A 143,188-nucleotide genomic window follows, 5' to 3' on the forward strand; every position below is an offset into this window, starting at 1 on the left:
GGGAGAGTGATGAGGGGCGAGGAGGGAGAGAGAGGGGTGGTGAGGAGAGAGAGGTGGTGTGGAGGGAGGGGCAGTGAGGAGGGGAGAGAGAGGAGGGAGGGGGTGACGAAGATGGAGGGAGGAGGCGACAAGGAGCGAGGGAGGAGGTGAAGAGGGAGGGGGAGAAGAGGAGGGAGGGGGCGACAGGAGGGAGGGAGGGGGCAACGAGGTGGGGGGGAGTAGAACTGAACCATTCTCCTTTTAAGCTTTCCCCTTCCTATCGATCCCACGGCCACCAGCACGGGACGATTTCTACCCCTGGGGTGAAAGATTCTGACTGTGCAGCCTGTCCCTGCTTCTCGTCATGTTATAAATCTCGATCAGGTCTCCCCTCCACCCTCGATCCTCCAGAGGAAATAAGGACCACCTTGGTGAGTGTAGCAGTTACAGCACCCAGCAACCGGGACTAGGGTTCGAATCCCGCGCTGTCTGTAAGGAGTTTGTACGTCCTCCCGTGGGGGGGGGGGTTGTCTTCCGGTTTCCTCCCACTGTTCGAAACGTACCGGGGGCTGTATCAACCAGGTGTAATTTGGTGGCACGAACCGGTGGGCCAGAAGGGCCTGTCACCGGCGCTGCACGTTCAAGCCAAGACTGTCCGACAGCTGAGATTGGAGCACGGTGCTCAGTTTCGGTCACCGCGCCACAGGGAATGTGTCATCGAGGGGAGGGGCCGCGGGGAAGATGGGCAAGGATGTTTCCCTGGGCGCAGGGGTTGAGGGGTGGCCACATGGAGGTGTACAAAACCAGGCGACGAACTGATCGGGTGAACGTGGAGTCTTTTGCCCAGAGCAGGGGAATCGGTATCCAGCGGATGGGGGTTTAGGGGGACACGTGGGACCAGTGTGGGTGGAACATCGGGACGGGTCCATGGATAGGCAGGGTCATTGGGCCAAATACAGACTCTCCCTTTGTCCACCAAAACCCCAGGAATCTTCTCTTGTCCCCTTTCCAAAACGTCCACGTCCTTCCTGGAATGGGGTGACTGGAACTCCACAAAATTCCAAGCAATGGAAAATTTGTTAAATTCCACCTGGAATATTGTGTTCAGTTCTGGTCACCTCACAACAGGGAGGGATGTGGATGCAGTAGAGAGGGGGCAGAGAAGACTCACAAGGACACTGCCTGGGTTGGAGGGTGCGCCTCATGAGGAGAGGTTGAGAGAACGTGGTCTTTTCTCCTTGGAGTGACGGAGGATGAGGGGTGGCCTGAGAGAGGTGGACAAGATGACTAGAGGCATTGATCGTGTGGACGGCCAGAGGCTTTTCCTCCCTGGGGTTGAAATGGCTGATACAAGTGGGGGGGGGGCATAGTATTAAAGTACAGGGGGATGTTCTTCACACAGAGAGGGTGGGTCATGGAATGTGCTGCCGGTAATGGTGGTGGAGGGAGGGACAATAGGGTTTTTAGGAAACCAATGGACAGATACAGGAGCTGCAGAAAATGGAGGGTTATTCAGCAGGGAAATTCGACACAGTTGTTGGAGCAGGTTATTGCATCGGCACAGCACTGTAGGCTGAAAGGCCTGGACTGACCCCATCTCCCAAAAGTAATTTCACCAGACATCAGGAGCAGGCCATTTCCCCTTCGATTCTGCTGCCCCATTTAGGGAGACCATGTCTGATCTGGGCTGTGGGCTTAGCACCACTTTACCAGGGGGCCTTAACTCCCCAACTGGGCAGAAATCCCTCCCCTCTCTCTACCTCCCTCCCTTTCTCTCTCTCCTTCTCTACCTCCTCTCTCTCCTTCTCTACCTCCTCTCCCTCTCGACCAACATCTTTCTCCCTCTCTCTTCCCTCTCGACCTCCCTCTCTCTTAACCTCCCTCTCTCTCTCCCTCTCTCTACCCTCTCTCTCTCTCTACCTCCTTCTCTATCCCTCTCTCTCTTCCTCCCTCTACCTCCCTCTCTCTTCCCCCTCTCTTTACCTCCCTTTCTCTCTCTACCTACCTTTCCCTCTCTCTCTCTCTCATATATATATATATATATATATATATATATACATCTTTCTCTCTCCCTCCCCCTCTCCTCTGAATCCCTTTCTCGCTGCCTACCCTCTCTCTCCATACCTCTCTTTCCCTTGATAGATAGATATTTCTCTCCCTCCCCCTTTCTATCCCCTCTCTCTCTGTATACCTCTTCTGTCACACTTTCTCGACGTGTGTGTGTTTTATATATCAACCTCCCCCTCTCTATATATATCTCTCTCCCCCTCGCCCACCATTCTCTGAGCCCCTCTGATCTGAACTGCCGTACCAGGCCTCTGTTTCCCGACCAGGCCACTCGCATAGTGGGCTCCCTCATGGTGCATGTGGCTGTGGCTGGGAACCCGGGGAGAGGGGTGATGGGGGCTTGGCTTGGCAATGAATCCCTGTTGGAGCGGGGCTGCAGAGGGGGCCTGAAACAAACCCAGGGAATCAGCATACAATTCCACGGGCCAGGGGACTGAACGACCTCTTTCTACTGCAAAGCCACATGCGTGACATTTTCCAAGAACCATCGGAAGTTCATGTCAACCACATCCTTCACCCTAATCATCATATCTCTCCTTACACCAGGAAATATTACGTGTCTTCACAGGTGCTGAAAAATTCTGCTTTCTCCAACATGACGTGAATTTGGGCCCCGATTTATGTTCAGGAAAGGATTCCTGGTCCAGAGATTGGAGACAGTTACATTTCTCCCTTCTCTCATTCCCCCTCTCTCTCTTCTCCCATTTCTCTCCCTCTCGTTCATCATCTGTTTATCATTCACTCACTTATTACTCACGGTCTTGCTCCTTCTCTTTCTCTCATCCTCCCTTTTCCACTCACCCTCTCCCTATCTGTTCCTCTCCCTCTCTCCCCCTCCTCCAGCATTGGGCTCCCCCTCCATCTCCATTTCTCCATCTCCCTCCCTCTCCCCCTCCTCACCATTTCCTCTCTCTCCCCCACCACCTTTCACTGTGTGTGGAACAGAAAGGTGTAAAAGGGTAACCTCAGTCACAAGGGCTAGTAGGGACAGGCTGGGCAGAAAAGATTGTCGAGAGGATTTGTCATGTCCACTTTCCAGCGCCGTGTCTACAAAAGACTTTCCTTTCTCCAACAGGTGGCTGCGCTGCTCATAATTCTTCTGTTCCTGAGTTCAGGTAATTTCTATCCTTCCCTGTTCATGTCATGCCTGCCAGTCTCCAAACCCATCCACATCTCCGTAACTCCCTCTAGTCCCCTACACCCCTCTCCGTCTCTATAACCCCTTCCGGTCCCCTACATCGCTCCCCGTCTCCGTAACACCCTCTGGTCCCCTACACCCCTCTCCGTCTCCGTAATCCCCTCCGGTCCCCTACACCCCTCTCCGTCTCCGTAACCCCATCCGGTCCCCTACACCCCTCTCCGTCTCTATAACCCCCTCTGGTCCCCTACATTCCTCCCCGTCTCCATAAGCCCCTCCTGTCCCTACACTCCTCTCTGTCTCTGTAAACCCCTCCAGGCCCCTACATCCCTCTCTGTCTCTATAACCCCCTCTGGTCCCCAACATCCCTCCCCATCTCTGTAAGCCTCTCCTGTCCCCTATATCCCTCCCCGTCTCCGTAAACCCCTCCGGTCCATTACACCCCTACCCGTCTTTGTAACATCCTCCGGTCCCTTACATCCTTCCCCGTCTCCGTAACCCCCTCCGGTCCCCTACACCCCTCTCCGTCTCCGTAACCACTTCCGGTCCCCTATACCCCTCCACATCTCCATAACCCAATCCAGTCCCCTACACCTCTCCACATCTCCATAACCACCTCTGGTCACCTACACCCCTCTCTGTCTCTATAACCCCCTCCGGTCCCCTACACCCCTCCCTGTCTCTGTAACCCCCTCCAGTCCTCGACACGCCTCCCTGTCTCTGTTACCCCCTCCAGTCCACTACACCTCTACCCGTCTCTGTAACACCCTCCGGTCCCCTACATCCTTCCCCGTCCCCATAATACACTCCGGTCCCCTACACCCCTCTCTGTCTCCGTAACCCCTCCGGTCCCCTATACCCCTCCATATCTCCGAAAGCCCCTCCTGTCCCTACACTCCTCTCTGTCTCTGTAAACCCCTCCGGTCCCCTACATCCCTCTCTGTCTCTAGAACCCCCTCTGGTCCCCTACACCCCTTCCTGTCTCTGTAACCCCCTCCGGTCCTATACACCCCCCCCCTGCCACTGTAACCCCCTCCGGTCCTCTACACTGCTCCCTGTCTCTGTAACCCCATCTGGTCTCTGTACCCCTCCCTGTCTCTGCAACCCCCTCAGGTCCTCTACACCCCTCCCTGTCTCTGTTACCCCCTCCAGTCCACTACACCCCTAACCGTCTCTGTAACACCCTCCGGTCCCCTACACCCCTCTCCATCTCTATAACCCCCTCCGGTCCCCTACATCCTTCCCCGTCTCCGTAATCCCCTCCGGTCCCCTACATCCTTCCCCGTCTCCGTAACCCCCTCCGGTCCCCTACACCTCTCTCTGTCTCCGTAACCCCCTCTGGTCCCCTATACCCCTCCACATCTCCGTAATCCCCTCCAGTCCCCTACACCCCTCCACATCTCCATAACCCCCTCTGGTCCCCTATACCCCTCTCCGTCTCTATAACCCCCTCCGGTCCCTTACATCCCTCCCCGTCTCCATAAGCCCCTCGTGTCCCCTACACCCCTCTCTGTCTCTATAACCCCCTCTGGTCCCCTACATCCCTCCATGTCTCTGTAACCCCCTCCGGTCCTCTAAACCTTCCCTGCCCCTGTAACCCCCTCCAGTCCTCTACACTGCTCCCTGTCTCTGTAACCTCCTCCAGTCCCCTACACCGCTCCCTGTCTCTGTAACCCCATCTGGTCTCTGTACCCCTCCCTGTCTCTGTAACCTCCTCTGGTCCCCTACACCCCTCCCTGTCTCTGTAACGTGTCCCCCCTCTCTCAGACATATCTCGGTATGTAGTGTCAGGAATCACAGACCCTCCCACCTCCTCCAAGATGGATTTTACAGAATCTTTCTCTCCATCGAGAAATGACGAGGAATATTCTGCCAACTGGGAAACTGGTGAGGACTGTTCTCAAAATCTTAGAGAGGGGGAGGGGGAAGGAAAGAGAGAATGGAGGAGAGCAAATGGGAAAGAGAGGCAGAGGAAGAGAGAGGGAGGAAGAGAGGGGGAGGGGAAAGAGAGTAGAATAGATGCAAAGAGTGGGGGTGCAATGAGAGGAAAGAGTGGGAGTGGGGAGTGAGCAGGGGGTATTGAGTGAGATGGAGATAGAGCGGTTGGTATGAATGAAGGTGTGAGAGAGTGGGTTGGGGTCAAGGAGGGGATGGAGAAGGAAGTGGTTTGTGGAGGGAGGAAGGAGCTGTGTTGAAGGGGGCAGGGTGCTATCATGGATAGAAAATTGGTTAAGAAATAGGAAACAAAGGGGTGGGATAAACGGGTCATTTTCAGGATGGCAGGATGTGACGAGTAGGGTCCTGCGGGGGTCAGTTTTGGGTCCTCAGTTGTTTATCATTTATGTAAATAATTTGGATGAAGAGATCATTAACAAATTTGCAGATGACACTAAACTGGGTGGTGTAAAGATGTGAGGTGGATGTCAGGAAAATGCAGAGAGACTTGGACAGGTTGGGGGAGGGGGCGAAGGAATGGAAGATGAAGTTCAATGTGAGCAAATGTGAGGTTATCCATTTTGGAGGCAGTAATAAAGAGAGCAGAATATTATTTAAATGGAGTCAAGCTAGGGATCTGGTAGAGGAGTCACGTGATGGAGTAGTGGCCGGTAGGGGAACTCCAGCCCTCTCCAGAAAAGTTAAAAAAAGATAGAGAAAAAGCAAAGGCACAAACTTAAAAACCAAAACAAAGTGAAAGTAAAAGTGTGAAGAAAATGGCAGCGAAGAAAGAAAAACCAAAAACAACGGGAAGAAAAGAAGAAGGAAAGACGTCGGAAGAAGAAGGTGAAGGCCTTACCTGTCCGAAGAGGCCCGCCGCGGAGAGAGAAGCCCGCTCCCACAGGTCAGTGGAGGTCCCGGGCTTGGGACTACAAAAATGGCTCGCAGAGCCGAGTAAAAGTGCGCAACCGCGATGATGCGCATGAAATAAAACACACTGACGGGAGGGGGGAACAGCTGCGGAGTCAATCTCCACAGCTGAGAAAGACACCTGCAGCACAGCAGCAGGTGCAGAACACGGACAATAACAACAACAAGAAAGAAGAGGGCAAAAAGAAAACAAGGAAACAACAGATGGTCAACCCAGAGGAAGAAGAAGAAGAAGAACAGAAAGAAGTGGAAGAAGAAGAGAAAGGCAAGACAATGGATGTAGCTTTTTTTGAAGAATATATGGAATCAGTGAAAGAATGGCAATTACAAGAATTTAATGAGATAAAAAGAAGAATTAAGAATGCAGAAGAAAGAATGAATAAAATGGAAGTGGCCATATCAGAATTGGCAAAAAGAGTGGAAAATATGGAAAAAAGAGAAACATTTGTAGATATGGAAGTAAAAGACTTAAAAGAGAAATTAGAAGAATCTAATAAAAAAGCTAAAGAAGCACAGGAGCTCAGAAGATAGATATGATAGAAAACTATAATAGAAGAAATAATATAAAGATAGTGGGCCTTAAGGAAGATGAAGAAGGCAAGAATATGAGATAATTTATAAAAGATTGGATCCCCAGGGTCCTGGGAAGGCCAGAATTACAGGAAGAAATGGAAATAGAGAGGGCACATAGAACTTTAGCCCCAAAACCACAACCGCAGCAAAAACCAAGATCCATTTTAGTAAAATTCTTAAGATATACAACAAGAGAAAATATATTGGAGAAAGCAATGAAGAAAGTAAGAGAGGACAAAAAGCCACTGGAATATAAAGGTCAAAAAATTTTTTTCTATCCAGACATAAGTTTTGAACTCCTGAAGAAGAGGAAGGAGTTCAATATAGCGAAAATGATCTTATGGAAAAAAGGATATAAATTTATGTTAAGGTACCCAGCGGTACTTAAAATAATTATTCCAGGGCAACAAAACAGACTATTCTTGGATCCAGAGGAAGCACGAAAATTTGCAGAACAACTACAAAACAAGCAGAGAGATGAAGACATGTAATAAGAGTAAAAATGACCACGATCTATATGTATGTGTGTAAAGGGGTATATGTGTGTATATATATATATATAGTGTGCATACATGAATGTATCCGTATTTAGAGGAAAATATATAGAGTATAGACAAGAATTAATAAGGGAGGGAAATGGAATAGAGGGAATAAGGAGGGAATTAAAAGAGTGACCTTTGTTACATATGAAAATTGAAATCTTTTCTGCGGGGGGCTGGGTGGGGAGGAGTTACGGTCACTGCAAAATCAGCTGACGTTTGCGAGTGAATTCGCAAATCCAAATGGAGAGGGGAGATGTGGTTGTCCGACAAGGGATAAAGGACAACTCAGAAGGGGGAGGGGAGATTGGGGTTAAAGAAGTTTTAAATAGGAGAATAGGGAAAATGTTTGATGTTTTAGAAATGTTGTCTTATAAAGTGTTCAAAACAAGAAAGCAGAAATGGATAAGAAGGAAAGATGATGATGGAGAAACGGAAAGGGAAGATAAACAAAGTATAAAATGGCTACGATGAACTATATGACTTTAAATATTAACGGAATACATAACCAAATTAAAAGGAAGAAAGTGCTAAATTTACTGAAAAAAGAAAAAATTGATATAGCATTTGTGCAAGAAACACATTTAACTGAATTGGAGCACAAGAAATTAAAGAGAGATTGGATAGGACATGTAACAGCAGCGTCATATTATTCAAAAGCAAGAGGAGTAGCTATATTAATTAGTAAAAATGTGCCAATTAAAATAGAAGAGGAAATAATAGATCCAACAGGGAGATATGTAATGATAAAATGTCAGATATATTCGGAGTTTTGGAATCTACTCAATGTATATTCACCTAACGAAGAAGATCAAAAGTTTATGCAAGATATTTTTTTGAAGATAGCAGATACGCAAGGGAACATATTAATAGGAGGGGATTTCAACCAGAATTTGGATTCAAATATGGACAAAACTGGGAAAAAAAAATTAACAGAAAGAACAAAGTAACCAAATTTATAATTAAATCGATGGAAGAAATGCAACTTTTGGATATATGGAGGAAACAACACCCAAAGGAAAAGGAATATTCATATTACTCAGCTAGACATAAAACATACTCAAGAATAGACCTATTTTTGTTATCAGCTCGTATGCAAGATAGAGTAAGAAAAACAGAATATAAAGCTAGAATATTATCGGACCATTCACCCTTAATATTGACAATAGAGTTAGAGAACATCCCTCCAAGAATGTATAGATGGAGATTAAACCCCATGTTACTCAAAAGGCAGGATTTTAGAGAATTCATTGAAAGACAAATTAAAATGTATTTTGAAATAAACACGGAATCAGTGAAAGATAAGTTTATACTATGGGATGCAATGAAAGCGTTCATTAGAGGGCAAATAATAAGTTATGTAACCAAGATGAAGAAGGACTATAATCAGGAAACAGAGCAGTTGGAAAGGGAAATAGTAAATATAGAAAAAGAATTAGTAATGAAGGAAGATACAACTAAAAGAAGAGAATTGGCAGATAAAAAAATAAAATATGAAACACTACAAACATATAAGGTGGAGAAGAACATAATGAAGACAAAACAGAAATATTATGAACTAGGAGAAAAAACGCACAAAATTCTAGCATGGCAGCTTAAGACAGAACAAACTAAGAGAATGGTATTGGCATCAAGGAAAAAAGACAAACAAATCACATATAATCCAAAGGAGATCAAGGAAAACTTTAGAGAATTCTATGAACAATTATACCAAACTGAAAACGAAGGGAAAGAAGGGAAAATAGATGAATTTCTAACTAAAATTGAACTACCAAAACTACAAATAGAGGAACAAAATAAATTAACAGAACCATTTGGAATCGTAGAAATACAAGAGATAATAAAAAAAATTACCAAATAATAAAACACCAGGAGAGGATGGATTCCCAATAGAATTCTATAAAACATTTAAAGATTTATTAATTCCTCCCCTCCTGGAAGTAATCAACCAGACTGATGAAACACAAAGCTTACCAGATTCATGTAAAACAGCAATAATTACAGTAATACTAAAGCAAGGGAAAGATCCACTCGCACCAGCATCATATAGACCAATATCTTTACTTAACACAGATTATAAGATAATAGCTAAACTATTAGCAAACAGATTAGCAGAGTATGTACCGAAAATGGTAAATCTAGACCAAACTGGATTTATTAAAAAAAGACGCACAACAGACAATATTTGTAAATTTATTAACTTAATTCATGCAGTAGAAGGGAGTAAAGCGCCAAAAGTAGCAGTTGCTTTAGACGCAGAGAAGGCCTTTGACAGAGTAGAATGGAATTATTTATTCAAAGTATTGCAAAAATTCAGTTTACCAGAGAAGTATATTAATTGGATTAAAGCATTATATAAGGGACCATTGGCGAAAGTGACAGTAAATGGATATGTATCAAAGCAATTTAACTTAAGCAGGTCAACACGGCAGGGATGTCCACTATCACCTTTATTGTTCGCGTTAGCTATAGAACCACTAGCAGAATTGATAAGAACAGAAAATAATATTAAAGGGATAAAAATAAAAGACAAGGAATATAAAATCAGTTTATTTGTGGATGATGTTATAGTATACTTAACAGAACCAGAACTATCAATAAAATAATTATATAAGAAATTGAAGGAATATGGAGAAGTGTTGGGTTACAAGATTAACGTAAATAAAAGTGAAGCAATGCCTATGAATAATGCGGATTTCTCAAAATTTAAGAAGGAATCACCATTCAGATGGCAAATGCAAGCAATAAGATACCTAGGTATACAAATAAATAAAAATCTTGGCCAACTATATAAACTCAATTATTATCCACTAATGAAAAAATTACAGGACGATTTAGAGCATTGGAAAGATTTACCATTAACACTAATAGGAAGGATAAACTGTATTAAAATGAACATTTTTCCAAGGATATTATACCTATTTCAGGCATTGCCAATACACCTGACAGAGAAATTCTTCAAGGTTAAAGAAAATAATAAGGAAATTTTTATGGAAAGGGGGGAAACCGAGGATAGCACTAGATAAATTAACAGAATGGTATAAACAAGGAGGCTTACAACTGCCAAACTTTAAAAATTATTATAGAGCCGCACAATTAAGATACCTATCAGATTTTTATCAAACAAGGGAAAAGCCAGATTGGACTAGATTAGAATTAGATTAAATAGGGGAAAAGATACCTGAACACATATTATATAAATGGGATGAAAAATTGGTACAACATAGAAGTTCTCCAGTATTACATCATCTCCTCAATATTTGGAAGAAGATTCATGTAGAAAGAAATAAAACAAATTATCAATTACTAAAACTAATATTGACGCAAAATAAGTTACTCCCTTTTACAATAGATAACCTTTCCTTTAGAGAATGGGAGAAAAAAGGGATCAAAAGAATAGAAAATTGTTTTTCAGGAAATAGATTATTATCCTTTGAACAAATGAAAGATAAATACAATATAACTCAAGATACAGTGCTGGCATATTCCCAATTGAGATCCTACTTGAAGGACAAATTAGGAAGCAGTCTGAGGTTACCAGAGGGAAGTAACTTTGAATATGTGATTACAGACACAATGATAATCAAAAGATTTATAACAAATATGTATATTAAACTGCAAGAAAAGGAGAATGAGGAAACAAATGGTAAAACTTAACAAAAATGGGAACAAGATTTAAATATAAAGATAAAGAAGGAAACATGGGAGAAGTTATGTCCTGGAACGATGAGAAATACAATAAATATGAGGTTACGTATGATACAATATAACTGGATACAGAGGCTATACATTACACCTCAAAAGTTAAATAAATGGGACCCAACAGTATCTGATAGATGTTTTTGATGTAAAAAAGAAATGGGAACAACAATTCATGCAATCTGGACATGTGAGAAAGTAGAAATATTTTGGGAAGATCTAAACCAAATATTAAATAAAATTACAGAAAACAATATACCAAAGAATCCAGAGATCTTCCTCCTAAGTAACATAAAAAACAAAGAATTTGGAATTGATTTGAAGGATGCACAAAAAAGATTTGTTAAGATAGCTCTAGCCGTAGCAAAAAAATGTATTATGTCAACCTGGAAATCGGAAGATAATTTGAAAATACAACAATGGTATATAGAAATGAATAAATGTATTCCATTAGAAAAAATAACATATAGTTTAAGAAATAATATTGAAATATTTGAACAAACATGGGAGCCTTACATGAAACACAATAGCGAAAACCTACCGGGGACATTCAGTACCTAAATTAACGAAAGGAGAAGGAAAGAAAAGAATTGACTCAGTGGAATTTCTTGTTTATTTTTATTGAATGACAACATTGTTTGACTGGTTTAATGTATCCTAGATTTTGTACTTTAAATGGACGGGAGGGGGGAGGGAGGGAGGGTGGGATGGGAGGAGGGAGGGGGGGGAGAAAATGGCACTGTATATATTTGAAAAGGAAAAAGTATGTATCATGGTTAATGTGGTTTATGGTGTGAAAAATAAAAAAATTAAAAAAAAAAGCTAGGGATCTGGGTAGTGCAAAGGGATCTGGATAGTGCATCGGGTGGACTTGTACACCAGTCATGAAAAGTTAGCATGCAGGTTCAGCAAGTGGTGAAGAGGGCAAATGGCATGTTGGCTTTCATAAAGAGGGGATTTGAGTATAGGAGCAGAGATGTCCTCCCGCAGTTGTGCAGGGCCCTGGTGAGACCTCACCTGGAATATTGCATCCAGTTCTGGTCCCCAAATTTGAGGAAGGACATACTTGCTATGGAGGGAGTGCAGCATGGATTTACAAGGTTGGTTCCCGGGATGGCAGGATCGTAATACGCTGAAAGGTTGGAAAGACTGGGCTTATTTGCGATGGAGTTTAGAAGGATGAGGGGAGATACGAATGAGGTGATATAAGATTATCAAGGGGTTAGACAGGGTGAATTTGGATACCATGTCCCCAATGTTGGGAGAGGGCATAGTTTAAGAATACAGGGAAGGCTCTTTAGGATGGAGATGAGGAGAATTTTCTTTACCCACAGAAGTGTGGATCTGTGGAATGCTTTGCCACAGAGGGCGGTAGGGGGAAGATTTACTAGATATGTTCAAAAGGGATTTAGATAAGGCCCTTGTGAGTAGGGGAGTTAAGGGTTATGGGGATAAGGCTGGGTTTGGGTACTGACAGAGAATGATCGGCCATGATCCAATAAATGGTGGTGCTGGCTCGATGGGCCAATTGGCCGACTCCAGCACCCATTTGTCTATTGACAGAGATGGGACCACGGTTCTCATGTGTTTACGTTTGTGTATTTGTATGCGTTTGTGTGTGTGAGTGGCTGCACGCGTGTGTGCGCATGCATGAGTGAGTATGAGTGTGTGTTTGTGAGCGTATGTGAGTGAGTGTATGTGTGAGTGTGAGTGAATGTGTGAATAAGTGAGTGAGTGTGTGATTGAGAGAGAGTGTGTGAGTGAGAGAGTGAGTGTCTGTGAGTGAGTGTGTGAGAGTCTGTGAGTGAATGAGTGTGAGTGAGTGTGTGTGTGAGTCTGAGTGAGTGAGTGTGTGTGAGTGAGATTGTGAGTGTGAGAATAAGTGTGTGAGAGAGTGTGTGTGTGTACATGTGTGTGCTTGTGTGAATGTCTACACTCTGTCACTGGGTGACAGTACTGACCCCTCTCTTGTTTCTTCTCTCTTAGACCAGGAAGGTTCTGGATTACTGAGAGATGGTAAGTGCTGGTGAAGATGTGTCAGCTGAGTGGATTGGGCTGGCCCCTTGGCCCTTCTCTTCTATCCCACTTTGCCGTACTCTGATCTACCTCAGACCCCATTTCCTCCCCCTCCATTTTACAGACAGTTATTCCCCTTTTAATCCCTTCCCCAGTAACTCAGTCCCTCACCTCATCCCCCCCATCCCCGTCAGATGTCCCACCTGGGAGTTCCTGTGCGAGTGGGTGTGTGTGTGTAGGCTGTTGTGAGTGTGTGGGTAAGGCTGGGCATCTGCATGTGGGGGAAGGATTTGTGGGTGGCCATATCAGATCACACTCAACACTATCCTGATTCTGTTCTTTCTCAGGTCTGGAAGATTCCGAATTGACCGTGAACAGTATGTACTGGGACCTGTGTCTTTTAACTTAAAATCTCGACTCTCTCCCACTGCGGTACTAAATTAGACTTGATGCTGACCTCAGGAGTGTGTGATGGGACGGTGTGGAGGGAGCTTCACTCTGTGTCTGTCCCCGGGAGTGTGTGATGGGACGGTGTGGAGGGAGCTTCACTCTGTGTCTGTCCCCGGGAGTGTGTGATGGGACGGTGTGGAGGGAGCTTCACTCTGTGTCTGTCCCCGGGAGTGTGTGATGGGACGGTGTGGAGGGAGCTTCACTCTGTGTCTGTCCCCGGGAGTGTGTGATGGGACGGTGTGGAGGGAGCTTCACTCTGTGTCTGTCCCCGGGAGTGTGTGATGGGACGGTGTGGAGGGAGCTTCACTCTGTGTCTGTCCCCGGGAGTGTGTGATGGGACGGTGTGGAGGGAGCTTCACTCTGTGTCTGTCCCCGGGAGTGTGTGATGGGATGGTGTGGAGGGAGCTTCACTCTGTGTCTGTCCCCGGGAGTGTGTGATGGGCCGGTGAGGAGGGAGCTTCACTCTATATCTGTCCCCGGGTGTGTGTGATGGGACGGTGCGGAGGGAGCTTCACTCTGTGTCTGACCCCGGTAGTGTTTGATGGGAAGGTGCGGAGGGAGCTTCACTCTGTGTCTGACCCCGGTAGTGTTTGATGGGAAGGTGTGGAGGGAGCTTCACTCTATGTCCAACCCTAGGAGTGTGTGATGGGACGGTGTGGAAGAGCTCACTCTGTGTCTGACACTGGATGTAACTGATCATGTGACCATATTGGGGCAGGCTGTGGGCAATAATGGGGAGAGGGTGAAGTAGTGAGGTGGTGGGGTGTTTATCAGTTCCCTGTCTCTGAGATTGACCTTCAACCCTTGGGATGTGATTCTCTTCTGATGCGCGATAGGTCTTGTGTTCAAATCTCAAACCAGCCCCCACATACAAGTTTAGGGGAGACACCGAGAGCTGTTGGGGGCCTGGAATGTATTTCCAGGGATGGTAATGGAGGCTGGAGCATTGGGGACATTTAAGAGACTCTTAGACAGGCCTCCATCAGCCAGCTCCCCACCATGACTACCAGCTCCCCCACATCTCCATCGGGCACACAAAACTCAAAACGGTCAACCAGTTTACCTATCTCAGCTGCACCATTTCATCGGATGCAAGGATCGACAACGAGATAGACAACAGACTCGCCAAGGCAAATAGCGCCTTTGGAAGACTACACAAAAGCGTCTGGAAAAACCGCACAAAGATAAGCGTATACAGAGCCGTTGTCATACCCACACTCCTCTTCGGCTCCGAATCATGGGTCCTCTACCGGCATCACCTATGGCTCCTAGAACGCTTCCACCAGCGTTGTCTCTGCTCCATCCTCAACATTGATTGGAGCGACTTCATCCCTAACATCGAAGTACTCGAGATGGCAGAGGCCGACAGCATCGAATCCACGCTGTTGAAGATCAAACTGCGCTGGGTAGGTCACGTCTCCAGAATGGAGGACCATCGCCTCCCCAAGATCGTGTTATATGGCGAGCTCTCCACTGGCCATCGTGTCAGAAGTGCACCAAAGAAGAGGTACAAGGACTGCCTAAAGAAATCTCTTGGTGCTTGCCACATTGACCACCGCCAGTGGGCTGATATCGCCTCAAACCGTGCATCTTGGCGCCTCACAGTTCGGCGGGCAGCAACCTCCTTTGAAGAAGACCGCAGAGCCCACCTCACTGACAAAAGACAAAGGAGGAAAAACCCAACACCCAACCCCAACCCACCAATTTTCCCCTGCAACCGCTGCAACTGTGTCTGCCTGTCCCGCGTCGGACTTGTCAGCCACAAACGAGCCTGCAGCTGACGTGGACATTTACCCCTCCATAAATCTTCGTCCGCGAAGCCAAGCAAAGAGAGGAAGAGAGACAGGCCCATGGATGGAAGGGAAATTGACGGTTGTGGGTGTGAGGGAGGGAAGGGGAAGATTGTAGAGTAGGTTTACATGGTTCAGCACCATGTCATGGGCTGAAGGGCCGGGATGGTGCTGTAGTGCACTGTGTTTGATGGCGCACTTCGGAAGGTCAAAGTGGGGAGAACGCATAAACAGTCAGATTTCTAACAGGGCGGAGGAACAGAGAGACGTTGGGAGCCGAGGTGAATAGACGCTGCACGTTCAGTGCGCAGGGTGACAGGGTGGTTACGAAGGCAAATGGGACGCTGGGCTTGAGGTCAGGGTGACGTGGCAGCTCTGGGGAGTCTGCACTAAGAGTTTTGTTTTCAGTTACGGATGCCTCATTACAGGAAGGATGTGGAAACCCAGACGGTCTAAATTTGACCGATGGTAGCAGGAAAGTATCTATATCCGAGATGTACACTTCATTACAGAGTAGATGGAAACAGGTAAAAGATTTGTCCATATCTATTTCTCGGGACGATTGGATGAATCTATGTGAGGACAGTCTGACTTGATTGGTTCATTATCATTTTATCCATCAATGAGATTTAACTATGGAGAAATTAAGGAAATATACATTTATTTCTCTGATCTATGTTTTTGATGCCATAAGGAAGTGGGTTCTTTTTTATATTCTATTTGGTTAAACCTTTTTTGGAAGAGTTTAGAAGTTTTGTTTAAATCTAAAATTTCATTCGATCCTATGCTATTTTTATTGGGTTTTATGGAGTTTGGAGCTTGTAGAGCGCGTCAAAAGAACCAAAGACTTGATCCAAACCAAGGCTTTTATTAACTAGAAGACTGGAGCATATCACATGTAGATCGACCAGTCCAGAATGACCTGGCCTGGCTCGGAGCAATCCTTTAAGACCTGCCAGTAGGTGTGGCTACACTCTCAGGCAATCACAGTCATCCTACACGACCATCTGTACATATACACATGGTGATAGAATCTGTGCCATCACATTCACCCCTTCTTTGAGAACTGACCTCGGGGTGGATGGAGGGTTGTAAAAAAAAAAGAAAAAAAAAGAAAAAAAAAAAAGAAAAAAAAAGGCCCGGTGGAGGTTAGGGTCTGTACTGGTCAGGGTACCTGACCATCTGGCGTGACTGCCATGGTGCCGGGATTGGGGTCACCCGAGTCGTGTCACCGGCAGGCCCATAGGGTGCGGCCACTGCTTCGCTCAATTCCCCAATGGCGTTGACAACAGTCTGGCCTGAGCTGGTGGGGTGGTGCTGGTCCCTCTGTTCAAGCACATAATCTGGGGGAGAAGGAATAGGGGGAGGTTGGGTTGGAAGCACTGCTGCACCTAATCCAGCTTGGGCTAGGTCCCTTACCGAGACTGTGTCCTCCCGCCCGTCTAGGTACTCAACGTAGACATAATGTGGGTTCGCATGGAGCAGAGTCACTCGGTCAACCAAGGGATCGTTCTTTGAGTACCTGACGTGGCATCGTAGGAGGACCAGCCCAGGAACCGTGAGCCACGGTTGTTCCCGATTCAGATTTCCTCGGGAAAGAGAACATCCTTTCATGGGGTGTGACATTGGTCGCGGTGCATAGGAGGGAGCGGATGGAGTGTAGGGTACTAGTGAGCACGTCAGCGAGAGGTGGGAGACCTTTTGACCGGAGGGCAAGCATAACCACTTTCTCTCTTTCGACCTGCAATACCATGCTCCAGAAGGTACTGCAGCAGCTCCGTGCTCATAAATGAAGACCCCCTGGTCACTGTGGATGTAACTGGGGTATCTGAAGATGGCAAAGATGTTCTGCAGGGCCTCTATGACTGAGGAAGCAGTCATGTCCGAGCAGGGCACAGCGAATGGGAAGTGGGAGTACTCGTCGATGGCTGTAAGGATATAGGTATTACGGTTGGTCGACGGTAGGGACCCCTTGAAGTCCACTCTGAGACGTTCAAAGGGGCGGGTGGCTTTGATGACGTGGGTGTTCTCTGGACAGAAGAAGTAGGGCTTGCACTCAGTGTACACCGGGTAGGCTCAGGTCAAGGAGTGAATCTCCTCGACTGTGTAGGGCAGGTTGCGAGCTTTGACAAAGTACGCAAACCTAGTGACCCCTGGATGACAGAGCTCCTCGTGGAGTCTCTGCAGTTTGTCCAGTGTATGTCCCCCTGGAGAGTGCATCTGGTGGGTCGTTGAGTTTACCAGGCCAATACAGTATGTCATAATTAAAGGTGGAGAGCTCGATTCTCCACCTGGCGATTTTGTCATTCTTGATCTTACCTCGCTGGGTATTGCTAAACATGAAGGAGACCATGCGTTGGTCAGTCAGCAGTGTAAAGTGCCTGCCAGTGTATCTAACAACGTACTGCTTCGACTATGGCCTGGGCCTCCTTCTCGACGAGGAATGTCAGCTCTCAGGACCCTGGAGGGTTCTGGAGAAGAAGGCTACCGGCCGGCCAGCCTGGTTCAAAGTGGCTGCCAGTGCAAAGTCGGACGCATCGCTCTCGACTTGGAACAGGATGAACTCGTTGATGGCTTGCAGCATTGCAGGAGTGATGATCGATTTGATGTGGTCGAAGGCCGCTTTAGCTTCACACAAAGCAGTGTGATTGACGACAGCCATTTTGGAGCGACAGACTACAACAAAGGCACTTTAAGGCACTTCTGGCACCTGGCTTTTCTCACTGGGCACTGGGACCTGCTGTGCTTGTTCCTCCCGCAGAAATAACACTTTAGGGTTGCATCGGGCAGTGTAGCGGCAGCCAACAGGCCGTCGGTGTGCCGGGGGGTAGTAGGGTAGAGGGAGAGCATCCTACTCACATCAGAGCGTGGGGTCCAGCCCTGAGAGTACTCGTCCATATGCAAGACTGCAGCCTCCATTGTCTCTGCAATCTGGATCACGTCCTCTAGGTTTTCTCCCCCGTGCTCGAGCAGGCGCTGCCTCACCTCATTCGATCGAACCCCGGCCACATAGGCATCCCGAATGAAATAGTCTGTGGTCTCCGCAGCAGTTCTGTCTGTGCAGGGACAGTCCCTTAGTCCCTGAATATAAGCTCTACTGGGCTGTTGCCTCCTTGTTGCAAGTTTGTACCGAGCATAGACCCTGTTCACTGGAAGCTTGTCGAGCCCTTTCAGCACCTTCATGGCAGCGGCATAAGTGGTCGTGTCCTGGATGCTCTGGTAGATTCTTGGGGACACCATAGTCATCAATATTAGTAGTCGATGGCTGTCCTCTATCAAGGCAAGGTCAGAGAGCTGTAAGTATGTTTCGAAGCATCTCACCCAGTGCTTAAAGTCATTCGAGGCTGTAGCTGACTGTGGGTCGATGTCGAGGCGTTCTAGCCATAGCATACGCTCCGTCCCTTCAAAACCTTTTAGTTAATAAAAGCCTTGGTTTGGATCAACAAGTCTTTGGTTCTTTCGACGCGCTCTACAATTTTATTAACTAAAAGACTGAAACATATCACATGTAGGTCGACCAGTCCAGAATTACCTGGTCTGGCTAGGAACAATCCTTTAAGACCTGGCAGTAGGTGTGGCTACACTCTCAGCCAATCACAGTCATCCTACACTACAATCTGTACATATACACATTGGTGATAGAATCTATACTATTGAAAATTAGATAAATTTCAAATCGCTTTTAGCTGTGGCCAGAAAATGTCTGGCAATTACTTGGAAAAACGAGACTGATTTGAGTATTCAGCGAAGGAGATGAGATCTTGAACTCAACTGGAAAGGATAACATTTCATTCACGTAATAATTATTCCTTTTCTGTTCAAACTTGGAACCTGTATATGGGATAAATGCGGTTCAACCATGAGTATATTTTCCCCCACATATCGCTGGTCTCTTGAGTTATTGATAGTGCATCAGTAACGGAGAGGGGGATGTGGAGAGAAGGAGAGGGAGGGAGGGCCAGTCATGGAGAAGGGGATGGGGAGAGGGAGAGAGGTAGTCATGGAGAGAGGAGGAGAGGGAGGGAGGGGCAGTCACGGAGAGGGGGATGGGGAGAGGGAGAGAGTGAGGGGCAATCGCAGAGAGTGGGTGAGGAGGGGCAGTCTCGGGAAGGGAGAGTGGAGAGAGGGAGGGTTTGTGACTGAGAGGGGCAGTTTTTGGGGTAATTTAGAAGGGGGTTGGGAGGGATGGGTGGGTTGGGGGAGGAGGGTTGAACACGTACTTTTATTGTATGATATATTATGATTAAAAAATAAACAAAGCAGGAAGGACGTGGAATCTACAGGAAGGGGGCAGAGGGGTTTCAGAGCTGAGATTATCTTGTGGTCATGTAATAAAGCAGGTGTAATATTACAAAAAAGCCGTCGTAATATTACAAAAGCCGCGTTTAGTTCTGCTGGAAGCCAGACAAAGGTTCAGCCATCAGCAGAAATTGCTCTGATTTTCTACGATTTCTCTGTAAGATTTGAGGATTTTATGAGACAAACGAAGGGGAGAAATGCCCCCTACCCCCAACGGGACCGGGAGTCTAAAACTGGAGGGTTTTTATGGGGGATGAGAAATTTAAACAGGGCAATACCTCCTCATGATGGGTCTGTGAGGAGGTGGGAGAGGAGAGGAACGGGACGGAATGGCCCCTGTGATTTGAGTTCGGATTTGTGTAAACTGGGGCAAAGCTCGCTGTGAGGAGGCGGGGAAGTGGGTGGGGGGGAATTCTTGGGGTGGGGAGAGGGGTCGGAGGGTGGGGGGAGAGGGGACAGAGTGAAGGGGTTCATGAGATGTGGGCATCAGCTCCGGTACTGAACCAGCATGCAATTGGATTACAGATCTTCAGTGGAGACAGATAATGGTGATTGGAGCGACTGCGGCTGTTGTGATTATAATTCTGCTCATGGCAGGTATGACCTCTGTTCAAGGCCGTTGACCACTCTGAGGTCACCATGAACAGTTCCTGGTCTCCATATCCCACACCGGGAGCACCGTGCACAGTTCCCCGGTCTCCATATCCCACACCGGGAGCACCGTGCACAGTATCCAGTCTCCGTATCCCACACCGGGAGCACCCAGTAAACGTGTCAGTTGGCGCTTTCCTGTGTTTAATTCAGAAGTGGCTGATGGAGTGAGAGAGCATGAATGAGAAAGAGAAAATAAGAGAGAGGGAGAGTGGGAAAGAGAGAGACAGGTGTAGAATGAGCTGTGGGAGAGAGGGGAGAGGAAGGAGAGAGAGAGAGAGAGAATGGGGAGAGAAAGAGAGGTATGGAGCAAGATAGAGACAGAGGGAGAGAGAGAAAAGGGGTTAGTGAATGAAGAGGTGGGGGGAGAGGGCCTGGTGTCCGAGGAAGGGGGTGGCGAGAAGGGGGAGAGAGAGGGAGGGAAACGGAGAAAGAGGGAGAGAGAGAGAGGTGATGAGGAGGCGGGAGGGAGTGAAGGAGAGGGGGAATGGGAGGGAGTGGAGAGGGGAGGGAGTGAAGGAGGCAGGGAGGGAGTGGAGAGGGGGAGGGGAGGAAGTGAAGGAGATGGGGAGGGAGTGAAGGAGGGGGTAGTGGGAGGGAGTGGAGAGGGGGAGGGGAAGGAATAAAGGAGAGGGGGAGGGGAGGAAGTGAAGGAGATGGGGAGGGAGTGGAGAGGGGGTTGGGAGGGAGTGATGGCGAGGGGGGAGTGGGAGGGAGTGAAAGAGAGGGGAGAAGAAAGGAGTGATGGGGGAGTGAGTGGGAGTGGAGGGGAGAGAGGGACGAGGAAAGAGAGAGAGGGGTGAGGGGAGGGGGAGAGAGAGATGAGGGAAGAGGGAGTGAGGGATGAGGGGAGGGGGGAGAGTGAGATGAGGAGGGAGGGAGAGGAGAGTTGGACAGGGACCTGCCGTGTTAGGGACACTAACAGTTCTCCTTGTTCCCGCAGCCATCGGTCTAAGGAAGAGGTTTTCACCATCTCAGTCCCCGGGGTAAAGTGACTTCTGCTCATTGTGAACATGTCTGTATGGGGGCTGAGAAGAGAGGGAGTGGTGAGGGAGGGGAGGTGAGCAGGGAGGGAGGAGATGAGGAGGGAGGGAGGGGAGATGAGCAGGGAGGGAGGAGATGAGGAGGGAGGGAGGGGAGGTGAGAAGGGAGGGGGCAAGGAGCTCAGCACTGGGGACGCACGTGGATCATCAGTGGTAACTCAACCTTCCTCCGCCATTAGGTTGTACCAATTGACAGCAACAGCCCCTCCATAATTTTCAACAATTGCCATGGGTCAGCAGGCACAGGGAGACTGAATGGCCTTTAGCTGCCTCCTGTCTGGAGTGTGTGATCCTGGTGCCGGTGGCAAAGTCTCGCGGGTTTCAGCGACGCCCTGGAGTAGAATTATTGACAACTGTGGGGCGAGTGTGAGTACGTGTAAGTGTGTATGTATGAATGTGTGAGTGTGTAACAGTGTGTGACAGTGAGAGTGTAAATGTGTGATAGTGTGTGAGTATGTGCGTGTGTGTGAGTGACAGTGTGTGTGAGAGTGTGAGTGTGTGTGACTGTGTGAGTGCGTGTGTGACTGTGTGACAGTGTGTGAGTGTGTGAAAGTGTATGATATTGGGTGACAGTGTGTGAGTGTATGTGGGTGAGTGTGAGAGAGTGTGAGAGTGTGACAGTGTGTGTGAGTGTGTGACTGTGTGTGTGTGTGTGACAGAGTGAGTGTGTGTGTGACAGTATGTGAGTATGTGCATGTGTGTGAGTGACAGTGTGTGAGTGTGTGAGGGTGAGTGTGAGAGTGTGTGAGAGTGTGACAGTGTGCGACAGTGTGTATGAGTGTGTGCGCATGCGTGTGTGAGTGTATGTGAATGTGTGAGGGAGAGAGTGAGGCCGTCCTCAGGAGAGGATCCTTGTGGGTGACAGTTTTTGGACTGGGGGGTTAATCTCTTCCTGGGGTCACTTCACGATTAAAACAAATTCATTATGTTCAACAGGTGCCTTTTGTCTTTCCTGTCAACCCCCTCCCTCCCCCCTCTCTCCCCCCTCATCTCACCCCACTTCCTCCCCCACCTCACCCCCTCACTCCCTCTCACCTCACCCCCCCTCTTTCACCTCACCCCCTCCCACCTCACCCCTCCCTTTTCCTCCCTCCTGACTCCTTCCCTCCCTCCACACCATTTCCTCCACATCCCCTCCCCTTCCCTCCCACCTCACCGCACCCTCCTTCCTCTCTGCTCCCTCCCTCCTCACCACCCCCTCCCTCCCACCTCATTCCCCTCCCTCCTCACCAGCTCCCACATCACAGATAAAACACAAATAGTTGGTAACTTCAAGGCTTTTACTGAGTAGGAACTGTTCAGGGTCTGAGCCTGGGATTGAACTGATGACCACTCTGCTGCCCCACTGGCTACCCCCAGACTCCAGGGCCTACAGAGCGGAGATGCCCGCCTCGACCAGCGAGACATCCAATGACCGTTCAAATCAGTCGATTAGTTTCTGGGGGTCCCTTGAAAGCTTGTATGTCCTGTGGTGAGGGAGAGGGAGAGAGTGAGGAGAGAGGGGGGAGAGGGGGAAGGGGAGAGGGGGAGAGAGGGAAGAGGGGAAGAGAGAGAGAGGAAGAAGGGGAGAGAGAGGAGAAAGGGGGGAGAGAGTGGGGTAGATAGGGAGAGAGGGGAGATGGGGAAGGGGAAGAGAGGAGAGAGAGGGATGGGAGAGAGAGGGGAGAGGGGGAGAGAGTGGGGTAGATGAGGAGAGAGAGGGAGAGGGAGACAGGGGGAAGGGGAGAGAGGGAGGGAGAGAGGAGGAGAGAGTGGGGAGGTGGGGAGAGAGGGGAGAGGAGTGGGGAGATGGGGACAGAGAGGAGGGAGAGAGAGAGTGGAGAGGGGGAGAGAGAGGGGAGAGAGTGGGGGAGATGGGGAGAAAGAGTGGAGAGGCAGGAAGGGGGTTACTGTCAACGTTGATGCAGGCAGGGATGGGACGATTCCTTTCCAACCGTAGCCTGAGACAACTTACCGTGCCCTCCTGAACCTGACCCAAGGGCATCTCAGCACCGAATCGTGTCCAGCTAGAAAAGAGGGATTTATTCAACGGGGGCATTGTACAGATACCTGGCAGCTTGAGGGGAGGGGGACCGGACGAGATGAGGGGCAGTGGTACGGTGGGGGGGGCGGGATAATGGGTCAGTGAAGGAATAAAAGAGGCAGCAATAGAGAGATGAAGAGAGGGAAAGAGTGAGGGAAGGTGGAAGAGGAAAGGAGAGAGATATTGGGGAGGGGTGTAGGGGAGCGGAGGGAGATACAGAGATAGGGAGGGGTGTAGTAGACCGGAAGGGGTTACAGAGACAGGGAGGGGTGTCAGGGACCAGAGGGGGGAGGGTTACAGAGACAGGGAAGGGTGTCGGGGACCAAAGAGGGTTACAGAGACAGGGAGGGGTGTAGGGGACCAGAGGGGTGTCACAGAGACAGGGAGCGGTGTCAGGGACCGGTGGGGACTGGATGTCCCTGTTGACACACTCACCAAACAGAACAATAACTCCCATGATGAAGAAGATGGCACCCATCACCATTCCATGTCTTCTGAGCGACGTGTAGTCTGTTTAGGAACAAGAGGAGACCCCACATGTGGGATGTGATCATAATTATATGGCCAATGAGACACCGTTGAAGAATCCGGTTCAATCAACACTGAGGAAGGACAGTGACCTTCATTACAGAATCTAAATCAATGGGGAATTTTGCTCAAGGAGTACAGATGGAGTTCATCTGGGAAAAGGAAGTTAAATGAAGTCAGGAATCACACAGAGTTCAGTGGAGCCCTGGAGAGAGTGGTAGAACTGAGGGACCCCAGAGTAAAGGGACATTGTTCACTAAGAGTGGGGACACAGGTGGGGGGGGGGGGAAAGGGTGTTGAGGAACAGAAAGACTCTGGGGTACAGGGACATCATTCCCTGAGAGTGGGGACACAGGTAGAAGGGATGGGGAAGTGTGTTAGAGAACAGAGAGACCCCGGGGTACAGGAACATGGATCCCTGAGAGTGGGGACACTGGTAGACGGGGCAGGGAAGGGTGATATGGAACAGAGAGAACACGGGGTACAGGGACATCATTCCCAGAGAGGGGGACACAGGTAGACGGGGAGGGGAAGTGTGTTAGAGAACAGAGAGACCCTGGGGTACAGTGACATCGATCCCTGAGAGTGGGGACACTGGTAGACGGGATGGGGGAAGGGTGTTGGAGAACAGAGAGACCCTGGGGTACAGGGACCTCTTTCCCTGACGATGGGGACAGAGGTAGACAGGGCGGTGAAGGGTATTGCAGAACAGAGAGACCCCGGGGTACAGGGTCATCATTCCCTGAGAGTAGGGACACAGGGAGTTGGGGCAGGGAAGGGTGTTGGAGAACAGAGAGACCTCGGGGTACAGGGACATCGTTTCCATGAGAGTGGGGACACAGGTAGACGGGGCGGGGAAGGGCGTTGGTGAACAGAAACAATCCGGGGTACAGGGACATCATTCACCGAGAGTGGTGACACAGGTAGACAGGGCGGGGAAGAGTGATATAGAACAGAGAGAGACCAGGGTACATGGGCATGGTTCCCTGAGATTGAGGACACAGGTAGATGGGGCGGAGAATGATGTGGTAGAACAGTGAGACCCCGGGGTACAGGGACCTCTTTCCCTGAGGGTGGGGACAAGGGTAGACGGGGCAGGGAATGGTATTGTAGAACAGAGAGACCCAGGGGTACATGGATATCATTCCCTGAGAGTGGGGGGACTGGTAGATGGGACGAGGAAGGATGTTGAAGAACAGAGAGAACACAGGGTACAGGGACATCGATCCCTGAAAGTGGGGACACAGGTAGATGGGGCGGGGAAGTCTGTTGAAGAACAGAGAGACCCCGGGGCACAGGGACCTCTTTCCTTGAGGGTGGGGACACAGGTAGACGGGGCATGGAAGGGTATTGTAGAACAGAGAGACCCAGGGGTACATGGATATCATTCCCTGAGAGTGGGGGACTGGTAGATGGGGTGGGGAAGGATGTTGAAGAACAGAGAGAACACAGGGTACAGGGACATCAATCCCTGAGAGTGGGGACACAGGTAGGTGGGGCGGAGAAGGGTGTTGGAGAACTGGGAGACCCCGGGCTACAGGGACATCTATAGAATGCTCACTGCTCCCTCATCATCTCCCCTTCTTCCTTATTGCCCATCCCTCAACTCTTGCCCTCCCTCATTTCAATCGTCCCTCCACAGATCATTTACCGTAAGTGAACTTCTGTTGCTCTAGATGAGGAACTTCTGAAAAAATAAATGAAAATTATTCCACAATTGGAAGGTTTAAGGGAAGGGGGCGATTTAAAGGGGACAATCACAGCACATAACAGGGGTGGGGGGAGGTTATGGGACTGTGGGAGAAGTATGCGGGAGAGTGGCAGTATTTGGATTGGAATTGGATGGGGAAGTTTTAGAGGGAATGGGAAGGTTGAGAGGGAGGGGGTTGAGAGGGAGGGGGATTGAGAGGGACTGGGAGGATTTAGAGGGAGGGGAAGATTTAGAGGGAGAAGGAGGGGAAAGGTTGAGAGGAAGGGGGAATGTTGAGAGGGAGGGGAAGGGTTGAGAGAGAGGGGGATGGTTGAGGGGTGGTATAGAGGGAGGGGGAAGGTTGAGAGGGAGAGAAAAGGTTTAGAAGGTGGGAAGATTTAGAGGGATGGGGAAGGTTGAGAGGGAGGGGAAAGGTTGAGAGGGATGGGGAAAGGTTGAGAGGGATGGGGAAGGTTGAGAGGGATGGGGAAGGTTGAGAGGGATGGGGAAGATTTAGAGGGAGGGGGAAGGTAGAGAGGGAGGGGGTTATAGAGGGAGGGGGAAGATTGAGAGGGAGGGGGAAAGGTTTAGAGGGAGGGGGAGGGTTTAGAGGGAGGGGGAATAAACGCAGGGAAAAGTCTCCAGCTCAGGAAGACAATTGGATCAGCATGGAAGGGTCGGGCTGAATAGCTTCTCTGTCAGTGGTGTCCCACTCCAACTCACACACATGGTTTGGGGAGTGGGGGACGAGGATCGGGACCAGGGAAAGTCAGTTCCACCCCTCACCTGGCATTGCTGATGTTTTCCAGTCTTGGATCGTCGAGGAGGTTCCAGAGCTGCTCGAAGGGTTGGTCTCTCTGTCTATTTCTGGAATATTTTATTTCATCAACATATACATAATAATAAATGACCATATAATACAATGTTAACAAATCTATACTGAAAATATACAATTGGTCTCCTTGTCTGTGTGTGTGTGAGTGTGTGTATTCAGAGGGGGGAAATAGAGGGTAGAGGAAGGGAGAGGGAGGGAGAGGTGGAGGGGGGAGTGAGTGGGGGAAGAGAGATGGGAAGAGAGAAAGGGAAAGAGGGGCAGGGAGAGGGAGGACAGATAGATAGAGAGGGTGAGGGGGAGAGAGACGGGTGAGTTTGAGGGGGGGGAGATGGGTGAGAGTGTCAGTTGGAGAGGGGAGAGAGTGAGAGGGTGAGAAAAGGGGAGAGAGGGAGAGGGAGAGGATTGGGAAGGAAAGGGGGAGGGAGAGTGGGGCAAAAGAAATAGTGAGAGAGGGGGTTAGAGAGAGGGGGAGTGGAAGGATGGCTAGAGGCAGGATAGGGAGTGGATGGGGAGAGGGGTGAGAGAGGTTGGGGAGAAGGGGGGAAGGAGAGAGAAGTCAGAGGGGGGGAAAACCAAATTCTCAGCTCCTCCTGCCCCACAAAACACCTGTGAGCACAGGTACCCTTTCTCACTGTAATCCCAGGAGATGTACTGGCATTCACCACAGGCCCTCTGTCCCCCACCTCGACAAAACTTCCTCCCTGTCATCTCTCCCACCTCTCCACCATGAGAACTGAACAGTTCCCCAGTGGAGAGAGGGGAAAGAACAAAGTTGCTTCATGTGTAGATAAGTGACAACATGTCCTCGTTGGAAGGGTGGTGCAGCAGCTCCTTCTCTTCCTCAGGACGGTAGGAGGGGCCCATCTCAACATCGTTAGACAGGAGCACAATCTAGACTCAAGTCTGGCTGCATCAGTGTGGTCCGCTCAACCCCTCCCCGTCTCAGTAACCCCCTCCGGTCCCCTCCATCTTTCCCTGTCTCTGTAAACCCATCCAGTCCCCTACACCCCTCCCTGACTCTGTAACCCCCTCCAGTAACCCACATCCCTCCCTATCTCTGTAACTCCCTCCTGTCCCCTACACTCCTCCCTGTCTCTGTAACCCCTTCCAGTCCCCTACACCCCTCTCTATCTCTGTAAACCCCTCCGATCCCCTACACCCCTCCCTGTCTCTGAAACCCCCTCCGGTCCCCTACACACCTCCCTGTCTCCTTAATGCCCTCTGGTCCACAACATCCCTCCAAGTCTCCGTAATTCTCTCCGGTCCCCTACACCCCTCCCTGTCTCTGTAACCCCCTTTGGTTCCCTACACCCCTCCCTGTCACTATAACACCCTCCAGTCCCCTACACCCCTCCCTCTGTAACCCCCTTCCAGTCCCCTACACCCCTCCCTGTCACTATAACCCCCTCTGGTCTCCTCCATCCCTCCCTGTCTCTGCAACACCCTCTGGTCTCCTACACCCCTCTGTCTCTCCGTAACCCCCTCTGGACCCCGACATCCCTCCCTGTCTCTGTAACCCCATCCGGTCCCCTACACCCCTCCCAGTCTCTGTAACCTCCTTTGGTCTCCTACACCCATCCCTGTTTCTATAACTCCCTCCCATCCCGTACACACCCCTGTCTCTGTAATGCATTCCCATCCTGTACACCCCCCTGTCTCTGTAAACCCCTCCGGTCTCCTACACCCATGTCGCATCAAAAGGGAATGAGGAACAAACCCCAGAGATAGACCTACCTGTGGGTGTTGGAGACATGTGGGTGGAGTTAGTGATGGAACCGTCCTCAGCCCATCCTGAGGGAAAAAATATGTGTGAAAAGCTGTCTCCATCTCCCCAAATCATCCACACCTTCAGTAATCATCTGTGTGTGTGTGTGTGTGTGTGTGTGTGTGTGTGTGTGTGTGTGTGTGTGAGAGAGAGAGAGAGAGTGTGTGTGAGTTAAGGGTATGTGTGTGAGAGAGAGTGTGTGAGTGTGTGTGAATGTAGGTGTGTGTGTGAGAGAGAGTGAGAGTGTGTGTGTGTGTGTGTGAGTGTATGTGTGTGTGAGAGAGTGAGAGAGTGTGTGTGAGTGTGGTTTGTGTGTGAGAGTCTGTGTGTATGTGATTGTGTGCATGTGTGAGATTGTGTGTGTGTACGTATGTGATTGTGTGTATATATGTAATTGTGTGCATGTATGTATGTGATTGTATGTATGTATGTGATTGGGTTTACATAGGCGATTGTGTTTTTATGTATGTGATTGTGTTTGCATGTATGTATGTGATTGTGTGTGTATGTATGTGATTTTGTGTGTGTATGTGATTGTGTGTGTATATGATATTGTGTGCGTGTGTGTATGTGATTATGTTTATGTAGTGATTGTGTATGTGATTGTGTGTGTATGTATGTGATTGTGTGTATCTATGTGATTGTGTGTGCATGTATGTATGTGAAGGTGTGTGCATGTGAGAGAGAGAGAGAACACACGTAACATGATCATGTAGAGAACTGGGTCAGTATGGGCATGCAAGGCTGAAGGGCCTGTTTCCCTGTTGTCAAATCCCCAACCACCAGAGATGGACCTACCTGTGGGTGCTCGAGACACGTGGGTGGAGTTAGAGAGGGAACCGTTCTCAGCCCATCCTGAGGGAGAAAATCTGTGTGAAAAGTTGTCTCCATCTCCCCAAATCATCCACACCTTCAGTAATCATCTCCATCTCCTTGTGTGTGTGTGTGTGTGTGTGTGTGTGTGTGTGTGTGTGTGTGAGTGTAAGTGTGGGTGTGAGTGACTCCGAGTTTGGGTGTGTGAGTGAGTGAGTGAGTGAGTGAGTGAGTGAGTGAGTGAGTGAGTGTGTGTGTGTGTGTGTGTGTGTGTGTGTGTGTGTGTGTGTGTGGATGTGAGTGTGAGCATGTGTGTGTGATTGTGTTTGCGTGTATGTATATGATTGTGTGTGGATGTATGTGGTTCTGTGCGTGTATGTGATTGTGTGCGGATGTATGTGATTCTGTGCGTGTATGTGATTGTGTGTGGATGTATGTGATTGTGTGCATGAATGCATGTGATTGTGTGCGTGTATGTATGTGATTGTGTGTATCTATGTGATTGTGTGTATCTATGTGATTGTGTGTGCATGTATGCATGTGATGGCTTGTGCATGTGAGAGAGAGAGAGAACACACGTAACATGATCATGTAGAGAACTGGGTCAGTATGGGCATGCAAGGCTGAAGGGCCTGTTTCCCTGTTGTCAAATCCCCAACCACCAGAGATGGACCTACCTGTGGGTGCTTGAGACATGTGGGTGGAGTTAGAGAGGGAACCGTCCTCAGCCCAACCTGAGGGAGAAAATCTGTGTGAAAAGTTGTCTCCATCTCCCCAAATCATCCACACCTTCAGTAATCATCTCCGTTTCCATGTGTGTGGGTGTGAGAGAGGGAGTGGGTGTGTGTGAGTGTGTAGGGGTGAGTAGGTGAGTGTATGTGGGTGTGTAAAAGTGAGTGCGTGTGTGTGTAGTGATGAGTGGGTAAGTGGGTGAGTGTGTGGATGTGTGTATGTGTGAGTGTGGGTGTAAGTGAGTGTGAGTGGAGGTGTGTGTGCAGTGATGAGAGTGTGTGTAGGGGTGAGTGGGTGAGTGTGAGTGTGTGTGTGTGATTGGGGTGAGTGGGTGAGTGTGTGTGTGAGTGTGTGGGGGTATTGAGTGTGCGTGAGTGTGAGTAAGGGTGTGTGTGTAGGAGTGAACGGGTGAGTGAGTAGGGGTGAGTGGGTGTGTGTGAATGTGAATATGTAGGGGTGTGTGGATGAGTGTGAGTGTGTGTGTGGGAGTGGGTGGGTGTGTGTTTGTAGGTGTGAGTGTGTGTGTGTGGGTAGAGTGAGTGGGTGAGTGTGAGTGTGTAGGGGTGAGTGGGTGAGTGCGTGTATTTAGGAGTGAGTGAGTGTGTAGGGGTGAGTGTGAGTGTTGGTGATATGTAGGGGTGAGTGGGTGAGTGTTAGTGTGAGAGTGGGTGTGAGTATGAGTGTGTGTGTAGGTGTGGGTGTGTAGGGGCGAATGGGTGTGTGTAAGGGTGAGTGGGTGAGTGTGTGTGCATGTCGGGGTGAGTGGGTGAGTGCGGGTGTGTGTGTGTGTGTGTGTAGGGGTGAGTGAGAGTGTGAGTGTGTGTGTGTGTTTAGGGGTGAGTGTGGGTGTGTGTGTGTTTAGGGGTGAGTGTGAGTGTGAGAGTCTGTGTGTCTCTTGAACAGATTCCCCACCCAACTGAACATCCCCAGTGAATCACAGCAGCAGGAGTGTCTGAACCCTTGGATGGGGGGTTGGGGGAGGTGGGGGTGTTTCCCCGTTCGGGGAGGCCTCCATCCCCCATTGCTGTCAGTCCCGCGAATACGAGGCCAGGTTCATCCCCAATACCTACTCTGTGTGGTGGCAGCTTGGACACAGATCACGACCAGCAGCATCAAAGGGTGACCTCGGCTTCTCTCCAACATCTGGATATGAAGAGGGGGACATTTACACGAAGGTCAGTCAAAGTCCAACCCAGCATTAGTCCTGACTACACTCACCTTCACTGGGGGTGATGGGTCCCACACATTGACCCTCACTGGGGGGATCAGGTCCCATACACACACAGACCCTCACTGCGGGGATGGGTCCCACACACACACAGACCCTCACTGCGGGGATGGGTCCCACACACACACATACCCTCTGGGAGGATGGGTCCCACCCACACTGACCCTCACTGGGGGATGGTCCCACACACACAGACCCTCACTGGGGGGATGGTCCCACACACACACACAGACCCTCTGGGAGGACGGGTCCCACCCACACTGACCCTCACTGGGGGATGGTCCCACACACACAGATCCTCACTGGGGGGAATGGATCCCACCCACACGGACCCTCACTGGGGGGACAGGTCCTACTGACCCTCATTTTCCTTGTTCCACCCCTTCCCTCTCTATACCCAACCCCTTCTCTTTTATTCAGCTCTCTCTCTCTCTCTCTCTCTCTCTCTCTCTCCCTTCTATGTCTCCTCTCACTCTCCCCCATTTATCGTCCCCTTCTGCCCAACCTCAGTTCCCCTCCCTCTCTGCTTCCCACCAATTTCCTTTCTTTCCAATCTGCATGCTCTCGTGTCAGTGTCCAGCACCCTCACCATCTCTTCCCTGATCCCTCTCTCCCTCTACATTCTCTCTCTGATCTCTATCCCCACTCTCGTTCTCCCCATTCTCTCCATGCTCTCCCTTGCTGCTCTCTACCCCACTCTCTCCCCGCTTTTCTCTTCCACTCTACCCTGCGCTCTCTTCCTCTCTCTCTCTCTCTCTCTCTCTCTCTCTCTCTCTCTCTCTCTGTCCCTTGTAATGATAGTGATCATGTTTGCATGGCCACTTGCAAGGCCTCGATTATAGTTCCTGTTTGATTAGACTTGGGTGCCAGCAAGGGACTGATGCAAAGCAGGACACACAGTCTGTTGGATCTGTAATGGTGCTGTTTACATCAATTTTAAAATAAAGAACCTTTTCCTTCATCTATGTGTTGTCTAAGATCTCACATACACGAATATAAGGTGAAACATGGTTTCAGATGTGGGATGAAGGAAATTAAAAGGAAATACTTTAAAAGGTAAAATCTAAAGTCAGCAACTGATCAGTGAAGAGAAGCCAACACAGTGAAAAATGGAAGGATTACATCCACCAGCGAAACTTCAGCTGACAGATAATGTGGCTGAAAATTGGAACAGATTTAAACAGCATTTTGTATTGTATTTAGTGGTAGTCAGTGCTAATGGGAAAAGTGATAAAGTGAAAACATCAGTTTTCTTACATGTCGTGGGTGTTGAAGCCCTGGAGGCATATAACAACTTCACATTTGCTGCTGCAGAAGACAAATGAAACTGGAAAAAATAATGGAACAGTTTGTGGCATACCGCATACCTAAATGTAATGTGACATTTGAAAGGCACAGATTTTTCACGTGTACAGAAAATGGAAGAAAATATTGATCAGTATGTGACTGAATTGAGAAACAGAAGCAAAATGTGTGAATGTGGTGGACTGACCGACTTACTGATAAAAGACAGACTTGTGTGTGGTATTCCAGATAATAGTCTAAGGGAATGACTGCTAAGAGAGCAAAATCTAGACCTGGAAAAAAGCCATAGCACTCTGTAGGGCTACAGAAACTGTAAAAGCGCAGGCAATAGAGCTGTTCAATGAAACTAGCTGCAACGACATGGATGCAGTGGGCAAGAACAAACATAAACCGTTTAACAAAAAGTGCACCAAAGTGGAAAGAGAGGCGTGGCCAGCGAACAAAAATGAAAGGGACAATCAAAAGCCGTGTGGTCGATGCAGTACACAACACCTACCAAAAAGTGTCCAGCATATGGTAAAATATGCTATATGTACAACAAAAGCAACCATTATGCCTGTTGCTGTAGGAACCATGTACAACAAAGCAAGGTACATGCAGCAGATGAAAGGGAGATAGAGAAATTCTATGTAAACGTTTTGACTGAAACAGGAAAGAAAACAGAGACTGGATGTTGAGATTAAAAGTGAATGACATATATATTTCAATTAAATTGGATACTGGAGCACAAATTAATGTAATATCAGAGACTAATTTTAAGAAGATTAGATCCAGACCAAAGATGTATGGAACAAAAGTGAAGGTGACAGGATATTCAGGTACAGATATACCAGTGCAAGGAGAATGCATGGTCAAAGTGAAACACAAGGACAAAGAGCACATGCTAGCATTCATCGTGGTACCAAAGGATGTATAGGTCATACTAGCTTTAACAGCCTGTAGAAACTGAACCTGGTAAAAAGAGTCCTTGTTGTGGAAAGTGAAGAAGAGACAGTCCATGATGAACTCATGAAAGAATACAATGACCTATTTCAGGGTCTAGGCTGCCTTCCAGGGGAACACATGATCAGAGTGGATAAACGTGTGCCACTGATAATACATCCATGCTGAAAAGTTCCATTTGCACTTCAAAAGCAACTAAAGGCTGAGTTGGGTGGGATGGAAAGCCTGAACATGATTCAAAAGATAGACGAGCCAATGGAGTGGGTGAGTTCATTCGTTGTGGACAAAAAGAATGGAAAGCTTAGAATTTGCCTGGATCCAATTGATCTAAACAGAGCCATAAAGAGAGAACTCTTTAAGCTTCCGACACATGAAGAAATCATGTCACAGCTTGCAAAGTTTTTCAGCAAGTTAGATGCATCATCAGGATTTTGGGAGTTGAAATTGGATGAAGCAAGTTCAAGACTGTGCATGTTCAATAGTCCATTTAGCAGATACAGATTCCTCAGGTGACCATTCGGAATTGTCTCAGCTCCTGAAGTGTATCATATAACTATCCATAGGGTCTATGAGCACCTGGACGGAGTTGATACCTCAATGGATGACATCATAGTCTGGGGAACTACGAGAATGGAGCATGATGAGAGACAAGGAAAGTGCTGGAAGCAACAAGGAAAGCAAACCTGAGGCTGAATAGAGAGAAATGCCAGCTTGGGGTGACAGAACTAACATTTGTAGGAGATATTATTGGCAGTGAGAGCATCAGACCAGATCCCAGAAAGGTGTCCGCCATTGGGAACATGCCAAGGCCACAATGCAAAAAGGATGTAGAGAGGTTAAATGAAATGGTCAACTATATGGGTAAATTCATATCTAACCTCTCAGAAAAGATGGCTCCATTGAGAAGACTAACAGAAAAGAACATTGAATGGGAGTGGAAACATGAGCATGAAAAGTCATGGAGTGAACTAAAGAAACTGCTCACAGACGAACCAGTTCTGAGGTTTTACGACCCAGCGAGACCCATCAAGATATCATGAGATGCATCACATAGTGGGCTCGGTGCAGTTCTTCTGCAAAAATATGATGACTGGCAACCCACTGCATATGGCCTCACGCTCAATAACAGACACAGAGACGCGATACGTTCAAATTGAAAAGGATCTGCTCAGTATCACATGCGCCTATGAAAGATTTCATCAGTTTGTGTCAGGACAAGCAATCAGTGTCAAGACTGACCAGAAGCCCTTGATTGCATTGTTCCAAAAGCCATTAAATGAATGTCCACTGAATGTAGGCTGCAACACTATACACTGAATGTAGTATACACTCCGGGTAAGCTAATGTACACAGCAGACACATTGTCTAGAGCTGTTGGCACGAGAAAGCCCACAAACACCCAAAGGGATGAAGACGTGAATGTCTTCATGGACATGATGACAAGTTCGTTGCCCATATCAGATCCAAAAATGGAGCTCATAAAGTCAGAGATAAACAAAGATGAAACACTGAGACAGCTGAGAAAAACCATCTTGGATGGATGGCCCAAAGTGAAGCAGGACTGCTCACCTGACGTTTCAGAGAACTGGAACTGCAGGGCGGAACCATCAGTGGTTGAAGACATCACCTACCAAGGAAGTAAAATCCTTAACCCAAGGAGTCTGAGAAAAGAGATGCTGAAAAGGATCCATGGAGGATATCTCGGAATTGAAACGTGTAAGAAAAGAGCACGACAGGTATTAAATAAAATAACAAAAAATAACATACCAAAAAATCCAGAGATCTTTCTTCTAAGTAATATAAGAAGTAAAGAACTTGTCCTTGATTTGGATAGAGCACAAAAAATATTTATTATGATAGCCTTAGCTGTAGCAAAAAAATGTATTATGTCAACCTGGAAATTAGAAGATAGCCTGAGAATACAGCAATGGTACATAGAAATGAATAAATGTATTCCATTGGAAAAAATAACATATAATTTAAGAAATAACATCACAGTATTTGAACAAATTTGGGAACTGTACATGGAACACAACAGAGAGGTCCTATCACAGACCTCCACCGCCTAAAATGACAGAATGAGAAGAAGACGAAATGAACTGACCCAGTGGGTAACAGTAGATGACACAATTTTCTTGTTTATTTTCATTGTGTGATGACATTGTTTAATGGGTTTATTGTATTGTATATGTTGAACATTGAGTGGGTGGGGAGGGGGGTGGGAAGGAGGGAGGGAAGGGAGGGGGGAAAAGGGGAGAAAATGAAACTGTGTATATTCAAGAGGGAAATGTTTGTGTGTATTTTGGTCAGTATGGGTCATAGTGTGAAAAATTTTAAAAAAATTAAAAAAAGAGCACGAGAGGTGATGTATTGGCCAAGAATCAACAAATGAAGTGTCGAACTGTACAATATGCCAGAAATATCAAGCAAGCAATCCTGCAGAACCACTAAAGCCGCACCCAACACCAAACAGACCTTACCAGAAGGTAGGCACTGACCTATTTGAATGTCAAGGGAAGGACCACCTTATAGTCACAGAATATTACTCCCTGTAACTCCCTGTAGACTGAACACTACCACTGTAGATGCTGTAATAGCAGGTATGAAAGCCATATTCTCCAGACATGGCATGGCAAGTGAGATCTTCACAGGCAATGGACCCAGTTTTGCAATTTAAAGTTCTGACCGTTTGCCAAAGAGTGGGACTTTGTACACACCACATCAGTCCTCATTTTCCACAGTCCAATGGTCAAGTGGAAAAATCAGTACAGACAGTGAAAAGACTGATGTATAAGGCAAAAGACAGTGGAACAGACTTCTACTAGAGCATGCTAGTATATGCACAACACCGCTCGAGTGTGGTATGTCACCAGCACAACTCCTTATGGGACATAGGCCAAGATCAAAGCTACCCATTCAGGAGAACCTCCTAAAAACAAAAGAGGGGAAGAAAGTGAGGAAATTCAAAGGACAACAGAAAGAAAAGTAATACTTTGACAGAGGAACAGACACCTACCGGAACTCCACACTGGTGACCAAGTAAGGCTAAAAGACTAAACTAACTTATGGGCTCAGAAGGCAACTGTCCATAGTGAAGTCCAACCAAGATCATACACTATTCAGACAGATGAAGGTGCTTTTCTGCGAAGAAATCGTCGAGACCTTCAAATGGGACCAGGCACAGTAGATGGAAAGACGGATACTGTTGAACAAGCTGAATGCACATCTGAGAAGACATCGTCTATGGCAACAACTCAGATTCAAGGACAATCATTCAGGAGATCATCAAGACACGTGAATCCTCCAAAGAGACTCATGGAGGAAATTCTGTTCTAGAATGAAGTGGTGCTATCTTATTCATTCTTCAAATTTTAATGATGAAAATGGGAACACACAAATCACGTTTTAAAATTTTTGATAATGACGACAATGTAAATTCCTGGTGCAAAAGTTAAAACTATTGAGTTTTACAAAGAAAACATTAGTTAAAGGTAAGCTACTTTTGTTTTAAGAAAGGGAGATGTAATGATAGTGAGCATGTTTGCATGGCCACTAACAAGGCCTTGATTATAGTTCCTGTTTGATTAGATGGCTGCCAGCAGGGGGCTGACACAGAGCAAGACACACAGTCTTTTGGAGCTGTAATGGAGACTTGCAGCCTCGTGGCCTCATGGTGCTGTTTACAGCAACTTTCAAGTAACAAACCGTTTCCTTCATCCATGTGTTGTCTAAGATCTCACACACACAAATAAAAGATGAAACCTTCCTCTCTATCTCTTTGTCCCCGCCTCACTCTCTTTGTGTCCCTCTCTCTCCCTCTCTCTCTCTCTGCCCCCCTCTCTCTATCTCTATCTGTCTCTGTCCCTCTCTCTATCTCTTACTCCCTCCCCATCACTATCTCCCTTTCTCTATCTCCCTCTCTTTCTCTCCCTTCTCCCTTTCCTTCCCTTCTTCCCTATCCTTCCAAATCGGTTCCATATTTGTGGATTCCCATTGGCCTGTGACTCTGGAACATTCCGCAGCACTCTGCTTCGACAAGGGCGATGGATCGCATCGACCAGTGACCCCAGTGTGTCCGTCTGTAACGCAGAGGGAGAGGGAGAGGGGGAGAGATGAAAGAGAGGGGGTGAGAGAGGAGGGGAGACAGAGGGGGAAGAGAAAGGGGGGAGAGAAGGGGAGAGGGGGAAGAAGAGCGGGAGGGGGAGAGTGTGGAGAGAGGGGAGAGAGGCGAGAGAGGGGGAGAGAGGGGAGAGAAGAGGGAGAGAGGGGAGTGTAGAGCTCGTCGAAAGAACCAAAGACTTGTTGATCCAAACCAAGGCTTTTATTAGCAAAAGACCGGAGCTCTTCACAGGTGGCCGACCAGTCCGGAATGATCCGACCTGGCTAGGGACACAACCCTTTAAGGCCCAAACAATAGGTGTGGCTTAGCTCTCAGCCAATCGCTGTAAGCACAGTCTAGATACAGTAACTATATACACTATGTACATTGGTGATAGATCTGTACTATCACATTCACCCCTTCTTGGAGAATTGACCCGGGGAAAAAAAAAAAACAAAAACGAGGGAGAGAATGAAAAGGGGTAGGTCAAGGACTGTAGCGCTCAGGGGGTCTGACCATCCGGCGTGACCGCCGTGGTGCCGGGATTGGGGTCGCTGGAGTGGTGTCACCAGCGGGCTCATCGGGTGCGACTGCTCCGTCGCTCAATTCCCCAGTCGTTTTGTCGGCAGGGTGGCCCGAGTCATTGGGGTGCTGTTGGTCCTTCTGTTGCGGCACGGGGCCTGGAGCATAAGGAGTTGGGGGGTTTGCTGGGTCTACCGCGTCCTGAGCTAGGTCCCGCACCGAAACAGTGTCCTCCCGCCCGTCTGGGAACTCCACGTATGCGTAATGTGGGTTCGCGTGGAGTAGAGTCACTCGGTCGACCAAGGGGTCATTCTTTGAGTGCCGGACGTGGCGTCGCAAAAGGACGGGGCCAGGGACGGTGAGCCATGCCGGTACAGTGGTTCCCGATTCGGATTTCCTCGGGAAAAGGAACATCCTTTCATGGGGGGTGGCATTTGTTGCAGTACATAGGAGGGAGCGGATGGAGTGTAAGGCACTAGTGAGAACCTCCTGCCAGTGAGAGGTGGGGAGACCTTTAGACCGGAGAGCCAGTGTAACCGCTCTCCATATGGTGGCATTCTCCCTCTCGACCTGGCCATTACCGCGTGGGTTATAGCTCGTGGTCCTGCTTGAAGCAATGCCACACTCCAGAAGGTACTGTTGCAGCTCTGAACTCATGAATGAGGACCCCCTATCACTGTGGATGGAATTGGGGTACCCGAAGATGGTGAAAATACTGTGAAGGGCCTGTATCACTGAGGTGGCAGTGGTGTCTGGGCAGGCCACAGCGAATGGGAAGCGGGAGTATTCGTCGATGGCCGTAAGGATGTAGGTATTACGGTTGGTCGACGGTAGGGGTCCCTTAAAGTCTACGCTAAGACGCTCGAAGGGGCGGGTGGCTTTGATGACGTGGGAGTTATCCGGACGGAAGAAGTGGGGCTTGCATTCGGCGCACACCGAACAGGCTCGGGTCATGGAGCGGATCTCCTCAATTGTGTAGGGTAAGTTGCGCGCCTTGACAAAGTAAGCAAACCTAGTGACCCCTGGATGACAGAGCGCCTCATGGAGTTTCCGTAGTCTGTCCATCTGTATGCTGGCGCACGTCCCCCTGGAGAGCGCGTCAGGCGGGTCGTTGAGCTTACCAGGCCGGTACAGGATGTCATAGTTAAAGGTGGAGAGTTCGATTCTCCATCTGGCGATTTTGTCGTTTTTTATCTTACCACGCTGGGTGTTGCTGAACATGAAGGAGACCGCGCGTTGATCAGTCAACAGTGTAAAGCGCCTCCCAGCGAGGTAATGTCTCCAACGACGTACCGCTTCAACTATGGCCTGGGCCTCCTTCTCGATCGAGGAGTGTCTACTCTCCGGACCCTGGAGGGTTCTGGAGAAGAAGGCTACAGGCCGACCGGCCTGGTTCAAGGTGGCTGCCAGGGCGAAGTCGGATGCATCGCTCTCGACTTGAAACGGGACAGACTCATCGATCGCGTGCAGCGTCGCAGCAGCGATGTCAGATTTGATTCGATCGAAAGCCGCTGTGGCTTCGGTCGAGAGGGGAAAAGAGGTGGTCTTGATAAGAGGACGTGCCTTGTCGGCGTAGTTTGGAACCCATTGTGCGTAATAAGAGAAAAGGCCCAGGCAGCGTTTGAGAGCTTTCTGGGTATGTGGGGGGGGTAAGTCCATTAAGGGACGCATGCGGTCAGGATCTGGCATGACTATCCCGTTTTCCACCACACAACCTAGAATAGCGAGTCGTGTGGTCCGGAAAACACACTTGTCCAAATTGTAAGTCAGGTTTAGCTGACGGGCAGTTTGAAGAAATTTGTCTAGGTTGGCGTCATGGTCCTGCATGTCGTGGCCGCAGATGGTGATATTGTCCAGATACGGGAAGGTAGCGGTTAGCCCGTTCTGGTCCACCATCCTGTCCATTTCCCGCTGGAAGACCGCGACACCATTTGTGACCCCGAATGGTACCCTGAGAAATTGATATAGCCGCCCATTCGCTTCAAAGGCCGTGAATGGTCGGTCCTCGCAGCGAATTGGGAGCTGGTGGTAGGCCGAACGTAGGTCAATAGTGGAGAAAATGCGGTACTGGGCGATCTGGTTCACCACATCCGTGATGCGTGGCAGGGGGTACGCATCCAGGAGTGTGAAGCGGTTAATGGTCTGGCTGTAGTCGACCACCATCCGTAGTTTTTCCCCATTCTTGACAACCACCACCTGGGCTCTCCAGGGGCTTGAACTGGGTTCGATGATGCCCTCATCCAGCAATCTACGCACCTCACTCCTAATGAATTGCCTGTTTTCGTAACTATATTGCCGACTTTTGGTGGCCACAGGCTTCCAGCCAGGGGTGAGGTTTGCGAAGAGTGCTGGCGGGGCAATCCGGAGTGTGGAAAGGCCGCAGGATTGGCCCCGGGGCACGGGGGCGGGTTGCTCGGGTGCTTCGGGAGTGGGGCGATGGCGATGGCAGACCGAGAGGGGGGCGTGGGGTCCCCCAAAGTGTAGGGACACCGTTTGGAACTGACACTGGAAGTCTAATCCCAGCAACACTGGGGCGCACAATTGGGGAAGGACGAATAATTTAAAGTGGGTGACCGTCACGCCCTGTACTTCCAGCGTGGCGATGCAATACCCCTTTATCCCAGTCGAGTGCGACCTCGTCGCTAATGAGATCCTCTGGGTAGTGGGGATAATGTCAAGTCCCCAATGGAGGGCCAGATCTGGCTGGATAAAACTGTCAGTTGACCCAGAGTCAAATAAGCAATTGGTGTAGTGTCCATGCACTTTAATCAGTTCCATTGCTCTGGTGAGGGGATGAGAGCATTGCTGGTTTAATGTTATTGAAGCAGTTGACAGGCGAGTTTTGCGCGATGACGTCACGCAACGGGATGACGTCACGCAACGGGATGACGTAGTCAACGCTCGAGGAGCAGGTTGGAGAACCTCCCGGAAGTGCTGTTGTGGCGGGTGAATGGTAAGTAGTGGGGTTTGTAGTTGCTCGTGATCGGTGGTCGGGCCCTGGCGGTCGTCAGCGATGGCCGCGGGGGTGGCTGCGGCGGCGGTAGCGTCGGCCCCGGGGGTGTCTGTGGCGGCAGCAGCAGCGGCGGTAGCGTCGGCCCCGGGGGTGTCCGTGGCGGCGGCAGCAGCGGCGGTAGCGTCGGCCCCGGGGGTGTCTGTGGCGGCAGCAGCAGCGGCGGTAGCGTCGGCCCCGGGGGTGTCCGTGGCGGCGGCAGCAGCGGCTGTAGCGTCGGCCCCGGAGGTGTCCGTGGCGGCGGCAGCAGCGGCGGTAGCGTCGGCCCCGGGGGTGTCTGTGGCGGCGGCGGCAGCAGCGGTGGTAGCGTCGGCCCCGGGGGCGGCAGCAGCGGCGGGCGAGAGGCAGGCCATCACCATGGTTGCGACGGTGGGTTGCCCCTTCCGGGTTCGGCGTCTCCGTGACGTCAGGCGTTGCCGTGCAGGGGAGCCCTCGCTCTCATTGGACGAGAGCTCTGGGGAAGAAGAGTTTGAATGGGATAGTGGCGGTTGAGCTTCACACGAGGCACTGTGTTTGCTGGCGGCCATTTTAGACCTACAGACTGCAGCAAAGTGGCCGTTTTTAAGGCACTTCTGGCACCTGGCTTTTCTTGCTGGGCACTGGGACCTGCTGTGCTTGTCCCTCCCGCAGAAATAACATTTCGGGTTCGCACGGGGCAGGGTAGCAGCAGCCGACAGGCCGTCAGGGGTAGGGTAGAAGGGCACTTTACTCACATCAGAACGAGGGGTCCAGTCCCTAGAGAGCTCGGTGGACTTTAAGGCTGCATCCTCCATTGTGATTGCAATCCGGGCCACGTCCTCTAGTTTTTCTACCCCTTGTTCGAGCAAACGCAGCCTCACTTCGTTCGATCGGAGCCCAGCCACATAGGCATCCCGGACGAGGTCGCTAGTGATCTCGGCAGCAGTTTTGTCCACACAGTTACAGTCCTTGCCCAATGCCTTTAATACTTGTAAATATGCCCTGCTGGACTCGCCGGGCTGTTGTTTCCTCGACGCAAGCATGAGCCGGGCATGAACTCTGTTCACCGGTTGATCATACAGTCCTTTCAGTACCTTTATGGCTGCGGTGTAAGTGGTCTCATCCTGGATGTTCTCGTAGACTCTCAAGGACACCATAGACAGCAATGCTGTTAGACGCTGGTTATCCTCCTCTACCTGAATGAATCTCAGGAAGTTTTCAAAGTTCAGCAGCCAGAACTTAAAGGCTTTGAAGGCTGTAGCTGACTGTGGGTCGATATCAAGTTTTTCTGGCCGAGTTAAACGCTCCATCCCTTTCAAAAAAATTCCTTTTGCTAATAAAATTGTAGAGTTCGTCGAAAGAACCAAAGACTTGTTGATCCAAACCAAGGCTTTTATTAGCAAAAGACCGGAGCTCTTCACAGGTGGCCGACCAGTCCGGAATGATCCGACCTGGCTAGGGACACAACCCTTTAAGGCCCAAACAATAGGTGTGGCTTAGCTCTCAGCCAATCGCTGTAAGCACAGTCTAGATACAGTAACTATATACACTATGTACATTGGTGATAGATCTGTACTATCACAGGGAGAGAGGGGAGAGAGATGGGGAGGAGGGGGAGAGAGGGGAAGAGAGGGGGAGAGAGAGAGAGAGAGAGAGAGAGAGTGAGGGGAGAGATAAAGAAAGGGGGGGATGATCTCTCCGGCACGATCTGAGGCACATCTCCCAGTGCTGGGCAAGAGACAGAATGCGGGAATCCCGACGACTCACCTCTAGCTCCGGGATGCCCAATCAGCGAGGAGGGGCGAGTCAGTTCTCGCTGCTTCCCAGCGGGATTTAGGTAAATGCCGGTCAGAGGCAGGATGTGTGAGGGTTAATGGGCACTCCCGTTCACTCCCTTTCTCACTCTCCAAAACCACTTCTCCTTCCTGACATCTTCCGGTTGCTCGAGTTGACTCACAGACGCAGGCGCAGAACATTCTGGCTCAGTTCAGGCCCTTCAGCCCATGTTCTTGTGCTGACCCATTTAAACACTCCACAATCTCACCCCTCCCTCCCCCACAGCCAAAACCCTCCATTTCCCTTCCATCCATGAGCCTGTCCGAGTCTTTTAAATACTCCTTATGTTCCAGCCTCCACCCCCACCCCAAGTAACACATTCCAGACTCATACCAGTCTCTATGTCTCCCCTAAACTTCCCTCCCCATCACCTTGTACAGATATCCTCTGGTGTTTGCTGATCACGCCCTGGGTACAGGCGCTGACCCTGTCCATGACTCTCAGAATCTTGTCAATCTCTATCAATTCTCCTCACATCCGTCTTCGTTCCAGAGAGAAAAGTCCCAGCTCTGCGAACCTTGCCTCACGAGACACATTCCCCAATCCAGGCAACATCCTGGTGAATATCCTCTGCCCCCTCTCCACAGCCTCCACATCCTTCCTGGCTGTTTACACTCTGCCTGAACCCTGGAGTGTGTGATGGGACGGTGCAGAGGGAGTTTCACTCTGTGTCTGACGCCAGGAGTGTGTAATGGGACGGTGCGGAGGGAACTTCACTCTGTGTCTGACACCGGGCGTGTATGATGGGATGGTGCGGAGGGAGCTTCACTCTGGGTCTGACCCCGGGAGTGTGTGATGGGATGTGCAGAGGGGGCTTCAATCTGTGTCTGATCCCGGGAGTGTGTGAAGGGACAGTGCGGAGGGAGCTTCATGTTGTGTACGACCACAGGATTGTGTGATGGGACGGTACGAAAGGAGCTTCACTTCGGGTCTGACCCCAGAAGTGTGTGATGGGACGGTGAGGAGGGAGATTCACTCTGTGTCAGACCGCGGGAGTGTGTGATGGGACGGTGCAGAGGGAGCTTCACTCTGGGTCTGACCCTGGGAGTGTGTGATGGCAAGTGATTTATCTGGAGATAATCCGAAGCCAGTGATTAAACCATCTCTTGGAGCTGATTTAATTTATTAAATCGAATGGCAGTCTTTTTCAGTGAAGCGGGGGTGGGTGAGGGGGTGGGTGGGGAGATGGAGGATCATTCAGGAACTGTCCACTCTGTCTGAGACACTTCCCTCCCTCCCTCGTTGCTGAACCTTTTCTGTGTCCGTGGCTGTCTGCTCTGAGATGAGATTCTCCACGCTGTAGGAACAGAGACAGAACAAGGAGGTGAATTAAACCCACAGCCAACACACGGACCCTCACTGGGGGACGGGTCCCACATACTAACCCTCACTAGGGGACGGGTCCCACACACCAACCCTCACTGGGGGACTGGTCCCACACACAGTGACCCTCATTGGGTGATTGGTCCCACACACACGGACCTTCACTGGGGGACGGGTCCCACACACGGACCATCACTGAGGGATGGGACCCACACACCGACCACTGGGGGATGGGTCCCACACACTGACCCTCACTGGGGGGGGGGTCGGGTCCCACACACACTGACCCTAACTGGGGGACGGGTCCCACACACCGACCCTCACTGGGGGATGGGTCCCACACATGGACTCTTACTGGGTGATGGGTCTCATACACACACGGACCCTCTCTGGGAAACGGGTCCCACACACAAGGATCCTCACTGGTGGATGGGTCCCACACAAATGGACTCTCACTGGGGGATGGGTTTCACACACCGATCCTCATTGGGGAACAGGTCCCACACACCGATCCTCATGGGGGATGAGTCACACACACCGACCCTCACTGGGAGAATGGGTACAAAACACACTGACACTCATTGGGGGATGGGTCCCACACATGGACCCTCACTGGGGGATGGGTCCCATACACTAACCCTCACTGGGTGGGTCAGGACTCATAGACACTGACCCTCACTGGGGGACGGGTCACACACACACACGGATCCCCATTGGGGGATGGGTCCCACACACATGGACCCTCTCTGGGGGACAGGTCCCACACACCGACCCTCACTGGGGGGATGGGTAGCACACACATGGACCCTCACTGGGGGGAAGGGTCCCACACACTGATCCTCACTAGGGGAAGGTCCAACACATGAACCCTCACTGGGGAGACAAGTCCCACACACAGAGACCTTCACTGGGGATGTGTCCCACACACAGACCCTCACTGGGATAATGGTCCCACACACCAACCCTCACCGGGGGACGGGTCCCACACATGAACCCTCTCTGGGGAGACGTCCCACACACAGAGACCTTCACTGGGGGACGTGTCCCACACACAGACCCTCACTGGGATACTGGTCCCACACACCAACCCTCACTAGGGGACGGGTCCCACACACCAACCCTCACTGGGGGACTGGTCCCACACACCAACCCTCATTGGGGGATGGGTCCCATATACACAGACCCTCACTGGAGGACGTCCCACACATGGACCCTCACTGGGGGATGGGTCCCACACACACGAACCCTCACTGGTGGATGTGATCCACACACACGGACCCTCACTGGCCGACGGGTCCCACACACTGACCCTCACTGGTGGACATGTCCTACACACAGACCTTCACCGGGAGACTGGTCCCACACACCAACCCTCGCTGGGGGACGAGTCCCACACACCAACCCTCACTGGGGGCGGGTCCCTCACACACACACACGGATCCCCATTGGGGGATGGGTCCCACACACATGGACCCTCTCTGGGGGACAGGTCCCACACACCGACCCTCACTGGGGGGATGGGTAGCACACACATGGACCCTCACTGGGGGGAAGGGTCCCACACACTGACCCTCACTGGTGGACATGTCCTACACACAGACCCTCACTGGGACAGGTCCTCACACACCGACCCTCACTGGGGGATGGGTCCCACACACAAGCCCTCACTGGGGGCGGGTCCCTCACACACACACACGGACCCTCATTGGGGGACGGGTCCCACACACATGGACCGTCACTGAGGAACATGTCCCAAATACCGATCCTCACTGGGAGGACAGTCCCACACACACCGACCCTCACTGGGGGACGGGTCCCACACACGGACCCTCACTTGTGGACAGGTCCTACACACACTGACCCTCACTAGGGGACGGATCCCACATACTGACCCTCACTGGGGGACTGGTCCCACACAAACCAACCCTCACTGGGGGGATTTGTCTCACACACTGACCCACACTGGGTTGGGGAAGGGTCCACACACATTGACCCTCACTGGGGGATGGTTCCCACACACACTGACCCTCACTCCAGGGGTGGGTCCCACACAAACTGACCATCACTGGGGGATGGGTACTCCCACTGAACCTCACTGAGGGACGGGTCCCTCAGACACAAGGATGGTCATACATCAAGGCGGTCAGGGTCTCGGAGAAATCTCCATTACCTGTGGATGGGATTTCCCTCAGATCCGTCCACACTAATCACTTTCTCATTGAACCTTTTTGAGAAAACAAACCTTTCAACTGACCTTCCAAGATAAATTTCTGCTCCCTCCGTGACTCTCTCGTCCACTTCTCCCTCCCCACCCATCGCCACCTTTACACCTTCCCCCACAGCCACAGGAGATGCTCCACTTTCCCCCCAACCCCTATACAGTTTGGCCCAGTGAAGAAACATTTTGCCGGTGAATCTGCTGGGGGTTTGTCCACTGCAGACTCTGCTCCCACTGGGGTCTCCTCTATGTCGGGGATACAGGACATGGACTGGGAGGTCACTTCGCTGACCCCCTCAGCTCTGTCTGCCGCATAAGCATGGATCTCCCAGTGGCCACCCATTTCAATTCTCCAACTCATTACCTGGCCGACACGTCCGTCCACGGTCCCTTGCACCGCCAGATGGAAACCACCCACAATCTGGAGGAACAACACCTCATCTTCTGACTTGGCCCCTCCAATGTGATGACAGTAACATAGATATCCAGTTCTCATTAACATCCCACCCCCTGGGTCTCTCTCTTTTATCAAGCCCATATCTTCCCCCTCTTCTTCTCACCAACAACTTCCTCCCTCCTCACTGGGTCAATCCACACCGGGATCACTGTGCACAGTTCCCCATCTTCGTATCCCACACCGGGAGCATCGTGCACAGTTCCCAGACTCCACATCCCATAACAGGATCACTGTGCACAGATCCCCATCTCCGTATCCCACACCGAGAGCAATGAGCTCAGTTCATGGTCTCCGTATTCGACACTGGGAGTATTGTGCACAGTTCCTGGTCTCTGTATCCCACAATGGCAGCACCATGCACAGATCCCCTTCTCCGTATCCCACACCGAGATCAACGTGCACAGTTCCTGGTCTCCGTATCCAACACTGGGATCACCGTGCACAATTCCCGGTCTCCATATCCCAAACTGGGAGCACCGTGCACAGTTCCCAGACTCCCTATCGCACACCGTGAGCACCGTACTCAGTTCCCAGTCTCCGTATCCCACACTGGGAGCACCGTGCACAGTTCCCAGACTCCCTATCGCACACCGTGAGCACTGTGCTCAGTTCCCGGTCTCCGTATCCCACACTGGGAGCACCGTGCACAGTTTCCAGTCTCCGTATCCTAAAGCGGGAGCACCGTGCCAGTTCCCAGACTCCACATCCCATAACAGGATCGCCGTACACAGTTACCAATCTCCATATCACACGCCGGGAGCTCTGTGCACTGTTCCAAGTTTCCATATACCACACAGCGAGCACCATGCACATTTCCAGGTCTTCCTACCCCACACCGGTCATACCGTGCACAGTTCCTGGTCTCTGTATCCCACACCGAGAGCAGCATGCTTAGTTCACGGTCTCTGCATTCGACACCGTGAGCACCGTGCTCAGTTCTCGGTCTCCGTATTCCACACCGGGACCACTGTGGACAGTTCCCGGTCTCTGTATCGCACACCGTGAGCAATGAGCTCAGTTCATGGTCTCCATATTCAACACCGGGAGTATTGTGCACAGTTCCCAGTCTCTGTATCCCACAATGGAAGCACCATGCACAGATCCCCGTCTCCGTATCGCACACTGGGTACACCGTGCACAGTTTCCGGTCTCCGTATCTAACACTGGGTTCACTGTGCACAGTTCCCGTTCTCTGTATCCCACTCTGGGATTACCGTGCTATGTTCCAGGTATTCTTAACCCAAACTGGGAGCACCGTGCTAACTTCCCAGTCTCCATATCCCACACCAGGATCACCATGCACTGTTCCTAGTCTCCGTATCCCACACCGTGAGCACCGTGCACAGTTCCTAGTCTCCATATCGCAAACCAGGATCACCGTGCACAGTTCCTGTTCTCCGTATCTCACTCCGGGATTAACATGCTAAGATCCAGGTCTCCATATCGCACATGATGAACAATGTGCTCAGTTCCCGGTCTCCGTATTCCACACCGGGAGTATCGTGCACATTTCCCGGTCTCTGTATCACACCTCGAGATCAACGTGCACAGTTCCTGGTCTCCATATCATAAACTGTGAGCACCGTGCACAGTTTCAAGACTTACTATCGCACACCAGGAGCACCGTGCTCAGTTCCCAGTGTCCGTATCCCACATTGGGATCACCGTGCTCAGTTCCCAGTCTCTGTATCCCACATTGGGATCACCGTGCTCATTTCCCAGTCTCCGTATCCCACATTGGGATCACCATGCTCAGTTCCCAGTCTCCGTATCCCACATTGGGATCACTGTGCACAAATCCCATCTACGTATCCCACATTGGGATCACCGTGCTCAGTTCCCAGTCTCCGTATCCCACATTGGGATCACTGTGCACAAATCCCATCTACGTATCCCACACCAGATGCACCATGCATGCATAGGAGTCACGTGATGGAGTAGTGGCCGGTCAGGGAATTCCAGCCCTCTCCCGAAAAGATTAAAAAAACACATAAAGCACAAAGGTACAAGATTAAAATTTATAATAAAGTAAAAATAAAGTTGAGAAGAAAATGGCAGCAAAGAGAGAAAAGTCGAAAACAACGGGAAGAAAAGAGGAAGAAAGAATGTCGGAAGAAGAAGGTGAAGGCCTTACCTATCCGAAGAGGCCCGCCGCGGAGAGAGAAGCCCGCTCCCACAGGTCAGTGGAGGTCCCGGGCTCGGGACTACAAAAATGGCTCGCAGAGCCGAGTAAAAGTGCGCAACCACACATGCGCATGAAAAAAAACACACTGACGGGAGGGGGGAACAGCTGCGGAGTCGATCTCCACAGCTGAGAGAGAAATCTGCAGCACAGCAGCAGGTGCAGAACACAGACAATAACGACAACAAGAAAGAAGAGGGTAAAAAGAAAACAAGGAAACAACAGATGGTCAACCCAGAGGAAGAACAGAAAGAAGTGGAAGAAGAAGAGAAAGGCAAGACAATGGATGTAGCTTTTTTTAAAGAATATATGGAATCAGTGAAAGAATGGCAATTACAAGAATTTAATGAGATAAAAAGAAGAATTAAGAGTGCAGAAGAAAAAATGAATAAAATAGAAATGGCCATGTCAGAGTTAGGAAAAAGAGTGGATAATGTGGAAGAACGAGAAATAATTGTAGAAATGGAAGTAGAGGACTTAAAAGAGAAATTAGAAGAATCTAATAAAAAAGTTAAAGAGGCACATGAGCTGTTAGCTCAGAAGATAGATATAATGGAAAACTATAATAGAAGAAATAATATAAAGATAGTGGGCCTTAAGGAAGATGAAGAAGGCAAGAATATGAGATAATTTATAAAAGATTGGATCCCCAGGGTCCTAGGAAGACCAGAATTACAGGAAGAAATGGAAATAGAGAGAGCACATAGAACTTTAGCCCCGAAACCACAACTGCAGCAAAAACCAAGATCCATTTTAGTAAAATTCTTAAGATATACAACAAGAGAAAATATATTGGAGAAAGCAATGAAGAAAGTAAGAGAGGACAAAAAGCCACTGGAATATAAAGGTCAAAAAATTTTTTTCTATCCAGACATAAGTTTTGAACTCCTGAAGAAGAGGAAGGAGTTCAATACAGCAAAAACGATTTTATGGAAAAAAGGATATAAATTTATGTTAAAGTACCCAGCGGTACTTAAAATAGTTATTCCAGGGCAACAAAACAGACTATTCTCGGATCCAGAGGAAGCACGAAAATTTGCAGAACAACTACAAAACAAGCAGAGAGATGAAGACATGTAATGAGAGTAAAAATGACCACGAACTATATGTATGTGTGTAAATGGGTATATGTGTGTATATATATATATGTATATAGTGTGTATACATGAATGTATCCATATTTAGAGGAAAATATATAGAGTATAGACAAGAATTAATAAGGGAGGGAAATGGAATAGAGGGAATAAGGAGGGAATTAAAAGAGTGACCTTTGTTACATATGAAAATTGAAATCTTTTCTGGGGGTGCTGGGTGGGGAGGAGTTACGGTCACTACAAAATCAGTTGACGTTTGCGAGTGAATTCGCAAATCCAAATGGAGAGGGGAGATCTGGTTCTCAGACAAGGGATAAAGGGCAACTCAGGAGGGGGAGGGGAGAATGGGGTTGAAGAAGTTTTAAATAGGAGAATAGGGAAAATGTTTGATGTTTTAGAAATGTTGTCTTATAAAGTGTTCAAAACAAGAAAGCAGAAATGGATAAGAAGGAAAGGTGATGATGGAGAAACGGAAAGGGAAGATTCAAAGAAAGTATGAAATGGCTACGCTGAACTATATGACTTTAAATATTAACGGAATACATAACCAAATTAAAAGGAAGAAACTGCTAAATTTACTGAAAAAAGAAAAAATTGATATAGCATTTGTGCAAGAAACACATTTAACTGAATTGGAGCACAAGAAATTAAAGAGAGATTGGGTAGGACACGTAACAGCAGCGTCGTATAATTCAAAAGCAAGAGGAGTAGCTATATTAATTAGTAAAAATGTGCCATTTAAAATAGAAGAGGAAATAATAGATCCAGCAGGGGGATATGTAATGATAAAATGTCAGATATATTCGGAGTTTTGGAATCTACTCAATGTATATTCACCTAACGAAGAAGATCAAAAGTTTATGCAAGATATTTTTTTAAGATAGCAGATACGCAAGGGAACATATTAATAGGAGGGGATTTCAACCTGAATTTGGATTCAAATATGGACAAAACTGGGAAACATTAACAGAAAGAACAAAGTAACCAAATTTATAATTAAATCGATGCAAGAAATGCAACTTTTGGATATATGGAGGAAACAACACCCAAATGAAAAGGAATATTCATATTACTCGGGTAGACATAAAACATACTCAAGAATAGACCTATTTTTGTTATCAGCTCGTATGCAAGATAGAGTAAGAAAAACAGAATATAAAGCTAGAATATTATCGGACCATTCACCCTTAATATTGACAATAAAGTTAGAGGACATCCCTCCAAGAATGTATAGATGGAGATTAAACTCCATGCTACTCAAAAGGCAGGATTTTAGAGAATGCATTGAAAGACAAATTAAAATGTATTTTGCAATAAATACGGAATCAGTGAAAAATAAGTTTATACTATGGGATGCAATGAAAGCGTTCATCAGAGGGCAAATAATAAGTTATGTAACCAAGATGAAGAAGGACTACAATCAGGAAACAGAGCAGTTGGAAAGGGAAATAGCAAATATAGAAAAAGAATTAGCAATGAAGGAAGATACAACTAAAAGAAGAGAATTGGCAGATAAAAAAATAAAATATGAAACACTACAAACATACAAGGTGGAGAAGAATATAATGAAGACAAAACAGAAATATTATGAACTAGGGGAAAAAACGCACAAAATTCTAGCATGGCAGCTTAAGACAGAACAAGCTAAGAAAATGGTATTGGCATCAAGGAAAAAAGACAAACAAATCACATATAATCCAAAGGAGATCAAGGAAAACTTTAGAGAATTCTATGAACAATTATACCAAACTGAAAACGAAGGGAAAGAAGGCAAAATAGATTAATTTTTGACTAAAATTGAACTACCAAAATTACAAATAGAGGAACAAAATAAATTCACAGAACCATTTGGAATAGTAGAAATACAAGAGATAATTAAAAAATTACCAAACAATAAAACACCAGGAGAGGATGGATTCCCAATAGAATTCTATAAAACATTTAAAGATTTATTAATTCCTCCCCTCCTGGAAGTAATCAACCAGACTGATGAAACACAAAGCTTACCAGATTCATGTAAAACAGCAATAATTACAGTAATACTAAAGCAAGGAAAAGATCCACTCGCACCAGCGTCATATAGACCAATATCATTACTTAACACAGATTATAAGATAATAGCTAAACTATTAGCAAACAGATTAGCAGAGTATGTACCGAAAATGGTAAATCTAGACCAAACTGGATTTATTAAAAAAAGACGCACAACAGACAATATTTGTAAATTTATTAACTTAATTCATGCAGTAGAAGGGAGTAAAGCACCAACAGTACCAGTTGCTTTAGATGCAGAGAAGGCCTTTGACAGAGTAGAATGGAATTATTTATTCAAAGTATTGCAAAAATTCAGTTTACCAGAGAAGTATATTAATTGGATTAAAGCATTATATAAGGGACCATTGGCAAAAGTGACAGTAAATGGATATATATCAAAGCAATTTAACTTAAGCAGGTCAACACGGCAGTGATGCCCACTATCACCCTTATTGTTTGCGTTAGCTATAGAACCACTAGCAGAATTGATAAGAACAGAAAATAATATAAAAGGGATAAAAATAAAAGACAAGGAATATAAAATCAGTTTATTTGTGGATGATGTTATAGTATACTTAACAGAACCAGAACTATCAATAAAATAATTATATAAGAAATTGAAGGAATATGGAGAAGTGTCGGGTTACAAGATTAACATGAATAAAAGTGAAGCAATGCCAATGAATAATGCGGATTTCTCAAAATTTAAGAAGTAATCACCATTCAGATGGCAAATGCAAGCAATAAGATACCTAGGTATACAAATAAATAAAAATCTCAGCCATCTATATCAACTCAATTATTATCCACTAATGAAAAAATTACAGGACGATTTAGAGCATTGGAAAGATTTACCATTAACACTAATAAGAAGGATAAACTGTATTAAAATGAACATTTTCCCAAGGATATTATACCTATTTCAGGCATTGCCAATACACTTGACAGAGAAATTCTTCAAGAAGTTAAAGAAAATAATAAGGAAATTTTTATGGAAAGGGGGGAAACTGAGGATAGCACTAGATAAATTAACAGAATGGTATAAACAAGGAGGCTTACAACTGCCAAACTTCAAAAATTATTATAGAGCCGCAAAATTAAGATACCTATCAGATTTTTATCAAACAAGGGAAAAGCCAGATTGGACTTGATTAGAATTAGATAAAATAGGGGAAAAGATACCTGAACACATATATAAATGGGATGAAAAATTGGTACAACATAGAAGTTCTCCAGTATTACATCATCTACTCAATCTTTGGAAAAAGATTCATGTAGAAAGGAATAAAACAAATTATCAATTACCAAAACTAATATTGACGCAAAATAAGTTACTCCCTTTTACAATAGATAACCTTTCCTTTAGAGAATGGGAGAAAAAAGGGATCAAAAGAATAGAAAATTGTTTTTCAGGAAATAGATTATTATCCTTTGAACAAATACAATATAACTCAAGATACAGTGCTGGCATATTACCAATTGAGATCCTACTTGAAGGACAAATTAGGAAGCAGTCTGAGGTTACCAGAGGGAAGTAACTTTGAATATGTGATTACATATACAATGACAATCAAAAGATTTATAACAAATATGTATATTAAACTGCAAGAAAAGGAGAATGAGGAAACAAATGGTAAAACTAAACAAAAATGGGAACAAGATTTAAATATAAAAATAAAAAAGGAAACATGGGAGAAGTTACATTCTGGAACGATGAGAAATACAATAAATACGAGGTTACGTATGATACAATATAACTGGATACACAGGCTATACATCACAGCTCAAAAGTTAAATAAATGGGACCCAACAGTATCTGACAGATGTTTTCGATGTAAAAAAGAAATGGGAACAACAATTCATGCAATCTGGACATGTGAGAAAGTAGAAAAATTTTGGGAAGATCTAAACCAAATATTAAATAAAATTACAGAAAACAATATACCAAAAAACCCAGAGATCTTCCTCCTAAGTAACATAAAAAACAAAGAATTTGGACTTGATTTGGATGGTGCACAAAAAAAGATTTGTTAAAATAGCTCTAACCGTAGCAAAAAAATGTATTGTGTCAACCTGGAAATTGGAAGATAATTTGAAAATACAACAATGGTATATAGAAATGAATAAATGTATTCCATTAGAAAAAATAAAATATAGTTTAAGAAATAATATTGAAATATTTGAACAAATATGGGAGCCTTACATGAAACACAATAGCGAAAACCTACCGGGGACATTCACTACCTAAATTAATGGAAGGAGAAGGAAATGAAAAGAATTGACTCAGTGGAATTTCTTGTGTATTTTTATTGAATGACAACATTGTTTGACTGGTTTAATGTATACTAGATTTTGTACTTTAAATGGACGGGAGGGGGGAGGTAGGGAGGGTGGGATGGGAGGAGGGGGGGAAGAAAATGGCACTGTATATGTTTGAAAAGGAAAAAGTGTGTATCATGGTTAATGTTGTTTATGGTGTGAAAAATAAAAAATTTTAAAAATAAAAAAAAAGTTAAATAAATGGGATCCAACAGTATCTGACAGATGTTTTCGTTGTAAAAAAAGAAATAGGAACAACAATTCATGCAATTTGGACTTTTGAAAAGGTGAAAGAATTTTGGGAAGATCTAAACCAGATATTAAATAAAATTACAGAAAGCAATATACCAAAAAACCCAGAGATCTTCCTCCGAAGTAACATAAAAAATAAAGAATTTGGACTTGATTTGGAGGGTGTACAAAAAAGATTTGTTAAGATAGCCCTAGCTGTAGCAAAAAAATGTATTATGTAAAACTGGAAATTAGAAGATAATTTGAAAATACAATACAGCAATGGTATATAGAAATGAATAAATATATTCCATTAGAAAAAATAACATATAGTTTAAGAAATAATATAACATTATTTGAACAAATATGGGACCCGTACATGGAATATAATAGAGAAAACCTACCGGGACATCAATCACCTAAAATGACAAAAGGAAAAGAGAATGGAAAGAATTGACTCAGTGGAAGTTTTTGTTCATTAATGTTGAGTGACAACATTGTTTGATGGGTTTGATGTATCTTGGACTCAGAGTTTTGAATGGATGGAGAGGGAGGTGGGGGGGATGGAAGGAGGGAGGGGGGGAGAAAACGACACTGTATATATTTGAAAGGAGAAATGTGTATATCTTGAATAATGTGATCTATAGTGTGAAAAATAAAAAAATTTTTAAAAAAAATCTGTGTCTGATCACGGGAGTGTGTGATGGGACAATACGAAGGGAGCTTCCCTCTGGTTCTGACTCCGGGAGTGTGTAATGGGACGATGCGGAGGGAGCTTCACTTTGTGTCTACCCCAGGAGTGTGTGAAGGAACTGTGCGGAGGGATCTTCACTCTGTGTCTGACCCTGGGAGTGTGTGATGTGACAGTGTGGAGGGAGCTTCATTCTGGATCTGACTCCGAGTGTGTGTGATGGGACGGTGTGGAGGGAGCCTCACTCTTTGGCTGAACCCTTGATGCAGAGGGAACTTCACTCTGTGTCTGATCCTGGGAGTGTGTGATGGGACGATGTGCGGGGAGCTTCCCTCTGGTTCTGACTCCGGTAGTGTGTGATGGGACTGGGCGGAGGGAGCTTCCCTCTGGTTCTGACTCCGGTAGTGTGTGATGGGACTGGGCGGAGGGAGCTTCCCTCTGGGTCTGACCCCAGGAGTGGGTGATGGGATGGTGCAGAGGGAGCTTCACTCTGTGTCTAACCCAGGAGTGTGTAATGGAACGGTGAGGATGGAGCTTCTCTCTGGGTCTGACCCCGGGAGTGTGTGATGGGATAGTGCAAGGGAGCTTCACTCTGGTCTGATCCTGGGAGTGTGTGACGGGACGGTGTTGAGGGGGCTTCACTCTGTGTCTGACACCGGGAGTGTGAGATGGGAGGGTGCAAGGGAGCTTCACTCTGTGCCTGACTACGGGAGTGTGTAATGGGACGGTGTGGAGGGAGTTCATTCTGGGTCTGACCTCAAGAGTGGGTGATGGGACAGTGCGGGGGGAGCTTCATTCTGTGTTGGACCCTGGGAGAGTGAGATGGGATGGTGCAAGGGTGCTTTACTCTGTGACTGATCCAGGGAGTGTGTGAGGGGACGGTGCGGAGGGAGTTTCACTCTGGGTCTGACTCCGGGAGTGTGTGATGGGACGGTGAGGAGGGAGTTCATTCTGGGTCTGACCCCAGGAGTGGGTGATTGGACGTGGCGGAGAAAGCCTCACTCAAAATCTGACCCCGGGACTGTGAGATGGGATGGTGCAAGTGAGCTTCACTCTGTGTCGGTTCCCAGGAGTGAATGATGGGATGATGCAGAGGGAACTTTACTCTGTTTCCGACCATAGGGGTGTGTGATGGGATGGTGCGGAGTGGGCTTATCTCATGTTCTGATCCCGGGAGTGTGTGGTGGGATGGTGTAGAGGGAGCTTCACTCTGTGTCTGACCCCGGGAGTGTGTGATGGGACAATGCGGAGGGAGCTTCCTTCTGGTTCTGACTCCAGGAGTGTGTGATGGGACGGTGTGGAGGGAGCTTCACTCTGTGTCTACCCCAGGAGTGTGTGATGTGATGGTGCGGAGGGAGCTTCACTCTGTGTCTGATCCCGGGAGTGTGTGATGTGAGAATGCGGAGGGAGCTTCCCTCTGGTTCTGACTCTGGTAGTGTGTGATGGGACTGGGCGGAGGGAGCTTCCCTCTGGGTCTGACCCCAGGAGTGTGTGATGGGACAGTGCAATGGAGCTTCACTCTGGTCTGATCCTGGGAGTGTGTGACGGGACGGTGTTGAGGGGGCTTCACTCTGTGCCTGACTACGGGAGTGTGTAATGGGACGGTGTGGAGGGAGTTCATTCTGGGTCTGACCCCAAGAGTGGGTGATGGGACGGTGCGGGGGGAGTTTCATTCTGTGTTGGACCCCGGGAGAGTGAGATGGGATGGTGCAAGGGAGCTTTACTCTGTGACTGATCCAGGGAGTGTGTGAGGGGACGATGCGGAGGGATCTTCACTCTGGGTCTGACTCCGGGAGTGTGTGATGGGATGGTGTGGAGGGAGTACATTCTGGGTCTGACCCCAGGAGTGGGTGATGGGACGTGGCGGAGGGAGCCTCACTCTATATCTGACCCCGGGACTGTGAGATGGGATGGTGGATGGAGCTTCACCCTGTGTCTGATACCGGGAGTGTGTGAAGTGACGGTGCGGAGGGAGCTACACTCTGTGTCTGATCCCGGGAGTGTGTGATGGGACAATGCGCAGGGAGCTTCCCTCAGGTTCTGACTCCGGGAGTTTGTGATGGGACGATGCAGAGGGAGCTTCACTCTGGTTCTGACTCTGGGAGTTTGTGATGGGACGATGCAGAGGGAGCTTCACTCTGTGTCTACCACAGGAGTGTGTGAAGGGATGGTGCGGAGGGATCTTAACTCTGTGTCTGATCCCGGGAGTGAGTGACGGGACGGTGCAGAGGGAGCTTCACTCTGTGCCTGACCACGGTAGTGTGTAATGGGACGGTGCAAAGGGACCTTCACTCTGGGTCTGACCACAGGAGTGTGTGATAGTGCAGTAGGGAGGGAGCATCACTCTGTGTCTGATCCCAGGAGTGAATGATAGGATGGTGCAGAGCGAACTTCACTCTGTTCCGACCATAGGGGTGTGTGATGGGATGGTGCAGAGTGGGCTTATCTCATGTTCTGACTCCAGGAGTGTGTGATGGGATGGTGTGGAGGGAGCTTCATTCTGTGTCTGACCCCGGGAGTATGCGATGGGACAGTGCAGAGGGAGCTTCCCTGTGGTTCTGACCCCGGGAGTATGCGATGGGACAGTGCAGAGGGAGCTTCCCTGTGGTTCTGACTCCGGGAGTGTGTGATGGGATGGTGCGGAGGGATCCCAACTCTGTGTCTGACCCCGGGAGTGTGTGATGGGACAGCGCGGAGGGAGCTTCCCTCTGGTTCTGACTCCGAGAGTGTGTGATGGGATGGTGCAGAGGGAGCTACCCTCTGGGTTTGAACCCAGGAGTGGGTGATGGGACGGTGCGGAGGGAGCTTTATACTATACCTGACCCCGGGAATGTGTGATGGGACGGTGCAGATGGAGCTTCACTCTGGGTCTGACTCTGGGAGTGTGTGATGGGACGGTATGGAGGGAATTCATTCTGGGTCTGACCCCAGGAGAGGGTGATGGGACGGTGTGGAGGGAGCTTCCCTCTGTGTCTACCCCAGGAGTGTGTGATTGTACAGTGCGGACGGATCTTCCCTCTGGTTCTGACTCCGGTAGTGTGTGATGGGACTGGGCAGAGGGAGCTTCCCTCTGGGTCTGACCCCAGGAGTGAGTGATGGTGCGGAGCGAGCTTCACTCTGTGTCTACCCCAGGAGTGTGTGATTGTACAGTGCGGACGGATCTTCCCTCTGGTTCTAACTCCGGTAGTGTGTGATGGGACTGGGCGGAGGGAGCTTCCCTCTGGGTCTGACCCCAGGAGTGGGTGATGGGACGGTGCAGAGGGAGCTTCACTCTGTGTCTGACTCCGGGAGTGTGTGATGGGACAGTGCGGAGGGAGATTCCCTCTGGTTCTGACTCCGGAAGTGTGTGATGGGATGGTGCGGAGGGAGCTACCCTCTGGGTTTGACCCCAGGAGTGGGTGATGGGACAGTGCGGAGGGTGCTTCACTCTGGGTTTTACCCCGAGTGTGGGTGATGGGATGGTGCGGAGGGAGCTTTATACTATACCTGACCCCGGGAATGTGTGATGGGACGGTGCAGAGGGAGCTTCACTCTGTGTCTAACCCGGGAGTGTGTAATGGAACGGTGAGGATGGAGTTTCTCTCTGGGTCTGACCCCGGGAGTGTGTGATGGGATGGTGCAAGGAAGCTTTACTCAGTGACTGATCCAGGGAGTGTGTGAGGGGACGGTGTAGAGGGAGCTTCACTCTGGGTCTGACTCCGGGAGTGTGTGATGGGACGGTATGGAGGGAGTTCATTCTGGGTCTGACCCCAGGAGAGGGTGATGGGACTGTGTGGAGGGAGCTTCCCTCTGGTTCTGACCCCGGGAGTGTGTGATGGGACATGGTGGAGGGAGCCTCACTCTGGGTCTTACCCCAGGAGTGTATGACGGACCAGTGCGGAGGGAGCCTCACTCTATATCTGACACCGGGACTGTGAGATGGGATGGTGCAAGGGAGCTTCACTCTGCTTCTACCCCAGGAGTGTGTGAAGGGACGGTGCAGAGGGAGCTTCAATCTGTGTCTGATCCCGGGAGTGTGTGATGTGACAGTGTGGAGGGAGCTTTATTCTGGATCTGACTCCGAGTGTGTGTGATGGGATGGTGTGGACGGAGCCTCACTCTTTGGCTGAACCCTTGATGCAGAGGGAACTTCACTCTGTGTCTGATCCTGGGAGTGTGTGATGGGATGATGTGCGGGGAGCTTCACTCTGTGTCTGTCCCAGTAAGTATGTGGTGGAACGGTGCAGAGCAAGCCCCACTCTGCTTCTGACCCCGGGAGTGAGTGATGGTGCGGAGGGAGCTTCACTCTGTAACTAACCCAGGAGTGTGTGATTGTACAGTGCGGACGGATCTTCCCTCTGGTTCTGACTCCGGGAGTGTGTGATGGGACTGGGCGGAGGGAGCTTCCCTCTGGGTCTGACCCCAGGAGTGGGTGATGGGACGGTGCAGAGGGAGCTTCACTCTGTGTCTAACCCGGGTGTGTGTAATGGAACGGTGAGGATGGAGCTTCTCTCTGGGTCTGACCCCGGGAGTGTGTGATGGGACAGTGCAAGGGAGCTTCACTCTGGTCTGACCCTGGGAGTGTGTGACGGGACGGTGTTGAGCGGGCTTCACTCTGTGTCTGACCACGGGAGTGTGAGATGGGAGGGTGCAAGGGAGCTTCACTCTGGCCTGACTACGGGAGTGTGTAATGGGATGGTGTGGAGGGAGTTCATTCTGGGACTGACCCCAAGAGTGGTTGATGGGATGGTGCGGGGGGAGCTTCATTCTGTGTCGGACCCCGGGAGAGTGAGATGGGATGGTGCAAGGGAGCTTTACTCTGTGACTGATCCACGGAGTGTGTGAGGGGACGGTGCGGAGGGAGCTTCACTCTGTGTCTGATTCCAGGAGTGTGTGATGGGACGGTGTGGAGGGACTTCATTCTGGGTCTGACCCCAGGAGTGCGTGATGGGACGGTGTGGAGGGAGCTTCATTCTCGGTCTGACTCTGAGTGTGTTTGATGGGACGGTGTGGAGGGAGCTTCCCTCTGGGTCTGACCCCGGGAGTGTGTGATGGGTCGAGGCAGAGGGAGCCTCACTCTATATCTGACCCCGGAACTGTGAGATGGGATGGTGCAAGGGAGCTTCACCCTGTGTCTGATCCCGGGAGTGTGTGATGGGACGGTGAGTATGGACCTTCACTCTGGGTCTGACCACAGGTGTGTGTTATAGCGCAGTGTGAAGGGAGAATCACTCTGTGTCTGATCCCAGGAGTGAATGATGGGATGGGGCAGAGGGAACTTCACTCCATTTCCGACCATAATGGTGTGTGATGGGATGGTGCGGAGTTTTCTTATCTCATGTTCTGATCCTGGGAGTGTGTGATGGGACAGTGCGGAGGGAGCTTCTTTCTGGATCTGACTCCGAGTGTGTGTGATGGGACGGTGTGGAGTGAGCCTCACTCTTTGGCTGAACCCTTGATGCAGAGGGAACTTCACTCTGTGTCTGATATGGGAGGGTGTGATGGGACGATGTGCGGTGGTCTTCACTCTGTGCCTGTCCCATTGAGTATGTGGTGGGACGGTGCAGAGGGAGCCTCACTCTGTTTCTGACCCCGGGAGTGAGTGATGGTGCGGAGGGAGCTTCACTCTGTGTCTACGCCAGGAGTGTGTGATTGTACAGTGCGGAGGGAGCTTCCCTCTGTGTCTAACCCCAGGAGTGGGTGATGGGACGGTGCAGAGGGTGCTTCACTCTGTGTCTAACCCGGGAATGTGTAATTGAACGGTGAGGATGGAGCTTCTCTCTGGGTCTGACCCTGGGAGTGTGTGATAGGACAGTGCAAGGGAGCTTCACTGTGTGTCTGACCCCGGGAGTGTGAGATGGGAGGGTGCAAGGGAGCTTCACTCTGTGCCTGACTACGGGAGTGTGTAATGGGACAGTGTGGAGGGAGTTCATTCTGGGTCTGACCCCAGGAGTGGGTGATGGGATGGTGCGGGGGGAGCATCATTCTGTGTTGGATCCCGGGAGAGTGAGATGGGATGGTGCAAGGGAGCTTTACTCTGTGACTGATCCAGGGAGTGTGTGATGGCACGGTGTGGAGGGAGTTCATTCTGGGTCTGACCCCAGGAGTGGGTGATGGGACGGTGTGGAGGGAGCTTCATTCTCGATCTTACTCTGTGTGTGTGTTGGGATGGTGTGGAGTGGGCTTATCACATGTTCTGATCCCGGGAGTGTGTGATGGGATGGTGTGGAGGGAGTTTCACTCTGTGTCTACCCCAGTAGTGTGTGATGGGACGGTGTGGAGGGAGCTTCACTCTGTGTCTGATCCCAGGAGTGTGTGATAGGACAATGCGGAGGGAGCTTCCCTCAGGTTCTGACTCCGGGACTGTGTGATGGGACGATGCAGAGGGAGCTTCCCTCTGTGTCTACCCCAGGAGTGTGTGAAGGTTCGGTGCGGAGGGATCTTCACACTGTATCTGAACCCGGGAGTGTGTTACGGGACGGTGCAGAGGGAGCTTCACTCTGTGCTTGACCACGGTAGTGTGTAATGGGACGGTGCAAAGGGACCTTCACTCTGGGTCTGACCACAGGAGTGTGTGATTGCGCAGTGTGGAGGGAGCATCACTCTGTGTCTGATCCCAGGAGTGAATGAAGGGATAGTGCAGAGGGAAGTTCACTCTGTTTCCGACCATAGGGGTGTGCGATGGGATGGTGCCGAGTGGGCTTATCTCATGTTCTGACTCCGGGAGTGCGTGATGGGATGGTGTGGAGGTAGCTTCATTCTGTGTCTGACCCGGGGTGTATGCGATGGGACAGTGGAGAGGGAGATTCCCTCTGGTTCTGACTCCGGGAGTGTGTGATGGGACGGTGCGGAGGGATCCCCACTCGGTGTCTGACCCCAGGAGTGTGTGATGGGACAGTGCGGAGGGAGCTTCCCTCTGGTTCTGACTCCGGGAGTGTGTGATGGGATGGTGCGGAGGGAGCTACCCTCTGGGTATGACCCCAGGAGTGGGTGATGGGACGGTGCGGAGGGTGCTTCACTCTGGGTTTGACCCCGAGTGTGGGTGATGGGATGGTGCGGAGGGAGCTTTATTCTATACCTGACCCCGGGAATGTGTGATGGGACGGTGCAGAGGGAGCTTCACTCTGTGTCTAACCCCGGGAGTGTGAGTTGGGACGGTGCAAGGGAGCTTCACTCTGTGCCTGACTACGGGAGTGTGTAATGGGACGGTGTGGAGGGAGTTCATTCTGGGTCTGACCCCAGGAGTGGGTGATGGGACGGTGCAGGGGTAGCTTCATTCTGTGTCGGACCCCGGGAGAGTGAGATGGGGTGGTGCAAGGGAGCTTTACTCTGTGACTGATCCAGGGAGTGTGAGGGGACGGTGTGGAGGGAGCTTCACTCTGGGTCTGACTCCGGGAGTGTGTAATGGGACGATGCGGAGGGAGCTTCACTTTGTGTCTACCCCAGGAGTGTGTGAAGGAACTGTGCGGAGGGATCTTCACTCTGTGTCTGACCCTGGGAGTGTGTGATGTGACAGTGTGGAGGGAGCTTCATTCTGGATCTGACTCCGAGTGTGTGTGATGGGACGGTGTGGAGGGAGCCTCACTCTTTGGCTGAACCCTTGATGCAGAGGGAACTTCACTCTGTGTCTGATCCTGGGAGTGTGTGATGGGACGATGTGCGGGGAGCTTCCCTCTGGTTCTGACTCCGGTAGTGTGTGATGGGACTGGGCGGAGGGAGCTTCCCTCTGGTTCTGACTCCGGTAGTGTGTGATGGGACTGGGCGGAGGGAGCTTCCCTCTGGGTCTGACCCCAGGAGTGGGTGATGGGATGGTGCAGAGGGAGCTTCACTCTGTGTCTAACCCAGGAGTGTGTAATGGAACGGTGAGGATGGAGCTTCTCTCTGGGTCTGACCCCGGGAGTGTGTGATGGGATAGTGCAAGGGAGCTTCACTCTGGTCTGATCCTGGGAGTGTGTGACGGGACGGTGTTGAGGGGGCTTCACTCTGTGTCTGACACCGGGAGTGTGAGATGGGAGGGTGCAAGGGAGCTTCACTCTGTGCCTGACTACGGGAGTGTGTAATGGGACGGTGTGGAGGGAGTTCATTCTGGGTCTGACCTCAAGAGTGGGTGATGGGACAGTGCGGGGGGAGCTTCATTCTGTGTTGGACCCTGGGAGAGTGAGATGGGATGGTGCAAGGGTGCTTTACTCTGTGACTGATCCAGGGAGTGTGTGAGGGGACGGTGCGGAGGGAGTTTCACTCTGGGTCTGACTCCGGGAGTGTGTGATGGGACGGTGAGGAGGGAGTTCATTCTGGGTCTGACCCCAGGAGTGGGTGATTGGACGTGGCGGAGAAAGCCTCACTCAAAATCTGACCCCGGGACTGTGAGATGGGATGGTGCAAGTGAGCTTCACTCTGTGTCGGTTCCCAGGAGTGAATGATGGGATGGTGCAGAGGGAACTTTACTCTGTTTCCGACCATAGGGGTGTGTGATGGGATGGTGCGGAGTGGGCTTATCTCATGTTCTGATCCCGGGAGTGTGTGGTGGGATGGTGTAGAGGGAGCTTCACTCTGTGTCTGACCCCGGGAGTGTGTGATGGGACAATGCGGAGGGAGCTTCCTTCTGGTTCTGACTCCAGGAGTGTGTGATGGGACGGTGTGGAGGGAGCTTCACTCTGTGTCTACCCCAGGAGTGTGTGATGTGATGGTGCGGAGGGAGCTTCACTCTGTGTCTGATCCCGGGAGTGTGTGATGTGAGAATGCGGAGGGAGCTTCCCTCTGGTTCTGACTCTGGTAGTGTGTGATGGGACTGGGCGGAGGGAGCTTCCCTCTGGGTCTGACCCCAGGAGTGTGTGATGGGACAGTGCAATGGAGCTTCACTCTGGTCTGATCCTGGGAGTGTGTGACGGGACGGTGTTGAGGGGGCTTCACTCTGTGCCTGACTACAGGAGTGTGTAATGGGACGGTGTGGAGGGAGTTCATTCTGGGTCTGACCCCAAGAGTGGGTGATGGGACGGTGCGGGGGGAGTTTCATTCTGTGTTGGACCCCGGGAGAGTGAGATGGGATGGTGCAAGGGAGCTTTACTCTGTGACTGATCCAGGGAGTGTGTGAGGGGACGATGCGGAGGGATCTTCACTCTGGGTCTGACTCCGGGAGTGTGTGATGGGATGGTGTGGAGGGAGTACATTCTGGGTCTGACCCCAGGAGTGGGTGATGGGACGTGGCGGAGGGAGCCTCACTCTATATCTGACCCCGGGACTGTGAGATGGGATGGTGGATGGAGCTTCACCCTGTGTCTGATACCGGGAGTGTGTGAAGTGACGGTGCGGAGGGAGCTACACTCTGTGTCTGATCCCGGGAGTGTGTGATGGGACAATGCGCAGGGTGCTTCCCTCAGGTTCTGACTCCGGGAGTTTGTGATGGGACGATGCAGAGGGAGCTTCACTCTGGTTCTGACTCTGGGAGTTTGTGATGGGACGATGCAGAGGGAGCTTCACTCTGTGTCTACCACAGGAGTGTGTGAAGGGATGGTGCGGAGGGATCTTAACTCTGTGTCTGATCCCGGGAGTGAGTGACGGGACGGTGCAGAGGGAGCTTCACTCTGTGCCTGACCACGGTAGTGTGTAATGGGACGGTGCAAAGGGACCTTCACTCTGGGTCTGACCACAGGAGTGTGTGATAGTGCAGTAGGGAGGGAGCATCACTCTGTGTCTGATCCCAGGAGTGAATGATAGGATGGTGCAGAGCGAACTTCACTCTGTTCCGACCATAGGGGTGTGTGATGGGATGGTGCAGAGTGGGCTTATCTCATGTTCTGACTCCAGGAGTGTGTGATGGGATGGTGTGGAGGGAGCTTCATTCTGTGTCTGACCCCGGGAGTATGCGATGGGACAGTGCAGAGGGAGCTTCCCTGTGGTTCTGACCCCGGGAGTATGCGATGGGACAGTGCAGAGGGAGCTTCCCTGCGGTTCTGACTCCGGGAGTGTGTGATGGGATGGTGCGGAGGGATCCCAACTCTGTGTCTGACCCCGGGAGTGTGTGATGGGACAGCGCGGAGGGAGCTTCCCTCTGGTTCTGACTCCGGAAGTGTGTGATGGGATGGTGCGGAGGGAGCTACCCTCTGGGTTTGACCCCAGGAGTGGGTGATGGGACAGTGCGGAGGGTGCTTCACTCTGGGTTTTACCCCGAGTTTGGGTGATGGGATGGTGCGGAGGGAGCTTTATACTATACCTGACCCCGGGAATGTGTGATGGGACGGTGCAGAGGGAGCTTCACTCTGTGTCTAACCCGGGAGTGTGTAATGGAACGGTGAGGATGGAGTTTCTCTCTGGGTCTGACCCCGGGAGTGTGTGATGGGATGGTGCAAGGAAGCTTTACTCAGTGACTGATCCAGGGAGTGTGTGAGGGGACGGTGTAGAGGGAGCTTCACTCTGGGTCTGACTCCGGGAGTGTGTGATGGGACGGTATGGAGGGAGTTCATTCTGGGTCTGACCCCAGGAGAGGGTGATGGGACTGTGTGGAGGGAGCTTCCCTCTGGTTCTGACCCCGGGAGTGTGTGATGGGACATGGTGGAGGGAGCCTCACTCTGGGTCTTACCCCAGGAGTGTATGACGGACCAGTGCGGAGGGAGCCTCACTCTATATCTGACACCGGGACTGTGAGATGGGATGGTGCAAGGGAGCTTCACTCTGCTTCTACCCCAGGAGTGTGTGAAGGGACGGTGCAGAGGGAGCTTCAATCTGTGTCTGATCCCGGGAGTGTGTGATGTGACAGTGTGGAGGGAGCTTTATTCTGGATCTGACTCCGAGTGTGTGTGATGGGATGGTGTGGATGGAGCCTCACTCTTTGGCTGAACCCTTGATGCAGAGGGAACTTCACTCTGTGTCTGATCCTGGGAGTGTGTGATGGGATGATGTGCGGGGAGCTTCACTCTGTGTCTGTCCCAGTAAGTATGTGGTGGAACGGTGCAGAGCAAGCCCCACTCTGCTTCTGACCCCGGGAGTGAGTGATGGTGCGGAGGGAGCTTCACTCTGTAACTAACCCAGGAGTGTGTGATTGTACAGTGCGGACGGATCTTCCCTCTGGTTCTGACTCCGGGAGTGTGTGATGGGACTGGGCGGAGGGAGCTTCCCTCTGGGTCTGACCCCAGGAGTGGGTGATGGGACGGTGCAGAGGGAGCTTCACTCTGTGTCTAACCCGGGTGTGTGTAATGGAACGGTGAGGATGGAGCTTCTCTCTGGGTCTGACCCCGGGAGTGTGTGATGGGACAGTGCAAGGGAGCTTCACTCTGGTCTGACCCTGGGAGTGTGTGACGGGACGGTGTTGAGCGGGCTTCACTCTGTGTCTGACCACGGGAGTGTGAGATGGGAGGGTGCAAGGGAGCTTCACTCTGGCCTGACTACGGGAGTGTGTAATGGGATGGTGTGGAGGGAGTTCATTCTGGGACTGACCCCAAGAGTGGTTGATGGGATGGTGCGGGGGGAGCTTCATTCTGTGTCGGACCCCGGGAGAGTGAGATGGGATGGTGCAAGGGAGCTTTACTCTGTGACTGATCCACGGAGTGTATGAGGGGACGGTGCGGAGGGAGCTTCACTCTGTGTCTGATTCCAGGAGTGTGTGATGGGACGGTGTGGAGGGACTTCATTCTGGGTCTGACCCCAGGAGTGCGTGATGGGACGGTGTGGAGGGAGCTTCATTCTCGGTCTGACTCTGAGTGTGTTTGATGGGACGGTGTGGAGGGAGCTTCCCTCTGGGTCTGACCCCGGGAGTGTGTGATGGGTCGAGGCAGAGGGAGCCTCACTCTATATCTGACCCCGGAACTGTGAGATGGGATGGTGCAAGGAAGCTTCACCCTGTGTCTGATCCCGGGAGTGTGTGATGGGACGGTGAGTATGGACCTTCACTCTGGGTCTGACCACAGGTGTGTGTTATAGCGCAGTGTGAAGGGAGAATCACTCTGTGTCTGATCCCAGGAGTGAATGATGGGATGGGGCAGAGGGAACTTCACTCCATTTCCGACCATAATGGTGTGTGATGGGATGGTGCGGAGTTTTCTTATCTCATGTTCTGATCCTGGGAGTGTGTGATGGGACAGTGCGGAGGGAGCTTCTTTCTGGATCTGACTCCGAGTGTGTGTGATGGGACGGTGTGGAGTGAGCCTCACTCTTTGGCTGAACCCTTGATGCAGAGGGAACTTCACTCTGTGTCTGATATGGGAGGGTGTGATGGGACGATGTGCGGTGGTCTTCACTCTGTGCCTGTCCCATTGAGTATGTGGTGGGACGGTGCAGAGGGAGCCTCACTCTGTTTCTGACCCCGGGAGTGAGTGATGGTGCGGAGGGAGCTTCACTCTGTGTCTACGCCAGGAGTGTGTGATTGTACAGTGCGGAGGGAGCTTCCCTCTGTGTCTAACCCCAGGAGTGGGTGATGGGACGGTGCAGAGGGTGCTTCACTCTGTGTCTAACCCGGGAATGTGTAATTGAACGGTGAGGATGGAGCTTCTCTCTGGGTCTGACCCTGGGAGTGTGTGATAGGACAGTGCAAGGGAGCTTCACTGTGTGTCTGACCCCGGGAGTGTGAGATGGGAGGGTGCAAGGGAGCTTCACTCTGTGCCTGACTACGGGAGTGTGTAATGGGACAGTGTGGAGGGAGTTCATTCTGGGTCTGACCCCAGGAGTGGGTGATGGGATGGTGCGGGGGGAGCATCATTCTGTGTTGGATCCCGGGAGAGTGAGATGGGATGGTGCAAGGGAGCTTTACTCTGTGACTGATCCAGGGAGTGTGTGATGGCACGGTGTGGAGGGAGTTCATTCTGGGTCTGACCCCAGGAGTGGGTGATGGGACGGTGTGGAGGGAGCTTCATTCTCGATCTTACTCTGTGTGTGTGTTGGGATGGTGTGGAGTGGGCTTATCACATGTTCTGATCCCGGGAGTGTGTGATGGGATGGTGTGGAGGGAGTTTCACTCTGTGTCTACCCCAGTAGTGTGTGATGGGACGGTGTGGAGGGAGCTTCACTCTGTGTCTGATCCCAGGAGTGTGTGATAGGACAATGCGGAGGGAGCTTCCCTCAGGTTCTGACTCCGGGACTGTGTGATGGGACGATGCAGAGGGAGCTTCCCTCTGTGTCTACCCCAGGAGTGTGTGAAGGTTCGGTGCGGAGGGATCTTCACACTGTATCTGAACCCGGGAGTGTGTTACGGGACGGTGCAGAGGGAGCTTCACTCTGTGCTTGACCACGGTAGTGTGTAATGGGACGGTGCAAAGGGACCTTCACTCTGGGTCTGACCACAGGAGTGTGTGATTGCGCAGTGTGGAGGGAGCATCACTCTGTGTCTGATCCCAGGAGTGAATGAAGGGATAGTGCAGAGGGAAGTTCACTCTGTTTCCGACCATAGGGGTGTGCGATGGGATGGTGCCGAGTGGGCTTATCTCATGTTCTGACTCCGGGAGTGTGTGATGGGATGGTGTGGAGGTAGCTTCATTCTGTGTCTGACCCGGGGTGTATGCGATGGGACAGTGGAGAGGGAGATTCCCTCTGGTTCTGACTCCGGGAGTGTGTGATGGGACGGTGCGGAGGGATCCCCACTCGGTGTCTGACCCCAGGAGTGTGTGATGGGACAGTGCGGAGGGAGCTTCCCTCTGGTTCTGACTCCGGGAGTGTGTGATGGGATGGTGCGGAGGGAGCTACCCTCTGGGTATGACCCCAGGAGTGGGTGATGGGACGGTGCGGAGGGTGCTTCACTCTGGGTTTGACCCCGAGTGTGGGTGATGGGATGGTGCGGAGGGAGCTTTATTCTATACCTGACCCCGGGAATGTGTGATGGGACGGTGCAGAGGGAGCTTCACTCTGTGTCTAACCCGGGAGTGTGTAATGGAACGGTGAAGATGGAGCTTCTCTCTGGGTCTGACCCCGGGAGTGTGTGATGGGACGGTGTTGAAGGGGCTTCACTCTGTGTCTGACCCCGGGAGTGTGAGTTGGGACGGTGCAAGGGAGCTTCACTCTGTGCCTGACTACGGGAGTGTGTAATGGGACGGTGTGGAGGGAGTTCATTCTGGGTCTGACCCCAGGAGTGGGTGATGGGACGGTGCAGGGGTAGCTTCATTCTGTGTCGGACCCCGGGAGAGTGAGATGGGGTGGTGCAAGGGAGCTTTACTCTGTGACTGATCCAGGGAGTGTGAGGGGACGGTGTGGAGGGAGCTTCACTCTGGGTCTGACTCCGGGAGTGTGTAATGGGACGATGCGGAGGGAGCTTCACTTTGTGTCTACCCCAGGAGTGTGTGAAGGAACTGTGCGGAGGGATCTTCACTCTGTGTCTGACCCTGGGAGTGTGTGATGTGACAGTGTGGAGGGAGCTTCATTCTGGATCTGACTCCGAGTGTGTGTGATGGGACGGTGTGGAGGGAGCCTCACTCTTTGGCTGAACCCTTGATGCAGAGGGAACTTCACTCTGTGTCTGATCCTGGGAGTGTGTGATGGGACGATGTGCGGGGAGCTTCCCTCTGGTTCTGACTCCGGTAGTGTGTGATGGGACTGGGCGGAGGGAGCTTCCCTCTGGTTCTGACTCCGGTAGTGTGTGATGGGACTGGGCGGAGGGAGCTTCCCTCTGGGTCTGACCCCGGGAGTGTGTGATGGGATAGTGCAAGGGAGCTTCACTCTGGTCTGATCCTGGGAGTGTGTGACGGGACGGTGTTGAGGGGGCTTCACTCTGTGTCTGACACCGGGAGTGTGAGATGGGAGGGTGCAAGGGAGCTTCACTCTGTGCCTGACTACGGGAGTGTGTAATGGGACGGTGTGGAGGGAGTTCATTCTGGGTCTGACCTCAAGAGTGGGTGATGGGACAGTGCGGGGGGAGCTTCATTCTGTGTTGGACCCTGGGAGAGTGAGATGGGATGGTGCAAGGGTGCTTTACTCTGTGACTGATCCAGGGAGTGTGTGAGGGGACGGTGCGGAGGGAGTTTCACTCTGGGTCTGACTCCGGGAGTGTGTGATGGGACGGTGAGGAGGGAGTTCATTCTGGGTCTGACCCCAGGAGTGGGTGATTGGACGTGGCGGAGAAAGCCTCACTCAAAATCTGACCCCGGGACTGTGAGATGGGATGGTGCAAGTGAGCTTCACTCTGTGTCGGTTCCCAGGAGTGAATGATGGGATGGTGCAGAGGGAACTTTACTCTGTTTCCGACCATAGGGGTGTGTGATGGGATGGTGCGGAGTGGGCTTATCTCATGTTCTGATCCCGGGAGTGTGTGGTGGGATGGTGTAGAGGGAGCTTCACTCTGTGTCTGACCCCGGGAGTGTGTGATGGGACAATGCGGAGGGAGCTTCCTTCTGGTTCTGACTCCAGGAGTGTGTGATGGGACGGTGTGGAGGGAGCTTCACTCTGTGTCTACCCCAGGAGTGTGTGATGTGATGGTGCGGAGGGAGCTTCACTCTGTGTCTGATCCCGGGAGTGTGTGATGTGAGAATGCGGAGGGAGCTTCCCTCTGGTTCTGACTCTGGTAGTGTGTGATGGGACTGGGCGGAGGGAGCTTCCCTCTGGGTCTGACCCCAGGAGTGTGTGATGGGACAGTGCAATGGAGCTTCACTCTGGTCTGATCCTGGGAGTGTGTGACGGGACGGTGTTGAGGGGGCTTCACTCTGTGCCTGACTACGGGAGTGTGTAATGGGACGGTGTGGAGGGAGTTCATTCTGGGTCTGACCCCAAGAGTGGGTGATGGGACGGTGCGGGGGGAGTTTCATTCTGTGTTGGACCCCGGGAGAGTGAGATGGGATGGTGCAAGGGAGCTTTACTCTGTGACTGATCCAGGGAGTGTGTGAGGGGACGATGCGGAGGGATCTTCACTCTGGGTCTGACTCCGGGAGTGTGTGATGGGATGGTGTGGAGGGAGTACATTCTGGGTCTGACCCCAGGAGTGGGTGATGGGACGTGGCGGAGGGAGCCTCACTCTATATCTGACCCCGGGACTGTGAGATGGGATGGTGGATGGAGCTTCACCCTGTGTCTGATACCGGGAGTGTGTGAAGTGACGGTGCGGAGGGAGCTACACTCTGTGTCTGATCCCGGGAGTGTGTGATGGGACAATGCGCAGGGAGCTTCCCTCAGGTTCTGACTCCGGGAGTTTGTGATGGGACGATGCAGAGGGAGCTTCACTCTGGTTCTGACTCTGGGAGTTTGTGATGGGACGATGCAGAGGGAGCTTCACTCTGTGTCTACCACAGGAGTGTGTGAAGGGATGGTGCGGAGGGATCTTAACTCTGTGTCTGATCCCGGGAGTGAGTGACGGGACGGTGCAGAGGGAGCTTCACTCTGTGCCTGACCACGGTAGTGTGTAATGGGACGGTGCAAAGGGACCTTCACTCTGGGTCTGACCACAGGAGTGTGTGATAGTGCAGTAGGGAGGGAGCATCACTCTGTGTCTGATCCCAGGAGTGAATGATAGGATGGTGCAGAGCGAACTTCACTCTGTTCCGACCATAGGGGTGTGTGATGGGATGGTGCAGAGTGGGCTTATCTCATGTTCTGACTCCAGGAGTGTGTGATGGGATGGTGTGGAGGGAGCTTCATTCTGTGTCTGACCCCGGGAGTATGCGATGGGACAGTGCAGAGGGAGCTTCCCTGTGGTTCTGACCCCGGGAGTATGCGATGGGACAGTGCAGAGGGAGCTTCCCTGTGGTTCTGACTCCGGGAGTGTGTGATGGGATGGTGCGGAGGGATCCCAACTCTGTGTCTGACCCCGGGAGTGTGTGATGGGACAGCGCGGAGGGAGCTTCCCTCTGGTTCTGACTCCGAGAGTGTGTGATGGGATGGTGCAGAGGGAGCTACCCTCTGGGTTTGAACCCAGGAGTGGGTGATGGGACGGTGCGGAGGGAGCTTTATACTATACCTGACCCCGGGAATGTGTGATGGGACGGTGCAGATGGAGCTTCACTCTGTGTCTAACCCGGGAGTGTGTAATGGGTCGGTGTGGATGGAGTTTCTCTCTGGGTCTGACCCCGGAAGTGGGTGATGTGACGGTGCGGGGGGAGCTTCATTCTGTGTCGGACCCCGGGAGAGTGAGATGGGATGGTGCAAGGGAGCTTTACTCAGTGACTGATCCAGGGAGTGTGTGAGGGGACGGTGTAGAGGGAGCTTCACTCTGGGTCTGACTCTGGGAGTGTGTGATGGGACGGTATGGAGGGAATTCATTCTGGGTCTGACCCCAGGAGAGGGTGATGGGACGGTGTGGAGGGAGCTTCCCTCTGTGTCTACCCCAGGAGTGTGTGATTGTACAGTGCGGACGGATCTTCCCTCTGGTTCTGACTCCGGTAGTGTGTGATGGGACTGGGCAGAGGGAGCTTCCCTCTGGGTCTGACCCCAGGAGTGAGTGATGGTGCGGAGCGAGCTTCACTCTGTGTCTACCCCAGGAGTGTGTGATTGTACAGTGCGGACGGATCTTCCCTCTGGTTCTAACTCCGGTAGTGTGTGATGGGGCTGGGCGGAGGGAGCTTCCCTCTGGGTCTGACCCCAGGAGTGGGTGATGGGACGGTGCAGAGGGAGCTTCACTCTGTGTCTGACTCCGGGAGTGTGTGATGGGACAGTGCGGAGGGAGATTCCCTCTGGTTCTGACTCCGGAAGTGTGTGATGGGATGGTGCGGAGGGAGCTACCCTCTGGGTTTGACCCCAGGAGTGGGTGATGGGACAGTGCGGAGGGTGCTTCACTCTGGGTTTTACCCCGAGTGTGGGTGATGGGATGGTGCGGAGGGAGCTTTATACTATACCTGACCCCGGGAATGTGTGATGGGACGGTGCAGAGGGAGCTTCACTCTGTGTCTAACCCGGGAGTGTGTAATGGAACGGTGAGGATGGAGTTTCTCTCTGGGTCTGACCCCGGGAGTGTGTGATGGGATGGTGCAAGGAAGCTTTACTCAGTGACTGATCCAGGGAGTGTGTGAGGGGACGGTGTAGAGGGAGCTTCACTCTGGGTCTGACTCCGGGAGTGTGTGATGGGACGGTATGGAGGGAGTTCATTCTGGGTCTGACCCCAGGAGAGGGTGATGGGACTGTGTGGAGGGAGCTTCCCTCTGGTTCTGACCCCGGGAGTGTGTGATGGGACATGGTGGAGGGAGCCTCACTCTGGGTCTTACCCCAGGAGTGTATGACGGACCAGTGCGGAGGGAGCCTCACTCTATATCTGACACCGGGACTGTGAGATGGGATGGTGCAAGGGAGCTTCACTCTGCTTCTACCCCAGGAGTGTGTGAAGGGACGGTGCAGAGGGAGCTTCAATCTGTGTCTGATCCCGGGAGTGTGTGTTGTGACAGTGTGGAGGGAGCTTTATTCTGGATCTGACTCCGAGTGTGTGTGATGGGATGGTGTGGACAGAGCCTCACTCTTTGGCTGAACCCTTGATGCAGAGGGAACTTCACTCTGTGTCTGATCCTGGGAGTGTGTGATGGGATGATGTGCGGGGAGCTTCACTCTGTGTCTGTCCCAGTAAGTATGTGGTGGAACGGTGCAGAGCAAGCCCCACTCTGCTTCTGACCCCGGGAGTGAGTGATGGTGCGGAGGGAGCTTCACTCTGTAACTAACCCAGGAGTGTGTGATTGTACAGTGCGGACGGATCTTCCCTCTGGTTCTGACTCCGGGAGTGTGTGATGGGACTGGGCGGAGGGAGCTTCCCTCTGGGTCTGACCCCAGGAGTGGGTGATGGGACGGTGCAGAGGGAGCTTCACTCTGTGTCTAACCCGGGTGTGTGTAATGGAACGGTGAGGATGGAGCTTCTCTCTGGGTCTGACCCCGGGAGTGTGTGATGGGACAGTGCAAGGGAGCTTCACTCTGGTCTGACCCTGGGAGTGTGTGACGGGACGGTGTTGAGCGGGCTTCACTCTGTGTCTGACCACGGGAGTGTGAGATGGGAGGGTGCAAGGGAGCTTCACTCTGGCCTGACTACGGGAGTGTGTAATGGGATGGTGTGGAGGGAGTTCATTCTGGGACTGACCCCAAGAGTGGTTGATGGGATGGTGCGGGGGGAGCTTCATTCTGTGTCGGACCCCGGGAGAGTGAGATGGGATGGTGCAAGGGAGCTTTACTCTGTGACTGATCCACGGAGTGTGTGAGGGGACGGTGCGGAGGGAGCTTCACTCTGTGTCTGATTCCAGGAGTGTGTGATGGGACGGTGTGGAGGGACTTCATTCTGGGTCTGACCCCAGGAGTGCGTGATGGGACGGTGTGGAGGGAGCTTCATTCTCGGTCTGACTCTGAGTGTGTTTGATGGGACGGTGTGGAGGGAGCTTCCCTCTGGGTCTGACCCCGGGAGTGTGTGATGGGTCGAGGCAGAGGGAGCCTCACTCTATATCTGACCCCGGAACTGTGAGATGGGATGGTGCAAGGGAGCTTCACCCTGTGTCTGATCCCGGGAGTGTGTGATGGGACGGTGAGTATGGACCTTCACTCTGGGTCTGACCACAGGTGTGTGTTATAGCGCAGTGTGAAGGGAGAATCACTCTGTGTCTGATCCCAGGAGTGAATGATGGGATGGGGCAGAGGGAACTTCACTCCATTTCCGACCATAATGGTGTGTGATGGGATGGTGCGGAGTTTTCTTATCTCATGTTCTGATCCTGGGAGTGTGTGATGGGACAGTGCGGAGGGAGCTTCTTTCTGGATCTGACTCCGAGTGTGTGTGATGGGACGGTGTGGAGTGAGCCTCACTCTTTGGCTGAACCCTTGATGCAGAGGGAACTTCACTCTGTGTCTGATATGGGAGGGTGTGATGGGACGATGTGCGGTGGTCTTCACTCTGTGCCTGTCCCATTGAGTATGTGGTGGGACGGTGCAGAGGGAGCCTCACTCTGTTTCTGACCCCGGGAGTGAGTGATGGTGCGGAGGGAGCTTCACTCTGTGTCTACGCCAGGAGTGTGTGATTGTACAGTGCGGAGGGAGCTTCCCTCTGTGTCTAACCCCAGGAGTGGGTGATGGGACGGTGCAGAGGGTGCTTCACTCTGTGTCTAACCCGGGAATGTGTAATTGAACGGTGAGGATGGAGCTTCTCTCTGGGTCTGACCCTGGGAGTGTGTGATAGGACAGTGCAAGGGAGCTTCACTGTGTGTCTGACCCCGGGAGTGTGAGATGGGAGGGTGCAAGGGAGCTTCACTCTGTGCCTGACTACGGGAGTGTGTAATGGGACAGTGTGGAGGGAGTTCATTCTGGGTCTGACCCCAGGAGTGGGTGATGGGATGGTGCGGGGGGAGCATCATTCTGTGTTGGATCCCGGGAGAGTGAGATGGGATGGTGCAAGGGAGCTTTACTCTGTGACTGATCCAGGGAGTGTGTGATGGCACGGTGTGGAGGGAGTTCATTCTGGGTCTGACCCCAGGAGTGGGTGATGGGACGGTGTGGAGGGAGCTTCATTCTCGATCTTACTCTGTGTGTGTGTTGGGATGGTGTGGAGTGGGCTTATCACATGTTCTGATCCCGGGAGTGTGTGATGGGATGGTGTGGAGGGAGTTTCACTCTGTGTCTACCCCAGTAGTGTGTGATGGGACGGTGTGGAGGGAGCTTCACTCTGTGTCTGATCCCAGGAGTGTGTGATAGGACAATGCGGAGGGAGCTTCCCTCAGGTTCTGACTCCGGGACTGTGTGATGGGACGATGCAGAGGGAGCTTCCCTCTGTGTCTACCCCAGGAGTGTGTGAAGGTTCGGTGCGGAGGGATCTTCACACTGTATCTGAACCCGGGAGTGTGTTACGGGACGGTGCAGAGGGAGCTTCACTCTGTGCTTGACCACGGTAGTGTGTAATGGGACGGTGCAAAGGGACCTTCACTCTGGGTCTGACCACAGGAGTGTGTGATTGCGCAGTGTGGAGGGAGCATCACTCTGTGTCTGATCCCAGGAGTGAATGAAGGGATAGTGCAGAGGGAAGTTCACTCTGTTTCCGACCATAGGGGTGTGCGATGGGATGGTGCCGAGTGGGCTTATCTCATGTTCTGACTCCGGGAGTGTGTGATGGGATGGTGTGGAGGTAGCTTCATTCTGTGTCTGACCCGGGGTGTATGCGATGGGACAGTGGAGAGGGAGATTCCCTCTGGTTCTGACTCCGGGAGTGTGTGATGGGACGGTGCGGAGGGATCCCCACTCGGTGTCTGACCCCAGGAGTGTGTGATGGGACAGTGCGGAGGGAGCTTCCCTCTGGTTCTGACTCCGGGAGTGTGTGATGGGATGGTGCGGAGGGAGCTACCCTCTGGGTATGACCCCAGGAGTGGGTGATGGGACGGTGCGGAGGGTGCTTCACTCTGGGTTTGACCCCGAGTGTGGGTGATGGGATGGTGCGGAGGGAGCTTTATTCTATACCTGACCCCGGGAATGTGTGATGGGACGGTGCAGAGGGAGCTTCACTCTGTGTCTAACCCGGGAGTGTGTAATGGAACGGTGAAGATGGAGCTTCTCTCTGGGTCTGACCCCGGGAGTGTGTGATGGGACGGTGTTGAAGGGGCTTCACTCTGTGTCTGACCCCGGGAGTGTGAGTTGGGACGGTGCAAGGGAGCTTCACTCTGTGCCTGACTACGGGAGTGTGTAATGGGACGGTGTGGAGGGAGTTCATTCTGGGTCTGACCCCAGGAGTGGGTGATGGGACGGTGCAGGGGTAGCTTCATTCTGTGTCGGACCCCGGGAGAGTGAGATGGGGTGGTGCAAGGGAGCTTTACTCTGTGACTGATCCAGGGAGTGTGAGGGGACGGTGTGGAGGGAGCTTCACTCTGGGTCTGACTCCGGGAGTGTGTGATGGGACAGTATGGAGGGAGTTCATTCTGGGTCTGACTCCATGAGTGGGTGATGGGACGGTGCGGAGGGAGCTTCATTCTCGGTCTGACTCCGGGTGTGTGTGATGGGACAGTGTGGAGGGAGCTTCCCTCTGGGTCTGACCCCGGGAGTGTGTGATGGGACGTGGAAGAGAGAGCCTCATTCTGGGTCTTACCCTAGGAGTGTATGACGGGACAGTGCGGAGGGAGCTTCACTCTGTGTCTGCCCCAGGAGTATATGAAGGGACGGTGCGGAGGGAGCCTCACTCTATATCTGACACCGGGACTTTGAGATGAGATGGTGCAAGGGAGCTTCACTCTGTGTCTGATCCCGGGAGTGTGTGATGGGACAGTGCGGAGGGAGTTTCCCTCTGGTTCTGACTCCGGGAGTGTGTGATGGGACGATGCGGAGGGAGCTTCACTTTGTGTCTACCCCAGGAGTGTGTGAAGGAACTGTGCGGAGGGATCTTCACTCCGTGTCTGACCCCGGGAGTGTGTGATGTGACAGTGTGGAGGGAGCTTCATTCTGGATCTGACTCCGAGTGTGTGTGATGGGACGGTGTGGAGGGAGCCTACTCTTTGGGTGAACCCTTGATGCAGAGGGAACTTCACTCTGTGTCTGATCCTGGGAGTGTGTGATGGGACGATGTGGGGGGAGCTTCACTCTGTGTCTGTCCCAGTGAGTATGTGGTGGGACGGTGCAGAGGGAGCCTCACTCTGTTTCTGACCCCGGGAGTGAGTGATGGTATGGAGGGAGCTTCACTCTGTGTATACCCCAGGAGTGTGTGATTGTACAGTGCAGAGGGAGCTTCCCTCTGGTTCTGACTCCAGTAGTGGGTGATGGGATGGTGCGGAGGGAGCTTTAATCTATACCTGACCCCGGGAATGTGTGATGGGTCAGTGCAAGGGAGCTTCACTCTGGGTCTGACCCTGGGAGTGTGTGATGGGACGGTGTTGAGGGAGCTTCATTCTGTGCCTGACTACGGGAATGTGTAATGGGACGGTGTGGAGGGAGTACATTCTGGGTCTGACCACAGGAGTGTGTGATTGCGCAGTGTGGAGGGAGCATCACTCTGTGTCTGATCCCAGGAGTGAATGATGGGATGGTGCAGAGGGAAGTTCACTTTCTTTCCGACCATAGGGGAGTGCGATGGGATGGTGCCGAGTGGGCTTATCTCATGTTCTGACTCCGGGAGTGTGTGATGGGATGGTGTGGAGGTAGCTTCATTCTGTGTCTGACCCGGGGTGTATGCGATGGGACAGTGGAGAGGGAGCTTCCCTCTGGTTCTGACTCCGGGAGTGTGTGATGGGACGGTGTGGAGGGATCCCCACTCTGTGTCTGACCCCAGGAGTGTGTGATGGGACAGTGCGGAGGGATCTTCCCTCTGGTTCTGACTCCGGGAGTGTGTGATGGGATGGTGCAGAGGGAACTACCCTCTGGGTTTGACCCCAGGAGTGAGTGATGGGACGGTGCGGAGGGTGCTTCACTCTGGGTTTGACCCCGAGTGTGGGTGATGGGATGGTGCGGAGAGAGCTTTATTCTATACCTGACACCGGAAATGTGTGATGGGACGGTGCAGAGGAGCTTCACTCTGAGTCTAACCCGGGAGTATGTAATGGAACAGTGAGGATGGAGCTTCTCTCTGGGTCTGACCCCGGGAGTGTGTGATGGGACAGTGCGAGGGAGCTTCACTCTGGGTCTGACCCTGGGAGTGTGTGATGGGACGGTGTTGAGGGGGCTTCACTCTGTGTCTGACCCCGGGAGTGTGAGTTGGGACAGTGCAAGGGAGCTTCACTCTGTGCCTGACTACGGGAGTGTGTAATGGGACGGTGTGGAGGGAGTTCATTCTGGGTCTGACCCCAGGAGTGGGTGATGGGACGGTGCAGGGGTAGCTTCATTCTGTGTCGGACCCCGGGAGTGTGAGATGGGATGGTGCAAGGGAGCTTTACTCTGTGACTGATCCAGGGAGTGTGAGGGGACGGTGTGGTGGGAGCTTCACTCGGGGTCTGACTCCGGGAGTGTGTGATGGGACGGTATGGAGGGAGTTCATTCTGGGTCTGACTCCATGAGTGGGTGATGGGACGGTGCGGAGGAAGCTTCATTCTCAGTCTGACTCCGGGTGTTTGTGATGGGACAGTGTGGAGGGAGCTTCCCTCTGGGTCTGACCCCAGGTGTGTGTGATGGGACGTGGAGGAGGGAGCCTCATTCTGGGTCTTACCCTAGGAGTGTATGACGGGACAGTGCGGAGGGAGCTTCACTCTGTGTCTACCCCAGGAGTGTATGAAGGGACGGTGCGGAGGGAGCCTCACTCTATATCTGACACCGGGACTTTGAGATGAGAAGGTGCAAGGGAGCTTCACTCTGTGTCTGATCCCGGGGGTGTGTGGTGGGACAGTGCGGAGGGAGCTTCTTTCTGGTTTTGACTCCAGGAGTGTGTGATGGGAATGTGCGGAGGGAGCTTCAATCTGTGTCTGATCCCGGTAGTGTGTGATGGACAATGCGGAGGGAGCTTCCCTCTGGGTCTGACCCTAGGAGTGGGTGATGGGACGGTGCAGAGGGTGCTTCACTCTAGGTTTTACCCCGAGTGTGGGTGATGGGATGGTGCGGAGGGAGCTTTAATCTGTACCTGACCCCGGGTATGTGTGATGGGACGGTGCAAGGGAGCTTCACTCTGGGTCTGACCCTGGGAGTGTGTGATGGGACGGTGTTTAGGGAGCTTCACTCTGTGCCTGACTACGGGAGTGTGTAATGGGACGGTGTGGAGGGAGTTCATTCTGGGTCTGACCACAGGAGTGTGTGATTGCGCAGTGTGGAGGGAGCATCACTCTGTGTCTGATCCCAGGAGTGAATGATGGGTTGTTGCAGATGGAACTTTACTCTATTTCCGACCATAGGGGTGTGTGAGGGGACGGTGCGGAGGGAGCTTCACTCCGTATCTACCCCAGGAGTGTGTGAAGGGACGGTGCAGAAGGAGCTTCACTCTGTGCCTGACCACGGTAGTGTGTAATGGGACGGTGCAATGGGACCTTCACTCTGGGTCTGATTCCGGGAGTGTGTGATGGGACGGTATGGAGGGAGTTCATTCTGTGTCTACCCCAGGAGTTTTTGATTGTACAGTGCGGAGGGAGCTTCTCTCTGGTTCTGACTCCGGTAGTGTGTGATGGGACGTTGCGGAGGGAGCTTCCCTCTGGGTCTGACCCCAGGAGTGCGTGATGGGAAGGTGCGGAGGGTGCTTCACTCTAGGTTTTACCCCGAGTGTGGGTGATGGAATGGTGCGGAGGGAGCTTTAATCTGTACCTGACCCCGGGTATGTGTGATGGGACGGTGCAAGGGAGCTTCAGTCTGGGTCTGACCTTGGGAGTGTGTGATGGGACGGTGTTGAGGGTGCTTCACCCTGTGCCTGACTACGGGAGTGTGTAATGGGATGGTGTGGAGGGAGTTCATTCTGGGTCTGACCACAGGAGTGTGTGATTGCGCAGTGTGGAGGGAGCATCACTCTGTGTCTGATCCCAGGAGTGAATGATGGGTTGTTGCAGATGGAACTTTACTCTATTTCCGACCATAGGGGTGTGTGAGGGGACGGTGCGGAGGGAGCTTCACTCCGTATCTACCCCAGGAGTGTGTGAAGGGACGGTGCGGAGGGATCTTCACTCTCTGTCTGACCCCGGGAGTGTGTGATGAGACGGTGTGGAGGGGGCTTCCCTCTGGGTCTGACATTGGGAGTGTGTAAAGGGAGGGTGCAGAGGTACCTTCACTCTCTGTCTGACGCCAGGAGTGTGTGATGGGACGTTGCGGAGGGAGCCTCACTCTGGGTCTTACCCAGGAGTGTATGACAGGACGGTGCGGGGGGTGCTTCACTCTGTGTCTACACCAGGAGGGTGTGACGGGATGATGCAGAAAGAGCTTCACTCTGTGCCTGACCACGGTAGTGTGTAATGGGACGGTGCAATGGGACCTTCACTCTGGGTCTGACCACAGGAGTGTGTGATAGCGCAATGTGGAGGGAGCATAACTCTGTGTCTGATCCCAGGAGTGAATGGTAGGATGATGCAGAGGGAACTTCACTCTGTTTCCGACCATAGGGGTGTGTGATGGGATGGTGCAGAGTGGGCTTATCTCATGTTCTGACTCCGGGAGTGTGTGATGGGATGGTGTGGAGGGAGTTCATTCTGTGTCTTACCCGGGGAGTATGCGATGGGACAGTGCAGAGGGAGCTTCCCTCTGGTTCTGACTCTGGGAGTGTGTGATGGGACCGTGCGGAGGGATCCCCACTCTGTGTCTAACCCCGGGAGTGTGTGATGGGACAGTACGGAGGGAGCTTCCCTCTGGTTCTGACTCCGGGAGTGTGTGATGGGATGGTGCGGAGGGACCTACCCTTTGGGTTTGACCCCAGGAGTGGGTGATGGGACGGTGCGGAGGGTGCTTCACTCTGGGTTTGACCCCGAGTGTGGGTGATGGGATGGTGCGGAGGGAGCTTTATTCTATCCCTGACCCTGGGAATGTGTGATGGGACGGTGCAGAGGGAGCTTCACTCTGTGTCTAACCCGGGAGTGTGTAATGGAACGGTGCGGATGGAGTTTCTCTCTGGGTCTGACCCCCAGAGTGTGTGATGGGACGGTGCGGGGGGAGCTTCATTCTTTGTCGGACCCCGGCAGAGTCAGATGTGATGGTGCAAGGGAGCTTTACTCAGTGACAGATCCAGGGAGTGTGTGAGGGGACGGTGTAGAGGGAGCTTCACTCTGGGTCTGACTCCGGGAGTGTGTGATGGGACGGTATGGAGGGGGTTCATTCTGGGTCTGACCCCAGGAGAGGGTGATGGGACGGTGCGGAGGGAGCTTCATTCTCGGTCTGACTCCGAGTCTGTGTGATGGGACGGTGTGGAGGGAGCTTCCCTCTGGGTCTGACCCCGGGAGTGTGTGATGGTATGGAGGGAACTTCACTCTGTGTCTACCCCAGGATTGTGTGATTGTACAGTGCTGAGGGAGCTTCCCTCTGGTTCTGACTCCGGTAGTGGGTGATGGGATGTTGCGGATGGAGTTTTAATCTATACCTGACCGCGGGAATGTGTGATGGGACAGGGCAAGGGAGCTTCACTCTGGGTCTGACCCTGGGAGTTTGTGATTGGACGGTGTTGAGGGAGCTTCACTCTGTGCCTGATTACGGGAATGTGTAATGGGACGGTGTGGAGGGCGTTCATTCTGGGTCTGACCACAGGAGTGTGTGATTGCGCAGTGTGGAGGGAGCATCACTCTGTGTCTGATCCCAGGAGTGAATGATGGGATGGTGCAGAGGGAAATTTACTCTGTTTCCGACCATAGGGGCGTGTGATGGGATGGTGTGGAGTGGGCTTATCTCATGTTCTGATCCCGGGAGTGTGTGATGGGATGGTGTGGAGGGAGCTTCTTCTTGTTCTGACTCCAGTAGTGTCTGATGGGACGGTGTGGAGGGAGCTTCACTCTATATCTGACACCGGGACTGTGAGATGGGATGGTGCAAGGGAGCTTCACTCTGTGTCTACCCCAGGATTGTGTAAAGGGACGGTGTGTGATACAGAGTCTCCCTATCGCACTCCGGGAGAACCGTGCACAGTTTCTGGTCTCTCTATCCCACACCAGGAGCCACGTGCACTGTTCCCAGTCTCTGTATCACACACTGTGAGCACCATGCTCAGTTTCCAGTCTCCGTATCACACACCGGGAGCACCGTGCACAGTTCCTGGCCTCCATATCCTCACCAGGCTCACCGTGCACACTTACCTGTCTCCGTATCACACACCGGGATCACCGTGCACAGTTCGCAGTCTCCCTGTCCCACACCGGGAGCACCGTGCACAGTTCCTGGCCTCTCTATCCCACACTAGAAGCACCGTGCACTGTTCCCAGTCTCTGTATCGCAAGCTGTGAGCACCGTGTTCAGTTCCCAGACTCTGTATTCCACACCGGAGGCACCGTGCACACTTCCCTGTCTCCGTATCGCAGACCGGGAGTACTGTTCACAGTTCCCAGACTCTGTATCCCACACCGGGATCTCTGTCCACAGTTCCCGGTCTCCGTATCATAAACCGGGAGCACCGTGCTCACTACCTGGTCTCCGTATCCCACACCGGGAACACCATGCACAGTTCCCAGTCTCCATATTCGACACTGGGAGCACCGTGCACAGTTCCAGGTCTCCCTATCCTACTCCAGGGGTACCATGCACAGTTCCCGTTCTCCAGATCCAACACTGGGAACACCGTGCACAGTTCCCTGTCTCCATATCCTACAATGGTATCTCCGTGCCCAGTTCCCAGACTCCGTATCCCACTCCTGAATCTCCGGGCACAGTTCCATCTCCGATTCCTACAACGGGATCTCTGTGCACAGTTCCCAGTCTCCTTATCACATACCAGGAACACCGTGCTCACTTCCCGGTCTCCATATTCCTCACTGGGAGCATCGTGCTCAGCTCCAGGTCTCCCTATCCCACTCCAGGCGAAATGTGCACAGTTCTCGTTCTCCAGATTCAACAATGGAATCACCGTGCATGGTTCCCGTTGTCCGTATCCCACACCGGGAGCACCGTGCACAGTTCCTAGACTCCGTATCCCACTCTGGGATCACCGTGGACAGTTCCCGGGCTTCATGTCCAACATTTGGATCACCGTGCACAGTTCCTGGTCCTCATATACCATACCGGGAGCACCGTGCTCAGTTCCTGGTTCCATATGCCACACTGGCAGAACCGTGCACATTTCCCGGTCTCCGAGGTCTCACTGGGATCACCGTGCACAGTTCCTGGTCCCCATATACCATACCGGGAGCACCGTGCTCAGTTCCTGGTTCCATATGCCACACTGGCAGAACCGTGCACATTTCCCGGTCTCCGAGGTCTCACTGGGATCACCATGCACAGTTCCAATTCTCTGTATCCCACACTGGGATCACCACGCTAAGTTCTGGATCTCCATATCCCACAACAGGATCACTGTGCTAAGTTCCAGGTTCCCATATACCAAACCGGAAGATCCTTGCACAGTTCCCGGTCTCCATATTCAACACCAGGAGCACCGTGCACAGTTCCTGGTCTCTGTATCCCACACCAGGAGCACCGTGCACAGTTCCCGTTCTCCAGATCCCACACCGGGACCAGTGTGAACAGGTACTGGCCTCCGTATCCTCACTGGGACCACCGTGAACAGTTCCCATTCTCCATGTCCCACACTGGGAACACCTTGCACAATTCTTGTTCACTGTTTCCCACACTGGGAGTTGCATGCTCTGTTCCCGGTCTCCATATTCCACACCATAGCACCGTGCACAGTTCCTGGACCGTATCCTCACCGGGATCACCGTGAACAGTTCCCGGTCTCCGTATCCAACATTTGGATCACTGTGCTCTGTTCTCATTCTCCGTATCCAATGCTGGGATAACTGTGCACAATTCCCATATCCGTATCCCACACCAGAAGTACCATTCTCAGTTCCCGGTCTCCATATTCCACACCATAGCACCGTGTACAGTTCCTGGACCGTATCCTCACCGGGATCACTGTGCTCAGTTCCCATTCTCCATATCCCACACCGGGATCACCGTGCTAAGTTCCGGATCTCCATATCCCAAACCGGGAGCACTGTGCACCTTTCCCAGTCTCAATATCCAAATCTGGGAGCACACTGCACAGTTCCCAATTTCCATATCACACACCGGGAGCACCATGTTCAATCCCCGGTCTCCGTATCGCACACCAGGATCACCATTCACAGTTTCCAGTCCCCATGTTCCCTACTTGGAGCTCCTTGCACAGTTCCCGGTCTCCGATTTCAACACCAGGAGCACCATGAGCAGTTCCAGGTCTCCGTATCCCAGACTGGGATCACCGTTCACAGTTCCTGGTCTCCGTATCCCACATTGGGAGCACCATGCACTGTTCTTGGTCACAGTATCGCACACCAGGAGCACCGTGCACAGTTTCCAGTCTCCGTATCCCACATCGGGAGCACCGTGCACAGTTCCCAGTCTCCATATCGCACACTGTAAGCACCGTGCACTCTTTCCGGTCTCCGTATCGCACACCATGAGCACCATGCACAGTTCCCGCTTTCCATATCGCACATTGGGAGCACCGTGCACTGTTCCCGTTCTCTGTATCCCACACCAGGAGCACCATGTTCAGTTTGCGGTCTCCATATCCAACACCGAGAGCACCGTTCTCATTTCCCGGTCTCTGTATCCTGCAGCGGGAGCACCTTGCATGGTTCCCAGTCTCCATATCACACACTGTGAGTACCGTGCTCTCTTCCCGGTCTCCGTATCGCACACCGTGAGCACCATGCTCAGTTCCCAGTCTCCGTATTCCACACTGGGAGAACCATGCACAGTTCCCGGTCTCCGTATCCCATGCCAGGAGCACCGTACTCAGTTCCCGGTCTCCGTATCGCACATTGGGAGCAACATGCACAGTTCCTGTTCTGTGTATCCCACACCAGAAGAACCATGTACAATTTGTGGTCTGTATCCAACACTGGGTCACCGTGCATGGGTCCCGGTCTCTGTATCCCACACTGGGAGCTCCGTGCACAGTTCTCGTTCTATGTATCGCACAGCGTGAGCACCGTGCTCAATTCCCAGTCTCTGCTTTCCACACCTGGAGCACCGTGCCCAGTTCCCGGTCTCTGTATCACAAACCGTGAGCACCGTGCTCATTTCCTGGTCTCCGTATCGCACCGTGAGCACCGTTCTCATTTCCCAGTCTCTGTATCCCACAGCGGGAGCACCTTGCATGGTTCTCAGTCTCCATATTGCACACTGTGAGCACCATGCACTCTTCCCGGTCTCCGTATCGCACATCGTGAGCACCGTGTTCATTTCCCAGTCTCCGTATCCCACAGCGGGAGCACCTTGCATGGTTCTCAGTCTCCATATCGCACACTGTGAGCACCATGCACTCTTCCCGGTCTCCGTATCACACACCGTGAGCACCGTGCTCAGTTCCCAGTCTCCGTATCACACACCGGGATCACCGTCCACAGTTCACAGTCTCCGTGTCCCACACCGGGAGCACCGTGCACAGTTTGCGGTCTCCGTATCCAACATTGGGATCACCATGCACGATTCTGAATCTCCATATCCCACACCGGGAGCACCGTGCACAGTTCCTGCCTCCATATCCAACACTGGGATCATCATGCATAGTTACCATTCTCCGTATCCCAGTGAGAATACGGAAACTGGGAAATGTGCACGGTTCTGCCTGTATGGTATACGGAGACCGGGAACTGTCCAAGGTACCCCCGGTGTGGGAAAACTGGGAGTACACTGCACAGTTCCCAAACTCCGTATCCCACAATGGGATCACCGTTCACATTTCCCGGTCCCCATATCCCACACTGGGAGCTCCTTACACAGTTCCCAGTCTCCGTATCACACACCGGGAGCACCGTGCTCACTTTCCGGTCTCCGTATCCCACACCGGGAGCACCGTTCACAGTTCCCTGTTTCCGTTTCCCACACCGGGGGTACCTTGGACAGTTCCCGGTCTCTGTATACCATACAGGCAGAACCGTGCACATTTCCCAGTTTCCGTATTCTCACTGGGATCGCCATGCACAGTTCCTGTTCTCCGTATCCCACACCGGGATCACCATGCTAAGTTGCGTATCTCTGTATCCCAAACCAGTTGCACCGTGCACCATTCTCAGTCTAAATATCCAAAAGCGGGAGTACACTGCACAGTTCCCAATCTCTGTATCGCACACTGGGAGTACCGTGCTCACTTTCAAATCTCCATATCGCACACCAGGATCACCGTGCACAGTTCCTGGTCTCCATATCCCACACTGGGATTTCCATGCACTGTTCCTAGTCTCTGTATCCAACACTGGGATCACCGTGTGCAGTTCCCGGTCTCTATCACACACCGTGAGCACCGTGCTGAGTTCCCAGTCTCTGTATTCCACACCAGGAGCACTGAACACAGTTCCTGGTCTCAGTATCCCACACCGGGAGCACCATGCACACTTCCTGGTTTCCTTATCCAACCCCGGGATCACTGTGCCCAATTCCCAGTCACATATCCCACTCTGGGAGCACCTTGCACAGTTCCCAGTCTCCGTATCGCACACAGGGATCACCGTGCATAATTCCCGATCTTCGTATCCTATGCCGGGAACATCGTGCACAGTTCCCGGTCTCTGTATCCAACACTGGGATCACCGTGCCCAGTTCCCTGTCTCTGAATCGCAAACCATGAGCACCATGCTCATTTCCTGGTATCTGTATCGCACACCGTGAGCACCGTGCTCATTTCCCGGTTTCTGTATTCCACACCAGGAGCACCGTGGTCAGTTCCTGGTCTCCGTATCCCACAGCGGGAGCACTTTGCATGGTTTCCGGTCTCCATATCGCACACCGTGAGCACCGTCTCATTTCCCGGTCTCCGTATCCCACACCGGCAGCACCGTGCACTCTTCCCGGTCTCCATATTGCACACTGTGAGCACCGTGCTCAGTTCCCCATCTACGTATTCCACACCGGGAGCACTGTGCCCAATTTCCAGTCTCTGTATCCCACACCAGGAGCACCGAGTACAGTTCCCAGTCTCCTTAACTCTGAGTTAGACCACACATGAAAGTGATTTTCTGACTATTGGGAGTGTGAGTTATATCTCCACTTACAGTTCATCGACTTGTGCCATGATTTCTCCACCTGTCTTGCTGCTAAAGTGGAGCATGAAGAGGTAACATGAATTCAGAGAATGATTTCCCCAAACTGCAGAGCACAGATTCAGGGGTAGGGGTCGGTAGATTTGGGACGGAGAGGAGGAGGAGGAACTCATCTCCCTGAGATCGGGGAAACTGAATCTCCTCATCTGAACCTGTCTCTGTTGCCCCCTCCGGTACCCAACACCCCTCCCTATCACTGTAACACCCCTCTGGTCCCTTAATCCCCTCTCTCTCTCTGTAACCCCCACTCTGGTCCCCTACACCCCTTCCTGTCTCTGTAACCCCCTCCGGTCTCCTACACCCATCCTTGTCTCTGTAACCCACTCCAGTCCCCTATACCCTCCTTGTCTCTGTAACCCCCTCCGGTCACCTGCACCCCTCCTTGTCCTCTGTAACCCTCTCTGGTCCCCGTCTAGTTGGGGTTTCATCAGGCTGAACAGGGCACACGGACATTTTTTTGCAGAATTATTTCTTAATTTTGAATTGACATACCGAGATCTACAACAGACCCATCTGTGCTTGAAGTGATGCCCTGCGGGTTAAAAATTACATTAATTGAATTGTCCTCAATATTTAACAAGTGTGGGTTCCCTGCCAGGAACGTTCAGACACCTCGTGGGAAATTTCTATCTGTATCCCCACTCTCAGGAAACGATGTCCCTGTACCCTGGGGTGTCTCTGTTTTACCACACCCTTCCCTGCCCCGTCTATCTGTGTCCCCCATCTCAGGGATCGATGACCCTGTACCCGGGGTCTCTGTGTTCATCAACACCCTTCCCCACCCTGTCTACCTGTGTCCCCACTCTCAGGGAATGATGTCTGTGTACCCTGGGGTCACTCTGTTCAACAACACCCTTCCCCGCCCCATCTACCTGTGTCCCCACTCTCAGGTGAGCAGGAAGGAGGGGGGGAGAGAATACCCATCTAGCGTAGGACTGTTAGAATCTGGTTTAAGGATCCAGATCCAACAGGACGCATGCCAAGGAACAACGGATAAGATACAGGAAGGTGTGGGGGGAGCAGAGCCTGAATGGGCCGAACAGCTACCACTTGCAGCCAGTGCTGTAAGAATTTCAGATACATACCCAAAAAGATGAGTATTCCCATCACAGCATGATGTCCATGAAGCTGTTTGTAATCTTAATTAATTGCAGAACGATTGAGAATTCACCAGATGATCTTCCCCATTTAAACCCTATTGGCCACAATATGGATCTCCCAGTGGCCGCCCATTTAATTGTCCCAACCCATCCCTTCCTGACACATCTGTTCGTGATCTCATGCACAGCCCAACTAAGGTCACCCACAAACTGGAGGATCAAGACCTCATCTTCTGACTGGGTCTCCTCCAACCAGACGGCATGAACCAACTTGTCCGGTTTCCATTAAACCCCCTCTCCCCCCCCCCCCACCGAGTCTCTCTCGTTCCCTCTAGTTCCCCACTCCATTCAGAGCTGCCTCTTCCCCCATCACTTCTCAGCTCCTTTCCTTCTACCCTCCCACCCAGATCCACCTGTGACCTCTTACCCGTTGGTCTCCTCCTACTCCTTCCCCTCTCCTCCTCCCCTACTTACTCCTCCACTAACTTCCTCATCATTCATCCCCTCCCTTCTAATTGCCCCCTCCCTCCTTGCTACCCCCTCCCTCCTCGCTGTCCCCTCCCTCACTAACCCCTCCCCATCACCATCCCCTACCTCCTCACTACCCCCTTCCTCCTTGCAGTCCCCTCCCTCCTTGCCATCCTGTCCCTCCTCATCTTCCCCCTTCCTACTCGATGCACCCTCCCTCCTTGACACCCCCTCCCTCCTTGCTGTCCCCTCCCTCCTCCTCATCCCCTCCCTCCTCACCGTCCCCTCCCTCCTCACCATCCCCTCCCTCCTCACTGTAGGTGAATTTTGACTGATCCAACATAGCTGTGGACACAGGACAGACGAGCCATTAGGCAGCAATAACCCCCCCCCCCATCCATCCATCCCTCCCCAGTTAACTGCCCTGGGCACTGCAGGAGGTTGTTTGATTGTGGACTGAGGATCTGGGAGCATCATCAGGGAGGAGAGGGAACAGGGTCAAACATCTAAGGTACTGCCCTATTGTGGGGTGATAGAGAGGGGTGTAGGGGACCGGAGGGGGTTAAAGAGATGGGAAGTGGTGTAGAGGACCGGAGGGAGTTACAGAGACGGGGAGGGGTGTAGGGAACTGGAAGGGGTTACAGAGACAGGGGTATAGGGGACTGGAGGGGGGTTACAGAGATGGGGTAGGGTGTAAGGGAATGGAGGGAGTTACAGAATCTGCAAGCTGATGAGGAAGAGAGATTCTCTTACCTAGGAAATCACAACTAGTTTTTACACTCACACACACACCCTTACACCCCTTTCTACACACACATTCACAGACTTACACCCCCCTCCACACACACTCTCACACACACACCCTTACAACCCCTTCCACACACACTCACAACCCCCTCCACATACACCCTTACACCTCCCTCCACACACACTCACACACACTTTTACACCCCCCCTCCCACCCACACACACACACACACACACACACACACACACACACACACACACACACACACACACACACATCCCCAGGTAAGCCTGTAGGTCAGACAGACCCCTCTGCTGAAGTGAAGAGGATGATCAGAAGGGAGATGAGAGTTTTGAAGTGAACAGAATTGTCTCCTCCCTTCATTTAGGGTCCAAATGTCGTGAAGTGGTTGTGGAATGTTTAGGACTTTGTTGGTTGGTTCCAGCAGGATCTGGACAGGATGCAGATTCGGGCGGAGAATTAGGAGATGGAGTTCGATTCAGATACGTGTCGGGTGATGTATTTTGGAAGGTGGAGAATGTGGTTAATTTGCAGGATCCTTAAGATTGTAAGAACAGAGGGACCTTGGGGTTCAAACCCAGACACTTCTTAACATTATCACACAGGGTAACAGGGTAGTTAAACAGGCCTATGATCTGGTGTGTGGGACCCATCCCCCACTGAGGTTCAGTGTGTGTGGGACCCATTCCCCAAGGGAGGTCTATGTGTGTGTGACCTGTCTGCCCAGTGAGGGTCAGTGTGTGTGGGATCCATCCCCCAGGGAGGGTCAGTGTGTGTGGGACTGTCCCCCCAGGGAGGGTCAGTGTGTGTGGGACTGTCCCCCCAGGGAGGGTCAGTGTGTGTGGGACTGTCCCCCCAGTGAGGGTCAGTGTGTGTGTGCAACCCATTCCCCCCCAATGAGGGTTAGTGTGTGGGACCCAACCCCCCAGTGAGAGTCAGTGTGTGTAGGGCCTGCCCCCATAGAGAGGATCTGTGGGGTGAACTGTACCTTGTGTGATATTTTCCATTATTTACTCTCTGTCTGTCATCTTTCATTGACATGTTTTATTTCCTGAGAGGGTGGGGGATAGAGTTGTGGGGTGGGGGATAGAGTTGGGGGGGTGGGGGAGAGTGTTGGGGGTGGGAGAGAGAGAGAGGAAGAGGAGAGAAAGGACAGAGAGGGGAAGAGAGAGGGGGAGAGGGGAGAGATAGGGAGGAGAGAGGGGAGAGATGGGGGAGAGAGGGGTAAATATTTCCCCCATATTTGGTGGTCAGTAATCACCATGGTAATGGCCCCACCCCACGTACACCCACACCTCCCACATGACCCGGGGATGGTGAGAGGAACCCACACCTGCCCACCTCACAGGGGACCAGAACACTCCTCCCCATTGATCCCTCTCCACTCCCACCCGATCCAAAGCACAGTCCATGCCCCATCTCTCACACCGCTCCTTCCATCCCCGATATCAGAGGGGGGAATCTGCCCCTCCTCATCAGGCTGCCCTGACTCATCCTCCAAGACCCTCAAAATCAATGATGGAACCAACCACTCGCAATTCATTTGCCTCCTGCGGATGTAGGGAGCTGGGGGGGGGTGGTGGTCAGCAGGTCACACAGTGGAGATAGGGGGGGATTGAGCAGGTCACACACTGGAGCTGGAGGGGTCAACAGGTCACACAGTGGAGCTGGGGGGGTCAGCAGTTCACACAGTGGAGCTAGGGGGTCAATAGTTCACACAGTGGAGCTGGGGAGACTGAGCAGGTCACACAGTGGAGCTGGTGTGGTCAGCAGGTCACACCGTGAAGCTCCCTCCTCACCGTCCCATCACACTTTCCCGGGGTCAGACACAGAGTAAAGATCCCGCCACACCATTCCATCACCCACTCCCGGGGTCAGACACAGAGTGAATCTCCCTCCGCACCGTCCCATCACCAACTCCCAGGGTCAGACGCAGAGTGAAGCTCTCTCCAGACCGTCCCATCCCACACTCCCGGGGTCAAACCCAGAATGAAGTTCCCTCCACACCGTCCCATCACACACTCCTGGGTTCAAACCCAGAGTGAAGCTCCCTCCACACCATCCTATCACACACTCCCGGGGTCAGACCCAGAGAGAAGCTCCCTCCACACCGTCACATCACACACTCCCAGGGTCAGACGCAGAGTGAAGCTCTCTCCAGACCGTCCCATCCCACACTCCCGAGGTCGGACACAGAGTGAAGCACCCTCTGCACTGTCACATCACACACTCCCGGGGTCAGACACAGAGTGAAGCACCCTCCGCACCGTCACATCACACACTCCTGGGTTCAAACCCAGAATGAAGCTCCCTCCGCACCATCCCATCACACACTCCTGGGGTCAAACCCAGAGTGAAGCTCCCTCCACACCATCCCATCACACACTCCCGGGGTCAGACCCAGAGAGAAGCTCCCTCCACACCGTCACATCACACACTCCTGGGGTCAGACACAGAGTGAAGCACCCTCAGCACCGTCACATCACACACTCCCGGGGTCAAACCCAGAGTGAAGCTCCCTCCACACCGTCCCATCACACACTCCCGGGGTCAAACCCAGAATGAAGTTCCCTCCACACCGTCCCATCACACACTCCTGGGGTCAAACCCAGAGTGAAGCTCCCTCCACACCATCCCATCACACACTCCCGGGGTCAGACCCAGAGAGAAGCTCCCTCCGCACCGTCACATCACACACTCCCGGGGTCAGACACAGAGTGAAGCACCCTCCGCACCATCACATCACACACTCCCGGGGTCAAACCCAGAATGAAGCTCCCTCCACACCATCCCATCACACACTCCTGGGTTCAAACCCAGACTGAAGCTCCCTCCACACCATCCCATCACACACTCCCGGGATCAGACACAGAGTGAAGCTCCCTCCGCACCGTCCCATCACACACTCCTGGGGTCAAACCCAGAGTGAAGCTCCCTCCACACTGTCCACAACTTGGACCCTACAACCAGATTGCTCACCTGTCTATCACGTGATGTGCACATTCTGAGCAGCCAAGTGACACCCATCCAGATGGTTGCCATGGAGATCCTATTGTGATGTCAGTCCCCTCACAGCCCTAAGGTGGGGCCAGTGGGTCATCTGGTCCATTTACATCCCCTCTGTTCCAACTTACCCCATTCGTCTGGGCAAGAGAGGTTCTTCAGTGAGCGGTTCTTGCAGTTAGCCCGAACTTACCTGAAGGAACTGCACATGGTGGGATTCATTCAGGAGACTGACGTCTGCCCAGAAGCAATGCCATGTCCGTGGCTATTTTCTCCTATATGAGCTGGAAGAAGGCTGTCTTTCTTGGTGGCAGAGAGTACAGATGGAGTGGAGGGAGGCGAGGGAGCTTTCAGTGGGAGGGATAGACGGAGTGGATGGAGGGTTTCGATGGGAGGGGTAGACGTTCGTCTGGAGGGAGACATTCCGATATTATTCTGTGTTTCGAGGAAGTTGAGTCGTTGATGTCCCCTCGAGTCCTCTGGCTTTTACCTGAGTCCTCTGGCTTTTCCCAGATCTCGTCGCTGGATCATGGGAACCTGAAGCTACATCCAGTTCAGCACCATAGATGTGGACAGCTCTCTCTCCTCTGCTTCCACGTTCATCAACGTTGATGTTGATCTCGATGCCCTTCCCTGTCTCTGTAGCCCCCTCCGGTCCCCAACACCCCTCCCTGCCTCTGTAAACACCCTCTGGTCCCCTACACCCCTCCCTGCCTCTGTAAACCCCCTCCAGTCCCCAACACACCTCCCTGCCTCTGTAAATGCCCTCTGGTCCCCAATACCCTTCCCTGTCTCTGTAACCCCCTGCAGTCCCCTACACCCCTCCCTGTCTCTGTAACCCTCTCCGGTCCCCGACACCCCTCCTTGTCTCTGTAACCCCCACCAGTCCCCTTCACCCCTCCCTGTCTCTGTACCCCCCCTCCAGTCCCTGTCTCTGTACCCCCCCTCCGGTCCCTGATACCCCTCCCTGTCTCTGTAAACCCCTCCAGTCCCCTACACCCCTCGCTGTCTCTGTTACCCCCTCCAGTCCCCTCACCCCACCCTGACTCTATAAACCCCTCCATCCCAAATCTCCGGATACACTAATAATTGTTGGAGATGCGTCCCACTCTCCTCATCACGTTGGAATCACCCCCCTCCTCACCACCCCCTTCCCTACCAACCTCCTCCTCACTGCCCCCCTCCCTCATTGCCCGAAACCCTGACACCCTCCAACATCTGATCCCACAGCAGACCCTCAGAGCTCCCTGGTTCGATTCGCCCACCGCACCCCATGTTTCCCATATCCACCCTCCCAGCACAGTGAAGCAACCCCACGTTCCAGGTCCTGCGACAAAGTTTATTCCTTCATTGCGGGTGGTGATAGGAATGTTCCAGACCATTTCAGGGGTCGGAGAGGACCTGCCTTCAATGTCGATGGCAGACCCATGTTTGAGAGGACCAGGCAGTGTCCGGGGACATGCAATCTCTCCGCCCTCCTTGACAACATCTCAACATTGGATCTCGGGCTGTAGATGCATGCAGTGGGGGCATGCAAGGCATAATCTTGGAATCCAGAGCCCCTCCCCGGAGGTACTTCCATGGGAGGGGGTAAATTTCTTATGGGAAGAGCAGAAGTCAGGCCGGTGAACTCAGGGTGAGGAGGCAAAGAGGGGCAATTTGGGGAGAGGTTCACGTCGGCGGCTTCAAGGAGGGATAGGGAGAAGCGGGGTGATGGGGGGATCCGCACTCTCCCCCTCCATTCCCCCAGATCAAAAGGGCTCACAATCTCTCAGCCCTCTCCACTTCCCCCCACCCCCCACTACTTCCCAGCACCCCCTCCCAAGACTGTCTCATCTTCTGCGTGCGAGAGCCCCTCCGCATCCTTCTCCCCAGCGGCAGACGTTGAGACCTTCCTCCTGAAAGAGATAAAGGGGACTCATGGAAAGGAGGGAGGGACTGGGGGGGGGGGGCAGGAAAGCCTAGCAAAAGAGGTGGAGGGTCGGAGGCCGATGGATTGGATGGGAGGCAGTGGTGGTGAAAGATGTGGGGTCCATCGCACGGTTGGATTGAGGTTCAAGGGTGAACTGTAGGGGACCTTCAGTTAAGAACCGACAAGGTCCCACATGGGAGGTTGGTCAGGAAGGTCCAGAGGCTCAGTATTTATGGTGAAGTAGTGAACTGGATTTGACAATAGCTGGACAGGAGAGGCCAGAGAGTAGTGGTGGATGATTGCTTCTCAGACTGGAGGCCTGTGACAAGTGATGCCTCAGGGATCAGTATGGGACCGTTGTTGTTTGTCATCTATATCAATGATCTGGATGGTAACGTGGTGAATTGGATCATCAAGTTTGCCAATGACACTAAGATTGGAGGGGTTGTGGACAGCGAGGAAGGTTTTCAAAACTTGCAGAGGGATCTCGACCAGCTGGGAAAATGGGTTGAAAAATGGCAGATGAAGTTTAATGCAGACAAGTGTGAGGTGTTGTATTTTTGACAAACCAAGAACGGACGTACATGGTAAATGGTCGGGCACTGAGGAGTGCAGTAGAACAGAGGGATCTGGGAATATAGATACAGAATTTCTTGAAAGTGGCATCACAGGTGGACAGGGTTGTAACGAGAGCTTTTGGTACAGTGACCTTCATAAATCCAAGTATTGATTCCAGGAGCTGGGATGTTATGAAATTGTACGAGACATTGGTGAGGCCAAATTTGGAGAATTATGTGCAGTTCTGGTCACCGAACAACAGGAAAGATCTCAATAAGATAGAAAGTGGGTAGAGAAGATTTACTAGGATGTTGCCCGGACTTCAGGAACAGAGTTACAGGGAAAGGTTAAACAGGTTTGGACTTTATTCCCTGGAGAGGAGAAGAACGAGGGGAGATTTGATATTTCAAGTGATGAGGGGGAGAGACAGAGTAAATGTAGGTCGGCTTTTCCCACTGAGGGTGGGTGAGATACAAACCAGAGGACGTGGGTTAAGCGTGAAAGGGGTAAATTCTTCACATAGAGGGGTGTGGGGAATGTGGAACGAGCTGAAGTGATGAATGTGGGCTCGATTTTAACATTTAAGAAGAATTTGGACAGGTACGTGGATGGGAGGGGGATGGACTGAGTGCAGGTCAATGGGATGAGGCAAAAATATTGTTCGGCACCCGTGTGGTTTCCCAGCTGTACAGCCAGCAGATTAAAATGGTGATCAGTACAGCCCAGAAGAACATGGGGGGGGAGGGGGTCCTTGATCCTGTCTCGGGAAGGCAGCCATACTCAATTGGACCATCATTTGTTTGACCTGTTGCCCTCAGGTAGACGCATTAACTCACTGATGAACATACTCAGCTTCTATCCTTAGAGCCGTTCGAGAATTAAACTCCACCAATTAGTGTGTTTCTATGTTTTAATGCTGATTTTTGTTCGTGTATGTTGTATTTGTGAGTTTCCTGGGTTGTTTTTTTATTTGATGGTGTTTTCGTATGGAACGACAATAAAGTGTTGACTTTCCTACATGGTGCTGGGTTCCACTGGGCCCTACACGTGAAACATCCGAGGTCAGGGTCGTTGAACTTCGCGGCTGGGTTTGAGGGGGGGGTGACAATCAGAGTCCTGGGGGGTGAGTGTTCAGGTGTGAGGGTGTTCAGAGCTGAGGTGAGAGGCAGACAGTGTCTGGTGGCGCAGTTCAGAGACGAGAGGTCAGGGTTCAAGGGATAAAGTGCGAAGGTTAGCGATCACAGTCACAGTGTCCAGGTTCAAAGCTGGATGTCAGGTTGCGAACTCAGAGTGCATTCTCGAGATTAGGAGAGGCGCGGCCGGTAAACGGTGCGGCGCCAGCGACCGGGGCTCGAATCCTGCGCTGTCTGTAAGGGGTTTGTACGTCCTCCCCATGTCTGTGTGGGGTTTTCCCCAAGGGCTGTGGTTTCTTCCCACCGTTTGAAACGTACCAGGGGTAATTGGGTAGCACAGACCCATGGGCTGGAAGGGCCCTTTTACTGTGCTGTACATCGACATTTCAAATTCTAGACAGGGTGGACAGCCACCAACTTTATCCCAGAACCACACTTACAAATAGGGCACATAATTACAGCACAGTACAGGGCCTTCGCTCCTCAATGTTGTGCCAACCCATATATTCTTTAAACCCTCTATTTCCCTTCCATCTATGGGCCTGTTTAAGAGTCTCTTAAATGCCCCTAATGTTCCAGCCCTCATCACCAACACAGACAAGACATTGCAGGCATCCATAATTCTGTGTTAAAAAATGTACCCCTAACATCTCCCCTAAACTTCCCTCCCCTCACCTTGTACAGACATCCTCTGGTTTTTCCTACTCCCACACTGGGAAACAGGCACTGGCCATCCACCCTGTCTATGCCCCTCAGAATCTTGTCGACCTCTATCAAGCCTCCTCTCATCCTCCTTTTTTGCTCCAGAGAGAAAAGTCCCAGCTCTGTGAACCTTGAATCACGAGACCCGTTCTCCAATCTGAGCAACATCCTGGTGAATCTCCTCTGCCCCCTCTCCACAGCTCCCACATCCTTCCTGTAATGAGGAGACCAGAACTGACCAAAATGTCCCAAGTGTGGTCTTACCAGAGTTTTACAGACATGCCACATGACCTTTCGGCTCCTGAACTCAGTCCCCAGACTAATGAAGCCCAGTGTCCCATGGAGACCTTGAGAAACTGAAGGTCCCTCGGTGAATCCACACATCACAGTTTCCAGCCATTGACCAGGTACTGTGCCTTCAGGATTGACCTTCCAAAATGCATCACCTCACACTCACACAAGTTGACATTTCGACCTCTGGTTCTGGGAGGAAGTATGAGACTAAATGTAGGTATAAATCAGTGCAGAGAAATTCATGGTTACAGAACAGAGGAATTGGGTGAACAACATTCAGGGATTCAATCATCAAGATGGAGAAATACTCACAGGGATTCAGTGCCGATTCATTCATCGAGCCTGCAGTTTGAGCTGGACTAAAATTCGAAGAAATAGAACACATTAAGAGATGTTTTCTGTGTTCTGGGAGTGTGTGATGGGACGGGGCAGAGGGAGCTTCACTCTGTGTCCGACCACAGGAGTGTGTGATGGGACGGTGCAGAAGGAGCTTCACACTGTACCTGACCCCGGGAATGTGTGACGGGAAAGTGCGGAGGGAGCTTAACTCTGTGTCTGACCCCGGGAGTGTGAGAAGGGACAGTGCAAGTGAGCTTCACTCTGTGTCTGACCCAGGGAATGCATGATGGGAGGGAGCAGAGGGAGCTTCACTCTGGGTCTGACCCTGGGAGCGTGTGATGGGAAGGTGTTGAGGGGGCTTCACTCTATGTCTGACCCCGGGAGTGTGAGATGGGACGGTGCAAGGGAGCTTCACTCTGTGCCTGACTACGGGAGTGTGTAATGGGAGGGTGTGGAGGGAGAACATTCTGGGTCTGACCCCATGAGTGGGTGATGGGACGGTGCGGGGGGAGCTTCATTCTGTGTCGGATCCCAGGAGAGTGAGATGGGATGGTGCAAGGGAGCTTTACTCTGTGACTGATCCAGCGAGTGTGTGAGGGGACGGTGCGGAGGGAGCTTCACTCTGGGTCTGACTTCGGGAGTGTGTGATGGGACGGTGTTGAGGGAGTTCATTCTGGGTCTGACCCCAGAGTGGGTGATGGAACGGTGTGAAGGGGCCTTCATTCTGGGTCTGACCCCGGGGTTGTGTGATGGGACGGTGCGGTGGGATCTTCACTCTGTATCTACCCCAGGAATGTGTGAAGGGACAGTGCGGAGGGATCTTAACTCTGTGTCTGACCACGGGAGTGTGTGATGGGTCAGTGCGGAGGGTGCTTCCCTCTGGTTCTGACTCCGGGAGTGTGTGATGGGACGGTGCGGAGGGAGCTTCACTCTGTGTCTACCCCAGGATTGTGTAAAGGGACAGTGAGGAGAGAGCTTTCCTCTGGTTCTGACCCCGGGAGTGTGTGATGGGACGGTGCAGTGGGAGCTTCCCTCTGGGTCTCACCCCAGGAGTGGGTGATGGGATGATGCGGAGGGTGCTTCACTCTGCGTTTTACCCTGAGTGTGGGTGATGGGATGGTGCGGAGGGAGCTTTATTCTATACCTGACCCCAGGATTGTGTGATGGGACATTGCAAGGGAGCTTCACTCTGGGTCTGACCCTGGGAGCGTGTGATGGGATGGTGCTGAGGGAGCTTCACTCTGTGTCTGACTACAGGAATGTGTAATGGGACGGTGTGGAGGGAGTTCATTCTGGGTCTGACCCCAGGAGTGGGTGATGGGACGGTGCGGAGGGAGCTTCATTCTCGTTCTGACTCTGGGAGTGTGTGATGGGACGGTGTGGAGTGAGCTTCCATCTGGGTCTGACCCCGGGAGTGTGTGATGGGACGCGGCAGAGGGAGCCTCACTCTGGGTCTTACCCCAGGAGTGTATGACGGGACGGTACGGAGGGAGCTTCACTCTGTGCCTGACCACGGTATTGTGTAATGGGACGGTGCAAAGGGACCTTCACTCTGGGTCTGACCATAGGAGTGTGTGATAGTGCAGTGGGGAGGGAGCATCACTCAGTGTCTGATCCCTGGAATGAATGATGGGATGGTGCAGAGGGAACTTCACTCCGTTTCCGACCATCAGGGTGTGTGATGGGATGGTGCGGAGTGGGCTTATCTCATCTTCTCATCCCGGGAGTATGTGAAGGGACGGTGCGGAGGGAGTCTCACTCTATGTCTGAACCCGGGAGTGTGTGATGGGAAGGTGCAGAGGGTTCTTCACTCTGTGTCTAACCCGGGAGTGTGTAATGGAACAGTGAGGATGGAGCTTCTCTCTGGGTCTGACCCCGGGTGTTTGTGATGGGACAGTGCAAGGGAGCTTCACTCTGTGCCTGACTACGGGAGTGTATAATGGGACGGTGTGGAGGGAGTTCATTCTGGGTCTGACCCCTGGAGTGGGTGATGGGACGGTGCGGAGGGAGCTTCATTCTCTTTCTGACTCCGAGTGTGTGTGATTGGACGGTGTGGAGGGACCTTCCCTCTGGGTCTGACCCCGGGAGTGTGTGATGGGTCAGTGCGGAGGGAGCTTCCCTCTGGTTCTGACTCCGGGAGTGTGTGATGGGATGGTGCTGAGGGAGCTTCACTCTGTTTCTACCCCAGAAGTGTGTGATGGGGCAGTGCGGAGGGAGCTTCCCTCTGGTTCTGACTCCGGGAGTGTGTGAGGGGACGGTGCAGTGGGAGCTTCCCTCTGGGTCTCACCCCAGGAGTGGGTGATGGGATGATGCGGAGGGTGCTTCACTCTGCGTTTTACCCTGAGTGTGGGTGATGGGATGGTGCGGAGGGAGCTTTATTCTATACCTGACCCCAGGATTGTGTGATGGGACATTGCAAGGGAGCTTCACTCTGGGTCTGACTCCGGGAGTGTGTAATGGGACGGTGTGGAGGGAGTTCATTCTGGGTCTGACCCCAGGAGTGGGTGATGGGACGGTGCGGAGGGAGCTTCATTCTCGTTCTGACTCTGGGAGTGTGTGATGGGACGGTGTGGAGTGAGCTTCCATCTGGGTCTGACCCCGGGAGTGTGTGATGGGACGCGGCAGAGGGAGCCTCACTCTGGGTCTTACCCCAGGAGTGTATGACGGGACGGTACGGAGGGAGCTTCACTCTGTGCCTGACCACGGTATTGTGTAATGGGACGGTGCAAAGGGACCTTCACTCTGGGTCTGACCATAGGAGTGTGTGATAGTGCAGTGGGGAGGGAGCATCACTCAGTGTCTGATCCCTGGAATGAATGATGGGATGGTGCAGAGGGAACTTCACTCCGTTTCCGACCATCAGGGTGTGTGATGGGATGGTGCGGAGTGGGTTTATCTCATCTTCTCATCCCGGGAGTATGTGAAGGGACGGTGCGGAGGGAGTCTCACTCTATGTCTGAACCCGGGAGTGTGTGATGGGAAGGTGCAGAGGGTTCTTCACTCTGTGTCTAACCCGGGAGTGTGTAATGGAACAGTGAGGATGGAGCTTCTCTCTGGGTCTGACCCCGGGTGTTTGTGATGGGACAGTGCAAGGGAGCTTCACTCTGTGCCTGACTACGGGAGTGTATAATGGGACGGTGTGGAGGGAGTTCATTCTGGGTCTGACCCCTGGAGTGGGTGATGGGACGGTGCGGAGGGAGCTTCATTCTCTTTCTGACTCCGAGTGTGTGTGATTGGACGGTGTGGAGGGACCTTCCCTCTGGGTCTGACCCCGGGAGTGTGTGATGGGTCAGTGCGGAGGGAGCTTCCCTCTGGTTCTGACTCCGGGAGTGTGTGATGGGATGGTGCTGAGGGAGCTTCACTCTGTTTCTACCCCAGAAGTGTGTGATGGGGCAGTGCGGAGGGAGCTTCCCTCTGGTTCTGACTCCGGGAGTGTGTGAGGGGACGGTGCAGTGGGAGCTTCCCTCTGGGTCTCACCCCAGGAGTGGGTGATGGGATGATGCGGAGGGTGCTTCACTCTGCGTTTTACCCTGAGTGTGGGTGATGGGATGGTGCGGAGGGAGCTTTATTCTATACCTGACCCCAGGATTGTGTGATGGGACATTGCAAGGGAGCTTCACTCTGGGTCTGACTCCGGGAGTGTGTAATGGGACGGTGTGGAGGGAGTTCATTCTGGGTCTGACCCCAGGAGTGGGTGATGGGACGGTGCGGAGGGAGCTTCATTCTCGTTCTGACTCTGGGAGTGTGTGATGGGACGGTGTGGAGTGAGCTTCCATCTGGGTCTGACCCCGGGAGTGTGTGATGGGACGCGGCAGAGGGAGCCTCACTCTGGGTCTTACCCCAGGAGTGTATGACGGGACGGTACGGAGGGAGCTTCACTCTGTGCCTGACCACGGTATTGTGTAATGGGACGGTGCAAAGGGACCTTCACTCTGGGTCTGACCATAGGAGTGTGTGATAGTGCAGTGGGGAGGGAGCATCACTCAGTGTCTGATCCCTGGAATGAATGATGGGATGGTGCAGAGGGAACTTCACTCCGTTTCCGACCATCAGGGTGTGTGATGGGATGGTGCGGAGTGGGCTTATCTCATCTTCTCATCCCGGGAGTATGTGAAGGGACGGTGCGGAGGGAGTCTCACTCTATGTCTGAACCCGGGAGTGTGTGATGGGAAGGTGCAGAGGGTTCTTCACTCTGTGTCTAACCCGGGAGTGTGTAATGGAACAGTGAGGATGGAGCTTCTCTCTGGGTCTGACCCCGGGTGTTTGTGATGGGACAGTGCAAGGGAGCTTCACTCTGTGCCTGACTACGGGAGTGTATAATGGGACGGTGTGGAGGGAGTTCATTCTGGGTCTGACCCCTGGAGTGGGTGATGGGACGGTGCGGAGGGAGCTTCATTCTCTTTCTGACTCCGAGTGTGTGTGATTGGACGGTGTGGAGGGACCTTCCCTCTGGGTCTGACCCCGGGAGTGTGTGATGGGTCAGTGCGGAGGGAGCTTCCCTCTGGTTCTGACTCCGGGAGTGTGTGATGGGATGGTGCTGAGGGAGCTTCACTCTGTTTCTACCCCAGAAGTGTGTGATGGGGCAGTGCGGAGGGAGCTTCCCTCTGGTTCTGACTCCGGGAGTGTGTGAGGGGACGGTGCAGTGGGAGCTTCCCTCTGGGTCTCACCCCAGGAGTGGGTGATGGGATGATGCGGAGGGTGCTTCACTCTGCGTTTTACCCTGAGTGTGGGTGATGGGATGGTGCGGAGGGAGCTTTATTCTATACCTGACCCCAGGATTGTGTGATGGGACATTGCAAGGGAGCTTCACTCTGGGTCTGACCCTGGGAGCGTGTGATGGGACGGTGCAAAGGGACCTTCACTCTGGGTCTGACCACAGGAGTGTGTGATAGTGCAGTAGGGAGGGAGCATCACTCTGTGTCTGACCCCGGGAGTGTGAGATGGGACGGTGCAAGGGAGCTTCACTCTGTGTCTGACTACAGGAGTGGGTAATGGGACGGTGTGGAGGGAGCTTCACTCTGTGTCTGACCCCGGGAGTGTGTGATGGGACAGTGCGCAGGGAGCTTCCCTCTGCTTCTGACTCCGGGAGTTTGTGATGGGACGGTGCGGAGGGAGCTTCCCTCTGGGTCTGGCCCCAGGAGTGGGTGATGGGTCGGTGCGGAGAGTGCTTCACTCTGTGCCTGAATACGGGATTGTGTAATGGGACGGTGTGGAGGGAGAACATTCTCGGTCTGACCCCATGAGTGGGTGATGGGACGGTGCGGTGGGAGCTTCACTCTGGGTTTTAACCCGAGTGTGGGTGATGGGATGGTGCGGTGCGCGCTTTATTCTATACCTGACCCCGGGAATGTGTGATGGAACGTTGCAAGGGAGCTTCACTCTGGGTCTGACCCTGGGAGTGTGTGATGGGATGGTGTGGAGGGAGTTCATTCTGGGTCTGACCCCAGGAGTGGGTGATGGGACGGTGCGGAGGGAGCTTCATTCTCGTTCTGACTCCGGGAGTGTGTGATGGGACGGTGTGGAGGAAGCTTCCATCTGGGTCTGACCCCGGGAGTGTGTGATGGAACATGGCAGAGGGACCCTCACTCTGGGTCTGACACCAGGAGTGTGTGATGGGACGGTGTGTAGGGAGTTTCCATCTGGACCTGACCCCGGGAATGTGTGATGGGACGCGGCAGAGGGAGCCTCACTCTGGGTCTTACACCAGGAGTGTATGACGGGAAGGTACGGAAGGAGCTTCACTCTGTGTCTCCACCAGGAGTGTGTGACCGGACGGTGCAGAGGGAGCTTCACTCTGTGCCTGACCACGGTATTGTGTAATGGGACGGTGCAAATGGACCTTCACTCTGGGTCTGACCACAGGAGTGGGTGATGGGACAGTGCGGAGGGTGCTTCACTCTGGGTTTTACCCCGAGTGTGGGTGATGGGATGGTGCGGAGTGAGCTTTATTCTATATCTGACGCCGGGAATGTGTGATGGGACGGTGCAAGGGAGCTTCACTCTGGGTCTGACCCTGGGAGTGTGTGATGGGACGGTGTTGAGGGGGCTTCACTCTGTGTCTGACCCCGGGAGTGTGAGATGGAACGGTGCAAGGGAGCTTCACTCTGTGCCTGACTACGGGAGTGTGTAATGGGACGGTGTGGAGGGAGTTCATTCTGGGTCTGAGCCCAGGAGTGGGTGATGGGACGGTGCGGAGGGAGCTTCATTCTCATTCTGACTCCGAGAGTGTGTGATGGGATGGTGTGGAGGGACCCTCCCTCTTGGACTGACTCCGAGAGTGTGTGATGGAACATGGCAGAGGGATCCTCACTCTGGGTCTTACCCCAGGAGTGTATGACGGGCCGGTGCGGAGGGACCTTCACTCTGTATCTGATCCTGGGAGTGTGTGACAGGACGGTGCGGAGGGAGCTTCACTCTGGGCCTGACCACGAGAGTGTGTAATGGGACGGTGTGGAGGGGGCTTCCTTCTGTGTCTGACCCCGGGAGAGTGAGATGGGCCGGTGCTGAGGGAGCTTCACTCTGTTCCTGACTACGGGAGTGTGTGACGGGACGGTGCGGAGGGAGCTTCACTCTGTGCCTGACCACGGTAGTGTGTAATGGGACGGTGTAAAGGGACCTTCACTCTGGGTCTGACCACACCAGTGTGTGATAGTGCAGTGTGGAGGGAGTATCACTCTGTGTCTGATCCCAGGAGTGAATGATGGGATGGTGCAGAGGGAACTTCACTCTGTTTCTGACCATAGGGGTGTGTGATGGGATGGTGCGGAGTGGTCTTATCTCATATTCTGATCCCGGGAGTGTGTGATAGGATGGTGTGGAGGGAGCTTCACTCTGTGTCTGACCCCAGGAGTGGATGATGGGACGGTGTGGAGGGTGCATCACTCTGTGTCTACCCCAGGAGTGTATGATGGGACGGTACGGAGTGAGCTTTACTCTGTGTCTCCACCAGGAGTGTGTGACGGGACGGTGCAGAGTGAGCTTCACTCTGTACCTGACCACGGTATTGTGTAATGGGACGGTGCAAAGGGACCTTCACTCTGGGTCTGACCACAGGTGTGTGTGATAGTGCAGTAGGGAGGGATCATCACTCTGTGTCTGATCCCAGGAGTGAATGATGGGATGGTGCAGAGGGAACTTCACTCCGTTTCCGACCATAATGGTGTGTGATGGGATGGTGCGGAGTGGGCTTATCTCATGTTATGATCCCGGGTGTGTGTGATGGGATGATGTAGAGGGAGCTTCACTCTGTGTCTGACCCCGGGAGTGTGTGATGTGACAGTGCGGAGGGAGCTTCTCTCTGGTTCTGACCACGGGAGTATGTGATGGGTCACTGCGGAGGGAGCCTCCCTCTGGTTCTGACTCCGGGAGTGTGTGATGGTACGGTGCGGAGGGAACTTCACTCTGTTTCTACCCCAGAAGTGTGTGATGGGGCAGTGCGGAGGGATCTTCCCTCTCGTTCTGCCTCTGGGAGTGTGTGATGGGACGGTGCAGAGGGAGCTTCAGTCTGTGTCCACCCCAGAAGTGTGTGATGGGACAGTGCGCAGGGAGCTTCCCTCTGGTTCTGACTCCGGGAGTGTGTGATGGGACGGTGCGGAGGGAGCTTCATTCTCGTTCTGACTCCGAGAGTGTGTGATGGGACGGTGTGGAGGGGGCTTCCCACTGTGTCTGACCCCGGGAGTGTGAGATGGGCCGGTGCAGAGGGAGCTTCACTCTGTGCCAGACTACGGGTGTGTGTGACGGGACGATGCGGAGGGAGCTTCACTCTGTGCCTGACCACGGTAGTGTGTAATGGGACGGTGCAAAGGGACCTTCACTCTGTGTCTGACCACACCAGTGTGTGATAGTGCAGTGTGGAGGGAGCATCACTCTGTGTCTGATCGCAGGAGTGAATGATGGGATGGTGCAGAGGGAACTTCACTCTGTTTCCGACCATAGGGGTGTGCGATGGGATGGTGCGGAGTGGTCTTATCTCATGTTCTGATCCTGGGATTGTGTGATAGGATGGTGTGGAGGGAGCTTCACTCTGGTTCTGACTCCGGGAGTGTGTGATAGGACGGTGCGGAGGGAGCTTCACTCTGTGTCTACCCCAGAAGTGTGTGATGGGGCAGTGCGGAGGGATCTTCCCTCTGGTTCTGACTCCGGGAGTGTGTGATGGGACGGTGCAGAGGGAGCTTCCCTCTGGTTCTGACTCCGGGAGTGTGTGATGGGACGGTGCGGAGGGAGCTTCACTCTGTGTCTCGCCCAGGATTGTGTCAAGTGACGGTGCAGAGGGAGCTTCACTCTGTGTCTGACTCCAGGAGTGTGTGATGGAACTGTGCGGAGAGAGCTTCACTCTGTGTCTACCCCAGAAGTTTGTGATGGGACAGTGCGCAGGGAGCTTCCCTCTGGTTCTGACTCTGGGAGTTTGTGATGGGACGGTGCGGAGCGAGCTTTCCTCTGGACCTGGCCCCAGGAGTGGGTGATGGGACAGTGCGGAGGGTGCTTCACTCTGGGTTTTACCCCGAGTGTGGGTGATGGGATGGTGCGGAGGGAGCTTTATTCTATATCTGACGCCGGGAATGTGTGATGGGACGGTGCAAGGGAGCTTCACTCTGGGTCTGACCCTGGGAGTGTGTGATGGGACGGTGTTGAGGGGGCTTCACTCTGTGTCTGACCCCGGGAGTGTGAGATGGGACGGTGCAAGGGAGCTTCACTCTGTGTCTGACTACGGGAGTGTGTAATGGGACGGTGTGGAGGGAGTTCATTCTGGGTCTGACCCCAGGAGTGGGTGATGGGATGGTGCGGAGGGAGCTTCATTCTCGTTCTGACTCCGAGAGTGTGTGATGGGACGGTGTGGAGGGGGCTTCCCACTGTGTCTGACCCCGGGAGTGTGAGATGGGCCGGTGCGGAGGGAGCTTCACTCTGTGCCAGACTACGGGTGTGTGTGACGGGACGGTGCGGAGGGAGCTTCACTCTGTGCCTGACCACGGTAGTGTGTAATGGGACGGTGCAAAGGGATCTTCACTCTGGGTCTGACCAGACCAGTGTGTGATAGTGCAGTGTGGAGGGAGCATCACTCTGTGTCTGATCTCAGGAGTGAATGATGGGATGGTGCGGAGTGGTCTTATCTCATGTTCTGATCCTGGGAGTGTGTGATAGGATGGTGTGGAGGGAGCTTCACTCTGTGTCTGACCCCAGGAGTGGGTGATGGGACGGTGTGGAGGGTGCTTCACTCTGTGTCTACCCCAGGAGTGTGTGAAGGGACGGTGCGGAGGGAGCTTCTCTCTGTGTCTGATCCCGGGAGTGTGCGATGGGACAGTGCAGAGGGAGCTTCCGTCTGGTTCTGACCAAGGGAGTGTGTGATGGGACAGTGCGGAAGGAGCTTCCCTCTGGTTCTGACCACGGGAGTATGTGATGGGTCACTGCGGAGGGAGCCTCCCTCTGGTTATGACTCCGGGAGTCTCCCTCTGGTTATGACTCCGGGAGTGTGTGATGGGACGGTGCGGAGGGAACTTCACTCTGTTTCTACCCCAGAAGTGTGTGATGGTGCAGTGCGGAGGGAGCTTCCCTCTGGTTCTGACTCCGTGAGTGTGTGATGGGATGGTGCAGAGGGAGCTTCACTCTGTGTCTACCCCAGAAGTATGTGATGGGGTAGTGCGGATGGAGCTTCCCTCTGGTTCTGACTCCGGGAGTGTGTGATGGGACGGTGCGGAGGGAGCTTCACTCTGTGTCTCGCCCAGGATTGTGTAAAGGGACAGTGCGGAGGGAGCTTCACTCTGTGTCTGACCCCAGGAGTGTGTGATGGAACTGTGCGGAGAGAGCTTCACTCTGTGTCTACCCCAGAAGTTTGTGATGGGACAGTGCGCAGGGAGCTTCCCTCTGGTTCTGACTCCTGGAGTTTGTGATGGGACGGTGTGGAGGGAGAACATTCTGGGTCTGACCCCATGAGTGGGTGATTGGGACGGTGCAGTGGGAGCTTCACTCTGGGTTTTACCCCGAGTGTGGGTGATGGGATGGTGCGGTGGGCGCTTTATTCTATACCTGACCCCGGGAATGTGTGATGGAACGTTGCAAGGGAGCTTCACTCTGGGTCTGACCCTGGGAGTGTGTGATGGGATGGTGTCGAGGGAGTTCATTCTGGGTCTGACCCCAGGAGTGGGTGATGGGACGGTGCGGAGGGAGATTCATTCTCGTTCTGACTCCGGGACTGTGTGATGGGACGGTGTGGGGGGAGTTTCCATCTGGGTCTGACCCCGGGAATGTGTGATAGGACGCGGCAGAGGGAGCCTCACTCTGGGTCTTACACCAGGAGTGTATGACGGGAAGGTACGGAAGGAGCTTCACTCTGTGTCTCCACCAAGAGTGTGTGACCGGACGGTGCAGAGGGAGTTTCACTCTGTGCCTGACCACGGTATTGTGTAATGGGACGGTGGAAAGGGACCTTCACTCTGGGTCTGACCACAGGAGTGTGTGATAGTGCAGTGGGGAGAGAGCATCACTCTGTTTCTGATCCCAGGAGTGAATGATGGGATGGTGCAGAGGGACCCTCACTCTGGGTCTGACACCAGGAGTGTGTGATGGGACGGTGTGTAGGGAGTTTCCATCTGGACCTGACCCCGGGAATGTGTGATGGGACGCGGCAGAGGGAGCATCACTCTGTGTCTGATCCCAGGAGTGAATGATGGGATGGTGCAGAGGGAACTTCACTCCGTTTCCGACCATAATGGTGTGTGATGGGATGATATGGAGGGAGCTTCACTCTGTGTCTGACCCCGGGAGTGTGTGATGGGACAGTGCGCAGGGAGCTTCCCTCTGGTTCTGACTCCGGGAGTGTGTGATGGGACGGTGCAGAGGGAGCTTCACTCTGTGTCTACCCCAGAAGTGCGTGATGGGGTAGTACGGATGGAGCTTCCCTCTGGTTCTGACTCTGGGAGTGTGTGATGGGACGGTGTGGAGGGAGCTTCACTCTGTGTCTACCCCAGAAGTTTGTGATGGGACAGTGCGCAGGAAGCTTCCCTCTGGTTCTGACTCCGGGAGTTTGTGATGGGACGGTGCGGAGGGAGCTTCCCTCTAGGTCTGGCGCCAGGAGTGGGTGATGGGTCGGTGCGGAGAGTGCTTCACTCTGTGCCTGAATACGCGAGTGTGTAATGGGACGGTGTGGAGGGAGAACATTCTGGGTCTGACCCCATGAGTGGGTGATGGGACGGTGCAGTGGGAGCTTCACTCTGGGTTTTACCCCGAGTGTGGGTGATGGGATGGTGCGGTAGGCGCTTTATTCTATACCTGACCCCGGGAATGTGTGATGGAACGTTGCAAGGGAGCTTCACTCTGGGTCTGACCCTGGGAGTGTGTGATGGGATGGTGTCGAGGGAGTTCATTCTGGGTCTGACCCCAGGAGTGGGTAATGGGACGGTGCGGAGGGAGATTCATTCTCGTTCTGACTCCGGGACTGTGTGATGGGACGGTGTGGGGGGAGTTTCCATCTGGGTCTGACCCCGGGAATGTGTGATGGGACGCGGCAGAGGGAGCCTCACTCTGGGTCTTACACCAGGAGTGTATGACGGGAAGGTACGGAAGGAGCTTCACTCTGTGTCTCCACCAAGAGTGTGTGACCGGACGGTGCAGAGGGAGCTTCACTCTGTGCCTGACCACGGTATTGTGTAATGGGACGGTGCAAAGGGACCTTCACTCTGGGTCTGACCACAGGAGTGTGTGATAGTGCAGTAGGGAGGGAGCATCACTCTGTGTCTGATCCCAGGAGTGAATGATGGGATGGTGCAGAGGGAACTTCACTCCGTTTCCGACCATAATGGTGTGTGATGGGATGATATGGAGGGAGCTTCACTCTGTGTCTGACCCCGGGAGTGTGTGATGGGACAGTGCACAGGGAGCTTCCCTCTGGTTCTGACTCCGGGAGTTTGTGATGGGACGGTGCGGAGGGAGCTTCCCTCTGGGTCTGGCCCCAGGAGTGGGTGATGGGTCGGTGCGGAGAGTGCTTCACTCTGTGCCTGAATACGGGATTGTGTAATGGGACGGTGTGGAGGGAGAACATTCTGGGTCTGACCCCATGAGTGGGTGATGGGACGGTGCGGTGGGAGCTTCACTCTGGGTTTTAACCCGAGTGTGGGTGATGGGATGGTGCGGTGCGCGCTTTATTCTATACCTGACCCCGGGAATGTGTGATGGAACGTTGCAAGGGAGCTTCACTCTGGGTCTGACCCTGGGAGTGTGTGATGGGATGGTGTGGAGGGAGTTCATTCTGGGTCTGACCCCAGGAGTGGGTGATGGGACGGTGCGGAGGGAGCTTCATTCTCGTTCTGACTCCGGGAGTGTGTGATGGGACGGTGTGGAGGAAGCTTCCATCTGGGTCTGACCCCGGGAGTGTGTGATGGAACATGGCAGAGGGACCCTCACTCTGGGTCTGACACCAGGAGTGTGTGATGGGACGGTGTGTAGGGAGTTTCCATCTGGACCTGACCCCGGGAATGTGTGATGGGACGCGGCAGAGGGAGCCTCACTCTGGGTCTTACACCAGGAGTGTATGACGGGAAGGTACGGAAGGAGCTTCACTCTGTGTCTCCACCAGGAGTGTGTGACCGGACGGTGCAGAGGGAGCTTCACTCTGTGACTGACCACGGTATTGTGTAATGGGACGGTGCAAAGGGACCTTCACTCTGGGTCTGACCACAGGAGTGTGTGATAGTGCAGTAGGGAGGGAGCATCACTCTGTGTCTGATCCCAGGAGTGAATGATGGGATGGTGCAGAGGGAACTTCACTCCGTTTCCGACCATAATGGTGTGTGATGGGATGGTGCGGAGTGGGCTTATCTCATGTTATGATCCCGGGAGTGTGTGATGGGATGATGTAGAGGGAGCTTCACTCTGTGTCTGACCCCGGGAGTGTGTGATGTGACAGTGCGGAGGGAGCTTCACTCTGTGTCTGACCCCGGGAGTGTGTGATGTGACAGTGCGGAGGGAGCCTCCCTCTGGTTCTGACTCCGGGAGTGTGTGATGGGACAGTGCGGAGGGAACTTCACTCTGTTTCTACCCCAGAAGTGTGTGATGGGGCAGTGCGGATGGATCTTCCCTCTGATTCTGAGTCCGGGAGTGTGTGATGGGACGGTGCAGAGGGAGCTTCACTCTGTGTCTACCCCAGAAGTTTGTGATGGGACAGTGCGCAGGGAGTTTCCCTCTGGTTCTGACTCCGGGAGTGTGTGATGGGACGGTGCGGAGGGAGCTTCACTCTGTGTCTCGCCCAGGATTGTGTTAAGTGACGGTGCAGAGGGAGCTTCACTCAGTGTCTGACCCCAGGAGTGTGTGATGGAACTGTGCGGAGAGAGCTTCACTCTGTGTCTACCCCAGAAGTTTGTGATGGGACAGTGGGCAGGGAGCTTCCCTCTGGTTCTGAATCCGGGAGTTTGTGATGGGACGGTGCGGAGCGAGCTTCACTCTGGACCTGGCCCCAGGAGTGGGTGATGGGACAGTGCGGAGGGTGCTTCACTCTGGGTTTTACCCCGAGTGTGGGTGATGGGATGGTGCGGAGGGAGCTTTATTCTATATCTGATGCCGGGAATGTGTGATGGGACGGTGCAAGGGAGCTTCACTCTGGGTCTGACCCTGGGAGTGTGTGATGGGACGGTGTTGAGGGGGCTTCACTCTGTGTCTGACCCCGGGAGTGTGAGATGGGACGGTGCAAGGGAGCTTCACTCTGTGTCTGACTACGGGAGTGTATAATGGGACAGTGTGGAGGGAGTTCATTCTGGGTCTGACCCCAGGAGTGGGTGATGGGACGGTGCGGAGGGAGCATCATTCTCGTTCTGACTCCGAGAGTGTGTGATGGGACGGTGTGGAGGGGGCTTCCCTCTGTGTCTGACCCCGGGAGTGTGAGATGGGCCGGTGCGGAGGGAGCTTCACTCTGTGCCAGACTACGGGTGTGTGTGACGGGACGGTGCGGAGGGAGCTTCACTCTGTGCCTGACCACGGTAGTGTGTAATGGGACGGTGCAAAGGGACCTTCACTCTGGGTCTGACCAGACCAGTGTGTGATAGTGCAGTGTGGAGGGAGCATCACTCTGTGTCTGATCCCAGGAGTGAATGATGGGATGGTGCAGAGGGAACTTCACTCTGTTTCCGACCATAGGGGTGTGTGATGGGATGGTGCGGAGTGGTCTTATCTTATGTTCTGATCCTGGGAGTGTGTGATAGGATGTTGTGGAGGGAGCTTCACTCTGTGTCTGACCCCAGGAGTGGGTGATGGGACGGTGTGGAGGGTGCTTCACTCTGTGTCTACCCCAGGAGTGTGTGAAGGGACGGTGCGGAGGGAGCTTCTCTCTTTGTCTGATCCCGGGAGTGTGCGATGGGACAGTGCAGAGGGAGCTTCCGTCTGGTTCTGACTCCGGGAGTGTGTGATGGGACGGTGCGGAGAGATCTTCACTCTATGTCTACCCCAGAAGTGTGTGATTGGACAGTGCGGATGGTGCTTTCCTCTCGTTCTGCCTCCGGGAGTGTGTGATGGGACGGTGCAGAGGGAGCTTCCCTCTGGGTCTGACCCCAGGAGTGGGTGATGGGACGATGCGAGGGTGCTTCACTCTGGGTTTTACCCCGAGTGTGGGTGATGGGATGTTGCGGAGGGAGCTTTATTCTATACCTGACCCCGGGAATGTGTGATGGCACGTTGCAAGGGAGCTTCACTCTGTGTCTGACCCCGGGAGTGTGAGATGGGACGAGCAAGGGAGCTGCCTCTGTGCCTGACCACGGTATTGAGTAATGGGACGGTGCAAAGGGACCTTCACTCTGGGTCTGACCACAGGAGTGTGTGATAGTGCAGTGGGGAGAGAGCATCACTCTGTTTCTGATCCCAGGAGTGAATGATGGGATGGTGCAGAGGGATCTTCACTCTGTGTCTAACCCGGCAGTGTATAATGGAACGGTGAGGATGGAGCTTCTCTCTGGGTCTGACCCCGGGAGTTTGTGATGGGACAGTGCAATGGATCTTCACTCTGTGTCTGACCCTGGGAGTGTGAGATGGGACGGTGCAAGGGAGCTTCACTCTGTGCCTGAATACGGGAGTGTGTAATGGGACAGTGTGGAGGGAGAACATTCTGCGACTGACCCCATGTGTGGGTGATGGGACGGTGCGGGGGGAGCTTCACTCTGGGTTTTACCCCGAGTGTGGGTGATGGGATGGTGCGGAGGGCGCTTTATTCTATACCTGACCCCGGGAATGTGTAATGGAATGTTGCAAGAGAGTTTCACTCTGGGTCTGACCCTGGGAGTGTGTGATGGGATGGTGTTGAGGGAGCTTCACTCTGTGTCTGACTACAGGAGTGGGTAATGGGACAGTGCGGAAGGAGCTTCCCTCTGGTTCTGACCACGGGAGTATGTGATGGGTCACTGCGGAGGGAGCCTCCCTCTGGTTATGACTCCGGGAGTCTCCCTCTGGTTATGACTCCGGGAGTGTGTGATGGGACGGTGCGGAGGGGGCTTCCCACTGTGTCTGACCCCGGGAGTGTGAGATGGGCCGGTGCAGAGGGAGCTTCACTCTGTGCCAGACTACGGGTGTGTGTGACGGGACGATGCGGAGGGAGCTTCACTCTGTGCCTGACCACGGTAGTGTGTAATGGGACGGTGCAAAGGGACCTTCACTCTGTGTCTGACCACACCAGTGTGTGATAGTGCAGTGTGGAGGGAGCATCACTCTGTGTCTGATCGCAGGAGTGAATGATGGGATGGTGCAGAGGGAACTTCACTCTGTTTCCGACCATAGGGGTGTGCGATGGGATGGTGCGGAGTGGTCTTATCTCATGTTCTGATCCTGGGATTGTGTGATAGGATGGTGTGGAGGGAGCTTCACTCTGGTTCTGACTCCGGGAGTGTGTGATGGGACGGTGCGGAGGGTGCTTCACTCTGTGTCTCGCCCAGGATTGTGTCAAGTGACGGTGCAGAGGGAGCTTCACTCTGTGTCTGACTCCAGGAGTGTGTGATGGAACTGTGCGGAGAGAGCTTCACTCTGTGTCTACCCCAGAAGTTTGTGATGGGACAGTGCGCAGGGAGCTTCCCTCTGGTTCTGACTCTGGGAGTTTGTGATGGGACGGTGCGGAGCGAGCTTTCCTCTGGACCTGGCCCCAGGAGTGGGTGATGGGACAGTGCGGAGGGTGCTTCACTCTGGGTTTTACCCCGAGTGTGGGTGATGGGATGGTGCGGAGGGAGCTTTATTCTATATCTGACGCCGGGAATGTGTGATGGGACGGTGCAAGGGAGCTTCACTCTGGGTCTGACCCTGGGAGTGTGTGATGTGACGGTGTTGAGGGGGCTTCACTCTGTGTCTGACCCCGGGAGTGTGAGATGGGACGGTGCAAGGGAGCTTCACTCTGTGTCTGACCCTGGGAGTGTGTAATGGGACGGTGCGGAAGAAGTTCATTCTGGGTCTGACCCCAGGAGTGGGTGATGGGACGGTGCGGAGGGAGCTTCATTCTCGTTTTGACTCCGAGAGTGTGTGATGGGACGGTGTGGAGGGGGCTTCCCTCTGTGTCTGACCCTGGGAGTGTGAGATGGGCCGGTGCGGAGGGAGCTTCACTCTGTGCCTGACAACGGGAGTGTGTGACGGGACGGTGCGGAGGGAGCTTCACTCTGTGCCTGACCACGGTAGTGTGTAATGGGACGGTGCAAAGGGACCTTCACTCTGGGTCTGACCACACCAGTGTGTGATAGTGCAGTGTGGAGGGAGCATCACTCTGTGTCTGATCCCAGGAGTGAATGATGGGATGGTGCAGAGGGAACTTCACTCTGTTTCCGACCACAGGGGTGTGTGATGGGATGGTGCGGAGTGGTCTTATCTCATGTTCTGATCCCGGGAGTGTGTGATAGGATGGTGTGGAGGGAGCTTCACTCTGTGTCTGACCCCAGGAGTGGGTGATGGGACGGTGTGGAGGGTGCTTCACTCTGTGTCTACCCCAGGAGTGTGTGAAGGGACGGTGCGGAGGGAGCTTCTCTCTGTGTCTGATCCCGGGAGTGTGCGATGGGACAGTGCAGAGGGAGCTTCCGTCTGGTTCTGACCAAGGGAGTGTGTGATGGGTCAGTGCGGAGGGAGCTTCACTCTTGTTCTGACTCCGGGAGTGTGTGATAGGATGGTGCGGAGGGAGCTTCACTCTGTTTCTACCCCAGAAGTGTGTGACGGGACGGTGCAGAGTGAGCTTCACTCTGTACCTGACCACGGTATTGTGTAATGGGACGGTGCAAAGAGACCTTCACTCTGTGTCTGACCCCGGGAGTGTGTGATGGGACAGTGCGGAGGGAGCTTCCCTCTGGTTCTGACCACGGGAGTATGTGATGGGATGGTGCGGAGGGAACTTCACTCTGTTTCTACCCCAGGAGTGTGTGATGGTGCAGTGCGGAGGGAGCTTCCCTCTGGTTCTGACTCCGTGAGTGTGTGATGGGACGGTGCAGAGGGAGCTTCACTCTGTGTCTACCCCAGAAGTGTGTGATGGGGTAGTGCGGATGGAGCTTCCCTCTGGTTCTGACTCCGGGAGTGTGTGATGGGACGGTGCGGAGGGAGCTTCACTCTGTGTCTCGCCCAGGAATGCGTAAATGGACAGTGCAGAGGGAGCTTCCCTCTGGTTCTGACTCCGGGAGTTTGTGATGGGACGGTGTGGAGCGAGCTTCCCTCTGGACCTGGCCCCAGGAGTGGGTGATGGGACGGTGTGGAGGGTGCTTCACTCTGTGTCTACCCCAGCAGTGTGTGAAGGGACGGTGCGGAGGGAGCTTCTCTCTGTGTCTGATCCCGGGTCTGTGCGATTGGACAGTGCAGAGGGAGCTTCCGTCTGGTTCAGACCACAGGAGTGTGTGATGGGTCAGTGCGGAGGGAGCTTCACTCTGGTTCTGACTCCGGGTGTGTGTGATTGGACGGTGCGGATAGAGCTTCACTCTGTGTCTACCCCAGAAGTGTGTGATGGGACAGTGCGGAGGGAGCTTTCCTCTGGTTCTGACTCCGTGAGTGTGTGATGGGACGGTGCGGAGGGAGCTTCACTCTTGGTTTTACCCAGAGTGTGGGTGATGGGATGGTGCAGAGGGAACTTTATTCTCTACCTGACGCCGGGAATTTGTGATGGGACGGTGCAAGGGAGCTTCACTCTGGGTCTGACCCTGGGAGTGTGTGATGGGACGGTGTTGAGGGGGCTTCACTTTGTGTCTGACCCCGGGAGTGTGAGATGGGACGGTGCAAGGGAGCTTCACTCTGTGCTTGACTACGGAAGTGTTTAATGGGACGGTGTGGAGGCACTTCATTCTGGGCCTGACCCCAGCAGTGGGTGATGGGACGTTGCGGAGGGAGCTTCATTCTCATTCTGACTCCGGGAGTGTGTGATGGGACGGTGTGTAGGGAGTTTACATCTGGGTCTGACGTCGGGAATGTGTGATGGGACACGGCAGAGGGAGCCTCACTCTGGGTCTTACCCCAGGAGTGTATGACGGGACGGTACGGAGGGAGCTTCACTCTGTGTCTCCACCAGGAGTGTGTGACGGGACGGTGCAGAGGGAGCTTCACTCTATGCCTGACCACGGTATTGTGTAATGGGACGGTGCAAAGGGACCTTCACTCTGGGTCAGACCACAGGAGTGTGTAATACTGCAGTAGGGAGAGAGCATCGATCTCTGTCTGATCCCAGGAGTGAATGATGGGATGGTGCAGAGGGAACTTCACTCCGTTTCCGGCCATAATGGTGTGTGACGGGATGGTGCGGAGTGGGCTTATCTCTTGTTCTGATCCCGGGAGTGTGTGATGGGATGATGTGGAGGGAGCTTCACTCTGTGTCTGATCCCGGGAGTGTGCGATGGGACAGTGCAGAGGGAGCTTCCGTCTGGTTCTGACCAAGGGAGTGTGTGATGGGTCAGTGCGGAGGGAGCTTCACTCTTGTTCTGACTCCGGGAGTGTGTGATAGGATGGTGCGGAGGGAGCTTCACTCTGTTTCTACCCCAGAAGTGTGTGACGGGACGGTGCAGAGTGAGCTTCACTCTGTACCTGACCACGGTATTGTGTAATGGGACGGTGCAAAGAGACCTTCACTCTGTGTCTGACCCCGGGAGTGTGTGATGGGACAGTGCGGAGGGAGCTTCCCTCTGGTTCTGACCACGGGAGTATGTGATGGGATGGTGCGGAGGGAACTTCACTCTGTTTCTACCCCAGGAGTGTGTGATGGTGCAGTGCGGAGGGAGCTTCCCTCTGGTTCTGACTCCGTGAGTGTGTGATGGGACGGTGCAGAGGGAGCTTCACTCTGTGTCTACCCCAGAAGTGTGTGATGGGGTAGTGCGGATGGAGCTTCCCTCTGGTTCTGACTCCGGGAGTGTGTGATGGGACGGTGCGGAGGGAGCTTCACTCTGTGTCTCGCCCAGGAATGCGTAAATGGACAGTGCAGAGGGAGCTTCCCTCTGGTTCTGACTCCGGGAGTTTGTGATGGGACGGTGTGGAGCGAGCTTCCCTCTGGACCTGGCCCCAGGAGTGGGTGATGGGACGGTGTGGAGGGTGCTTCACTCTGTGTCTACCCCAGCAGTGTGTGAAGGGACGGTGCGGAGGGAGCTTCTCTCTGTGTCTGATCCCGGGTCTGTGCGATTGGACAGTGCAGAGGGAGCTTCCGTCTGGTTCAGACCACAGGAGTGTGTGATGGGTCAGTGCGGAGGGAGCTTCACTCTGGTTCTGACTCCGGGTGTGTGTGATTGGACGGTGCGGATAGAGCTTCACTCTGTGTCTACCCCAGAAGTGTGTGATGGGACAGTGCGGAGGGAGCTTTCCTCTGGTTCTGACTCCGTGAGTGTGTGATGGGACGGTGCGGAGGGAGCTTCACTCTTGGTTTTACCCAGAGTGTGGGTGATGGGATGGTGCAGAGGGAACTTTATTCTCTACCTGACGCCGGGAATTTGTGATGGGACGGTGCAAGGGAGCTTCACTCTGGGTCTGACCCTGGGAGTGTGTGATGGGACGGTGTTGAGGGGGCTTCACTTTGTGTCTGACCCCGGGAGTGTGAGATGGGACGGTGCAAGGGAGCTTCACTCTGTGCTTGACTACGGAAGTGTTTAATGGGACGGTGTGGAGGCACTTCATTCTGGGCCTGACCCCAGCAGTGGGTGATGGGACGTTGCGGAGGGAGCTTCATTCTCATTCTGACTCCGGGAGTGTGTGATGGGACGGTGTGGAGGGAGTTTACATCTGGGTCTGACGTCGGGAATGTGTGATGGGACACGGCAGAGGGAGCCTCACTCTGGGTCTTACCCCAGGAGTGTATGACGGGACGGTACGGAGGGAGCTTCACTCTGTGTCTCCACCAGGTGTGTGTGACGGGACGGTGCAGAGGGAGCTTCACTCTATGCCTGACCACGGTATTGTGTAATGGGACGGTGCAAAGGGACCTTCACTCTGGGTCAGACCACAGGAGTGTGTAATACTGCAGTAGGGAGAGAGCATCGATCTCTGTCTGATCCCAGGAGTGAATGATGGGATGGTGCAGAGGGAACTTCACTCCGTTTCCGGCCATAATGGTGTGTGATGGGATGGTGCGGAGTGGGCTTATCTCTTGTTCTGATCCCGGGAGTGTGTGATGGGATGATGTGGAGGGAGCTTCACTCTGTGTCTGACCCCGGAGTGTGTGTTGGGACAGTGTGGAGGGAGCTTCCCTCTGGTTCTGACCACGGGAGTGTGTGATGGGGCAGTGCGGAGGGTGCTTCACTCTTGTTCTGACTCCGGGAGTGTGTGATGGGACGGTGCAGAGGGAGCTTCACTCTGTGTCTACCCCAGAAGTGTGTGATGGGGTAGTGCGGATGGAATCTCCCTCTGGTTCTGACTCCGGGAGTGTGTGATGGGACGGTGCGGAGGGAGCTTCAATCTGTGTCTCGCCATGGATTGTGTAAAGGGACGGTGCGGAGAGAGCTTCACTCTGTGTCTACCCCAGAAGTGTGTGATGGGACAGTGCGGAGGGAGCTTTCCTCTGGTTCTGAGTCCGTGAGTGTGTGATGGGACGGTGCGGAGGGAGCTTCACTCTTGGTATTACCCGGAGTGTGGGTGATGGGATGGTGCAGAGGGAACTTTATTCTCTACCTGACCCCGGGAATGTGTGATGGGACGGTGCAAGGGAGCTTCACTCTGGTTCTGAACCTGGGAGTGTGTGATGGGACGGTGTTGAGGGGGCTTCACTCTGTGTCTGACCCCGGGAGTGTGAGATGGGACAGTGCAAGGGAGCTTCACTCTGTGCCTGACTACGGGAGTGTTTCATGGGACGGTGTGGAGGCAGTTCATTCTGGGTCTGACCCCAGCAGTGGGTGATGGGACGTTGCGGAGGGAGCTTCATTCTCATTCTGACTCCGGGAGTGTGTGATGGGACGGTGTGGAGGGAGTTTCCATCTGGGTCTGACGTCGGGAATGTGTGATAGGACGCGGCAGAGGGAGCCTCACTCTGGGTCTTACCCCAGGAGTGTGTGATGGAACTGTGCGGAGAGAGCTTCACTCTGTGTCTACCCCAGAAGTTTGTGATGGGACAGTGCGCAGCGAGCTTCCCTCTGGTTCTGACTCCGGGAGTGTGTGATGGGACAGTGTGGAGGGAGCTTCCCTCTGGTCTGACCACGGGAGTGTGTGATGGGGCAGTGCGGAGGGTGCTTCCCTCTTGTTCTGACTCCGGGAGTGTGTGATGGGACGGTGCAGAGGGAGCTTCACTCTGTGTCTACCCCAGAAGTGTGTGATGGGGTAGTGCGGATGGAGCATCCCTCTGGTTCTGACTCCGGGAGTGTGTGGTGGGACGGTGCGGAGGGAGCTTCACTCTGTGTCTCGCCCAGGATTGTGTAAAGGGACGGTGCGGAGGGAGCTTCACTCTGTGTCTGACCCCAGGAGTGTGTGATGGAACTGTGCGGAGAGAGCTTCACTCTGTGTCTACCCCAGAAGTTTGTGATGGGACAGTGCGCAGGGATCTTCCCTCTGGTTCTGACTCCGGGAGTGTGTGAGGGGACGGTGCGGAGGGAGCTTCACTCTGTTTCTACCCCAGAAGTGTGTGATGGGGCAGTGCGGAGGGAGCTTCCCTCTGATTCTGACTCCGGGAGTGTGTGAGGGGACGGTGCGGAAGGAGCTTCACTCTGTTTCTTCCCCAGAAGTGTGTGATGGGGCAGTGCGCAGGGAGCTTCCCTCTGGTTCTGACTCCGGGAGTGTGTGATGGGACGGTGCGGAGAGATCTTCACTCTGTGTCTACCCCAGAAGTGTGTGATGGGACAGTGCGGACGGAGCTTTCCTCTGGTTCTGCCTCCGGGAGTGTGTGATGGGACGGTGCGGAGGGAGCTTCACTCTGTGTCTCGCCCAGGATTGTGTAAAGGGACGGTGCGCAGGGAGCTTCACTCTGTGTCTTACCCCGGGAGTGTGTGATGCAACTTTGCGGAGTGAGCTTCACTCTGTGTTTACCCCATAAGTCTGTGATGGGACAGTGCGCTCGGAGCACTCCATAGGAGTGTGTGGTACTGCAGTAGGGAGGGAGCATCACTCTGTGTCTGATTCCAGGAGTGAATGATGGGATGGTGCAGAGGGAACTTCACTCCGTTTCCGACCATAATGGTGTGTGATGGGATGTTGCGGAGTGGGCTTATCTCATGTTCTGATCCCGGGAGTGTGTGTTGGGATGGTGTGGATGGAGCTTCCCTCTGTGCCTGCCCCGGGAGTGTGTGATGCAACTGTGCGGAGAGAGCTTCACTCTGTGTTTACCCCAGAAGTTTGTGATGGGACAGTGCGCTCGGAGCACTCGATAGGGGTGTGTGGTACTGCAGTAGGGAGGGAGCATCACTCTGTGTCTGATCCCAGGAGTGAATGATGGGATGGTGCAGAGGGAACTTCACTCTGTTTCCGACCATAGGGGTGTGTGATGGGATGGTGCGGAGTGGTCTTATCTCATGTTCTGATCCCGGGAGTGTGTGATGTGATGGTGTGGAGGGAGCTTCACTCTGGTTCTGACTCCGGGAGTGTGTGATGGGACGGTGCGGAGGGAGCTTCACTCTGTTTCCACCCCAGAAGTGTGTGATGGGGCAGTGCGGAGGGAGCTTCCCTCTGGTTCTGACTCCGGGAGTGTGTGATTGGACGGTGCAGAGGGAGCTTCACTCTGTGTCTACCCCAGAAGTGTGTGATGGGGTAGTGCGGATGGAGCTTCCCTCTGGTTCTGACTCCGGGAGTGTGTGGGGGACAGTGCGGAGGGAGCTTCACTCTGTTTCTACCCCAGAAGTGTGTGATGGGGCAGTGCGCAGGGAGCTTCCCTCTGGTTCTGACTCCGTGAGTGTGTGATGGGACGGTGCGGAGGGAGCTTCACTCTGTGTCTCGCCCAGGATTGTGTAAAGGGACGGTGCACAGGGAGCTTAACTCTGTGTCTTACCCCGGGAGTGTGTGATGCAACTGTGCGGAGAGAGCTTCACTCTGTGTTTACCCCATAAGTTTGTGATGGGACAGTGCGCTCGGAGCTTCCCTCTGGTTCTGACTCCGGGCGTTTGTGATGGGACGGTGCGGAGGGAGCTTCCCTCTGGGTCTGGCCCCAGGAGTGGGTGATGGGACGGTGCGGTGGGTGCTTCACTCTGGGTTTTTCCCCAAGTGTGGGTGATGGGATGCTGCGGAGGGAGCTTTATTCTATACCGGACCCCGGGAATGTGTGAAGGGACGGTGCACGGGAGCTTCACTCTGGGTCTGACCGTGGGAGTGTGTGATGACACGGTGTGGAGGGAGTTCATTCTGGGTCTGACCCCAGGAGTGGATGATGGGACGGTGCGGAGGGAGCTTCCCTCTGGGTCTGGCCCCAGGAGTGGGTGATGGGACGGTGCGGTGGGTGCTTCACTCTGGGTTTTTCCCCGAGTGTGGGTGATGGGATGCTGCGGAGGGAGCTTTATTCTATACCGGACCCCGGGAATGTGTGAAGGGACGGTGCAAGGGAGCTTCACTCTGGGTCTGACCGTGGGAGTGTGTGATGACACGGTGTTGAGGGGGCTTCACTCTGTGTCTGACCCCGGGAATGTGTGAAGGGACGGTGCAAGGGAGCTTCACTCTGGGTCTGACCGTGGGAGTGTGTGATGACACGGTGTGGAGGGAGTTCATTCTGGGTCTGACCCCAGGAGTGGATGATGGGACGGTGCGGAGGGAGCTTCCCTCTGGGTCTGGCCCCAGGAGTGGGTGATGGGACGGTGCGGTGGGTGCTTCACTCTGGGTTTTTCCCCGAGTGTGGGTGATGGGATGCTGCGGAGGGAGCTTTATTCTATACCGGACCCCGGGAATGTGTGAAGGGACGGTGCAAGGGAGCTTCACTCTGGGTCTGACCGTGGGAGTGTGTGATGACACGGTGTTGAGGGGGCTTCACTCTGTGTCTGACCCCGGGAGTGTGAGATGGGACAGTGCAAGGGAGCTTCACTCTGTGCCTGACTACGGGAGTGTGTAATGGGACGGTGTGGAGGGAGTTCATTCTGGGTCTGACCCCAGGAGTGGATGATGGGACGGTGCTGAGGGAGCTCCATTCTCGTTCTGACTCCGAGAGTGTGTGATGGGATGGTGTGGAGGCAGCCTCCCTCTGGGTCTGACCCCGGGAGTGTGTGATGGAACATGGCAGAGGGATCCTCACTCTGGGTCTTACCCCAGGAGTGTATGACGGGCCTGTGCGGAGGGACCTTCACTCTGTGTCTAACCCAGGCATGTTTGAAGGGATGGTGTGGAGGGAGTCTCACTCTATGTCTGACCCCGGGACTTTGAGATGGGATGGTGCATGGGAGCTTCACTCTGTGTCTGATCCTGGGAGTGTGTGACAGGACGGTGCGGAGGGAGCTTCATTCTGTGCCTGACCACGGTAGTGTGTAATGGGAGGGTACAAAGGGACCTTCACTCTGGGTCTGACCACACCAGTGTGTGATAGTGCAGTGTGGAGGGAGCATCACTCTGTGTCTGATCCCAGGAGTGAATGATGGGATGGTGCAGAGGGAACTTCACTCTGTTTCCGACCATAGGGGTGTGTGATGGGATGGTGCGGAGTGGTCTTATCTCATGTTCTGATCCCGGGAGTGTGTGATGAGATGGTGTGGAGGGAGCTTCACTCTGTGTCTGACCCCAGGAGTGGGTGATGGGACGGTGGGGAGGGTGCTTCACTCTGTGTCTACCCCAGGAGTGTGTGAAGGGACGGTGCGGAGGGAGCTTCCCTCTGGTTCTGACTCCGGGAGTGGGTGAATGAGTTTAAATTTTCATAGAATATTCTTAAATTTCTCTGAGACCTTGAAGAAAGGGACAAAAATCTTGACTTACCTTGAAGATTTTCCACATTTGAATTTTTTACCTGAAAATTGGAAAAATAAGAGTTAACACAATTTCACGTGATGTTCACTTTGGGATGTTTGGTTGATCTTTGTAATCCTGCACCTGTCCCCAAACCCCCGTACAGCCCGTCAACAACCTCACACAGTGGTTTCAATGACTCAAGTTACACTGTTGTTCAGACATCTATCTCATTCCCCACTCCCCCCCACCCCACCCCTGGTGGAAGGCCTGCTGCCCGAGACGTTGGTGACGAATCTTCACCGTTGCTACATAAAGGCCCTGTTTGACCTGCTGAGTTTCACCTGCGACTGTTAGTTTTTTTTAAGTTACCCTGTTGATCGGCAGATCAACTTCCAAACTACACGTGTCACTGTGCTGCCTTCAATGGGAGCAGCTAACTCATCCCTCCCCGTCTCTGTAATCCCCTTCATTCCCCTACACCCCTCCCTGTGTCTGTAACCCTCTCTGGTCCCCTATACCCCTCCCAATTTCTGTAACCCCCTCCGGTCCCTGACACCTTTCCATGTCTCTGTAATCCCCGCCCCACCCTCCCCGTCCCCTACACCTGTTCCTGTTAACAGAGGTTGGGGAGGGGCCAGACACCCACTCAGAGCGATGATGATTCCGGCCACAAAGAGGACGACGGCTAAGATGAGTCCAGTGGTCCGCAGTGTGTCATAATCTGGGGAAAGTTGGATAGAGTTGGGGTCAGTCAGCCTTCTAGAAGCTTCTGCCAGACACTGCAAGCCTCTGAATTTGACTAGCAGCTGCCCCATTCCTCCTCCCTCCAGGCTGGGCCATCCAGAAGCATTGAAACTGAACCATGTGGTCCTTACCGCCCCCACCCTACTCACCACCCCTTCTCCTCACCGCCCCTTCTCTCCTCCCCATCCCCTTCCTCCTCTCCACCCCCTCCCTCCTCACCGTCCCCCCTCCCTCTTCGCCGTCACACTCCCTCCTCCCCCTTCCTCCCTGGCCCTTCCCTGCTCGCCATCCACTCTCTCCTCCCTGACCACTCCCTCCTCTCCACTCCCTCCTCCCCACCCCCTCCCTCCCCACCCCCTCCCTCCCCACCCCCTCCCTCCCCACCGCCCCCTCCCTCCTCGCTGCACCCCCCTCATCACTCCTCCATCTGCTTAAGTGTGTGAGTGTTGAGTGTTTGTTAATGTAGGTGTGTAAGTATGTGGGAGGTGTGGGGAGGGTATGTTTGGGGTGGGTGGGGATGTGTGGAGGGGGTTATTTGGGGCTTGTGTGGGGGGTGTGTGGAGGGGGGCTTGTGTGGGGGGTGTGTGGAGGGGTGTATGTGTGGGGGGTGTGGAGGGGGGTATGTGTGGGGGTATGTGTGGGGTGGTATGTTTGGGGGCTATGGGTGGGAGGGTATGTGTGGGGTGTATGTGAGGGGGGTATGTGAGGGGGGTATGTGTAGGGGATATGTGTAGGGTGGGTGAGGTTGTGTTGAGGGTGTGTGGGGTTGTTGGTGTGGGGGGGGTATGTGTAGGGTGGTGTGAGAACCTTCACGTACCATACTCAAACTGATCGCCGTGGTCGGACATCACTGCAGGAGGAACGGACATCTTTGTTAATGACTGTTGGCAACCACCCGTATCCCAACTGCCTGATCTCCACGCCCCAATCCCCACTCCCCAATCCCCTCTACATCTCCACACCCCAATCCCCTCCCTCAACCTCCACATCCCCTGTGATCCCCTCTAAATCCCCACACACCCCCGATCCTCTGGTACAAACCCCCTCAGTTTGAGCCCCAATACCTCCTGTCTCTCCTCGCCGTCCGTTCCCAGGATCATGGACCCAACTGGTTTCTGTCTGTGCCCCCCTCCCCCTCCACTCCCCTTCCCCTCTAAGTCACAAACCCTCCCTCTCTCCACTCCCCCTTTTCATGCCCCTTCTCACCCCCTCTCTGACGGACCCTCCCCCTCTCCCCATTCCCCTCTCTGTGACTACCCCCCACTCTCTCCCTCTCCCCCCTCCTTCTCTCTCTCTCCCCTTTACTCTCCCCCTCTCCATTTCAGTCTCTGCTTCCCCTCCCCATCTCTTTCCCTCCCCCTTGTATTATTCCTCCCCTCCCCTCTCCGTCTCTCCCCCTCACCACCTCCTCCTCCCTCCCTCATTTCACCCCCATTAAGGAATATAAACACTACAGAGCAGAAGGTGAATGTACTCGTGCTGATTAACGGCAGAGAAAGGGAACTCCAACCGCAAATGGCAAACATAGCACAGGCAGGGATGGATGTGCTGCAGTGAATCCCTGTCTCGGGGGAGGGGAAGAGGGCGGGGGTTGAGAGAGAGGGAAATAGAGGGGGGTAGAAAGAGAGGGGGGTAGAAAGAGAGGGGGAGAGAGAGAGGGGAGAGAGGGGTGGAGAGAGGAGGGAAAGGGGGGAGAGAGGGGTTGAGAAGGGAAGAGAGGGGGAGAGAGGGGGGAGAGAGGGGAAAGAGGGGAGAGAGAGAGGGGAGATATAGAGTTGGAGAGAGGGGAGAGAGTGGAGAGAGGGGAGAAAGGGGGAGAGAGAGAGAGGGAGGGAGAGAGGGGGAGAGAGGGTGACAGAGAGAGTGGGGAGAGAGGGGGAGAGAAAGAGGGGTGGAGAGAGACTGGGGAGAGAGAAGGGAGAGGGGGGAGAGAGGGGGATGAGAGAGGGGGATGAGAGAGGGGGATGAGAGAGGGGGAGACAGGGGGAGGGAGTGAGGGTTGGAGAGAGAGGGGGAGAGAGGGGAGGGAGAGAGGTGGGGGAAGACAAAGTGGGGGTCAGAGAGGGGGGGGACATAATATCAAAGGGCCCATTTCAGCCGTTTCCAACAGAGACGATTTAAGCACCTCCAATATTTTATGAAAATGTAAACAATTTTCAGGATTGTAACTCACGTTGAGTCTGGCTAACGGAGTGCCCAGACATCTGGCAGGTGTATCTCTGTCCTTGTCTCTCCCCAGTTTCCCAATCAATCTCCTCGCCTCGTGGTTCAGCAGCTGCCCTCAGCTTCTGCTCTGTGTGTGAGGGAGAAGGGAGGGAAGGAGAGTGATTTGTTGCCACTTGCCAGTCGCAATCTGTCTCCCTCACCCACCAGCCCCACCACCTCTTCCCAGGAGGGGCAACTTCCCAGAGCGACAATCACAACGGTGCCTGCACCAGATCCCAAGGAGGTTTCAACCTGCAAACAGCTTCTTAGTAAAACACCCACATGTTGTTCATGCATCAATCAGGATCTGCATCGCACTGCGTACAAGATACGGCAAAACTGCTGACTCAGCTGCTTTCCCTTACTCTGCGTCTGACCCTGGGAGTGTGTGGTGGGATGGTGCGGAGGGAGCTTCACTCTGTGTCCGACCCCGGGAGTGTGTAACGGGACGGTGCGGAGGGAGCTTCACTCTATGTCCGACCACAGGACTGTGTGATGGGATGGTGCGGAGGGAGATTCACTCTGTGTCCAACCCCGGGTGTGTGTGATGGGACGGTATGGAGGGAGCTTCACTCTGGGTCCGACCCCGGGAGTGTGTGATGGGACGGTATGGAGGGAGCTTCACTCTGGGTCCGACCCCGGGAGTGTGTGATGGGACGGTATGGAGGGAGCTTCACTCTGGGTCCGACCCCGGGAGTGTGTGATGGGACAGTGCAGAGGGAGCTTCACTCTGTGTCCGACCACAGGAGTGTGTGATGGGACGGTGCGGAGGTAGCCTCATTCTGTGTCCGAACCCGGGAGTGTGTGATGGGACGGTGTGGAGGTAGCTTCACTCTGGGTCTGACCCCGGGAGTGTGTGATGGGACGGTGCGGAGGGAGCATTCAGTCTCATCCCCTGTAATATCATTCAGCCCAATTCCCCTGTAATTCCCCACCCTCTCTCATTCCCCACAGTTATTACCACCCACTCTCACCCAGTCAAATCCCCAAACTGTCCATACTCCACCCTGTTATTCTTCCCTTAGCATGTGGACTGAATGCAAGATTTAAAGTTCCTCCTGATGTAATGGTTAATTGGGCAGCTCTGACTCGTGGGCTGAAATGACATGCTGTATGTCTAAATTAAAAATCAAAAGGTTGTCCACGCCTGATATGGACATTCACTTCAGACCCAGGTTGTCCTCTGACAGTGGCCACCAATCTTAGACACGCACGTGTGCAGACAGGGACTTCTGCACGACTCCCGGGTCCCTGCACCCACGGGGGTGCGGCTCTCTGCGAGCCCTTATCTGTTGCAGTTCTGCGGCTCAGTGCCCTGCACCTCTTACCCGCTGCTCTTCCGGCAGCGACCTGGCGTGGAGCGGTCCGGGCCTTGGACTACGGGGCAGAGAGAAGGAAACATTGATCTTGTCCCGAGTTAGGCGTCCGGCCAGCGACGCCGCTGAGTCATTTAATCAAGCCAGGGTGAGGGTGGGGGGGGCGGCTGGTGTCCAACCTTGATTGGCAGGTGATGCGACTGCAGGCGAGGTTCCAGGCACCTGCAATCCGCCATGTTCCAGACGGGCAGCGAGGCCACGTATTCCTCTACAAACCACGAGTACAGATGCAGGGAATATCAGGAAATCGCACACAATGGAGAAGGAATTCAGCTGTTAACTGGATTTGGTCAGGGGTCAGGAAGTGTTTGCACCGTTCAGGGCCCCAGCCAGTCCGTCCAGGCGAAGCAACACTTTGTGAACCTGCGGTGGTGGGGGGGTCGTCCACTGCAGTCTCTGCTCCCGCTGCGGCCTCCTCCATGTCGGGAGACCGGACGCAGACCAGGAGGCCGCTTTGCTGAACCTCTCAGCACTGACCACCGCAATGGCACGAATCTCCCAGGGCCGCCCATTTCAATACCCCGCCCCATTGCCTCGCCCATCCACAGCCAGACTGAGACCACCCACCAACTGGAGGAACAACACCTCATCTTCCATCTGGGCCAGATGGTGTGAACATCAACTTTCATTAACCCACACCCCATTTCCCCCTCCCCCTCCACCGTCGCCTACCCCCAGTTCTGTCTCTCCCACAGACATGATACATTCTCACCTCTCCCCTTATTACATCCAACTCATGCCATTTCTTCGTCTGATTCCTTCCCGGGCTGGCCCCGACTGGATTTCATGCTTCTGGGTTATGCCCCTGAGGAAGATCTCAGGCCTGAAACATCAGCGATATAATCTCCTGTAGATGCTGTGAGACTGGCCTAGTTCCTCCGCATTTCAAGGAAATCCTGTGACCTCAAATTGAGGCTGAAGGACACCCAGGCAGCAGGGGCTGCAGGCAGCTGGAGAACCAGCTGGAGGGGCACCAGGTGTTGGAACCAGGGGCACGAGGGTGCTGGAGGGTCCCTGACCATGTCGGAGGGTGGTACCTGAAGGCCAAGCAGCTGATGGTTTGGACTGGACTCTGCGGGAGGACAATCCGCGGACATGTTCAGTGACTTCGGGCAGGAGAGGAGTGCCTCTCCTCTTGGATGGCTACATGGATGGGAGTGACCTGGGTCATGGAATGGAAGAAGGTCAGTGGGACCAGTGGAATGGTGGTGGGCACAAACTAGAAGGGCCGAATGGCCTGTTCAGTAGTCTTCTAGAACCTTGCCATGAATCGCTGTATAGACGTTTGTGAACTCGAATCATCCTGCATTCGTACAAACCCACACCTGCCGCAGCAGGTTCGAACAGACCCTTGAACCAACCGGGTTTGGAATGACTCCAGCCGGGATAGAGAGCCAGAATCAACAGCCAGGCTTTTAAAATTCGTTGGTATGTGCATGTGAACATTTTGATTATTGAAACTCAGACAAATGAGTTTAAAAATTACATACAAATAAATATTATTACACACACTTTCTTCATATTTATCTAAAAATTTTTGTAACCGGGATGTCAAAGTAAAAACAGGCACGTAATTATTGTTTCACGTGTTGCAGCTCGCAAGACACCTGAGGTTTATCAGAAGCAATTTTGGCTGTTTCCTCTCTGTATCTGACCCCAGGAGTGCATGACGGGATGGTGTGGAGCAAGGTTCACTCTGTGTCTGACCACGGGAGTGTGTGACAGGACGGTGTGGAGCGAGGTTCACTGTGTCTGACCCCGGGAGTATGTGACGGGATGGTGTGGAGCGAGGTTCACTCTGGTTCTGACTCCGGGAGTGTGTGATGGGACGGTGCGGAGGGAGCTTCACTCTGTATCTGACCCTGGGAGATGGGGAGGAAAAATTCACTCTGTGTCTGACCCCAGGAGTGTGTGACGGGATGGTGTGGAGCGAGGTTCACTCTGTATCCTGACCCTGGGAGATGAGACAGTGGGGAGGAAAATTCACTCTGTGTCTGACCCTGGGAGTGTGTGATGGGACGGTGCGAGCGAGGTTCACTCTGTGCCAGTCCCTGGGAGACTGGGATGGGACGGTGGGGAGGGAGATTCACACTGTGTCTGACCCCAGGGAGTGTGGATGGGACGGTGCAGAGCTTCACTCTGTGTCTGACCCCAGAAGAGTGTGATGGGACGGTGCAGAGGGAGCTTCAATCTGTGTCGGACCCCGGAAGTGTGTGGATGGGACAGTGTAGAGGGAGCTTTCAGTCTAATCTCCCCAGTAATATCTGCCAGACTGAACCCCAATTTAAAAACCCCCAGTCCAGTTCCCCTGTAATTCCCCATCCTCTCTCATTCTCCACAGTTAATACAACCCCCCCCCAGTATAATGGCCAAACGTCCATACTCGTGGGTCAGAAATTCGTCCCTGAACCCACTCCTGGCACAAATATGCCTCTACAATCACTCCTTCCAATAACCCTGTTCGGGCCTTTCTTAATCTTTCCCCCATGAGTGAGAATATGATCTTTTCACGTTAATTCTGAATTCTAAAATGCCCGGGGATACAAACGTAGCAAAATAAACCTTTCCTTGGTCTGAGAGTTTTCAATATTTGACGTGAGCATTATGTCTCTCTAATTCTGTGATTCACCCTGCCCTCTGCAGTCTTCAAATGAATTACAAACAAACATTTGAGAATTGAGAACTAGGTTTAAAATTTGGTAGTTGGTCTAACAAAATGCTCAGAATATTACTGGGAGCTCCGTGCACAGTTCCCAGTCTCCGTATCCCACACCAGGAGCCACCGTGCACAGTTCCCGGTCTCCCAGTCCCCAGTGACACCAGGGACACACCAATCGAAGCAGATGCACTGTCTTAATGGCGAGAAATAAATTTAATTAGAAAAAATGAAAATCTCAGGCACGAAGACGGGGTGATGGACATTGACAGATTCTACACACGCAGGGACACAGCACACATTTCGGGCAGTAACATCAACCATTTTCCCGGAATCCCATGAACAGTGACGGGGGTGGGAAAGACCAACAGAGAGCTGAGAAAATCGATCAGATTGCAATATGATCAAACCTTGATAGAAGCACGATACCCCAAGCATGTGTACACACGAGGGAGGGAGGGAGGGAGGGAGGGAGGGAGAGAGAGAGGGAGGGTTGACGATTCTCATCCTCTCTGCCAGGAACAGAGCCTTGGCTCTTAACATTCTGTCGCTTCACCTGTCGGGGAAGAATGTTGGAGACACGATTAGAAGAGCCTCTGGCAAAACCGGGGATGTCTTGGGGAGAGGTTATGCAGTTGGCCCCAAACACATTCCAGCCCCGCCAGTTCCGCCCATCCCGAAGGTTTGGGGAGGGCATTGGATACATGTTTGAGGGGCAGAATGCCTTCTCCTGTTCCCTGGGAAACAGGAATGGAGAGGGGGGCTGGTACAGGCTCCAGTCCCCCAGTGTGTGGGGCAGAATGGCCTCCAGTTTCCTGTGTTAAGGACAGAAAGGGAGCAGTAAACAGTAAGCAGTATTACAGGACGGAGAGGGGCAGAGTGACCTCCGGTCCTGTGTTATAGGATAAAGGGATGGGTAGAGTGGTCTGCTGTCTGCAATCTTTAAAATACCTTTTAACCCTTCGCAAGCCTCAGCCAACGCTAGAGAGAGTCTTGATGGGAGGGGAACGAGGGTGACGAGAAATCCCGTAATGGGGAACTGTCCCCAAACTCACCAAACCCATCTGATTTCAATTTGCCCTCATTACACACCTTTCTCACCTTGATGGAGGAGGTGCTGGGCAGTGGGAACACCGCTATCAGAGCGGCTCCTGGGAAGAGAAGGGGGAAAAAGGGAAAGGGGGAGAGGAGGGGTGAGGGAGAGTGGGAGGGGGAGAGAGGGAGGAAGGGAGAGGGAGGAGATAAAATATGATGAGTATATTTAGGTGTTACGATTCACATCTCCAAGACTTCCCGCCAATCCCTGCCGATCCCCACCGAGCGTCCCGACAAGGCTTCCTCACTGTGTGGGAAAGAAACTCCCCCCCCCCCCCCTCACTGAGACCACAAGAAACCACAGAGGATTGTGAATAGGGCTCTGACCCTCACACACACCCTCCCCTCCGTCCACACCCACCGATGTCTCGGGGACACATTCAAAACCCCCATTCCCCACCCCCCTCCTCCCCAGTCACACTCCTCTCCCTTTGGAAAGGAGATTCCCAAGTGTGGGATCGCGCTCCCCTGGATTCAAGGGGCCGGTTTCCCTGTCAATGTGATCAGGCTCCTGTATGAACCCCGTCCTGGGTTGCCTTTGCTTCCTTCTGACTGATCTCTCTCTGTTACCCCGATCTGCACTCCAGCCTGCATTCTGCATGGAATGAGCCCTGTAGATGGGGAGGGGGGAATGCATGGACTAACTTCATCCAGGGGGAGTGATCCCTCGCACCCTTAACCCGTGCCTAACAAAAGGGACTCGCACACAATCTCTCTCCCTAACACCCTCTCTCCGATACACACTCTCTCTCTCCAACCCTTTCTCACTCCAATCCCCTTTCTCATTTCCCCAACCCCCTCCTCTCTCCCCAAATCCCTCCCTCTCTCCCCAAATCCCTCCCTCTCTCCCCAAAAATCCCTCCTCTCTCCCCAAATCCTCCCTCTCTCCCCAAATCCCTCCCTCTCTCCCCAAATCCCTCCCTCTCCCCAATCCTCCTCTCTCCCAAATCCCTCCCTCTCTCCCCAAAATCCCTCTCTCTCCCCAAATCCCTCTCTCTCTCCCCAAATCCCTCTCTCTCCCCAAATCCCTCTCTCTCCCCAAATCCCTCTCTCTCTCTCCAAATCCCTCTCTCTCTCAAATCCCTCTCTCTCTCTCCAAATCCCTCTCTCTCCCCAAATCCCTCTCTCTCTCCCAAATCCCTCTCTCATCTCTCCAAATCCCTCTCTCTCTCCCCAAATCCTCTCTCTCTCTCCAAATCCCTCTCTCTCTCTCCAAATCCCTCTCTCTCTCCAAATCCCTCTCTCTCTCCAAATCCCTCTCTCTCCCCAAATCCCTCTCTCTCTCCAAATCCCTCTCTCCAAATCCCTCTCTCTCCAAATCCCTCTCTCTCTCCAAATCCCTCTCTCTCCAAATCCCTCTCTCTCCAAATCCCTCTCTCCACCTTGCCAAATATTCCTTCTCTCTGTGTCTCAAACACACGCAGTCTCGCATACATAATCTCACACATGCCCAGTCTCTCTCACACATGCCCAGTCTCTCTCTCACACACACACACACACACACACACGCATGCCAGTCACAGTCTCTCTCTCTCTCACTCTTTCACATTCAAATACATTCTTAGTTTCGCACACATGCACACAGCTTCACACCCATTATCTCACACATGCACATACACAGTCTCTCTCGCACACACTGTCACACAGTCTCTACCTCTCACACACAGTCTCTCCCTCTCTCTCTCACACACACACACACACCTACCTTTTCTTCTGGTTGAACTTGCATCTGCATTTGGCAGCTATGAGATAAAATATAAATGTGTTTTAAGGTGAATGTGACGGGAAAGTTTACATCATTGCAAAATCAACAGCATCAAAATCAGTGCAGCTGTTGATCACAGGATAAAGCACCATCCCATACAGTCCATTCGTCCATAACGGCTGAATCCATTAAATCCCTCCACCCCACCCCATTTCCGTAACCCCTGTCAGTACTAATACCCCTCTGAGTCCCTGTAACTCCTTCTAGTCCACTATACTCTTCCCCGTCTCCGTAACCCCCTCAGGTCCCCGATACCCCTCCCTGTCTCTGTAACCCCTCCGGTCTCCCTTCGCCCCTCCCTGTCTCTGTAAATACCCTCCAGTCACCTACACCCCTCCGTGCTCTGTAATGCCCTCGTGCCCTACACCCCTCGCCTGTCTCTGTGATCCCCTCCGATCCCCTACACCCCTCCTGTCTCTGTAACTCCTCTGGTCCCCTACACCCCTCCCTGTCTCTGTAACCCCTTCAGGTCCCCTACACCCCTCCCTGTCTCTATAACCCCACCCCCACAGTCCACTACACCCATCCTATCTCTGTAACCACCTCTGGACTCATACACCCTCCCTGTCCCCACTTCACACTCTTGGTCACAAGCCTGGTTCAGTGCTGGGTGAGCCAGATATGGAACAGGATGCCATTGTTGTGGGGAGTTGGCTTGGAGACAGGAGCAATGAACAGCTCGACAATCTCTCTCACAGCAAAGTGCTGGTCTGCGACAGAGACTGCAGGCAGGATCAATCTGCAGGAAACAGAGGGAGGGGGAGGGGAGAGGAGAATAGGGTCTGGAGAGGAGATGTGGAACAGAGAGACAGTGAGAGGGGAGAGAGATGGGGAGGAGGGTAGGGGAAAGGAGAATATGGTCAGGAGAGGAGGAGGAGGAACAGAAAGATGGGTGGGGGAAAGAGAGGCCAGGAGGCGGGGGGGAGGAGGCGGGGGGAGGGAGGCGGGGGAGGAGGCGGGGGAGGAGGCGGGGGGAGGGAGGCGGGGAGGGAGGCGGGGGGGGAGGGAGGCGGGGGGAGGGAGGCGGGGGGGAGGGAGGCGGGGGGGAGGGAGGCGGGGGGAGGGAGGCGGGGGGAGGGAGGCGGGGGGAGGGAGGCGGGGGGAGGGAGGCGGGGGGAGGGAGGCGGGGGAGGGAGGCGGGGGGAGGGAGGCGGGGGGAGGGAGGCGGGGGGAGGAGGCGGGGGGAGGGAGGCGGGGGGAGGGAGGCGGGGGAGGGAGGCGGGGGGGAGGGAGGCGGGGGGAGGGAGGCGGGGGGAGGGAGGCGGGGGGGAGGGAGGCGGGGGGAGGGAGGCGGGGGGAGGGAGGCGGGGGGAGGGAGGCGGGGGGGAGGGAGGCGGGGGGAGGGAGGCGGGGGGAGGGAGGCGGGGGGAGGGAGGCGGGGGGAGGGAGGCGGGGGGAGGGAGGCGGGGGGAGGGAGGCGGGGGGGAGGGAGGCGGGGGGAGGGAGGCGGGGGGAGGGAGGCGGGGGGAGGGAGGCGGGGGGAGGGAGGCGGGGGGAGGGAGGCGGGGGGAGGGAGGCGGGGGGAGGGAGGCGGGGGGAGGGAGGCGGGGGGAGGGAGGCGGGGGGAGGGAGGCGGGGGAGGGAGGCGGGGGAGGGAGGCGGGGGAGGGAGGCGGGGGAGGGAGGCGGGGGGAGGGAGGCGGGGGGAGGGAGGCGGGGGGAGGGAGGCGGGGGGAGGGAGGCAGGGGAGGATGGGAGTTAGCGTCATTCAGTCTATTGTATAGAGAAACCACCATCCCTCACTGGCCTCTGGTCAGAGATCTGACAGGAGGCCTTTCAGCCCCTCTCTCTGTGCTGTTGCCCACTTTCAAGGGTCTTCTTGTGAGGATGGACACTCACCCAGGAGGATGACCACCCCAATGAGGCAAAGACAAGCCGCTGCCACCAGTCCAATCACACGCAGCCGATAGTAATCTGTGAACAGAGAATGCTGTTGAGATTTGAAGGATGTTCTGCCCCTCTAGCCTATACTATCCCTTTCTCAGAGTGGTCAATCCATCCCTGCTCCCAGTGCATTTCGTAACGAGCCGATTCGTGTGGAGAAGTGGCAGATGGAATTAAATCCAGATCAATGTGAGGAGATAGATGCATTTGAGAAAGTGGAGTCCGTGGTCAATGTCGAGGAACAAAGTGACCTTGGGGCCCAAATCCGTCCATTCCTCAAGGTCGATGCGTAGGTGGGCAGGGCAGTTCAGAGGCTGGGCTTCATTCATCGGGGGATCCAATTCAGGAGTCAAGTGGTGATGTTGCAGCTCTGTAAAACTCTGTTAGACAGCGCTTGGAATATTGTGGTCAGTTCATTACGGGAAGGATGTGGAGAGGGGGCAGAGGAGATTCACCGGGATGTCGCCTGGATTGGAGAACGGATCTTATGAGGCAAGTTTCATGGAGCTGGGACTTTTCTCTTTGGAGTGAAGAAGGATGAGAAGAGACTTAGGTCGACAAGATTTTGAGAGCCGTAGACAGCGTGAGTGACCAAATCCTTTTTCCTGGGGGAATAGCCAACACCAGAGGGTGTCTGCTCAAGGTGAGGGGAAGGACATTTAGGGGAGACACAGATGGTGGTGGGGTCTGGAATGCGTTACCGTGGGTGGGGGTGGGGGCTGGTACAATAGGGAAATTTAAAAAGCTCTTAGACAGGAACGGATGGAAGAGAATAGAGGGTTGTGGGTGAGGGGGAGATTGTGGAGTAGGTTTATATGGGTCAGCACAACATCATGGGCTGAATGGCCTGGACTGTTCCAGAATGTCCTCTGCTCTGCGTCTATGAGGGGAGGAAGGGGAAAGAATAGAGGGGGGGTAGGAGGGAGGGAGGTGGATGGGGAGGGATGGAGAGGGTCAGGGGGAAGGAGGAGGAAGGGTAAGGAGTGTAGGAGGGGAGGGGTAGGAAGAGAGGGCCCTCTCTCTTCCTACATCTACCTTCCCTTCCCCTCCACCACCACCACCCTCCCCTCCCAACCCAACTCCCTCTCCTACCCCTCCCCTCCACCTTATTCCCTCCCCTTCCACACTCCCCTCCACACAAGCCCCCACCCCTTCCCACCTCCCCCCCCTCACCGCCCCTCCCGCCATTCCCTTCCCCACCCCTCTCACCGTAAGTGAAGCGAGCCTCATATGTTGCTGGGTCTGCAGGACAAAGAGAGAGGTGAGGCACTGAGATCAGTTCACCCTGAGGGGGTGGTCACTGGCACTGTGTGAGAATGTGTGAGTGTGTGTCAGTGCACTGGTGTGTATGGGTGAGCGAGGGTGAGCGAGGGTGAGCGAGGGTGAGCGAGGGTGAGCGAGGGTGAGCGAGGGTGAGCGAGGGTGAGCGAGGGTGAGCGAGGGTGAGCGAGGGTGAGCGAGGGTGAGCGAGGGTGAGCGAGGGTGAGCGAGAGTGAGCGAGGGTGAGCGAGGGTGAGCGAGGGTGAGCGAGGGTGAGCGAGGGTGAGCGAGGGTGAGCGAGGGTGAGCGAGGGTGAGCGAGGGTGAGCGAGGGTGAGCGAGGGTGAGCGAGGGTGAGCGAGGGTGAGCGAGGGTGAGCGAGGGTGAGCGAGGGTGAGCGAGGGTGAGCGAGGGTGAGCGAGGGTGAGGAGGGTGAGCGAGGGTGAGCGAGGGTGAGCGAGGGTGAGCGAGGGTGAGCGAGGGTGAGCGAGGGTGAGCGAGGGTGTGAGCGAGGGTGCCCGGCTTCGCGAGGGTGCCCGGCTTCGCGAGGGTGCCCGGCTTCGCGAGGGTGCCCGGCTTCGCGAGGGTGCCCGGCTTCGCGAGGGTGCCCGGCTTCGCTGAGGGTGCCCGGCTTCGCGAGGGTGCCCGGCTTCGCGAGGGTGCCCGGCTTCGCGAGGGTGCCCGGCTTCGCGAGGGTGCCCGGCTTCGCGAGGGTGCCCGGGTTCGCGAGGGTGCCCGGGTTCGCGAGATTGCCCGGGTTCGCGAGATTGCCCGGGTTCGCGAGATTGCCCGGGTTCGCGAGGGTGCCCGGGTTCGCGAGGGTGCCCGGGTTCGCGAGGGTGCCCGGGTTCGCGAGGGTGCCCGGGTTCGCGAGGGTGCCCGGGTTCGCGAGGGTGCCCGGGTTCGCGAGGGTGCCCGGGTTCGCGAGGGTGCCCGGGTTCTGCGAGGGTGCCCGGGTTCGCGAGGGTGCCCGGGTTCGCGAGGGTGCCCGGGGTTCGCGAGGGTGCCCGGGTTCGCGAGGGTGCCCGGGTTCGCGAGGGTGCCCGGGTTCGCGAGGGTGCCCGGGTTCGCGAGGGTGCCCGGGTTCGCGAGGGTGCCCGGGTTCGCGAGGGTGCCCGGGTTCGCGAGGGTGCCCGGGTTCGCGAGGGTGCCCGGGTTCGCGAGGGTGCCCGGGTTCGCGAGGGTGCCCGGGTTCGCGAGGGTGCCCGGGTTCGCGAGGGGTGCCCGGGTTCGCGAGGGTGCCCGGGTTCGCGAGGGTGCCCGGGTTCGCGAGGGTGCCCGGGTTCGCGAGGGTGCCCGGGTTCGCGAGGGTGCCCGGGTTCGCGAGGGTGCCCGGGTTCGCGAGGGTGCCCGGGTTCGCGAGGGTGCCCGGGTTCGCGAGGGTGCCCGGGTTCGCTGGTGCCCAGGTATGTTCGTGTGAATGTGTACATGTGAGTGAGTGTGAATGTGTGTATGTGAGTGTGAATGTGTGTACGTGTGAGTGTGAATCTGTGTTCGTGTGTGAGAGTGAGTGTGTGTACGTTAGTGAGTGTGAATTACATGTGAGTGTGAATGTGTGTACATGTGTGAATATGTGTACAGTGTGAATGTGTGAGTGTGAAAATGTGAGTGTGAATGTGTGTACATATGAGTGAGTGTGAATGTGTTTGAGTGAATGTGTGTATGTGAGTGTGAATGTATGTTTGTGTGAGTGAGTTCATGTGTGTTTGTGTGAGTGTGAATGTGTGTATGAGTGTGAATCTGTGTTCATGTGTGAATGTGTGTACGTGCGAGTGAGTGTGAATGTGTGTATGTGATTGAGTGTGAATGTGTGTACGTGAGTGAGTGTGAATGTTTGTTCATGTGAGTGTGAATGTGTGAGTGTGAATGTGTGAGTGAGTGTGAATGTGTGTACATATGAGCGCGAATGCGTGAGCACGAATGCGTGTACGTGTGAATGTGCACATGTGAGTGAGTGTGAATGTGTGTACGTGAGTGAGTGTGAATCTGTGTTCGTGTGTGAATGTGTGTACGTGAGAGTGAATGTGTGTACGTGTGATTGAGTGTGAATGTGTGTTCGTGTAAGAGTGTGAATGAGTAGTACATGTGAGTGTGAATGTGTGAGTGTGAACGTGTGAATGTGAGCACTTGTGAATGTGTGTACGTGTGAATGTGTGTACGTGTGAATGTGTGTACGTGTGAATGTGTGTACGTGTGAATGTGTGTACGTGTGAATGTGTGTACGTGTGAATGTGTGTACGTGAGTGAGTGTGAATGTTTGTTCATGTAATAGAGTGTGAATGTGTGAGTGTGAATGTGTGTACATGTGAGTGTTTGTGTGAATGTGTGTACATGTGAGTGGGAATGTGTGAGTGTTTGTGTGAGTGTGTACGTGTGAGTGCGTGTGAGCGTGTGCGTGTGTGAGCGTGTGCGCTCGCTGTGAGAGTGCGTTCGCGTGAGAGTGCGTTCGCGTGAGAGTGCGTTCGCGTGAGAGTGCGTTCGCGTGAGTGTGTGTACGTGTGAGTGTGTTTTCGTGTGAATGAGTGTGAACATGTGTTTGAGTGAGTGTGAACATGTGTTTGAGTGAGTGTGAATGTGTGTATGTGTGAGTGAGTGTGAATGTGTGTATGTGTGAGTGAGTGTGAATGTGTGTTCGTGTGAGTGAGTGTGAACATGTATTTGAGTGAGTGTGAACATGTGTTTGAGTGAGTGTGAATGTGTGTACGTGTGAGTGAGTGTGAATGTGTGTTCGTGTGAGTGAGTGTGAACATGTATTTGAGTGAGTGTGAAAATGTGTTTGAGTGAGTGTGAATGTGTGTACGTGTGAGTGAGTGTGAATGTGTGTACGTGTGAGTGAGTGTGAATGTGTGTACGTGTGAGTATGTGTGTGACTGTGTGAGTGTGACTATGTGTCAGTGAGTGTGTGCGTGTCCACAAGTGTGATGCAACCCCAGACTTTTACAAACACCAGTCCACCCTGATGACCACTCAAACCCACACCCCCCTCCCTCAAACAGTCCCCACAGTGAAAGGAGGTGTGAGGGAGCAGGGAGAACCCAACCCTGCCCACAGACTACCCCAGCCATCCTCCTGCCAAAGCATGCGGGAGTGGAGGAGGGAGATGGGGAGAGTGGGAAGGGGGGAATATCAGGTCCAAGGAGGAGAAGCTGGAGACCCAGGGTCCAAGGAAGGCCAAATATCCTGCAGGGACAGGACGGAGGCAATGGTCGAAGGGCCTGCGGGCTCTCCAGAGGTGGAGTGATGATGGTGGACACCAGACCCACATCCCCAGAACAACTGCACTTACCCTGATGAACGGCCCGGACGCCAACCACGGCTGTTGGAGAGAGAGAGGGGAGGTGTTAAATAACCACGAAGGGGCTCGAGCAGGATCACCCCCATGTTTCAACAATGTACCCTGGGTACCCACCCCCTCGTACAGGGTCAGCACTTGAGACCCAGCAACATCAACAGTAACACAAGATCGGATACTGCAACAGGTCAGGGGTACAGTACTGGTGGGGACGGGTCTATCACTGTGTAACACCGGGGTACAGTACTGGTGGGGACGGGCCTGTCCCTGTTTAACACCGGGGTACGGTACTGGTGGGGACGGGCCTGTCGCTATAGAACACCAGGATACAGTACTGGTGGGCATGGGTCTGTCGCTGTGTAACACTGGAGTACAATACTGGTAGGGACAGGCCTGTCACTGTGTAACACTGGGTCCAGATCTCTGTGTGTGGTGTGATTCTGGGGGGCGGGGGTGGTGTGATGTCGCTCAGACATTGGGAGCTTGGGCGTGGGGCGATTTCAGTGCCAACACTTGCCCCCAGGAGTTAAGCCAGGCACGTGTCCAAGTTCTAAAGCATCTTGGCCTCTGCTGACAGACAGGATTAGAAGCTCCTGTCCACGAACCAAAGCTCTCTCCTCACTGTCCGCCTGAAGCTGTCTGAAAACTGCGTCCTTGGCCGAACCTGAAGGTCAGAGCTCGTACACCATCTCTCAAACACTGAGCAAACAAGTCCTCGTCACCACAAAAGCACTTCTGCGCTCAACGCCTGTATCGAAATAGGGGAGGAGGAAAGGAGGGAGTAAGGGGCAGGGGAGGAGGAGAGGAGGGAGAAGGGGCAGAGGAGGAGAGAATGGAGGGTCAGGGGAGGAGGAGAGGAGGGAGGAAGGGGCAGGGAGTGGAGGAGAGGAGGGAGGAAGGGGCAGGAGGAGGAGAGGAGGGATGAAGGGGCAGGGGAGGAGGAGAGGAGGGACGAAGGGGCAGGGGAGGAGGAGAGGAGGACGAAGGGGCAGGGGAGGAGGAGAGGAGGACGAAGGGGCAGGGGAGGAGGAGAGGAGGGACGAAGGGGCAGGGAGGAGGAGAGGAGGGACGAAGGGGCAGGGAGGAGGAGAGGAGGGACGAAGGGACAGGGGAGGAGGAGAGGAGGGACGAAGGGACAGGGGAGGAGGAGAGGAGGGACGAAGGGGCAGGGGAGGAGGAGAGGAGGGAGGAAGGGGCAGGGGAGGAGGAGAGGAAGGAGGATGGGGCAGGGGAGGAGGAGAGGAGGGACGAAGGGGCAGGGGAGGAGGAGAGGAAAGAGGATGGGGCAGGGGAGGAGGGAGGGAGGGGCAGGGGAGGAGGGAGGAAGGGCAGGGGAGGAGGGGAGGAAGGGGCAGGGGAGGAGGAGGAAGGGGCAGGGGAGGAGGGAGGAAGGGGCAGGGGAGGAGGGAGGAAGGGGCAGGGGAGGAGGGAGGAAGGGGCAGGGGAGGAGGGAGGAAGGGGCAGGGGAGGAGGGAGGAAGGGGCAGGGGAGGAGGGAGGAAGGGGCAGGGGAGGAGGGAGGAAGGGGCAGGGGAGGAGGGAGGAAGGGGCAGGGGAGGAGGGAGGAAGGGGCAGGGGAGAAGGGAGGAAGGGGCAGGGGGAGGAGAGTGGAAGTGGCAAGGGGAGGAGGAGAGACCAACAGGTAAGAGGTCACAGGTGGATCCGGGTGGGAGGGTAGAAGCTGAGAAGTGATGGGGGAGGGGGCAGCTCTGATTGGAGAGGGAAGGGAAGGGGGTGGGAAGGAGACAGAGGGACGGGGAGGGGGAGAGACTTGGGGAGAGAGGGGTTTAACAGAAACCAGAGAAGTTGATGTTAATGGTGTCTGGTTAGAGGTGGTGTTTCTCCAGTTTGCGGGTGGCCTCGATTTGACACTGGACGAGAGACAGGGTGTGTGGGATCAAAGTGGTCACCGGACGAGCAAAGGTACTCGACGAACTGATCTTCCCAACATTGAGAAAGCCTCTCAATCATCTCAAAGCCCTTGTTTCTGAGCTGAGGGGAAATCTCTCCTGCATCAGGACTGTCGCCTTGGACATTATTGGATGTGGAAATCACTCAGTTCCCTGTGCACAAGGTGGCCTGGTTGGCGGGAGCGATCGGCACAACGCCGTTACAGTGCCAGCGATCGGGACCGGGCTTCGAATCCCACCCTGTAAGCGGTTTGTACGTTCTCCCTGTGTCTGGGTGGGTTATTGCTGGGGGGGGCTCTGTCCTCTTTCCACCATTCAAAAATGTACCCGAGATAGTAGGTTAATGGGGTGCAATTGGGCAGCATGGGCTGGTGGTCCAAAAGGGTCCATTACCGCGCTGTACGTATACATTTAAGATCTCATCAAGGGTTGTAATAAGAACTTATGGCATATTGGCCTTTATAAATCAGAGTAGAGTCCAGGAGTTGGAATGCTCTGGTAAAGTTGTATAAAACATTGGTAAGACCAGATTTGGAGAATTGTGTGCAGTTTTGGTCACCGAACTCCAGGAAAGATCTCAGTAAGATAGAAAGTGGGTAGAGAAGATTTACTAGGATGTTGCCCAGACTTCAGGAACTGAGTTACAGGGAAAGGTTTAACAGATTCGGACTTTATTCCCTGGAACGTAGAAGAATGAGGGGAGATTTGATATTTAAAAATGATGAGGGGGAGAGACAGAGTAAATGTAGGTCGGCTTTTCCCACTGAGGGTGTGTGAGATACAAACCAGGGGACATGGGTTAAGAGTGAAAGGGGAAAAGTTTAGGGGGAACTTCTTCACAGAGAGTGTGGAATGAGCTGAAGTGATGAATGTGTGCTTGATTTTACGAAGAATTTGGACAGGTACGTGGATGGGAGGGGTATGGACTGGCTGGGACTGAGCGGAATAAATGTTTGGCACAGACTGGAAGGGCTTGTTTCTGTGTTGTAATGTTCCATGGTTGAAAGGACCAAATTTAACAGCACTTGGGTACATGGTCTCAAGATCATACCTCTCCCCCCTCACCCCCCCCCCCTCAAATCCGGAGGGATTTGGAACGTGTGTGGGCAGCAGAGATCGTGGTTAATTTGGGCAATGTGCTCAGCACAGATGTCAAGCCCTGAAGAGCCTGGAGTGTTCTGGAATCTTCTACGCTCAGTGCAGTGCTGACCTTCATTAGTTGGAGGATTGAGTTCAAGAGCTACGAGGTCATGTTGCAGCTCTGTAAAACTCTGGTGAGACCGTACATGGTCAGTTCTGGTTGCCTCTTTACAGTGAGGATGTGGAGAGGGGCCAGAGGCGATTTATCCGGGATGTTGCCTGGATTGGAGAACGGGTCTCGTGAGGCAAGCTTCGCAGAGCCGGGACTTTTCTCAGCGACGAAGGAAGAGAGGAGACTGGATAGAGGTCGACAAGATTCTGAGAGGCATCGACAGTGTGGGCGGTCAGCGCCTGTTTCCCCAGGCGGGATCAGCAAACACCAGAGGACATCTGTACAAAGTGAAGGGAGGGAAGTTGAGGGGAGACACAGAGAGCAGTGGGGGGTGGGGTGGCTGGTACAATAGGGACATTTAAAAGACTCTTAGACATGAACACGGATGGAAGGGAAATAGAGGGTTGTGGGGGAGGGGGAGATTGTTGAGTAGGTTTTGTACGAGGCAGCACAACATCTTGGGCAAAAACTGTGCTGGGATTTTCTTCGTTACAAGACCACGATCGGAATGCAGGGCAGAAACAGGGCAGTACTGGGCCGTTGGGCCGAAGGGGGCCTGGTTCCTCGGCGTTGAAATCATCGACTCCCAGAGCAGGGAGGAAAATGAAGTCTTCACATTTTCCACGGCAGAGCCAAACGTCACTTGGCAGGTGTAGCATCCGAACCGTCAACCATGCTCAGACGTAAAAATTCAAAGCTTGCAGACAAAATATCACACATTCCAGCCGCATTCAGGCCACAAGGTCACGTTGAAGCACAAGACATAGGAGCAGAATAGGCTATTCAGCCCATCAAGCCTCCCCCACCCTTCCATCACGAGCTGATCCATTCTCCCACTCAGCCCCACTGCTCGACATTCTCCCGA

At 53.3% G+C, this 143,188-nt stretch overlaps 1 protein-coding gene across 9 annotated transcripts; it reads right to left on the reverse strand.

Moving 5' to 3' along the window:
- Positions 1-18,565: 18,565 nt before the first annotated feature.
- fxyd5 (FXYD domain containing ion transport regulator 5) lies at positions 18,566-92,734 on the reverse strand. Of its 9 annotated transcripts, XM_069940000.1 has the most exons (14): positions 88,465-88,511; positions 87,872-87,911; positions 87,332-87,373; positions 45,889-45,942; positions 43,647-43,692; positions 30,566-30,638; positions 29,441-29,497; positions 28,749-28,805; positions 27,920-27,976; positions 26,137-26,217; positions 25,312-25,347; positions 23,568-23,642; positions 23,064-23,115; positions 22,372-22,575 (listed from the first exon to the last, which is right to left on the reverse strand). In XM_069940000.1, exons 1-14 carry the CDS (start codon positions 88,484-88,486, stop codon positions 22,533-22,535), a joined length of 735 nt encoding a protein of 244 aa, XP_069796101.1. In that variant the 5' UTR covers positions 88,487-88,511; the 3' UTR covers positions 22,372-22,532. The 9 variants fall into 9 exon arrangements, with proteins under 9 accessions (XP_069796098.1, XP_069796101.1, XP_069796102.1 ...); XM_069940001.1 differs by lacking the exon at positions 45,889-45,942 and having other exon boundaries at positions 88,465-88,509; XM_069940004.1 differs by lacking the exons at positions 43,647-43,692; positions 45,889-45,942; positions 87,332-87,373; positions 87,872-87,911; positions 88,465-88,511 and adding exons at positions 54,658-54,672; positions 92,696-92,734.
- Between the last annotated feature and the right edge of the window lie 50,454 nt (positions 92,735-143,188).

This window comes from Narcine bancroftii, chromosome 5 (assembly GCF_036971445.1).
Source record: "Narcine bancroftii isolate sNarBan1 chromosome 5, sNarBan1.hap1, whole genome shotgun sequence".
Taxonomy (NCBI): Eukaryota; Metazoa; Chordata; class Chondrichthyes; order Torpediniformes; family Narcinidae; genus Narcine; species Narcine bancroftii.

Coding starts and splice junctions, on each gene's coding strand:
- fxyd5 (XM_069939996.1), bottom strand. CDS start 41,869: ATGGAGCGTTTAACTCGGCCAGAAAAACTTGATATCGACCCACAGTCA. Junction 28,806..29,440: donor CATGTCTCAAGCACCCACAG/GTAGGTCCATCT, acceptor TTTCTCCCTCAG/GATGGGCTGAGAACGGTTCC. Junction 23,643..25,311: donor GCAACAGAAGTTCACTTACG/GTAAATGATCTG, acceptor GTTCCTAAACAG/ACTACACGTCGCTCAGAAGA.